Source organism: Electrophorus electricus, chromosome 23, assembly GCF_041902795.1.
Source record: "Electrophorus electricus isolate QZ-2024a chromosome 23, ASM4190279v1, whole genome shotgun sequence".
Taxonomy (NCBI): domain Eukaryota; kingdom Metazoa; phylum Chordata; class Actinopteri; order Gymnotiformes; family Gymnotidae; genus Electrophorus; species Electrophorus electricus.
The window spans coordinates 10,807,140-10,912,650 of NC_137519.1; the positions used below are offsets into that span (position 1 = coordinate 10,807,140).

The following is a 105,511-nucleotide window of genomic DNA, read 5'->3' on the forward strand; positions in this document are numbered from 1 at the left end:
GCAAACTACAGCACTTCCACGACAGTATTTATCATTTAAGCACAGCAATGAGCCCCCAGTAAATCTTTTTAATTATTTAGCTTTTAGATATAATGTGCTATTAAATACCACACTAACTAAAATACATATCCTCTTGGTTGTTATGGACTTACCGACTCTACCTAGCTCTATGGCGCTCATTGCTCTTCTCGACGGGATTCTGGTGCTTTTCCGTGTTCCGGGTAAATGTAGCCTATTTCCGGTAAACTTCCTCTGAGTTTTGTTGACACTTAGCACGTGAAAATACTTTGGCAGTACCAATTTTTCGGTCGCTATTTTCTAACAGGTTTATATCTAACATGTCATAACGGCAGTCTTTTTAAAATTGCGGGCAATTTTCTGGAATTGTCGCGGTATATGCAGCTCGTTTGGGAACGTTAGTGCTATTGAGCTAGCATGCTAAGATAGCTAACAGTGTTTACCTGCTGTTCACTCGTGTAATCCGCGATAATCCGCTCCACGGACTGTACTCAGATTATGACTCCAGTCAGATGCGTTTGTTATGCTCTTGCTTGCTCTGAATAACGTCTACGCCATGGACACCGAAGGAATTGTAATTCGAATAAAGACGCCGGTAGGGGACATGGATTCATCCGTGGATTGCCCCTCACTTTTGAGTTTCAACGATTTGCTGGTAGGATGTCGTTATTAGTTGGATGGTATTATTGTTTCAGTCATCAGAAGTCACGAATACAATACAAGACGTTGATATCAAGGCATATACTTTGGCTATCTGTTGTCACGCAATGTCAGCAGTTTCATTTCTTTCTTATAGTTTTAATGTCTGTGGTAACTTCGAGTAAATGTGCTTTGAGTGTTGCATACGATTGTGAACATTTTTTAAAATTTGTTTAGAAATGGTATTATGGTTAATTGGCTACTGTTTTCTTATTTGTCAGGTCGCAATCCGAGACGTCATGCCTGAGGCGACAGTTACAGCATTTGAGTGTGAGCACTGCTGTTTGAGAGTTACTTCTTCAATAAAACACTTCAGCACTCAATGAGTTGAATGTATAACTGTATACCAGCACATTTATACTGGCTAAATTAGCTGGTTCTGTAATGTGGGTAGATATCAAACAGTAGTGTCAAGACCTGTTATAGCTTTTACTGGAACCTTTGACTGTAAATATTTCAGTGACTGGCAATCATTTATTGTTAATTCCACAACCTACGTCTGTAGTGTAGATGCATCTAAAAGTAAACAGAAAGGTGTACACTTAGTTGACTGCACTCTTGGTGCTGTCTTTGGTCTACAGTCAAGTACACTGGTAACGTGTTCCTGTGCTTTAGATGAAGATGAGGTGGGTGACAGAATCACAGTTCGGAGTGATGAAGAACTCAAAGCCATGCTGTCATATGTAAGTATTGTTTTAGGCCTTGTGTACCAGGTATATGGCAATACGGTGTTTAGAAAAATCTAGCTAGTCCAGTAGCATATTTTTTGTATTCCTAGATAGCAAGGCAAGTAGAACCAGACTGCGTAGGAGTTCTGTTCAAATGGAAATGTGCTGTTCCTCACAAGTAAAGCACAATTTGGGAAGGATGTTGTTAGATACCCCGCATCTTGTTTGTTTTGAATAACTGCAGTAAGAAGTAAGAAATTTCTAATTGCACATGTGCTATCTGTGTTTTCTAAGAAGTCATTTCTAACCACACATATTTTGGGGTTAGTCACTTTCTGTTAAAAGTATGATGTGTGATAATACAAGTATTGTCGTTTTGCTGTTATGGCAGGACCATCTAAAACATACTGGCTTAGTCTCTCCACTCAATAAACAGTGTCTGTACTTTTCTGTATTTCATTATTCCTTGGTACTCCTTGTACTCTAGTTAAAACGACGTCTTTTGGATAAGCTCAGTTGTGTTCTTTTCAGATAAATGGGGTAAGGTGAACATTTCTTTAGAAAAGATATTTGAAAATCTATTTGAAAATGTCTTTTCCTTTATGAGTGTCTTAAGTATTTGCAGTTTCAAAGAATAATAATTACTGGTCACATAGTACTGAGTTTTTACAATTATTGTCTGTTTTCATTGTGCTGTTGAATGTTACATGTGTTTTTGTTGAAAGGGAAAAACTATTAAAGATCTCTTGTTCTATATCTATTCACCCAGGGGCAACATCTTATTACATAGGGACTGGCAGAGATAACAAGTAGCTACATTTCCTTTTCTATCTTTTAACCGCTTAATCATGGCTTTTTTAGGAGGCGGCTATAACATTTGATGTTTCCATGGCAACATGTGACCTCTGGCAAGATCCTTGCACTGTTTTTAAATTAGAAACAGCATTAATCATGTGTGATAAATGGAGCCAAATGTTAAATTTCTGTGTCTTTACTCAAGAAGCCTAAAAACTGAGTTTAAAAATGCTGCGCCCTGAGCCATGCTTAAACAGAAATAACATTGAAACAACAGTTAAAGAAAGCATATGCCCAAATTGTAGCTTTAAAAAAAAGAAATTGTAATGTGTTTTATGAGTCAAGTTGCCTTTATGCCTTTATACTGAAATCAGTTATAAGTGTACACTAAATTCTGTGAAGTCTTAGTGAATGCTACAGATATAACCTGTAACTCCATATTAATTCTGTGTTTATTGCAGAATTGAAATTGGATGTGTTGTATGAAGTGTAAGCGATAGTCGCAAACAGTGCCAAATATGATGATACACTCTTTCGTTGTAGTCTCGGTACTCGTGGGATTTGTAGTTAAAAAAGAAAAAAAAAAGACCAGAATTTTTGGAATGCTGCTCCGGCAAATTTTGTTAGTGTTGATTAATACATATTATTTAATAGCGCAGAGTGAATTTTGGATCTTATAACTAAGATTCAGTAATAATAATTCAGTGAAATAAAATTTTAAAGGAAAAATTGTATGCATTTGGCCTCATTTCCTTTGGAAGCTCCAGGCTGCAGTAGGTTGTCTTCTCGCTTGTCCTGCCTCTGCTGTCTACTAGTGTCTGGCTTATTGTTTTCGCCCTCTCCCTTGGAGCCAATATTAAATGCATTCCTCAATACTTACTGCTCACATTGCGGGCGTCGGGAGTAATGACTTGTAAACGTTTCTCTCTCAAGTACAGGGGAAACTAAATGAACGATCAACTTTTATTATTTATTATTCAGTACTTAAAGTTTCGCCTCATTAGAAGCATGCCTCCCCCTCTGTGCCGAGAAATTTTTCAAAATCCACTTTCAGCTGCTGCTGCCTTTCATCCCTCATCAGCCTCCAGTGACTAGTGGTCACAGACTCAAGAGCAAAAAAGTGTATTCCTTTGTTATTATTTCTGTTTCATGAGACTGACTCCCGTTTTCTACATTCAGTATGAAAACCTTAAATGGTCTCTCAGTGAAAGTGTTCTTACACTAAAGAATTTTCTTAAATATATTTGAGCATTTAGAGAAGATGTGTATAATTCTATGTGTCTTTTTAAAGAGATACCAGCAGTTGTGAAACAGGACTCCGCTCCTGTTCAGAGAGTGCACTTGGCATTGTTTAATGCAGAGAATGCACAATCCTTAAACATCACACGCAGGGCCTTACCCAGCCCGTGTTAATTTCACCATAATTTTGTTCATATTTGCACGTTGGGGATTGTCTTTTGCCTACGTGGCTGTTCTGTCTCCATTGAGACCTGTGTGTGTACGAATTGCTTTCATGCCATTAATTCCATATGAAGGGATAGCTGTTATGTTGAACTGGTAATAGTTAAGAGACGATTGCTTTTTGGGTACTTAAGCAAGTAATTCCTGTGGTCTTCCAATGCCCTTGAAACACTCGATGTGATGTGCTGCGCTGGTATTAATGGTCTGACTGCTGTGGCAGATAAGACCCCTTTGTATTTTCTACAACACTTTAGTATTAGAACATGGGAATCGTGGACTTGGTTTATTAGTGCTGGTAAGAATGTTTGTTTGCAAATAATGAACAATTACCTTTCTATAGCGGACCTTGAGTGAAATAGTCGTCTCTTCACACCCATTGGAAACCTGCAAGCATTTAAGTTGGCAATGTCAAATGCAGCATACATGCACCAACACACAAAAGTCCTCCCCGAGCCTCATTGAGGAGGATTCCTTTCTTAATCACGACGCGTCTCTTGCAGGAGAGAAGGCTCTGGTCCGACTGTCCCCTCTAGCACACAGCTTCTGCTCAAAATGCCTTTAGTTATTGTCCAACAAAGAGTAGGAGGAGTACTTTTAATACACTGGTACAGATTAGTTGGTAATTGTATCCCTAATCAATAAGTTAGTGGAGCAGAAAATTGTGTGTGTGTGTGTGTCGACGTGTGCATGTTTTGGAAGAGCCACATTGTTTCTGAGCCTAGTGACAGTGCTTGAGGCGAGCGAGTGAGAGAGCAGTGTACAACGAGGGAAGGGCAGGAGGAGAGCGAGGCAGTGGCGAGCTGACAGTGATAAATAGGGCTTTTAATGCAACAGCTGCAGTAACTGCTTCCACTGCATGTCTTCATGTACACTTATGTATTTATCACACACACACACACACACACACACACACACACACACACACACACACACAGAGACTGCAGCTCTGCTTGGTTTACGAAATGCCGTGGGAGGAAACTGCATAGCCAGTTTTGCTCCAGATACCCTTTTATATTTTATCTTCTTTTATCTTCTTTGGTAAACCTGGTCACGCATTGCTTTTCTTTTTAAGGAAGAATTTCTGATTTAGCTAATTGTGGTCTATAATGACAATGTCTATGTCACTCCCGGATTACTGAGAGATTATAGTGATTTTACAGTAGCCTGTGCTGCCTTTGCTTTAGGTTTTGTTTTTATTAATTAGTTCTATACATCTGTTTATTTTCTCACACTTAATAAGGAAATGTCGATAAAGGGTTCTGTAGGAATAAAACTCAAATGCTGTTTCTTGTCTGTTTTCTATAAACAGTTATTTTTCACAGCTTTTCAAAGCCTCATGTGGTGATTGACTGTTTATTAGGTGTTTTATTTATTATGTGTTTATTAGATGTTTGCTCATTAGGTGTCTATTAGGTGTTTATTTATTAGGTGTTTATTAGGTGTCAGCCACTGGACCTTGCTAGGGTTTGTATTTCAGCACTCTTTCCTTATCTCTTGGCCCTTCTTTGGAGCTTGATTATTACTTGTAATTATTTTCTGTGCTCTGCACCTTGCACCTGAAGTCTTTTTGTAATTCAATCCAGCTCCCCAATCCCCTAGACTAGGTAGTAAAGTGATGTAGTATACTGATTACCTAGCTCTAGGACTAGACTAGAAAACTCTGCTCTCAACAAATATATATGCATTGATTTGAATTGTATAAAACTCCAATTACAGTGCTGTTTTACCTTCAGTAGCTGATGGAAAACCTCTTATTTTAACATAGAATTATTTGCAACATGTGCCATGGTTTTGCATCTCATTTAAAGTGACCTCTTTACCTCAGTCATGTCTTGGCTGTAGGTCCTGTTTTCTCTGCAGTTATAGAGTTCTGTAAATTATGAAGAAATTGTTTGTTTGTTTTTTCCTGAGATTTCATCATCTTTAAGTCTTTCAGTTCCTTGTTATTGGTCCCCATTTAGTGTCAAATTACTGTGTTGATTTTTGAAGTGTTCACTCTACATATATCATTCATTCTCACATGCACTTGCATACAAACACCACATAGCCACCCCTCCCTCTCCATCTGGATTTGTGGTTGCAGGAGGTTGATTGTGTGTGATTGGGGCCTGTGTCTGGGTACAAAGGTCTCGGACTCAACAGAGAGGAGGGGCGGCCCATCTCAAAGCCAGATGGTTCTGTTAACGCAGGCATCAACTGAAATGGCTTTTTGGCAGGAGGCAAGGGTGTGTGTGTGTGTGTGTGTGTGTGTGTGTGTGTGTGTGTGTGTGTTTTCATGTATAATATTTGTGTGTGATACTGCTCAGGTCTGTTTGGTCCTTGCTCTCCTTAACACAGGCTATACAAGGTTTCATAAGCACTGAGATTGTGATTAGTACGTTTAAGAAGTGGAAGGCTGTTAGTCAGAAGTCGAGCGGATGCAGCTTCTTTTGTCTTTTGAATTCTGGGTTTGCTACTGAGTCCAGCATAATTTAACTTTAGATTATGGCTTCATTTAAGTGTAAAATGACCAGTGTTAAGCATGTTGATTAATAAGAAAATATAGATGAAGGGTTCACAAACCTTTTCTTTGCAAGTGTATAATGTGTATGAATCAACAAAGATACTACTGACCTTACAGGCAGAATCAAAGGACCATTTAAAGTGACTTCCCCTGCTATGGTTCTTCTGGCGGACCCTTGTCAATTTTAACTTTAAATATCTCTAGTATATATGGTATGTAATATGTAATGTGTATGGCCAGAAAGAAATCTGTGTGTGTGTGTGTGTGTGTGTGTGTGTGTGTGTGTGTGTGTGTGTGTGTGTGTGTGTAGTACTGCAACACAGTGATGGAGCAGCGCATGAATGGACTTCTTCCAGAGCCTCTACAGATATTTCCTCGAGGTTAGTGAGCTTTGTGTGTGTATCCTTCTTTAATCCCCCATAAAGCTGTCCAAGGTATTGTGGTCCTTTGAGAGACTTGTATGTGACCGTGTCTGTGTGTGTGTGAGTATGCATCAGTGAGTATGCATCAGTCTGTCTGAATAGATAATCCCTGCAGTGGGATGCGTCTCTTTAAAGTGCGTCTGTTAATTTGTCCCTCAGCCTCATTTTTCACTGCAGAGTGTTTCGTGTTTTCCTCCACTGCCCCTCCTCCCTCTGGCCCCGATGTGCTTTACAATCCAGCCAATTACTTTTGCAGCCGGCAAGACTCCGGGGATCCGGAACATCCACGGCCTCAAGGTAAGTGTCCCGGCAGCAGTACCCACAGACACCTCGTGCCACGTCCCACTTATTAAAGTGTCAATTGAAGTGGAGACACTTGCACTCTTGGCCTCGGCTTCTGTGCTTCGTCTTGCCTCCGCCTTTGCTCCACCCCCTGCTGTAGAACTGAAGGTGTGTTTGGGATCATCTCCTTTCTCGTTCATCGCTGTGCACTTCGCTGGCTGTTTCCCACACCCTACTAAGCCCATGAGTCTGTCAGGACATGAAACAGTTCAGCTCAGCAAGTGTAACCAGCTTCTTTTATCCCTCATCATAAACAATTTTTTATTTTGTTTGGCTGTGAACTTGTCCTTCTATTAAGCAGTTCCAATCAGAATCTAGCACTTGTTTTCAATGATGTTTAACTCTTTGTAATCTTTTTTTTTGTCCTTTGTTTTAATCTAAAGTTAATTGGCTTGAAACGGGGGGAGAAGCAGTATACATTTAAATGAGGTCTTCATGGGTACTAATTAAGAACAGAATTGCTGCTGTGCTGGACTACCCACCATGACCTAAAGACCTCAATTAAGCTAGTTATTTTTAGTCTCTTGTCTTTTTCTTTCCCCATCTCTTCTTTATCGTTCCCAGTAGGTGAGATGTAGATCTAACAACAAGTAGCCTTGTTAATTTTCTATTTGAATGACAAATAAAGGGCATCATGTTGATTTGATGTGATTCTATCTATCTATCTATCTATCTATCTATCTATCTATCTATCTATCTATCTATCTATCTATCTATCTATCTATCTATCTATCTATCTATCTATCTATCTATCTATCTATCTATCTCAATTATATATATATATATATATATTACACACACACGCGCATATCCTTTTTTTTTCTTGGATCTTGCTAGTTATCTTTAATTTCACCAATTAAATAGATTGACCCTTTTCCTCAAGCCTTTCTTGCACTTCCTACCCCTCTCTCTCCCTCTCACACACATTCTCTCTCTCTCATTCTCATTCTCTCACTCTGATTCGCTGCCTCTCTCTCTCTCTCTCTCATTCTTTCATTTTCCCTCTCTGTCTCCTATAACTCTCTTTGCCCTCCCCATTCTCTCACACACACATGCTCTCTCACGAAGGCCACATCAGTTAACCTTGTCGTTGTACTGCGGGGCTTGCTGTCAAGCTGCGGGTTGATTAGCTGAGGGTGCTGATGGTCTTTGTCTGCCCGCAGGTGAACACGCGTCCCGGGTCCTCCAGCAGCCGTGGGCCCTCCCCTGCTGACTCTCTGCCCAACAACAGGTGAGCCAGCCTGGGTCAGCTCTTGCCAAGGTCAGGCTGGCATGGAGGAACGCAGTGAAAGAATTACAACCAGAGGCTCTCAAAAGCAGTGACCTCGGTGTCACCAAAAATATAAAATTAAAATCACAGTAAAACTCTTTAAGCTGCTGTAACGAAGTATAGAGCAGCATTTCGAAACCATTCAGTAACATTGTTCTTGGTTGATGGAGTGAGCAGAGAGCGTCAAAGCAGCCTATGCATTCTCTAGAAACATTTGGCCAAATTTAATTGCATTGGGGTAGGGAGGACAATCCGCTCCATGCTCTGGTGAGACTGGCATGCAGCAAACAAACTAAATCTTTCACTCTCGTTAACTACATCAAGGTCAAGTGGAGCTGTGTTTTGGTCTAATTGTGTCTACATCTATTTTGTTTGCTTTTTGTGTGAGGAGGCTCTAGTATAGGTTTTTTTCCTCCTCAGCCTCAGGGAGGCTGCCCTTGGTTAAGCAGCCTGGTATTGAGCTCATTATAAGCTCCTTATGAGCTCTTTGTGAGTTCCTTATAAGTTGGAGGTTCAGCTGAGCTGTAGCGGTGAGCACTAAACTGTACAGTGCCCTGCCAAGAAAGATGGTGAACAAAACTGCTAAATTTACTCGAAGAACCTCTGTCTGAACTCTCTGTCTGTCATTACAGCCAGGAAAGAATATTGAGTGAAATATTGAGTCAAAACGTATTACCCTCGTGTATTATTTACGCAAGAAGAAAGATTTAAGATTTGTTTCCCTTTTCACCAGTTTAAAGAAGTCCTCGGCAGAGCTGAAGAAGATCCTGACCAATGGCCAGGTACTGACATACACAGACTCTCAACACAACATCTAGATTGTCATCTTGTATGGAGTTTGTGCTTTCGTTTCTTCCATCCATACTTTTCACTCTCACACTGATAGCCATGACTGGCCATGTGTTTTCTGAGTCCTCTCCCTGGAATTTTTTTTGGCTGCTCCTGTTAGTGAGGTCAGTGCTTGACATCACTCAGCCTGTCTTGTTGGCTTGTATTGAGCAGCGCGCATGGGTGCATGTGTCACTAGATTTGCATCGATTGCCTCTCGAAATGGCACCCGCGACCCCTTTTTCTCCACGGTCCGTTTGAGATCTTTATCTTGACCAAGCTGAGTGATGTCTACATTTGTTTGTTAGAATGTCTCGTCCGTCGCTTGGCAGCTTGCAGGCCTTTTCTAGCCCCCATCGCCTCGAATCCGCCCCCTTGGCTCCGCCCCGACACCATGCCTGATCTGCCATGGTGCGATAGGTGTCAGATAGACAATTAAGTGAATCAAGCACCTTGTGACACCTGCATCATGCACAACTAATGGAGCCGTGGCCTCCATCCCCTTACACACACACACACACACACACACACACACACACTCTGTCTCTCTCACACTCTCACACTTAAATCTAATCAATGAATCAGCATTTGCGTGAATGCCATATTTCCCAGTTGAAATGAGGCTTGACAACAGGACATTGACTGTTTTGATACTTGGCAGCAATGGACAATACTTTGTCTATAAATAACAGTAGGTGTAAGGAAGGCCTGTTTGTATGGAGCTGGCGATGGTGCTGGTGTGAACATACAGAAATTATATTTCATTAAATTGAATACATTTGAGCCTATTGTCTGTAAACTGTCACACATTGCATTGAGAGACCAGACGGTCCCACAAATGTGCATGACTGAGCTATGTGCCCATTTATCTTTGCTTTATTCAATGTTTGTCAGGCCTTGTTTCGCCATTCATTGTCCAGGCATGTTACCACATTGCAGGCATGTTACCACAATTTTTCCACCCTTTGAAATATCTGGGAAGCTGAAGTTCAAGGAATATACCATTGTAGCTGTGTGTGTGTTAGAGAGTGTGAGAAAAGGGGTCATACTGTGAACTGATGGTGAAGCGATTTTTTTTTTGTGTGTGTGTGTGTGTGTCTCACTGGCAGTGAGAGAGAACAAACCTCTCCCTTTAGCTACGGCTGTGTCAGCAGGGGCCAGACTTGTATTATACAATTTTGACAGCTTTTATCAAAGTCGAATGAGAAGGCAGAGGTAAACAAATCGTTGTTAGACTCTCCATCACTCTTTCCTCCCTCTCACAGCCATGTCCTTTTATAAATTGGACAGCAAATGTTGTTATTGATCCAGCTCCTGTTCTACTGCTCAACTTGAAATGACCTGAGAGCCAAGCCCCTTGTTTATGGGCTCCAGCAGCGGATCTCCTCCCCCAAATAGTTCTGTCCCCCAGTGACATCTTTATGTTTTATGCCTGTGCATCCTCTCTCTCTCTTTCTCTCTCTCTCCCTCTTCCTCTTTCTCTCTCCCTCTTTCTCATTTTCTGTTACTCCACCTCTATCTCTTTCCTTCTTCTTTAAGATAAACGAAAAAGACATCCAGTACCAGGAGCAGCTGGGCCATGGAAATGGAGGAACTGTATACAAGTGAGTGCTGTTCTTTACCTTGAGCTTTTATTGTGCACTTCCCTCTTCACTGGCCTTTCCATTTATTACTGCAAAATGGAGACGCTGCAGATCCAGTGTAAACGAAGCCAAAAGGTTTGCACACTGGATCTTGTTTTGTTACGTTTTCTCATTTTATGTTAATATTTCTCTCACAGTCCACAATCGTTCAATACTCCAGCATCCACCCAGCCTGCTTGGAGCCTGGGACAGACGACCAGGGCTTAGATGATTATTTATTTTATAAAGTGAAGGTTGCCAAATGTGGGCAATATCGATTTTGACTTTGAGGGATGGAATTGATTCAGTTTGACTCCTCTGAAGCCAGTTTCTATTACCTGAATGATCTATTGGTACTAAAGAACTAAAGTGACATGACAGTACGATGCATGTGTTCATACACGCACACGCTCGCACACATTGTCTTACTTCACCCAGTCCTTGACTGCGATCTACCCAAAAACTTTGTTGAGTCTGAATACCAAGATTAATATGGATTATTTTAGTTAAAAACCAAGTAAATTGGAGGATGGATATAAAGACTTTTGTCGTTAATTTGAAAAGACTTATGCTATTAATTTGAGTAAAATGAAAACAATAAAACTAGAACCACTAAGAAATAGACTTTAGATATTGCTGAATTTCTGCTTGGTTTATAGGATTGTTTTAAAAAGATGAAAAAGGTAATAATTTGGACAGCAGTGCATGGACACACCTCGTCTATGTCCATTTGCAAGTGCATTATGTGGGGTCAGGTCTTTTATGCCATGTTCAGAGTTCAATGTGTGGGGACACGTCATTTATGTCCTGTGTGGTGTGTAGAGACAGGGCATTTATGTCCTGTTCTCAATGTAGGGTGTGAGCACAGGACATTTATGTCCTGATCGGAGTGCCATTTGATGGGGTATGTTCTTTTGAGAGTGCAGTGGCAGGGTTGTGTATGTCCTGTTCAGAGTACAGTGTGGAGGGCAGAAGGTTTGCTTTGTTTGCCGTCATTGCAAGAATATTCTGAAAATATCCTTGAAAGGTCTTATCTTGAAATGATCGGGAACCATGGTAGAGAATGAATGAATGACATGTCTCCTGGATCAAAAAAATAATTAGAGTTGAGAAACAGCTTCAGTTTGCTTTAAAATTATTCTTGTAGGTTTCTTATTTATTTTATTTGTTTATAAAAAGCTAATACTGCAACCCAAACATTTCACAGCATGCCGATCTCAGCAGAAAAGACCTGCAACCCCATTTCTGTGATGAATATTGTTTGCATTCCATTGCTAGCATCTTTTTTTCTCTTTTAGGTTTTGTTAACATATGCGAAGCAAGAAAGCTACTTCTTGACCCGTTTGAAAAACATTTTTCACACATTAGAAAGCCCATCAGCCAACCATACACCTTACAACTCATCCATCATTTCTGGATACTTTAACAGGAGAGGAACTGGTTGGGTTGAATTGTTAAGTGATTTACTGATATTTGGTTGCTAGGGTCAGGGTTAGTCTTACTCGGGGAGTATTTTAAACATGTTTTTTGCCATTGTGCTTGCAAGCACATGGTATGTGTATATTGTCATTGCATGTAAATATGGTAGGGGTGTGGCTAAAGAACTGTGAAATATGATATAATGTAGTACAGTGTGTCCCATAGGCAAAATCAGGACATGTCCCCATTCATCTCCACCACTGTCCTCAGTCACCTTTAACACACATGCACGCACACACACATCACCCCCCTCCCACCCTCGTGCTCTGTTTCTCTCTATGTAAAATACACACCTCTAACAGTCAGGCAGGCGCTATGCTCCACAGTGCCTAGGGTATTAGCTTAAATTGCTTTCTTTAAAAAATAAATGTGTGCTTTTTTCCATAGGGTGTTCACCTAACCTGCTGTGCTTCCAGGTGTTCTGTTATTATGTGTCAGAGCGTGAGGAGTTGATAACCCTGCCTCTTGCTTACATCCACACGTTTACAAAAATAAGGGTATCCAGATTTGCCCTCCAGGGTATTTAAAACTACATTTGGATAGCAGACGCAAACCACCTTACTCTGCATTTCATCAAGTGATCTCTGTCCTACATGGCCTCGCCATGAAGGTTCCTGGGCCCAATACCTGGCAACCCAGTTAATGGCTGTTTAGCCATGTAGAAGAGCCTTGAGTAGGTGGCAATGCAGTGACTGTGCGTTAAAGCTGGAATGTCCGGGATCCAAGCCTGGCCTCGACTCTTAAACCTGACCGCTGTTTATTATGAGCCTCTGCCATCCACTCACAATTACCCAGCAGTTATGTGCAGTGTTATTGTTCTGCGGTGTTGACCTGGTAATAGATCAATATGGGCCCCTGCCATTTATCGCAGTGGTCCGGCTGGGAAGTGTGCTCTGTGCTGGGCTTTACAGGCCAGTGAAGCCTCGCGGCTCAGACTCCCATGGGCAGTTCGAAGGGTAGAGGCGAGGGGCTTAGCCGGGCTCTGCAGTGCTCTGTGTGTGCTGAAGGCCACTTAAAGGTTCTTTTTAGACATGAAGCACCTCGTGAAAATCTTGAAACATTGTAAAGTTAAGATTTTTTTAAATTATAATACACACATTGCTAATGAAATAGATGAAATATGTTTTTTCTTCTGCAGCCCTGTTACTGTTCTCACTTGGTCTCCCTCTCATATTGTATCACATGACATTCCTGATGTCCAAAAATGGCAAGAAATCCAGAAAATTCAGAAATTCAGTTAATTACCTTCTTAGCACAGCTCTGAATAATAAACATTTTCCACATTAATTGGCTTTAGAACTGAAGTGGATGACGTATGGAATACAGCTCAAAGTGCAGCTCTCACTAGAAAAAAAGCAACAATTTTACTTAAGTTGAAATTAAAGCTGATTTATTTTAAAGACAGCATGACTAAAATTTACATCCTAGTGCCTAGGGTTGGGAGGTATTGCCCTTTTCATACCGTCTTCATATAATCTCGTGGTATACGGCATTACCGTTATTCCGTAAACAAACATGTTTTATTTGAAAGATAAATCAGAACATTACAAATGTTCCTTATTTTGCACATCACAATATGGCAATATATTTAAACCTTACAGCTTTAAACATACCTAGCCTATATTATTTAGACCTTAGTTTCAATAGATTTAATCTTTCGCTGAACACCATCTAAAAACTTCAGTCTTTAACAACAAATAAGACAACAAAAAAAAAGCGTGAACACAAAGCACTTGAATGTTGTTCTAGTAACAAACTAAAATTGGCCTATATGTGCCGTGTTAAGTAAGCGATGGCAAGAAAAATCGGCTACCATTTTCTAAACAAACGCGTATATTATATTATTCAAGGTTTTTCACCAGTCAGACTTGAGCAAGTTAAGGACAAGGCTAACCATATTGCTTTTGGCCTTGCAGTCCGTTTGACACTGTCAAATTGAGACTATGACCGTAACAGTTTAACCATAAAAGTAAATCATGACCAATGCAGAAGCTGCATAGCGGCTGTGACGATAGCTCCTTTATCCGTAATTATATCTGTGGGCTTATGGTCGACCAGTTGCCATTCTCGGAATGCATCACCTGCCGCACCAGTAATGTTGGCAGCTGAGTGACTTTCCAGGAAAAACGTTGTTTCGAGACATTTCCACTGTAATATCCAGTCTGGTGTGATGACGTGGACGGTCACTGATATGTATGGAGTCATGTCCACCGATGACCACATATGTTGTCAGTGAAGAGCTGTCTGTTGTCGACAGCAGTACGTGTTGTGCATCTTGTCGAACTTTGTTGTACAAGTAGGGAATCGCTATTTTAGACAACTATTTCCTTCCAGGTAGCTCGCACTGCCAGTCAAGTGTTTAGATTATGGCTTTGAAGGTTTTTTGACCATGTTTGAATGACACAGTTTCTCTAGTCAGGTATTTTGTAACCACTAATGTCTCTTATATATTTTGTCGCTTTAAGGAGCGCGCCCGTTACCGTTTGTTGCGGCTTTGCCAGCAGTGACCATGCGGGTATGTGTGGGGTACTTTAATTTTAAGATGCGAATGCGTATTCAACGTGTTCCTATCCTGATCTGTGACTGTTTTTACGCAGATTTTACATACAGGTTTCATCAAGGTTTGCTGTTTCTCCTTTTTCATTTGGAACAAATGCAGAATGCTGCCAAATTGCAGCAGTAGCATTTTTTTCTTTGAAATTAGCTTGACAGACTCACTGCTGGCCATGTTGGCTTCCCTCTCTCTGTGTAAGACCTCACCACACAGTGAGCACCTCAGTCACCGACCAGTGACCTCTAAAGCTCCGCACCGTCCCTGAACGGGCGCTGAACGTGTTATTGTCGGTTTACAAGATGGACGAGGAACAGAAATGTTCATGCCGGGCATTTTGAGCCTAACTGTGAAATAATTGCTCTGATAAAAGATAAAAGTCTTCAGGACTCTCCTGTGCTTTGTAATAATCGACTAAGTATTTAAACACACAGTTTTAACCAGTCAATTATACCTGGCAGTAACATTACATATGCGCATAGATAACAAAGCAGAAAGCATGCGTGGCTTAGCTTGAGGGTGTGGAATTGTGTGAATTGGTGACTAAGTCTATCAGAAGATAACAATAAAAATCAGTTACAGTATCTTAAAGGTTAGGTGTAACTAAATGCATAAGATGTCTATACAGTAGAATGTATAGATCAGTAGACAGAAAAAGCAGTAGGACTGTGCGTGTGTGCATGCTGAGGCTTTCACCTTTAATACCTGATCACTGTCCTCTCTCTCTCCTACCTACCTCCCCTTCTCACTTCTCCTGAGGTCGTCACCCGGTCAAAGGTCATCCCGGGTGAGGGATGGAGACAGAGAAGGAGAGAGTGTATGGTCTGGTGCCTGTAACCAATACGCGTGTGTGCGTGTTTGTGTGTGTGTGTGTGCGCGTGCTTGACCGAGTATGTGTGTGTGTGTGTGTGTGTGTTACGACAATGGCCGTCAAGAGGCCTATGAATACTGCATGACGGAGCTTTCATTACAGCAGACTCTGGAGTTTAAATAACACACTGCATAGAACTGCATTTACCAGGGTCGGGACTGGTTACCGGCTGTCGCTACGGTTACCTCACCCTGGCCGCAGGCCTGGGAGCCTTCAATCATCCCTCCTCTTGGCTAGCCATCGGAGGTCAAAGGTGAAGGACAGGGACTATATCAAAATCCCATAAAATAGACTCTGTATGGTTTCTATTACACTCCAGGCAGGGCAACACTGAAGATGTGCCTTTCTTTTCCTCCATATGTCTCGGAGGTTTCCCCTCAAATGATCCGAACACTAGAGCCATTACTGTACTTCAGCTGTGTATAGATCATTCCATGCTCCTTCTCGCTTCAGTTCCTAATTCTTCAGACCTTGCCCCTTCATTAAATACACCTGCAAGGAAACGCAAACTCCAACTACAAGTGCAACAAAACCGCAAACAAACAAAAAAATAAAAGTCTGCATGACGCATCACACATTCACGTTGTTTTGGTTAAACAAAGCTGTGGTTCACTGTAAACGAGATTATTCTTATCGGACCATCGTTAGCGCTGCGGGTCTGTTGATCGGATTGTGTGCTGACAACCAAAAACAGTAACTGTCCTCACTTTGGCTTGTGTCCCCCATAATAAGCATTAAGAGATGGCCCTGAATTGTCCAGGCTGTAGTGTGTCCTCCATGTACTGACGTACCGCATTGGATCGTGTGTCTCTGGCCTGAGTTGTGGGCGTTAGCTGACGACTCACTTAGAGGCGTCATTAATTAAAGGCCGTGGCAGTTACCAGGTGTCTGGAGCTGAAACCAGATCGGCCATCACTTCCACATTAATCACTCTCACATTCACTCACACACACACGCACGCACGCACGCAAGCATGTGGCAACTGCGTCAGAAAGGAAGAGGAGACGATGAGTAGAAATCTGCACAGTCATGTATAAGGACAGAGGAGGGCCGTTGTCTACATGTTGGCTGATTGTCTTTGTTCTTAGTTTGCGTGCATAGGCACTCACATTCTGGTACCCATTGACATACAGTGCATCTGGAAAGTATTCGCAGTGCTTCACACATTTTTTTCCACATTTTATGTTACAGCCTTATTCCAAAATGGATTAAATTAATTTTTTCCCTCAAAATTCTACACACAATATCCCATAATGACAAAGTGAAAAAAGTTTGTTTGCAATTTTTGCAAATTTATTAAAAATATTAAAAAAAACAAAAATCACACATACATAAGTATTCACAGCCTTTGCCATGACACTCAAAATTGAGCTCAGGTGCATCGTGTTTCCACTGATCATCCTTCAGTTGTTTCAGTAACTTGATTGGAGTCCACCTGTGGTAAATCCAGTTGATTGGACATGATTTGGAAAGACATACACCTGTCTATATAAGGTCCTATAGTTGACAGTACATGTCAGAGCACAACCCAAGCCATGAAGTCCAAGGAATTGTCTGTAAACCTCTGAGACAGGATTGTATCGAGGCACAGAATTGGGGAAGGGTACAAAAAAATTTCTGCAGTATTGAAGGTCCCAATGAGCACAGTGGCCTCCATCATCCCTAAATGGAAGAAGTTTGGAACCACCAGGATTCTTCCTAGAGCTGGTTGCCCGGCCAGTCTGAATGATCGGGCTTGAAGGGCTTTAGTCAGGAAGGTGACCAAGAACCCAAGGGCCACTCTGACAGAGCTTCAGCGTTGCTCTGTGGAGAGAGGAGAAGGTTCCAGAAGGATTACCATTTCTGCAGCACTCCACCAATCAGGCCTGTATGGTAGAGTGGTCAGACAGAAGCCACTCCTCAGTAAAAGGCACAAGACAGCCCACTTGGAGTTTGCCAAAAGGCACCTGAAGGACTCTCAGACCATGAGAAACAAAATTCTATGGTCTGGTGAAACAAAGATTGAACTCTCTGGCCTGAGTGCCAAGCATCATGTCTTGAGAAAACTAGGCACTTCTCATCACCTGGCCAATACCATACCAACAGTGAAGCATGGTGGTGGCAGCATCATGCTGTGGGGTTGTGTTTTGGCAGCAGGAACTGGGAGACTAGTCAGGGTCGAGGGAAAGATGAATACAGCAATGTACAGGGACATCCTTGAAGAAAACCTGCTCTGGACCTCAGACTGGGGCGAAGGTTAATCTTCCAATTGGGCAATGACCCTAAGCACACAGCTTACAGAGTAAACAGGGGTTGCTTCGGGACAATTCTGTGAATGTTCTTGAGTGGCCCAGCCAGAGCCCAGACTTGAACCCAATTGAACATCTCTGGGTAGATCTGAAAATGACTGCCCCGACGCTCCCCATCCAACCTGATGGAGCTTGAGAGGTTCTGTAAAGAAGAATGAGAGAAACTGCCCAAAAACAGGTGTGCCAAGCTTGCATCATTCTCATAAGGCTTGGGGCTGTAATTGCTGCCAAATGTGCTTCGATAAAGTATTGACCAAAGGCTGTGAATACTTATGTAGATGTGATTTGATGGGTTTTTTTTTTCTTTTCTAAGTTGAATACATTTGCAAAAATTCCCAAAAAAACTTTTTCTACTTTGTCATTATGGGGTATTGTGTGTAGAATTTTGAGGGGAAAATGAATTTAATCCATTTTGAAATAAGGTTGTAACATAACATAACAAAATGTGGAAAAAGTGAAGCTATGTGAATACTTTCCGGATGCACTGTATTTCAGGTTTTATGTCTGTCTGTCTCTCTCGGTTTGTAAGTCAAGCTGAGTCCTCAGTCCTCCTTTAGTAAGCAGAGCTGGTTGGAGTGGGTAGTGTGCAGGCATCATAATTAAATCATTGCCCCGTTGCTGTTTGTTGGGACAGTAACCTGAGGCATGTGTGGCAGGACTCATGTTGAAACCGACACGGGCCTGATCCATCTCCAGCTGACCGGCGTTTCTCGGGTCACCATCTCAACTTTGACCCCTCCTGCCTGGCCCTTCCACACCATGCTCTGACTCCACCCCCTACACCAGACAGCCATGCCTGTCTGCAGTTAGAAAGGCCCTTGACAGGTCCGAGATTGTTATGGCGTAGCATTATGATGTTTAGGCTTAAAAAAGCATTCTCTGTGGATACATGTTTACTGTGTTTACAGTACACATTTGTCAACTGAACTGTCAGAGAGGACAGTGGAATATTTTGAATACATGTCTCACAGTGTCTCTCTCTTACTTTCTCTCTCTCTCTCTCTCTCTCTCTCTCTCTCTCTCTCTCTCTCTCTCTCTCTCTCTCTCTCTCTCGCTCTCTCTTTCTTTCTTTCTTTCTTTCTTTCTGTCTCACACCCCTGACAGAGCATATCATCTCCTGGGGAAGAGAGTTCTAGCAGTGAAGGTAAGAGAAGAGGACATGAACTTGGAGAGCACACTCTTGTATCTTTGAGATTGAGGGGAAAATTGGTCTTAGAGAGTGGGTGCTTAACTTCACCTGTGAGGGGCTTGTGAGTGGGTGTGTGTGCCCATGTGTGCATCTGTACATGTGAGCACACACGTATGCGTTATCCATGGCAGACGATGATAAATGGCCGTTAGCCCTGTGTTAATAGCGGCGTACTAATTGAAGGGCACTAAGAGCAAATGTAGCCCTCCATCACTTGACGGCTCTGCAGTTACGCTCGCTGGACCCCTGTGACTCTCCTGTGACCCCAGCTGTCACAGAGCTGCTTTCTTTCTTTACACTGCTATCTTTCTTAAGCGGCTCTGTTCATTTTCTCTAATTAGTGCACACTCTCTCCTCCCCTCTACCGCTCACTCTCTCTCACACACCTTCTGTCTCTTTCTCTTTCATCTCTCTCTCTCCTTCTCCATCCCCTCTGACCTTTTGTGACTGTGGCTCTCCTCTCTGCCCATGGCTAGGTGATCTCCTTATAATGCCGTGGCCCTAACCCCGCTGACTTGTAATCAATTATTTCCATGGGAGAACGCTGATCTAACCTTAACTAAAGAAGCGTTTTAGCTAATCTGAGGGTACATTACACTTGCTTTCCACTCTGTCAGCACGGTGGGGATGGTGGTGGAATACACGTCAGTTTTGCACAGTGAAGTGTTCTGCTTTTTCCACATTTGACTGTCATACTAACAGTGTGGACTTGGTGCTTCTGTGTAAAATGAATATTGCGTTTTGTATATTTTAGATTTCTGTGTGTGTGTGTGTGTTTACAGATTTTAAAGTGTGTGTGTAAAATAGAGATGTCATATATGTCATATCACTCTCTTGTGTCAGGTCATTCCTCTTGATATCACCGTGGAGCTGCAGAAACAGATCATGTCTGAACTGGAGATTTTGTATAAGGTCAGAGCTCTCTCTCTCTCTCACTCTCTGTCTCTCACTCTTTTTCTGGGCAGTCCGGAGTAGGTTTTGTAATGATGGCTACATATTCTAAATGTACCTGTGTATTTGACTCATTGTTTGTTTGATTTGCAGTGTGACTCTCCGTACATCATAACTTTTTACAGTGCTTTCTTTGTGGAAAACAGAATATCAATATGCACTGAGTTTATGGATGGTGAGTCTGCCACATTGTGGTGAATTTCTTGGTAATGTAGAGACGCAATTGGTTAAACAACTTGGTAGCACAGAGGAGGTTTAATATGTATTATATATTGTTATATTATGTATTCATGTGTGTGTGTGCGTGCGTGCAGGTGGTTCTTTGGACGTTTATAGAAGGATCCCAGAGCATGTCCTAGGCCGTATCGCAGTAGCAGTGAGTCTCTCCCTTCTCTTCTCCGTAACCTGCTGTTCATGCAGTAAACATGACACACGCACTACACACGCGGCACTTCTGCTTTGTTTTTCCTCGAGTCTGTGCTTTTGTCACTTAAAAGCGTACGGTGAGGCTAACATTTCCTTAGTCTGACCGACTATAATTGGGAATTTGAATGCTTGTCTAGGTGGTGAAAGGACTCACGTATTTGTGGAGCCTGAAGATTTTACACCGAGGTAAGTGAAGAGGCCTCCAGCCTCACTAAAGCTGCAGCCATAAGCCCCTGGCGTTTGTTGAGCGTGCGCCTGGTCGCTACGCTGCTCACGGGCTGGTTGGCAGCCTCTTTGTGCCACTGAGGTTGCATCGCCTTGGTTTCAGTCCGACTAGTGTCACATTGTCTCTGTGCAGACGTGAAGCCCTCCAACATGCTAGTGAACACGCGGGGCCAAGTCAAACTCTGTGACTTCGGCGTCAGCACACAGGTACATTTTTACTTTTCTTGCCAGCACGCGTATGTGTGTTTGTGTGTGAAAAGAGCATTACCAATCAGATATCCATTGCCCTGTGAAGCGTGATCTCTCAATTCTCTCGCCTGCTTTGTCTGTCAGTCGTGTGGCTCCCCTGGGGAACCTTTATCTTCATTCCCTAAACCCCTCTCCATCAAGCTCTTCCATCTCCATTCCCTAATTACCATGCTGACCACTGACGCTGGCTGTGTATTTATCTGTATGTGATGAAGTAAGTGTGTATGTGCGCGTGTGTGTTGGTGTCCGTGTGACAACAATAGCTCAGGCTGAGAGAATCTGCGTGGTCTTTTCCCATCTCTAATACACAGAGGAGTCTAACAATAAAACCCTATCACTTCACTCATTCCCCTTTTAATTATTATTCATCATCCTGTCCTTAGAGATGCATCACGTGTCTGACCCACGGTTAAGGCGTGTGAGTGTGTGTGTGTGCATGACTGCTTTTTCCCCTATGCCTAAAGGAAGGGTAGGTCACATCACTCTGTGTGTTGGTTCTCCCCTGTTCTCTGTCTCTCACACACACACGTACACACACAGAGCCACCGGGGAGCATTCATTATGTTTGCCCCGTCATTGATGGCATGTGCCATTGTGTCCTGTCTTCTTTTGCATTAACCAGTTCCTACAGGCTCTCGAGAGAAAGAGAGAGAGAGAGAAAGAGAGGGGGGCACTAAAATTACAGCAGGCTGACATTTCAATAACACTCAAAAATAACACACCCTGCCATGTCAGTAGATTTTCACAGGGCTCCGAGTCCCTCTGAAAGCGTTCTGTCCCCACAGATTGGAGCCGGGGTCACACACTCTCCTCTCCATTCTGTATGCTCTCTCTCAATATGCCTCAACTACACCAGCAAATGTCACCCTTCAACGTAATATCCATCAGCTTCATTACAGGCACATTTGTCTTAGGCTAAAAGTGGCTTCAGGGTACAGGTCCTGGATCAACCCCCTCAGCTGTGTCCAGGCCTTTACCATTACATCGTGAGAGAGGACACTCATCTGAGATGAGAATCAGGGCACTGTTTTTTATGCTTCATGCTTGTCTTAGTCTTTTCACATGAGTAGTGTTCTTTGCTCACTGAGGATGGATAAATATATTGTGTGTCTTCTTTCCTTTACAGCTGGTGAACTCGATCGCCAAAACCTACGTTGGAACCAATGCTTATATGGCGGTAAGTGAGTGTGATCCCAGCTGTCCTGGCTGAGTGTGCCAGTCCAAACTCATCTTAAACGGCTGGCCTAGGACCAGTCTCATGAATGGTGAGCTGCAGCCCTGCTGCTGTTCAGAATAAGGGCCTTGATGGGTGAAACGGGCTGTTCACTCCAGAAGTCCTGTACACAGGATTGGGCTTTTAAAACAGCGACACGGCTTCAACGTTCCCTTTCACATTGACTGAATTAAAAACGAACTCTCTGGCTTCGTTGCACTTTGTTTTCAGAGTAGACAGGACATCCGGGAAAGGGACCGCGGACAGTGTAATTAAGCTGCACCTGTGATTAACTTTTTAAACTTTGGTTTAAAAGGTTTGAAATTTTTAGAACCATAAGAGCTACTGCTGCTATCACTCACAAGTACACACACACACCCACACCCACACACACACACACGCATGCACCCACTGTTCTCCCTTTGCTCATTATTATTAGTAGCCTGGTGGCGTGTGTGAGAGTGTGTAGGATGGGGATATTATTTCCAAATTAAACGATGTCATATGCTGTTGGTAGCATGTGGAGGCTCTCCCTGAGGCCGTTGGTCATGAAGCAGGTATCTGCTCTGGCTCTAATGGAGTCAGCACGGCAGATCATACCATACACAGCGAGGCTATAGGCTAAGAGCTCTGGCAAATATACTGCACAAAAAACAGTATTTCTCTTATAGATCACTCAGACTGTTAGGGGGGTGGGGGGGTTATATGGTAGTTTTCTATACTTTTATATATGCTTTTTCTGCCTTTGAGTGTGTATAATTACCTTTTTCACTAATTGTCTAGGAGGGACACAAGGCCAAGTCTTACGGGGGAAATTATTAGATATATGCAATTATAATGTAGTGTGTGTGTGTGTGTGTGTGTGTGTGTGTGTGTGTGTGTGTGTGTGTGTGTGTGTGTGTGTGTGTGTTCACACGTTTTTCTTGCAGCCTGAACGAATATCTGGGGAGCAGTATGGCATTCATTCAGATGTATGGAGTGTAGGAATCTCTTTCATGGAGGTAAAGCCTTCTGTTCTGTGAATGAGTACACTTTGCATATAGAACAAAGTGCAGCTAAATGGTCAGCTGTAATAAAGGCATGCAGAAACTTGAAGGCAAATAGCAAAAACACACTTCAGACAGTAGACACAACAGACACATCTGCTTGTGTGCTGTACTGGTGTGGTTAGGCTCATGGAGGTTCTTGTGTCCATGTATGTGCTGGCTTTGTTTGCTGCTAAGATCTTCGTGTGTGTGAGCTAAGAGGTATTATGAGTCCCTGCAGGCAGCCTGTGCAAACAGATGTTAGCCTTTAGCTATGCATGGATCACACTCAGAATCTCCCACTGTCCCACTGACTGTAGTAAAGATTTACATACACACAAATAAACACCACTATTTCTCTTTTTAACACCTTAGTCTTTTTGTACCTTTTGAGTTAATCCTTTCTTTTATTTCTTCTGGTTTATCACCTTCAGCACTACTGCAAAACTCAAAGGGGAAAAATGCACTTGTGGTTGTGTGTTAGTGTAAAAAAAAAAAAAAAAAAAGTTGTTTTTGAGAGAGAGAGAGTGTGTGTGTGTGTGTGTGTGTGTGTGTGTGTGTGAGTGAGTGTAACAGAATCTCAGTTTGTAAAGTATTGTGGTTAATCCCCATCAATCATTTGGTCAGTGCTACTGCCATAATTAGTGCTGTGTTGTTCTATATTCCTTGATTGCCGTTGCTCTCCACATTCACTGGAGCTGGGTATGTGTTCGTTGTTTTCGTGCGTGCATGCCTGTTGTACATGTATATGTGTGATTTTTGAAAATGTTAATGTGATGGGTTGTTCATGTATACTCATGTATGCTCATTGCCATGAACAGGAAGGACAAGCCGCATGTTAAAAATACCATTTCATTTACTGTACTAAATTTGCCATGCTAGTAGTTCTCGTCAGCTGTATTGATTTTTAATTTGTTATTGTCAGCAGCTCTGAGTGGCTGTGACAATCATCCTGTGTTTGTCAATACTGTTGCATATCTTTACAATTATAATAGTCATTGATTAGAGGCAAAAATAAATAAACAAATGAACAAATAAATAAATAGTCAAATCTGTTCATTTGACGTTTCGTTGAATGTTTAGTTGACGTTTCAGCAAATCCGCATAACTGTCTGGTTGTACTGTTCCATTTAGCTAAGATTAAATGTCTCAGGCATTATGATTATTGTGATTTATTTATTTATTTGGTCAGACTATCATCTCTGTCTCTTTTTTTTTGTCCTCTGGGACAGATCTTGGGGCAGGGCTTTGGGTGGGTGTTACCCAATGTCTAATGCTATTTGATCAGCTACCACTGGGGTACACAGTACAATGGCTGGTCTAAGCCCCTCCCTTAAGTAGCAGAGGCCTCTGCGTCCCCAGTCAGGACAAGTTAAGCTCTTATAGACACATCCTGAAGAGACCCTGGTGCAGGGGAAAGGGAGGATAAGGCCACTAGTAGCCCCTCCCCCCAGGTCTGGGTAACAGGTGGTACCCATTAGGTAGATTTTGTCTCGGTGGAGCATAAACAGACAACTTGTATATCAAGACACATGGATTGGGTAGCAGGTGGTTAAAAAGGTGTTATTTTAGAATTTAAATGAATTTAATTATTTATCTCTTTTATTTTATTCATTTATTTTAAATTCCAGTGTAGTGTAGGTTCCCTAGTAGTCACAAAGCTTATCTGTATGTATGGATCTGGAGGTTTAGGGGGTTGCAGGTTGGGATTTGATTAATATCTTGGTAAATTATTTGGTAATTCTCTCACCTTATTTTTTTTGTTTTTTCCTAGCTGGCCCTTGGAAATTTCCCCTATCCTCAGGTGAGTGATTTGTCTGCCTGTGAGGCTCTGCAAAATCATTGCATTCATACATTCTCCCATAATCTGTCTGTGTGACAAAGTAATTGTCTTCCTTTGGTTTGTGATCATGTTGCTAGTCTTGCTCATGTTTTCTCCATACAGTCCTGTATGGAGTCCTGTCCTAATTTCTTAATCCATTCAGTCAGTTTTCAGGATGGCATTTTTTCCTGGTTTACCCAGTATTTGAGCTCTGCTTTGGAATATAATCCCGGTCCCGTCAGAAGCATACATTGTTAAAGAGGAATATTGCCTTGATATGGGTTGTGTTGTGGCTAGCCAGGTCAGACTATACAGTAGGTTAATGGAAGCGTGGCCAGCTAATTCCTGTTTTGGACACCAAGCAGAAAATTATTGGCAGACTGAGGAGCATATATGAAATTTTAAAGCAAGCAATGACTGAAACCAATTAGGAGATTCTTGTTGGCTTCCATGTACACTAATGGTTTCGATCTATGGAAATGTGTGTTAAACACATACTAAAACTTAATTTCGTGGTTGCTGAAGCTCTCTGGAAATGTGCAGGGGCCCTTTAACGAGGGAAATGTTGACTAATGCTCAATAAATTACTCCCAGCATGCCTGTTGGGTTAATTAGCATATTAAACTAAAGCAGCCACTCAGGACCGCTCGTGGAAAACAGGAAGGAACACTCAGAAACTGCAATCAGTGCCAGGACCTTGAATATTAGATTGGATGAGATTATTTATTTAGGCATGTGACAGGGTGGAATATATATTGGCTGCATGTGTTTTCATGAATTTGCATAACAATGTTATTATAGTATTTTTGTTTATCTGTTGATAAGTGTTCTACCGCGTTTAGTCCAATTTGTGCGTGAGTGTGTACGTGAGTGTGTGTGCGTGTGTGATATCTCATAGCCTGGGGTATGTCTCATTTGGAAGTGGTTTCCACTGCTCTCTAGCAGTGTCTATTGTCATGTTAATACCGCAAGTGCTATTGCGTAAAATAATGCAAGCACACACTCCCCAGTGGCAGGAGCTCCACTGCTCTTTCCTGTCTTCAGCTCCTTTACACCATCACAGGCTCTTATTTTACATCAAACCAAACTGATACAGCACATTCTGTAAGTAAATGGGCAGTGATACAGTTTCGTTTTCCCCCACTCAGCACCGTATGTTTAAAGTGATACAGTAACTATGAAGTTAAAAGTGCCCAGAGTCCTCTCCATTGATTCCAAGGATGTTTACATGTAGATGAACTTTCCTGGCGAGCTGTGTATCATTTATTTAAGCACAAGTACAGATCTAGAGGTACAGTAGGTCTAGATGTGGCATGACTCAGTGCTTTTAGTCATGCAGAAATACTGTTAAACACATCAAGAACAATGTCCTGTACACAGCATCCACGTGTCACAGACTACCATTCAAGGCAGCTGAACTCAGAGGGTCGGCCTGGAGATGCAAACAACTCCAGTGCCTCAAGAATGCAAAAGCCAAGTTAGAGTTTGTTAAACAAGTACATGAGTGAGGCTGTGGGATTCTCGTACGGTGTCCCGTGGCTGGAAGAGATGAAAACACTTCAGTGATGGAATGAGAAAAGTGAAGAGGAAACCAGGAACAGCTGACGATTTCAATCACATGGCTTGGTCCGTGCTGGTGGCACCAGAAAGCGGGGCTCCCGGTGGATCTGACTCGCTTGGCAACGCAGCTAACGGCTGCCGCAGCAGGATGAATCTGAAAGATACAGGAACATTTTTATAGCTCTAAAACAACCTAAGGACAACACTGGTGAGGAGTACCCAAAACAGAGTTCAAGAGCCATGGGAGAATCACTGAGCCAGCTGGATCTGAGTGTGCGTACTGAGTTTCACCAAAAAAATCCAGAACAAGCAGGATGTAAACTCCATCAGATTAAAGCTGGTGTTCTGTTCTTACCTCATACTCAAGATAATGTGATGTGCTCAAATAAAGTGCCAGAACAGCACAAGTTGTTTCACTGTGCAATTACCTGCAGACTGTTCTGTAGGGTCGTGTAAACAGTGTACGCGGCTGGGGCAAAGTTATAGGGTTATTTCATTATTTGTATAAACAGGCCTGTAGCGGAAGCATGGGAGGAAATGCTTTAGATTGTGCGATTTCCAGAAAATACATAGGATGTTTTTAATGGTCCGATTCCTGCTAAGCAACCCTTTTTGTTGGGTGAAAATCATTTGCGTCAGTTTGATGCCACACCCCAGTGGCATGTCCACAACCTCGTAATGCGTTGTTAGAACTCTCTCTCGCGCTTCATTTAGGCAGCGTCATCTTCTGCATGATTAGACAAATGGGGATTTGAATGTGTAGGAACTTTTTTTCTTGGCAAACAGAGCCACGGGCACTATAATGAAGCTCTTTGTGTTTTTACACCCCATTAATTTATTACTCTCATTTTCTAATATCCCCTTCTCTCCCCTCCCCCATCTCTCCCCCTCCCACACCCTCTCTCCAGTTCTGCTCCTGCATCTCTAAATTTCATTTGGAGAGAGAGGAAAAGGTCAAAAACAGAAAAGGGGGTGCGAGAAAGAGAGTTTGAGAGGGAAGGAGTGGGTGAGCGAATCAGAGAGGGAGAGAGTGTGAGAGAGTGGAGGGAAAGACAGGACCTCCTGCTGCCACTGCGTTTTTGCTCTTGATGTTAATTTTCACAGCTCCATATGGTGCTGCAGACTCTTCACCTACAGGCATCGCACAGAGCATAGTACTCCCCGCCCCCCCCCCCCCCCCCACTCCACACACACACACACACACACACACACACACACACACACACACACACACACACACACACACACACTACCTTGGGCTTGGCCTGTCATTTACTGCAGCCCATGCATCTACATGTTCTCTCACTCTTTCCCTCTCTCTCTCTCTCTCTCTCTCTCTCTCTCTTACACACTTACACACACAAACACACACACACACACACACTCTCTCACTCAGTCACTCTTACACAAATACCCTTAGACTTTTCTATTAACGTATGCAGACTTTCACCCATGCAATGCTTCTTTGCCTACTAGGATTCCTGAAGGACAGAAGCTTCAGGTTCCTAACTCAGAACTCAGCACTCGCCGTGACCTGCCTCCGTTTCTGCTCGCGTGTGTGCGTGCGTGTCCTTCCCAATGTGCGCGTGTTCTCCTGTCTCGTCATTGATTATAAAAGACTCTTTAATTCCGTCTCACCCCATGTTGGGATTAATTTGCATTCTTTGTCAGGAGTTAATGGCGTCTCTCGACGGCTCGCTCGGAGAATCTTTGAAGACTGCAGACTCGCTGGCATGTGCACACAGCCGCCGGCGTTGCTTCCCCTGATTGATTTGTTGTTGCCTTTGTATTCTCCGGCTGTTTCTGTTTCGGATCATTTTTCCCTCCATATTCATCTGAGCACACTGTACAAAATTGCTTTGTTTCCAAAGCCTCGGTTTGAAGTTTGAGTCTGTTCTAGCAGAAAACATTTAACTGGTCATATTTAAATGGTTAAAAACAATTTGGTCATCCGTTCCCCACTCAGTTTTGTTTTTTAAAATTTATTTGTTCCTATTTATTCTTTTTATTTGTATTTCATTTCTGTTTTACATTGTGTTGAGATTTAAATCCTGATTTAGCCCATGTTAGTAAAGCCATTGTGGTGCATCACATCAAGTCTCTGGGTATTTAAAAGGTGCACAGCAGTATGTAGCAGTGTGTAGAGTGACTCACTTGCAGTAGTGCCTCACCAGCACGCAGGGCCAGTACGTGGGGCCTGGATGTGGGCCCCTTGGCCTTCCACTGGCACTGAAGGCAGGGCAGACACATAGGATGGGATCAGGATGGCCTTTCTGCCAGGCTGAGAAATGCTGTCTCAGCTCAAATGCTGACATGCACACACACGTTGCAGACAGCTGGTGTGCCGTCACCCCGAACAGACCAGGCTCCGGCGACTGACTCATCTTCTGTACTGTAATGGGATTAGTCTCTTACAGAGATCGTTGTGCCACGATAACCTCAGTAACTACAACACTTGATCACATTGCTCACATAGCCCTCAGCTGTATGAGTGTTTTGAGTACTGTAAGAGTGTTTTCTGAGTGTGTACTGTTTGAGGCATCCAATCACATATTTACTTGATTATTCCGGCTCCAATTAGAATCTTGGACAAAACGTAGACAGCAAAGTATAGATGCCAATGCTTGTGCCATATAATGATAGTAGTAATTCTAAGATCGTAACGGGAGTGAAGAGAGAGCTTGATCCGTCAGAGGTTCTTGCGCTTACGATATGCAGCTATCTGAGCTTGTCCATCAGCTGACGTGTCGCACATGTGCACTGTTTACGCCCGAGACCCTGCTCCTGTTTAAGATGCATGTCACGCAGCCACTTTTCCAATCCGGCGTCTCCATGCAGCTTGCAGGCAGCATGAGGATTGGCTGGTGTTGCCCACTAAACCGAGATCGGCCTATTAGTGCTTGTGTATTTTCATTATGCAAATGCTGTTAACACGTCGTGGCCCCTAGTGGCCACAGGGCTTTTCATGAACCCCCCCCCCACCCCCCCTTTTCATGAACTCCCCCTCCCTGCACCCCGAGCCATCATGAACGTGTCTTCGTGCGATGCTTGTGATTATAACATGCTAATTACATATCGCCGTTCTGCTCTCACTATTCTGTTTTTTGTTCCTTCATCTCTTTATTTCTCCTTCTGCAGATTCAGAAAAACCAAGGGTCCTTAATGGTAAGTACTTGAGGTTTATTTGTTTTTGTTTTTGTTTTTTGTTTTTTTTCTTTTAGATGAAGGCGACCTCTTCTTTATTTCTTTTGATAGTCGCCTCTTTGCACCGCTTGGTTGCCCACCTCTAAAGCTAATACGACAAACAATGCACCGGCGCTTAACTGCCCCACATTCCGACACCAGGCCATTAGAAATAATAGAGCATTCCAGATCCGATGGCTTCCCCCTGTCTGAGCGCCTTTGATTAATCGGGATTGCTACCTGTTTTTGCTGCATTGCTGATTTCATTTCCTTTGCTCTGTAAGGCGATGGGTCTAATCTCCTCTCGTCTCCCCCCCCCCACCCTCCACCCCCCACCCTCTTGGCAGCCTCTCCAGTTATTGCAGTGCATCGTTGATGAGGTGAGTCCGCTTCCGACGCGCCGGCGTCCCTAGCGCTGCGGCTAATGGGCCGGAAGGCCGCTGTTTTGTTTCCTAATGAAGCAGAGTGCTTTAGCAGATCAGCTCCGGTGTGGAGCAGGGAGCGGAGCCAGCAGGCCGCGCTGAAGCCTGGGGCTGGAGTAGCTTACCGGGCTGGGGTTAGGTTGCCCAAACCGCAGCTGACATTTGAGATGCAGCTGGACTGGTTTTAAATTGCCTTGCTCGTGTGTGTGGTGAGTGAGCAGTGGCTTTTAATGCCTGACAGGTTCTTTGTTGGAGTCTCTCTGTCTCTTGCTCACTCACTCTCTCTCGTGCTTGGCGTCTCCAGGTTCTGAGTCTATCTCTCTCTCTCTCTCCCTCTCTCCCCATCTCTTTATCAGCAGCTATTTTACTTTGTCTCCATTTCACTGTTCTTTCTGCACTCTCGCACGCGCCGAGCGTGCACAGGCACAGCAAGCGCGTGCACACACACACACACACACACACACACACACACTTTGCTCGGGTAATGTAGCATGACCGGGCTACAGAGCGCTGAGGCTGTGCAGTATTGCATTAACCTTGACCTGCACTAGGCACTAAAATACACCCACCCGAAACCTTGACACACTTCCTCACCCCTGTCTCTCACTGTGCTAGCTGGGCTGAAAGACGAGAGGCCCGTCTCTCCCAGCGCAGCGTCTGCACAGATGCTCTACACTCCACGTGGGCTTGGCTGGATTGAGCTCCTCTTCCACACCACACCAAGCAGCCTGCAAGCGTACAACCTGATTGGTTCTGGCCAGTTTGCGCCAGAGCGATTGCACCCTTCACTCAAGCAGAATGGCGGAAAAAATCTTCCCTCTTCCCCAGAGCGCTGGGTGTCTGGCAGCTGTGGTAGCACTCTGAGGTCAGGTACCACAGTATACTGCATATGGAGGCAGTGTCCTGTCCTGCTTCTGATATTATTGTGATGGGGTAGTTAGTAGAGGAGTTCCCTTGATTATCACTTCCCTTTATTGACAATTACATTACATCTCTGACATACTGATTGCCGACGCAAGATGTAGAGTTAGTTAAAGGTCGTCCTGCACTGAGTGTGCTGTGAGTCGTTAAATTTCCCTCTGACCTCTCCCATCTCAAATGAAGGTGAAGATTATAAAAATACACAAATATTAAATGTGTTTTGTCTTATCCGTGTGAGGGTTTAAGTAATTTGGTTAATTGCAAGTGAGAGTGTGTGTGTGTGTGTGTGTGTGTGTGTGTGTGTGTGTGAGAGAGAGAGAGAGAAAGAGAGAGAGACCTCTCTTTCTGCTTGAGCAGCTCACTGACACATGCTAATAGCACGGTGGAGGTGTAGTGAGGCGGGTGTAGCATAAACACACATTAAACATACTGAACTTGTCCTTTCTCTTATAGATTGGGCGTAATTAATAATTAAGCGGCGGCTGGTGTAATGGGTTGACCCAGCTGAACTGTTCATTACTCAAACGGCGGAGGCATCACTCAAACTATTTTCTGCCATGTCCTTCCCTACAGCGCCTCGAGGCCAGGGTACACTGCTTCTGCTACCGCCGCCTACTTTCAGCTGACCAAGGCCTTATCACACACACACACACACACGGCATCCACTAAATTACAGCACCAAGTGTGAGTGTGTCTAAGAGAGTGTCTGAATGAGACACAGGGGGTTGGCAGGGACATTGTGGGACCTACTTTAAAAGCGTAATCCAGTAGAGAGAGAGAGGGAGCGAGAGAGCGCACCTGATTGGCTTAAGGAAAGAGGAGGAAAGAAGTGGAAAGGCAGATGAGGTGAGAGTGAGAGGCAGTATGGGAAAACTTATCTGTGAGAGAGGGAGAGCAACAAAAGAGCCGAGTCTCTAGAGAGCCTAGAGGGGTGAATGTGGATTGGAGAATGGAAAAGAAACGGGTGTCTGCGGGAGGTGCAAAAATCAACGAAGTAAAGGCAAAGGTTGCATTATTTAGCTTTGCAAATAGCCTGAACCTTGTAGTTAGATAAGCGAGATAAATATTTGAGTTTGTTTGTATGTGGGCGCCCGTGCGTCATACACGTGTACATGTGGATATGCGTGTTAACCTGTGCTATGTGTTTGTGTCTGTGCATGTGTTGTGTTGCCATGGAGAGTCATAAGTAATTAGTTGCAAGGTCTCATGGGGCTCAGGTGAGGGGTGAATAAACAGCTAAAAGAGGTAATGCATACAAGAGCCGCCCTTTGTCCTCTGTCTGAGTCTCTGTCTCTCTCCCACTCTCTCTCTCTCTCTCTCTCTCTCTCTACTGATCTCTCTCCCTGTGTCTCTCTCGGTGCCTGCATCTATCTGTCTCTAAGCCCCTCTCCCTCACTCTCTCTTTAGATGCGTTTGTTTGTCATGTTGGGCAGGCCTCGGTGCATTCTGGGATGTGGCATGCAGGCTTCGCTGGTGCCCAGCACCTCATGTGGACAGCGTGTCTTTTATTCTTCCACTCTGTCCGTGTGTTGACAAGAGCTGATGTCCCTAATAAGATTCCCTGCTTAAATCCACCGCTGTAATTACGGATCTAATTTCGCCTGATAATTGCTGGCGGGCAATTACATGTATATTTACTGCTGGTATTGTGGAGAGAGCGAGGCTCCGGGTCTCCGGACGTTTGTAGTGGTGGATAATGGCAGCGGCGCATAATACGCTAGTACTTTCATCATCAGCATCGTCGTCTTCATCTTACTGCAGCCACATCAAAGTGCCAGTCATGTAGAGGTGTGTGTGTGTGTGTGTGTGTGTGAGTGTGTGTGTGAGCAACTGCATGTGCGTTGTTCTGTGTGCATCTCTGTGCAAGGGTTTTTCTGTATTTGTGTGTGTGTGTTTAAGTAAGCCTCCAGGCTGTCTGATGTAGGGACTGTGTGTGTGTGTGTGTGTGTGTCTGTGTGTGTCTGTGTCTGTGTGTGTCTGTGTGTGTCTGTGTCTGTGTGTGTCTGTGTGTGTCTGTGTGTGTGTCTGTGTGTGTGTCTGTGTGTGTGTCTGTGTGTGTGTCTGTGTGTGTGTCTGTGTGTGTGTCTGTGTGTGTGTCTGTGTGTGTGTCTGTGTGTGTGTCTGTGTGTGTGTCTCTGTGTGTGTCTCTGTGTGTGTCTCTGTGTGTGTGTGTGTGTGTCTCTGTGTGTGTGTGTGTGTGTGTGTGTGTGTGTCTCTGTGTGTGTCTCTGTGTGTGTCTCTGTGTGTGTCTCTGTGTGTGTCTCTGTGTGTGTCTCTGTGTGTGTGTGTGTGTGTGTGTGTGTGTGTGTGTGTGTGTGTAAAAGCCTCCAGGCTGTATGCCCAGGCTGTGTAATGATGTATGGCTGCTCCGGTAGGCTGCAACTCACTTGAGCAGTAGCATATCACAAACTCTTATTGCTTTGTTAATTTAAATAGGTGCATGCATCATATTCCTACAGCCCACCCAGAACACAGGGCAGAGAGGGAGAGATGGGGAGGGTGAGTGAGAAGGGAGGAAAGGAAAGGAGCCCAAAGGGCTTTTTAATAGCCAGTGAGATCAATCCACTTTTCTGTGATTTGACTGAATGACTTCTACATTGTGTGTGTGTGTGTGTGTGTGTGTGTGTGTGTGTGTGTGTGGTCTGTAATGAGATTGCTGCTACAGAGCAGTTAGCATTTAATTTCACAAGTAATAATGACTATTATGTCTTCTCTTTTTGAACAGTCTCTTCCACTCTCTCTTGCCCTCCTTCCCCTCTCTCCTAGTCTTTAGTTTCTAGGTATGTTTGTGTTTCTTACAGTATTCTCAACCACTGCCTCCCTGTAACTAATATTTCTGCTCTTTTTCCTCTTACCTCTTCTTGAAGTGCTCTGTCTGCCATGGCCATTCACTCTTATTTTAAAATGTTTTGGGGGTTTTTTGTATGAAACGGTCTTCATTGTACGTGCATGCTATTTTTTTTCTTACATCGCATCGTTCGCTCTCAGATAACCATTGCACTTTCATATTCTTTTGAAAGCAGACTGAATGTCAGTCATTAGTGTAGAAGGTCATTTATTCAAATAAGCTGATCATGGCATCCTAGCACTCCTTCCTAAAATCTCATTTAAATTGTAAGTTTCTCTTTTTTAAAATTATTATTAATTAATTTTTGATTTTTACACAATTGATTAAATACAGTTAAGTAGATGTTATAAACAAAGCAAAACATGAAACAGGAGCATCCTTGAGAGAGGAAAAAAAAAAGTAACAAAATAACAAATTCACATTCTGCACACTTTACCACATACAGTATAACTCTCCATACTGCACTTCCCTTCATCAAACCCCTTTCAGTTATATACCACCTGGATTTACTAGTGGCTTCCACTCTAAGGAATATTGACCATTTAGTTTAATATTTATGAAATCGGAAGGCAAATACTCTTAACAGGCCTCTGAATTTTTATAAACGAAAGGTAATTGCCTTTGATCACTGAAGCTTATTGCTTGTGAGGAAGTATTTTGAATATCCCCCTATACCATGGACTAACAGACAAGGGAGTCTCTCCTAGCCTGTTATTGGGAATACACTTCCTAGCCAGGAGTAGTCATTTGACAAGAAGTTTATGATGCATCAAAGGTAGGAAGGCTATTTTGGAGGGAAGCACCAGTAGAAATGAGACCAGATATCTCTTTAGTTTTATGCTGAGAATTTTGCCAGTTTCCTGAGCAATGAATTTCTAGAATCTTGATATGCGTGTTCTTTACCAAGAGTAATGAAAACATGTTCCTAAAATTGTACTGCATTTAACACACACAGTTGAAATACTGTGGTCAGTTTTATTCATTATCAGTGGTGTTATATGCAGTTTATACAGCATCTTTATTCATCATCATTGGTGTTGTATGCAGTCTATACCACATTTTTTTAACCTAAGTCATATACAAAGACAAGTAGTTGTCGAGGCCTCGGCAGCCGGCTACCATTGTAATCTCTGGTCATGTTATCAAAGTCCTTCTCTCATCTGCCAATCACACCACTTCCTGGTACTGTGGACCCTGAGAAAGTGTAAATGAGTAAAAGTTTGAGATGAAATGAGCTGCACTTGTGTTAATAAAGAAACTTTCTATAGGAGTATAAAAGATGCTGTATAGACTGCACATAACACCAGTGATATTGAATAAAGATGCTGTACAGAGGGGCTGTCCAGTAATGGTTGTAATTGAGTAGTTGTATAATCAAGAATTTTTGAGAAAAGCCATAGTGATCCAGCTTTGGAATATCACATTTTTGTTGTAGCTGCTGAAAAGACATCATAGTGTTGGTCTGCAATAAGTCCCCTATCACATAAGTACCCTTAGAATGTCATCCATCAAAAAAGGTAGACTTTATACCAGGAACAAAAAGTACATTTCTTGTGAAAGCCATATTACTGTAAGTGTTTGGTTGGGTAGTTGTTTCTGATCATGATTTTGGCCAGCTTTCTTTAAAGTCTGTCAAAGTTGATTTGATCTTTATTAGACTCTTACTCTGTTTGAGCGTCTACCTGCTCTGTGGACCCACTTTTACTTCTTTCTCTCTCTCTCTCTGTCTCTTCCTCTGTCTCTTGTGAATATGGGCTGCTGTCCTGTTAATGTGCCTCCATGCCATCTTCCTCTATCTTTTCATTCATGGCCTCGGGGGTTTGTTGTAATCGTGGTTGGACAACGTTTGGCATTGTACTCTCCCTAACAAAAGAGGGTTCAGGTGCTGAGAAATGTTCATATAAACCTGCTTTTCACCAGGACCCTCTAGTTGAAGGACGCATATCCCCCGTTCAGCATGCAGGGTTTTTTTTTTATTGTATTGATTTTTTTTCAATGGCAATGTAACAAAATAAAATATCTGACACATTTTTTAGAGATGGGGTCTTTGTTTTTCTTTTGTCTCTATTCTGTTCTTCTGATCTTTTGTATTCCATATGTTCTTTCTGTCCTTTTACCTTCGGTTTTCTAACAAATTCATCTGTATGTTCCAGGATCCCCCTGTGCTACCCACTGGTCACTTCAGTGAGAAGTTTGTAGACTTCATAACACAGTGGTGAGTGAGTGGATGTGATTTCAGTGTGATTGAAAACATGTCAAACGTGCTTCAGTGGTTGAAGTTCAGTTCAGTCGACATACTGCTTTTCGGTTTGTGTTGACGATGATCCACTGTTTTGCCTATTAGACCAGATTGGCATAGTAACAGTTTAGAATTCAGGACACACAGGAACATCATCATTATTTTTACCAACTGATGTGCCACAGAAGTCGTAAACCTGTGTTAACATAAAAGTGAATGTCTTCTTTACAGGCAACTAAGATGTTGGGATATTATAGAAAAAACATTGGGAACTCCTGAAAACTAGACCATATTGACCCAGCCGAGAACAATCCTTCAACTGCCAACCCGGTTTAGTCTAGCAAAGCTGCACAATGTGGTTTCTATTGCAGTGTCAACCCAACTTTACACAAATGAAAATATTTACACTATCCTGCCCCATCTTCCATAAAGGCACACTCTTGTGTGCTCTGTTCCCTCCCTAGTTGTGCCCCAAGTACCCACAATCCTCAGGCCTCCTCTCCCTCACTCCCTCTGCTGCACCTGTGGGCTCTGTGGCAACAGCCAGATGGGCGGGGACTTGTTTTACGCTGTTGTTTACCCCCCTCTGCCTTATTTATACAAACAGGTCACCAGGCACTGTTGTCCCAGAGTTTGCTCCTATTATTAGCCTTGTTCTTGGGGATGCTTCATTTGTCATGGCCCAAACAGCCCCTGTGTGCACCTCAATGTCCCTGTAATCCTTCCTATCTCTTATATGGGTCAGCTTGACTGATTTACCCCCAGCTCTGGGTAGATCTGTGCCAAGGAGAGCCGCTAATTACTTACTTACCTTTCCCACTAGCTAACAAGGATGGGCTGCTTTGCTATGGCTCTGGCGCAGGGCAGGGATGAAAGCAGGGGTGACCACACTGTTAATAGCACTGACAATAACCATTATGAATTCCAAGCTTGTTGAAGCTTAGTTGCAGGTCCTGATCAGTGAGACTAAATGTTACAGCGATGGCCGATTCTTTTCACGTCCTTGTACTGTTTTTGCGGTGCATTAAAAAAATACGAGCAGTAGAATTCTCCACTGAGCCATGGCTGTGTGCGTTTTACCGTGGACTTTCTTTTCTCTCCACAGCATGAGAAAGCAGCCTAAAGAACGCCCCGCTCCCAATAACCTCATGGTGAGTCCATGCCCTTTAGGCTATATTTAAAAAAGATTTTTAAAGGGGCTCTTCCTACTCCCCTAAACAAACAAACAGCTTTGAGGAAAGAGTGGCGTGTCAAAACTCTATTAGAGATGATGGAATCAGTGATTAAGTGTGGGCCACAATTTTATAGGTGGTATTAACTCCACATTCAGTGTGGTGGTGTTGAGACCTTGACTCATGAGATCACCACAGATTAGATAATGGAGAGACCTGTGGGCTCCTGGCCCAACCAGCCTAAATAGAACAACCTTTGGTGACCTTCCAATCCATGCTTCAAGTACGTCCTTCTTGGTCACATCCAGAAGGTGCAGTAGAGCTCTGAGAGCCAAAGGAATGAGACTTTGTATGCAGAGTTTAACTGCATGCTTATTCACTGGGCACGGTCATTCTATAGATTCTGTGATCTCACACAATTTCACAATGCTGTCATTTCACACAATGAAACATGAAGGTCAGAACATCGGGAGACTGAGAGAGATGAAAAGCAGCAGAATTTTAGGCAAACACAGACCCATTGCTTTGACTTTATGCTCTTTGTCCTGTTCAAACATACAATAGCAATACAGGTATAAAGAGACTTGACCGTCACTCAGATATTATTGAAAGTCTAATGTATAATTAATTTTAGTAGTTGTTGGACAAATCAGGAGTGGGGTGTGGTTTAGCCTAGTCTGCACAGTCCATCGTGTTTCGCTGAGCTTGGAGAACCAGGCAAGCTGCCTCGCCAATGTGTACTTTGTGTCCTGCTCTTTGGAACCAGGCCTTATAAACCAAACACAACACTTTGGGAGTTGGGGGAATTGTCTATTCCTTGCCTGTGCCATGCCAATTTTTGGGTTGCTTGCTTGCTTGGTTGGTTGGTCTTGTTTTGTTTTTTAAACAAGTGAGTTTTTCCGTTCTAACCTCTAGGTCTATTTGTTCTGTTTTCACCTCGATTTATCGTTCAGTCTTCACATTTTTGCCAGGCTTTGATGATGAATGATTATAAAAAGCCTCAGTTAGCGATCATACTGTCCCTGGACTGTGTCCTGGAGATGAGGCACAGAAACCACTTTGTCACTCCGGGTTTGTTTGTTTGTTTGTAACACCATATTGTCACCATAATTTGTCATGGCCGTGAAGTGCCATAATTACAACTGTCCTCTCCCTTTAAATGTCTTTTATTCACCCCTTGTTCTTCTGACAGTGCAGGTAATATTCTCTTGCCAGACTTGGACTTGGGTTTTCCTCATCGCTCTTCTAGTCTGTACAAGTTTCTACAGTGGGAAGATATGTGTCCAATTCCCACCCTGAGCTCTGTGATTGCTGTGGATACCCTTTTGTATGGACTTAATGAGAACCGCTGATGGAACATTAGCAAGGTTTTTAAAGGCTGTTAGCACAGCCAAGTCTGTTTCAGCACCATGGACAGCAGTACAATCCGTGCGTATGGGTTCATGAATGCTGGAGTGTTCGTGTTAACGGTAGAGTGCAGTATGGTTATGAGACCGTGTCATCTGACACACCAAGGAGGAGCAACACAAAAGAACTACACTTCTGTCATCACTTGTGAGAATGAAAGCAATGTTGATTTAATCTCCCTATTAGTGTTTTTGGAAATTACTTGTCAATGAAGATAGCTGGTGTAATCTCTTTCCTCTCTGCATTTGTGTGAATTAGTCCAGGCCTTTTGTTTACCTCCCCTAAGAGAGATCCGCCATATCCTGTCAAAAGCATTCCACCCAGGTGAGCAATTACTGTATAGCAGGCTAGATTTGCAAGGAACTACACTACTGCATGCATGTGAGTCTTCATAATAGGGTTAGGTTTGATAAGACTCGGCAAGTTCCTGTTCCTCTTTTAGAATCTCAACACTTCTCAGCCGCCTTGAGTGTCATCCATGCTCGAACAGTGATTGTGCAATGATTGACATCTCCCCCTCCCTCTGGTTTTCTCCCATTGTCACTAAGCTTTTTAGCACCTTTAACCCACCCACCCACCCATCAGCGGCGCATCCTGGCCCCTGAGGGGCGTGCGGGACCGCGAGCCCCAGCTGCAGCAGTTGATGCAGTTGGGAACAAAAGAACAAGGCCGCCCTGCATCATGGACTATGGCTGTCCACTTTCCCGAAATCTGTAAGGGACATACACAGCCTCCCCCTCCCCGAGATGGCATTATGACTAGAGCGCTGGTTCGCGTCTCTCCGCGTGGGTTTGTGTGCTCGTGGGCATGCTTGTGTGCGTGCACGTGTAAGGTGATGCAGTCCTCAGGGGGCCAGCCCTTTAAGAGCCACGCAGCCTGCTGAAAGCCTGTGGCCTGTGACTGAGGCAGCGTGATGAGAGGGCCCTCGCAGCCCTTTGACATAGCTCTGATGACTTGTTTACACATTAGCACGGCAAGGAGTCCCGCGAGGGCGATCCTGCCTTTTAGCCTGCTAACGTTGTGGCTTTCTGGATAACCCCCCAAACCACCCCCCAACCCTCTGAGGAAACAGACTCCACACAGTCCTCCCGGCCACAGAAACCACACCCCTGTCAGAGCACAGCTATCAGAGCAAGTGGCCCTGCTGCTAATCAGTGTTTTAATCTCCTGAATCAGTTCTGGGAAAGGTTGGCTCACATAGGTTTTTATTGTAAGGAGTGTTGGTGAATTAGCTGCTCTTTGGTTCAATTGTCCTGAAAATAGTTCTGTGCCAGAGGGATATTGGCGGGGGTGTGAGAGTGTGTGTGTGTGTGTGTGTGTGTGGTATTTTCATGCGAGTGTGACGAGCTGGCATGCTGGCTAAAGCTCTGGGTAAGCCTTCCCCACGCTTTTGTAATCTGTGGGGGGGGGGGGTTATTTCCATGCAACTGCAGCACAAGCAAGCATGCTGGCTACAGCTACGGGTAAGCCTGCCCTGTCCTTCTGAACGTTGCATGTGTGTCTTGGGGGAGGGGTTTTTGTTCAAGTGCATGCAGTTACAGGACAAGCAGGCGTGCTGGCTGCAGCTCTGGGTAGGCCTGCCCAGATCTTTTGTAATCTAGACGAATAGTCTTTCCCTTGGTGACTGTTGAATTAAGAGATCAGCGTTCATGGAGCTATAGCCTAGTCTGAACATGCACATACACACACACTCGTGCACACGTCTCTCTGTATCCAGTGGGAGTATGTCATTAGTATGCAAATCTGCAAAGACCTAGTTATAACGCTGACCTATTCACCTTTCTTACTCTGTGTGTCTCTCTCATGCTCTTTCCCTGCTCCAGTATAAGACACACACATATACATGCACACAGTGACACACATTGCACTCCACCAGTGCTGTTCTTTAACACATTCTAATGAGGTGATGACCAACCACTTGTTATAATTGCTTTAGACTCCTTTTAATTTTCAAGCTTATTAATCATATGTAGAGTTATTTAAAATAGCATAAATTAATCTTAGATTAAAAAGCCTATCACAGACTCGAAACAATTAAAGAGTAAGGTGAGATTTCCCTTGGGTTTGGCAGTTTTATTTTAATGGAGAATTCAGGTGATTATCACTTTGATATGGCGCTGTGATTAATGTAGCCACACTTTTAAATGAGATTTTTCCATCTGACGGCAGAGAGGTAAGCAGGAGCTGATAATGACCTAACTAAAGGAGCATTTATTCTGCCTTTCCTCTCTTAATAACTTCCTCTACATGGGTGCGATGTTAGCAGCAGGCGGGTTAATTAATGAAGGTGCCGCTCCTGGCATGCTCAGACACACGTGCACGCCTATGCTCTCCTCACTCGCGCATGCATGCACACATGTGCGCGTGCGCGTGCACACACACACACACACACACACATGACAGAGAGGGACACACAGGTGGAGGGGTGTGTGTGTGAGAGTGTGAGAATGTGGGTGGCCTGTCTGTGAGTGCAGCCCTACAAGCAGGTGACTGGCGAAGTTCTGATTTATTGCAGCTTGTCGTCGTGCAGCTATGCGTGAACATGCGTCTAAATGCACGTGTTTGCTCCGAATGATCATTGACACTGTGTGCACATGCGTTTTGTTTTGTTTTTTTTCTTCCTCACATGCCTCTGTGAGTGTCCTATCCCCTGTCCTTGACTCTGACTCTTCCTGATCATGCTGAAAGCCCTCCCATTCTCCACTTTGGGTCAGTAAAAACGGTCGCTCTATGGGGTCAAACCCACGTCCGGGTTGACGGGGTCACAGCGGAGAGCTGGGTTCAGCGGCGGAGCTGCATATTGCTCGTCTTCATCTGGGCCCGGAGCTGGTGTCGGCTGGCGAGGCCACGCTCGGGCCGGGTGATGGATGAGACACGCACCCGGTGCAGCTCGCCCTCAGGACGGGCCTCTCCTGAACTCAGAGCTGAGAGTGATTAACCTCGCCGTGGCACCGACAGAGCTCACCATTAGCAGGACAGCACGATTGATGGTGCTGCTCTGTCCTCATACAGAGACAGAGAGAGAGAGGGAATGTGTGCGTGAATGTGCATGCACGCGTCCGTGTGTGTGTGTGTGTGTGTGTGTGTGTGTGTGTGTGTGTGAGGTGGGAAAAAAGGGAGAATCAATGTGTTGATCTTGAATGACGTGGTATAGGTGAGTCCAGTGGCGGTGTGTGATATAAAATGTACATTTTTTTTTTAAGTGAAGAAACAAAAGAATTAAGAAAAGTACTTCCTGGTAAAGGTGAATCTTTTCAGGAGAGACTTCTTAAAGAATTTTTGAGCAAGATTTAGATTTCTGCATAGATTTTATGAGGCATGCTGCTTCATACTCTGGAAATCAGTTCTGCTTTCATTTTAAGGAGCTCCTCGATCATTTCCCTTTCACTTGGTATCTACTTGTACAGTTTAGGGGTGCGCCTCTGCCAGAAACACTACACCAAACAAAGAAAGTAAGCAAAGGGCCCATTGATTTCAACAGCACCATCTGTAATTGCCACTTTGTCCCTAAAGATTAAAGTCCCTGTAGTAAGTCTGTACCCGTCCAGCCAGTGATGAGCCCTGCAGAAGCTTCTGACTAATAGCAATTTAGGCATTGAGCAATGTAGCATGTCTGCACCGGCACTGCCCATGGTGCTGGTGGGTGTCTTACTAGAGGTTAAATTCTGCCAGTCCCTCCAGAGGTCTCAGAATAGTTGCTGTTTGGCCATTGTCTATTTGTGGAATAGCAATGCTTTCGATTTTTGACGCCATCTCATTTTTCAATACTATCTCAAACAGTGTGCATCTCTCCAACAAAGTTGTAATGGACCTGAGTTGGTCCATATCTCTAACTTCTCTCCCTTGCTCTTCTTCACTTTCTGTTCTGCAGGACCATCCCTTTATTATGCAGTATGACGATGGCAACACAGAGGTCGTGTCCATGTGGGTCTGTCGCAGCTTGGAGGACCGCAAATCCCAGCAAGCTCAGGGGCTAATGTAAGGAGCCATGGAAACAATGAGGGCCCATGGGAAATAGAGCCCATTCTCCTTCCATCTTTAAGCCTCCACTGAGTCCATTGGGGTAAACGGCTGAGCTTACTTGAAGGCAACTACCCCACTCCATCCACAGAGCCCATAAGATGACCCGAGAGAGATTATGAGCATTTCAGTACAACCACTGGCTCCTGTAGCCTTAACTCTCTAACTCTAACTATAGCTTTGTTTTCTATATAACTGTGTTTGTTGAATTCTTATGTGGATTACAGTGTGAATGTCTGAGAAGAATGGTCTCCTTAGAGTCTTATCACTCCAAAACTCTTGTTGTTATTCATGCATTTGGAGCAAGCAACAAAGTCTCTTTAAACGGTTGTCCCTTTCCTCCGTTCATAGAACAGAATAGACTGGCACAAATACGGCACAGTCCTAGTTTGATGGCAGCACCCAGTGAGGCAGTGCTGTGAGTGGCATCATTGGCAGAGGGTGTTGTGGCGAACTTGGCTGCCCCCCCTACGTCTGCCTCTCCCCTTGCCTGTAGGTCAAGTGTAGTTCGTCAGGCTGAATTAACCCTGAACAGTATCTGCCAAGCACTGACCTAGGCACACTGAGCCCTGCTGTAGCTTCTTATGTAAAGGGTTAGCATGAAGCTCAGCCATGGCACATTTCACCCTGGGTAGTTAACGTTACTACAGTGATGATAAAGGATTTGCTACAGGTATCAAGATAGCATACCATAGCAGGGCAGTATCTTAGGACCTTTTCCCTCTAGAAAGAATCAGCATGTTAATATACTTCAGTGGTGACTAAATATGGTAATATATACATTAACTTGGACACTGGCTGAATGACCGGCCATTTTGCATAGTAGACATTACTGCCATAGTGCTAATCTGCAAGACCTTCAGGAGCTTCAGTACTACCAAATGGTGAGAAGGAAAAAAAAAAAAGATTTAAAAAAAAAAAAATAAAGAAAGAAATTATATATATATATATATATATATATATATATATATATATATATATATATATATATATATATATATATATATATATATATATATATATATATATATATCTCTCTCAGAGCCATCATTGATGCAAAACCACAGCATTTTTCATATTCATGCTAATATTTTAAATGGAGATTAGTGATAGATGCAGTTATTACAGCCACTTTTTTTACTCTGTCGAAGTATGCACATTAGAGACCAGTATGTGAATACCAAAACAAAATGACTCAAATATAAGTGCTGACCCCACTTATCTGTTAGGAGCGTGTGAGACACATGCATCCCCCCCCTCCCTCCCTACTCCAGCATGTAATCATTCCTCAGCAGGGGGTAAATCATTTCTGCACACTATTCTATTAACCACTGACAGCTGCAGACTAACATGGCTCATATGTTACAGATGCGTCAGCCCACCACATCTGCCTGTTAGATTAATACTGCATGGGCCACTTAAACATGTTTTGAAGCCATTATGTACTTATTTGTAGTTTTTTCATTTGTTTGGGGTTTTTTGTACAGTATTACTTTATAAAATATATTTTTTCCTTTTGTTTATTAGTTTTTGACATGTTTAGGTATTTAGAATTCATTGTACTATTTTACATGCGTGGAGAGTTGTTTTTTAAATCTATTATTTACACAATTCCAGTGAAGAACATGAGAGTCAATGTAGCAGAGTCTTGTGTGCTATGGTAAAATTATCTACTTTGGGGGGAAAAAAAAGATATTCCTAATTAAACTGCTGCCAAATTTTAATTGACCAGAAGTTCATGTATCATATGTGTTTTTACGAAGATTTTGTTTTCAAGGGAACATTTCATCCTTAACCTCCAGACCCAGCAACATGGTTTTCAGCTCCTGCTCCTTTTTCTTTTTTTAAATAAACATTTTTGTGATGTGCAGAATCAGGTTCTCCTGTAAGATCTTGTAGGCATGGCTCAACCAGGTCACTTAGCCTTCTGTTAATGCTGCCAACTGACCCTTGGTGCATAATGTACTTGCTATGGAGGCTCACCTTAGAGTTCTGCTAAGTAAATGAAAATCATTAAAAACTTGTGTCTGCTGATGGTGTCTTATAAACACTTCATTCCCTTAATATAAAAGAACAGGCTGTTTATTCAAGCCTATTAAAAGGCTCTTTTAATGGTTGCAGTAGAAAATGGTTATTCTGTGATGAAATCCAAAGGCATCCTGTACCTTTTTTAAAGTGTTTGTTTATGCATCTTAATCCATTTGTGTATGTGCAAACAACAAAGCCTGATCATTATTGTGAGAAGCGCCAAGCGCCCCCCGCCCCCCCATCGGTTGAAATGGTATCAGCATTGCTTTGCTCCAGGAAACGCTTGGGCTAAAACAAGACATTAGGGTTAATATAAAATACAGCAAAGTTTAAAGTCAGCTTGTTCTCTTCATGTTCAGAAACAGTCTGCTTAGTACAAAGAACAACTTTTACATCATTGCATGTCTTTTTATTCAAGAGTTGATGTGTTTGTGAGAGGTTTTTCAATGCAGGATGTTTTATGGAGATACTAAGCTTTCTCTGGACTTTCATGCTGTCTAGATCATACAGAAGTTTTTTTTCAGTATCACATTGATTGCAAAGGGGGTGTTGTATGTGTGCGTATTAATGCTTACTCTGATCTTTTTTTTCTATGTCAGATAAAATGCATTAGTCAAGAGTGACCCACTGCCATTCTATAGCCTAATTAATTTATTAATGTAGACCTGGTCTTCTATATCTTATACACTGGCAATTCACCGACTTAATTTATCTGCATATGTTACACTAGCAGGTTATGCAGTAAGTTCTACAGCTGAAGCGGGTAATGCTGCGAGAACGTGCTGTGTTTCCACATGAGCTTTCCGAAAACCCAGTTTATGTGTTCTTGATCTGAAAGTGACGGACTTTGCAGCTTTCCTGTACATACGTTATTTAAGCAAAAAGCTTTCGGTAAGTGTGTAGGTTGGCCGGTCTTATCGCAAACATTTACTTTGATATGCGACTACAAGTTGGGTATCTGGGAGGGTGTTCTGTTACACGGCTCATTATCACATGTTCTCTGGCCATGTGGAAAGGGGCGTCGAGGCCCTGTTTTCGCATTGCTGGTCTCCGGGGAGAACTTGTGACAAAGTGACAGGCGACAACCCGAATCGAAAGCCCTTCTCTGGACGTCAGCGTGCGTTGACCTGGGTTTCTGTAAAATTGTAATAAAAGTGTAAATTACTCCAAATGTGTACAATCTAATTAACAGATGGATCTGGGGTATTGTCTCGCACCAATGTTGCCCAAATTAATTGAGTTACTAATTTAATAAAAGGTAGAACAGTCGTTTCGCAGCTCCGTGGCGCGTGCGTTTGGTTGTTTTGTAACTTGCTAAAAGAGTAAAAAGGACCGACTTGAAGGCACACAGTGTAGTAATCATTGCACTAACTGGTCGTATTCCCCGATGCTGCCGGGGCATTGGTTTGGGTTCTATTGCCTCGTGACCTTTCTCGGAGCAGTCCAATTTGATTAGCGCGTGGGCCGGACGAACTGAGCCAGACCTGTTCACTGCCATTACTGAGATTCCTTTATCAATGTTCAGTAATTAAAATGTCACCACTTAATTTTCAGAGCACGGACAGCCTCGTACAGCAATCTTTTCCTAATAAAAACAGTAATCGAAACGCTATTTTCACTCGAAACAAAAAGGTTGCGCCAGGCGACTTTAGAGTGTCAAGTCGACAAAGATCAATATGAAAGAAGCTGATTGATCTAGCTCTAAAGTGGAATTTATTGGGGTCATGGTTTTAGACGCTGCTGATATAACCGTTACTGTAGAACATTGGTTTTCAACTGATACGTTTATTAAACGTCTCCCTCTGAATTACTCTGTCACTGATTTATGTGCCAATCTCTTCAATGACCTCCAGAACTAGACCTTGTTTTTTATGTAACCCGGTTTTAATGTTTTCCCTTAGTTCATCTCAAAAATGCGTAAGTGAATCTGGAATCACTTTCCTGGATTGTTTTAAGATATTTTCTGTCCTTTCGCAGATCATGCTTCTAGACATTTTTTATTAATTTACGGTATCCGTCTTCCGTGTGTAGATTACTTTAAATGAAGCTATGGTACAAATTCATGACCTGTGCAAGTGATGTTCACTGAACCCGCCGAAGCAGCAAGTGGCCGTAAGGAGACGCGAGTGAAATGGCGTGCAGGGTTGATATGAAGAGTGCGGATAGAGTTCCTGTCTCCTCTACCCTTCTCCCTCTGCGCTCTGGGGAGGGTACTCCTTCCTCCAACCGTCACAACACTCCGAAGAGAAGATCTCAAAGCACTGTTTAGACCACATCACGTCATGTTGTGCTTCTCCATCGCTCAGTTATTTTCAACACTCCCCACCGACTGCTAGAAACAAGCTTTCTGACATTAACTGTTTCTGTCCAATTAAAAACACTAAAAGATGGACTGGGTATATCTGAGAGAGCGCAGTGGTCCAGACAGGAGCTGGCCTGGTAAAGCTGGGCTGACTGAGCCGATGGGATTATTCTTTTGAATTCCTCAAAAATTTACCAAAACATGTTGTCATTCACTTTGAAATAGTATGAAGACCACACAAAATGAAATGTTTTCCGGGGGAAAATAATCTGCGCACTATGGATGCTGGGCTGATAAATCTTATTTCCATCGCAATTTCTTAATGTCACACATTTAGACCAGAAAGGTTAGTTATATTTAGAATAGTCACCGAGTTACCTAGCACGACAACCGTGGATTTGTCATTTTGGCTACACATAAACTCTAAAAACTATTCGGCGGTATCTTTTAAAATAAATTTTAATTATAATATCATAACATGACCTATGAATAGTCTAAATTAATTAAAGGACTTTTTCCTTGGTCGTTGCCATGCTATAGCTACAACCCTGTATTGTATCGCTAACTGGTTCATTCATGCACATGTAATGTAATATATTAATGAACTATTAATGGCATATGCTTCTGAAATACAATATTTATCATATTGATTAAAATGTTACGTAAAACAGCCATTGATTATTTAAAAGCATGTCATGGAGTGTTGTAAACAAAATGATTTAAAGTTAAATATTAACCTAGATGCTGTTATTTATGAAGAAAATAGAGTAGCACATCGACACCAAATATAGCGAAGGCTACATGTTAATAAATAAGAGTTTAGACTTAATCTATTGTATGGGAAAACTCGGTGACGAAAAACTCTGGCATATTTATGCAACTATATTGCTCTTTATTGTCTAGGCAAGAGAGTAAGAAAACAGGGTGTATCCACGGGGATTGAAAGGGCTGACTAAAATTTCTGCTGGACGGCCTGATTAAAGGCGCGCGGTGTGTCGAGTGGTCGCTTGCTCTAGCTGCGCCAGCCTTTAATGAGTGTGTTGTAGGACACGTGAGACCCTGTCTCTCCGCCATAAACGGTAACAATGCCGTAGTCAGTTTGAGCTCTAAATAATTAACAGGAAAGGAATAATTACAGTATAAAATTGTAATTATTGTTAGGATAGAGCGAAGCCTCTTGATTGTGAAAGAGGACACGGTCGGAGCAGGTCGGGTTAAAGTTTCCCTCTCCATCAATATTGCATTAAGCTTACCCGGTAGCCCCTCAGCGACAGGGCACGCGGCGGCGCTTGGCTTTTTCAACTCTCCCATGTATGGTCGTGACGCCATTCCTACTGAAATCTAAAAGTAATAAGTTACTGACAATACAATATATCAAATATAGCTAATAGTCACCTCCAAGAATTTTATAAACTTCCTAACTAAATCCAAACTTGGACTTATTGTATAAACTTTAAAATATAAATAAACAGGTTGTTATTTTGAATTTGTCAAACTGAGTATCTTAAATCAGTCATCACAAGCAAGCCACGTGTTCGTTACGCACATGCTGCGGTCAGCACTGCTTTAATGTAATATACAGTATGTTTAGCCTCATCAAAACACCATAGCCTTAGGGCGTTCTTGGACGCCGTTAACTCCATTTTGATTGCAACTATTTAAACCTGGACAGTATGATTAATTACAGTGCATTCAAAAGGTGTTTGTAGGAGTCCTCAGTGTAAGAGGGAATCCAGAAATTTGTAGCATTTTGTCCTGTATTAAATGCAACACCTAGTTTCACCCAGAACAGTCGCCATTCTTCGATGTAAAATATAATCTTAAACATCTATATGATACATTTTACCTAAATGAACGGTTAGATCAAATTCTTCGCTTGTGTTTAGTTTGACAAATCTTCTTTCATATTCAAGTAAACGTGAGTGACAGTGTAGCTTTTTTTTTTTTTTCCACGTGTTGTGCTGCAGCTCGTATCTCGTGTCGCCCTACTAAGTCACCCACCCTTTCTGAGAAGAGGAACAGTTTTCCACTTTCATGTTTTAAACTGCAGATGGCAACTTCGTCAGACTGGATATCTCTACGTCAAGGCTTAGTGGGGTTAACTGAAGGGCATTGATCAGGTTCTAAATAGTTAATATGGTCATATAGGGTTCCACCACTTACCTCTGTCTATTGCTCTAATATATCACTGTTTGTACATCCTATCCGCTCTCACTGGCTTGTGTGTTAAACAAATGTGCATCATTTACCTAGGGTCTAACATGTGACAGGAGACAGCCGCGTTGTCCATGGGACCACAATAGCAGTTTAGGCTACTCGCCCAGGGACGGGTTGCCTAGGGGCAAATTCTCAATGCAAATTCGTAATGAATGTCTGTTGTCTGATTACCACATGTCAGTATGCGACGCTCAAAAATTAACATGAGTTCTTAGAATAGAATTGGTCTCACTTAGAGGGGACTCAGGTGCACACGGATTAATTTAAAGTAAGAAATGCTCATTTGTAGGGATAAGCCTTGTTCTGTGATCTATGGGCTTTGTGCAATTATTTAGCAGTGTGCAATGATTTTATTATTATTATTATTATTGTTGTTGTTGTTGTTATATTTTATCTATCTATCTATCTATCTATCTATCTATCTATCTATCTATCTATCTATCTATCTATCTATCTATCTATCTATCTATCTATCTATCTATCTACATTGTCTGTCTGGAAGCTGCTGCATTGCTATCCTGTGTGATGATTGGCCACGACTCTTGGCCGTGAATAGTTAATAACACAAGCGGGCTTGTACTCTGTGGGTGTGCCTTCCATTATTTTTGGCGTTCCCTCTGTTCGAATACTACGCGTTCAGTCTGATAAGAAGTGGCACGAGCTCCCGGCCTGCCATGTGGCCACTGGTCTTTCGTTGCTTGCACACCGGACGAGCGCTAAACCGGATGGAGATTTCTGCCCTACTCTGAGATAGATTATCGACGGACACGCAAAAGGAGAGAGAACGCAACTCTTCAGCTTCTCGTTGAGCGTTTTTTACATCTGGGGAACGTTTCGCTGTATTACCTATTTGTACAAATTTGGCGCAACAAAACTTATTCAAAATTGCCTTCGTTTCGTATTGAAAAGGTAAGTTTTAAAAGTGTGATCTGAATAGGCATTGTTATACATGTAATTGCTTCGAATCATCAAATTTAATTCTGTTTATCAGAGTTCGCCCACATACTGAAACGAACGCAACGGTATTATAGAGCATTATGGAGTAAATAAAGCTAACAAAGCCAAACAATTGTGGTAACTGTTAGGTAACATCTGATTGTAACGGACCATATTTAACTAGGCTAAATACAAACATATCTTTTTGTAATCTCTTAATTATAAAAAGATGAGTTTTATTGACAGATCAAAGTGTTCTATAATTACAAACAAAGCAAGGCGGTGTTTCCCAAAAGCATTGTAAAATAAAGATCATCTTTAAATGATAGCGTGAGTATCACTCGAGCTCACTCTCTTTCTCGCTCTCTCATTTAACATTACGATGATCTTGAGAAACGGGGTCCAGATTAACAGTTCATTTTCTCGTTGGCCACAATCACTGGCGTAGTTTAAAGACCTTTGAATATTCGCTTCGTAAGAGGCGTTTAAGTAATCGCACCAGCCACTGAGCCAAAGTGAAAACATACTAAACAGTGGCTCAGGCAATTAGGTCACGGAGAGAAAGCTTTTTACGATACAGCGTGTTTATCCTTTGTTTTATTTATACGAAACAAACGGGTAGATAAATAAAAGAAAATGAATAACTTAATAACTAAAATTAATTACTTTCGAAAGACCTCTATTTGGATTTATGTATTTGTAATAACACAAAAAAAAATCATGATAAATCATTAAAACAATACGAGTAATTTGTAATTAAATTAAATTCGTAATTAAATACAACACCAACAACAACATAATTAATAATAATAATAATAATAATAAAACAAAACTGGACAAATATAGAGGTGTTTTTATTTTAAAAATTTCCAGGAAACTCATGTTTTCCTGATGCTAATTTTTATCTACATTTTCCACAGACTTCCAGGAATGGAGTCAATAACCAGCCAGCATCCAGCTGGACGAGATGCCAGCTCTTCTCCTCACTCCAAGCAGGACATGCAGCCTTTCTCTAGCAACGGCACAAGTTCATTGAAACCTAATCAAGTGAGTGAGACTTCGCTGTACGGAGTACCCATCGTGTCTCTGGTGATAGATGGTCAAGAGAGACTGTGCTTAGCGCAGATTTCCAACACTTTGCTAAAGAACTACAGCTACAACGAAATTCACAACCGCCGCGTCGCCCTTGGAATAACCTGTGTTCAGTGCACGCCTGTACAGCTGGAGATCCTGAGGCGAGCAGGGGCTATGCCCATCTCCTCGCGACGCTGTGGCATGATCACCAAGCGCGAGGCCGAGAGGCTCTGCAAGTCGTTTATTGGAGCGCACAGTCCTCCTAAGTTACCTGAGAATTTCGCATTTGACGTTTCACACGAATGCGCGTGGGGAAGCAGAGGAAACTTTATACCTGCCAGGTACAATAGCTCCAGGGCCAAGTGCATCAAGTGCACATATTGCAATATGTATTTTTCCCCAAACAAATTCATATTTCATTCCCATCGCACTCCTGAGTCAAAGTACACACAGCCGGACGCGGCTAATTTTAATTCCTGGAGGCGGCATCTGAAACTGACTGATAAAAACTCGTCCGATGACATAAATCATGCTTGGGAGGATGTTAAAGCCATGTTCAACGGGGGTAGCAGGAAACGAACCATGCCGATGAGTGGATCTGAGATGTCATCACCTCTGAAACCACAGGGCTCCGGCAACGTTACGCAGACCAGCTCCCCAGAGGTTCCGCACAAAACCCTACGCTGCGATGATGACCGCGGAAATCTCAGTTTAGCCAACAGTGTGCGCAGCTACCCGGTTATTCCAGTGCCCAGCAAAAGCTTTGGGGTGCTGCAAAAGATCCCGCCGCCCATCTTCCCACACCCGTATGGCTTCTCGGCCTTTGGGTTGTGTCAAAAGAAGGACGACGGCGCGAATGAGCCAAACAAGACCGGCGTGTCAGGCGTGCTTTGGCCCGGGGCAAAAGACAGCCTCTATCCGTCTTTCCCTATGTTCTGGCCCGCCGCGAGCAGTCTGCCTTTGCCATCCTATCAGCAAACACAACCAAAACCGCACGTGGAACACATGGGGGGCCGGCAAAGTGAGACAGAGGGATCCGAGAACGAGCGAGGAGGGAACACCGCTAGAGACGGCCTGTTTGACAGCGAGCGCTGCTCCAGCTCGCACTCACTCAGGAACGATGAGGACAAATCCGGGGATGAGGTGAGGTCAACCGAAGGTCATGCCACTACTCCGCGCAGGATCAGCTACATCTCTGCGTTCAGGCCGGTCATTAAAGACGCAGAGAGCATAGCCAAGCTTTACGGTAACAGAGATGCATATGCCGGGGTACGCTCTGGCTATTTGTCGCCAGACTTTGCGAGCGAGAGTTCCAGCTATAGGTCTATATCACCAGATGCGGACAGTGGAGAAGAACCGGAAGTGGACGTGGAGTCCAATAGAGTGGCAGACGATGACGAGTCTGTTCAGCTCTCCGTGGAGGATCGGGAGAGTCCCGTAAGGGATATCTCGTCTCGGGCTAATTACGAAGACTATCCAGAACCGGAGAGCAGACCCACCCCGCAGGCAGAAGATAGGCAGTTCAGTGAGACGGGATCTTCTGATGAAGACAAACTGAGCAGGCACACACCCAAAAGCAATACAACCCCGATTTATGATGTGAGTATGACAGAGGACGACACTGAAATAAGAGACGGAACCGGAGAACGTCATCAGAGCGAAAAATCATCGGCAACAATTATTTGATAGTTCGAACACATTAGTTCACATTATTAATTATTAAAGATTATTAAAATAATTAAATATTAAAATTAGTGTAATGTCTAATCTGTGATGCTTGTTTCTCTGATTTTCCTTTGTCCTATTAAAGTTGAGCACGTGTTTACTAGTCTTTTTAAAAGGCTGATATAAAATATTGACATAATTGTGCTAAATTGAATGTTAGACGGTCAGATCTCATTTTGGCCTGCGGGTATAAACGTATTTACTGAACGGGTCCCCTGTGACTGTACCGGTTCAACCCAAATTACTCTCTTTGTCATTTCCACTGATAGAATTTTAGTTTCAATCTGAGTAATTTGCCTTAATCTACTGCCCGATGTTCGCGCCTCAGTTGAGGATTTAAACGCTAATGACAACATACCCTCTTCTGTAAGACTAGCAGAATAAGAAGATTACACATAATTGAGGGTCGTATTTATTTGTAATTAGTCGGATAATTTTTGCAGGTGTACACGCATGAAAGGGACACGGCGGGTTCAATGAACACAGCGCTTGTTCCCGCGTCCAAATATCCTCGTAATCGTGAACCAAATGGTAAGATACGCAGGCCTATATTTTCTATATCTTGATTATTGACGATTTATATTTTTTCTGCTGCATTTAAAATATCAAGTTAAGATTTTTTTTTTGAAAGTCCGAATTTCTGTACTTTGAAATGGCCTGTATACAATTTATTTCCTCTTTAGATTCACACAAATTAAATACTGCCTTGGTAGAAGACGAATGTGAATCACAGAAATCTTACCAAGACCAAATTAACGTTTGCAAAGAATCTGCAAGTAAGTATCAGCCCTGCCTCAGCGGTTGTTTCCTGTCATTCGATCTATTTTTCACAGTAATATATTCAAAGGACAGTCTCTGATCTTTGAATTAATATTTTTGCATATTTTAATCTGGAATTATGCTTTCCTTTTCAGTCGACGGTGCACTGCGGACTGATAACAAATTTAAGTTAATCGAAAAAGACATAGAGAACATGGCAAAAGGTAATTCTTTGGCGCTTTATTAATTCGTTTATGTTTTCATTCATTCATTCATTCATTCATTCATTTGTTCCTTTATGCCCTTACGCATTTCCAAAATTATTTTCAGATAAGGTACAGGTTATCAATTTTAATGACATTGTTATTACATTTGTGCTTTATAACATGCGAGCACTACAAATATATAAAGGTTAAAGTTAATGACAAGATAGGTTACAGTTAATATTTACAAGTATTTTCAGATGTTTGTAAACGATTTTAAGGGTTCAAAAATTAGGACCTCGTTAAGACTTACGTTATCGTGAAGAGTGTACAACTGTGGCAAAATACCAACTACGCTACACAGTCATAACCTAATGGGTCCCGTTGTTGGACACAAACGTTTGTAAATGCTCCACTGTCATTGTCATGAGATAGCTGCTTTTTCTTTTGTTATTCTTTTATGTTTAAACAAAAGCGGGTGCGAATTACGTGCATTATACAGAAACGTCCTTGAACTGCTCGCGCAGACGGCCCCATACATTGCCAAGCTCGTTCCATATACAGCCCGGGGCAACGTTCCTAATTATTTTGCAATATCATGCTTGACAACACGGCAACCGCATGTTTTTTTTTTTCTTTAGTAGCTGATCATTTCCTATAAAATGTGCATGTGCAAGAAAATACGTTAAAAGGGTTAAGGTTAGTGTCTTGTTATGATATTAAACGAACGACTGTTATTCATTTCCGAATACAAATGACGTAATTGTGGAAGTGACACAGAGGGACCCAGCTAGGCTGCTGCTGATGGTTTATTTTTGCGTTGTGACAGACGAGCTCCAGAAACAGCTGGTGGAGCAGGTGGAGCTCAGAAAGAAAATGGAACGCGAATTTCAAAGTCTGAAAGGTAAATCAGATCAACTTGCTGGGTTAGCGTGTGAAAGCAAGATTCCTCGAGCGCGCGTTCCATCACAGATGTTCAAGTAATGGACTGACAGACGTACCAATTTTCCGTTAGTGACTCTGTGCATGTTGACTTTAATAGATAATTTTCAGGACCAGATGAAGAGGGAACTGTCGTACCGGGAGGAAATGGTACAGCAGCTGCAGATAGTGAGAGGTGAGTTATAGATATGTGAATGATTTGTTGTAATGAAATCGATATGCCATCTCGAAAATCAACGAAAGAAATCTTTGAAAGTGACACTTGCATATTTCCCATAGTCTATTAGGATAGTCTGATCTGAGACAAACGGTGGAAAACCTTCAAATGGCAAAAATTTCGATGCAGAACAGTTATTTTAGGAAGGATCACTAGTTTCCAAATTACAGTTGGTCTATTTTTACCAAATAAATGCCAAAACTTTATTCCAACTATTTATATAGCTTAGAATTGCATACCTAATTTGGGCCTATAATATTGATTTAAACATATTTTAATGTTTCCTCATTTATTTATTTATTTACTTATTTGTTATTTTAGACACCTTGTGCAACGAGTTGGATCAAGAAAGAAAAGCTCGTTATGCAATTCAGCAGAAGCTAAAAGGTAATTGATATTACACAACAGCAAATCTACAGAAAGCATACGGCTCATGCTACTGTAAGCTATCTTTTAAAAAATATGCAAGTGCTACTTTTCTATCACATTAATGCTCATGACCTTTAAAGGTTTTGTGATCTTTTTGAACTGGTAACATTCCATGGGAAGGTTGATGCACGTGCCAAGGACTGTATGCAGTGCATCGTCTATGCTGTACGTGTCCCTCAATGCTTTTTTCTCCTAGAAGCTCACGACGCTCTACACCACTTCTCCTGCAAGATGCTCACTCCTCGCCACTGCACGGGCACGTGCACGTTTAAGCCGCCTCTCCTGCCGCCGTAATCTGAAGCGTCGCGCCGGAGGGACCACGGCTATGTTCTTACACGCACAGGAAAAAAACAAAAGACCTCTCGGAGGAATGCTCTGGGCCCACTTTTCTTTGAGAGAGACCTTTCCGATCGGATGTCGGGAAGTTCCACGGACTGTAAACATGCAAGCCTCGCAGACTATCTATTGTCACTGTAAATTCTGCTTAACTGGACATGTTTTCTGTAAATTGGACATGGAAGAAGCCTGTAAAGATGACATAGGACTTCTTTGTACAGACGCCAGTGGTGCAGATGACATTTATTAAGAGTCAAATTGTTAAACTGTTATAAATATATGTATGATAGAATGCTAATATGAACATGTTCAGATTTTTTTTCTTCTAAGATGCCACCAATACATGAAGTGGCAATGTGCAATGAATTATAGAATGTGGAACTTCACAACTATAATTCTTAAATGGTCATTATTTGTGTTTTACATTATTTTTGCTCCAAATTGATTCATTGATGTGCTTTTCCATATTTATTGTCTATGTATAAGCACTTTAAATGAGAAATGAAACAGACCTACCTAAACAAATTCAATCTACCTTTAAGTTAAAAATATTCAAATGACTTATGTTTACCATGTTGGTGTGTACAGAATAAGAATTTGACCAAGCACTTAATCCACCATTTCCAAATTTATCGTTCAGACTTTGGGAAATGGTGTTACTCTACATATATGTGATTACTCTTATGTGTACTATGACTTTTGAAGTGTATTTTCAAGAAAGGAATTATCTCTGTCTTCATTATTAAATAAAAGTTACATTAGATCATTAATGTGTAACTTCATGCATACATGGATTTATTACATGTAGATAGTCTTCATGTTACATGCTGTTGCATATATAAGTCAGTCAACATATAGCCTATGTAATATTCCCCCCAAAACAAGCACAACCACACAGTACCATTCAACCGATTGTTCATTTTTAATAATAATCATCAGGGTATTGAGAGCTTTTTTTTTTTTTTTTTTTTTTTTTTACTGTTAATGCTAATAGAAAAATTATATTACTAACAAATCAATAAACAAATGTACTATATATATATATATATATATATATATATATATATATATATATATATATATATATATATATGGCACTATACAATTTCACTCAGATTTGCAGATTGACGAAGACTTGGTGCATGAATTATTTCGAGGCAACAATTTAAGGTAGTGCGCACAAAATCTGTTACTCTAACCCATAAACAATAATAACTGAAAGATTGATGAATCTGTGCAAAGCAACATAAAATCTGCATTACCAAAAGTATCCATAGAGCTTCACTTGGCCTTTAATGTAGATGGTGAATTTTACTCTAAATCCAATGCTGCCATCTAGCGTTCATGTAGAAAACTCCACACTACAAACTCTATTTTTGCTACACGTTTCAATTCGAGTATGTTTGATGTAAAGTGAGAGTTATTATAACTCACAAACATGTCTGGATCGTGTTGTGCAATAGTCGTTAATGCTTAGAGAGACATCGGAGAGTTTTAATTAAGGAAATATTTGTCATTAATGTAATCAACAAAGTCCTAGTTTTGCGGTGGAGCTACGAGGCTAAAATCATCGCACACTCGTCGCAAAACCCGTCAAGTTATTAGGTAATCTAAAGTAGAACTGTTTGTGGTTTATGACACTATGATATAACATAGCCTGATAGAAATGGACAAAATGTGTGCTGTATAGCTGCAAATAACTCAGATGAGCCATCCATTCTTATGGACGAAACTCAAGTATGTGATGTTATTGACATGCAGTTCGCGCCGTTGTTATTGGTAGGTAGGCCTATATGTTTGCCTTCTTAGCTACGTTAAGCTCGCAGGTCTATTACAAAACTAAAGAAGCTCATTTTATGTTAACCGATGAACTGCTATATCTGGATATGAGGAAAGCTGTAAACTGGCTTTCCCACCGGCAAACTAATATTTTAGGGCGAATACAAGAGAAGTGAATCTCCACTCACTCTTCTCTGGGAACGGTTCTTGTTAAATTCTTAATACCCATATTTGCCAGGAAGAGGAGTTCACTCTCTCACAGGTACCTGGGTTTCCACTGTATAGGTTTATGTATAGTGTTAGTTATCCAAAATCATGTAGACTAATTGCGTAGTGATTAATTATTTCCAACCAAGTGTCTGGATAGCCTGACTAAAGTTATTGCTAAAAAGATACTATTATTTTTCATTAGTTAGGCTACATATGATCAGGTTTACACCTTCTGGGGTTACTCGGTAGGCTAATGCAATGTAACCACTTTCAGAAAGTAATTTCAGTAAACACATTTCTGTGCTATCGTAATGCTAACTTGGAGTAATATTCCATTTAAAGCCTAATTCATGTTGCATATTATGGGTATTTGTTAGCAAGTAGACTGTTGTTCCCAGAACTGAGTTGATACTTATACATAGCCCATTTTCATTAATTCATAATACCACATTCATCATAATAATTGTTATGATGATAAAGATTGATTTAACGTTTCTCCAATTCATATCTGGAGCAATAGTATCTAATAGGCTTCTCTAGGGTAGCTTTAGCATACGCTTCTGTAGTCCACATGTCATTACAATACTATTGGAGGATATAGTCTATTCTTAATAACTTATTGTTGATTTCAGGGGATAATATAATTTACTCCTCCGTAAATATAGAAGTAAGGTGTGGTTATTTGATTAGCTTGGCACTTCAATTTGCAAATATGTGCAATTACGCCACAGTGCTGCGCGTCCAGCTCACGTGACCAGGCTACATCACGCTCGCGCTAGGAATTACAAGATGGCGGAGAGTGCGGAACTAAAGGTAAAATGCTGCGCTCAATTTCCACTTAGATTGTCAATTGAGAACCCGCATTGTGCCCATACAAGTAGACGCGATGCTTACTTACTCACTTAGACCTTACGTTGAGCTCTGCGCGCTTTCCTGATGAGGCAAAAGTTGCATTCAAACTGCATTCGCTTCTTCAGTTCTTGGAGCTGGAACAGCTAGTCGCTCGGTAGCTCTAACATGTTATTGTTGATGTTGAGAGAGCTGTCCACAGCTGATTTTCTCAGGGGAATAGCCAAGTTTTGGTCTCTTTCACAGAAGTTTTGTTATATAGGTATGATGCTAAGTATGTAGAATGCCAGACAAAAGACATTCATGTGCTGGCAAATAATTCTAAGGCTTTTGAGTGTTTTTATAAGTGGGATGTGATGGCCAGCATCAGCTAGCTGGCTGGCTAACGTTACTACTTCTTGCTAGAAGGCTCCATCGCTGTGGGGCGCGAGCGCCGTTGACGTTCCATCAATTGAGCGATCTTAGGAGTAGCAGCGCGAGATGCACGGATGGCGTGAAAATAACGCGCGCGCTTTTATTTGCACCTTCTATTTTCAGCATTCAGTGCTGTGTCACAGTTATGCGAAGGGAATCGGTTTATGCCTTTTGCGTCCATGCACTAAACGACCAGGGAAAGGTACAGTCAAGTGTGTGGCGATAATACCAGCTGGTTACTGTATAAAGCGAGCTGCTGCTTCAATAAGATATCGCTGCGTGGATAAGCAAAAAAGCATTTCCTAAATTTGCTATCGTGTAGACCTTTTAGTCGCTTTTATGGACACAGTTAATACTGTGTAATTATTATATCACAACAGTCACAGATTCGTATATTACATTGGTGCGTCTAGGTTATGACTGACGGTTACTAGGCCAAGTTGTTTTGAAGCTGTAAGATCTGTTTTAAAACGGTAAATGTCACTTCGCTAGTTAAATAGACTGATAAGAACTATCTAGCTAATGCAAGAGGCACGCCTCTTTCTCATTACGCTCTCGCTCTCACAACTTGGTTTAGCACGAAGCAGGTGACCAAGGAAGCCCCCTGTCATTATAAGAAAATGGAAAATGAAACTTTGAACACTGTAACAATACAGATCAGGAGAGGAAGGTTTCCTACACGGTTTCAAATGTTCTGCATAAACAGGTGGTGTGGGTGTGTACGTTTGGTGCGCATGCGAGTACATGTGTGCTCGCATGGTTGTTTGGTTCTGACGTTCTTCTCGCCACTTATTTGCAGTAGCTTTTGTTCAAAGTAGTCCACAGGCTCTGATTTGTAATAGTCAGTGTCCTTCATGTTGACCAACTGTTTGTCCTTGATTCTCATTTAGGCTTGTGCCTATAACAGGTAGAGCCATATGGGGAGTGGAGAGAGGACAATCTAGTCCATACTTTTATCAAGTGCTATATATAGTTTCTAAATCTATTTCTAGATCAGTTTTGGCCTGAAACACTGGTGACCTTGCATGACCATTGGATGCAGAATAAAAAACATACTCACTCCATTTAGGGTTCTTTAACCAAAAAAAAATTGTTGACATTTTGTTACTCCGTGGACAATAACAACAAAGTGTAGAGAGCCTTTAGAGTGAGGTAACGACACAACCTACTATTTTCGGGAACAAATGCACAGTGTCATAGTTGCAAGCTCTGCTCTTGTGTAGAATCCCTGGTGCATTGGTGTTGTTCATCTAAATAAATCATTGAAATGTTTGATCTGTGCAGAACCAAATAAAAAATAAGCCTGAGTCAGGTGAGCATAGACAGCGACTACATTTTTATCGATAAGCTAAAGTTATATGTTATTCATGTATTATTTAATTCTTCTTAGATTTTATGAAATCATTGTTTTCTCTTACGTAAATAAGCTTTCTGATGGGCCATCATTGTTTATTTCCACAGCCCATCTAACATCAGTGTTGATTTGTGGTGTTGCTCTCCATGTAAGGTTACAAAGTCCAGCTATATTACACAGTTGCTTAGCGATTTGGATCATGTTTGTAGCCAAGCAGCAATGTCCAGAAAAGTATTTACAGATATCATGGTACCTCATATGTGGGAAATATCGTAATGTTGAATTTTTTTCGGTCATGCCTAGCACTACTCAAGTATATGCGCAATCAAATCATATTTCATGACTCTTGATTTTTCCGAAATTGAAAAACATTTTCCTTTTTATAAATGTGTCTTCATCCAAGCATCCCTTTGTGTTGTAGGGATATTTCATAACACAGCGTTTTAGTGACTTTGTTAAAAATGTCTTTGGAAATGGAAGTAATGAAAAGGAATCCTCTTATTCACTGACAGCTTTGTGAACTCTGAAAGGTACAGGCTAAGGCTAAGGTGTAGTGTTCAGTCTCATTAATATTTTTGCTGGTCTGTGGAACCCTGAATATTCAAAACTGCATTTTTTAAATGACTGTGTATCTGTCCAGATAGCACAGCCTCCTAGACATTGAGTCTGCACTTCAGACAGGACCTGTCACATGCTGAGCTTACAGTCTAAGCTGCTTTGGTACTGCAAAACTGTATGCCCATTCATATTGTATCCAGATCAGTTTTAAAGGGTGATGGTGACCAGTGTAGCACTACCTGCCCACTCGTACTGAACTGAGATCAGTGCAACAATGGTGGAATTGGTGGTGTGGGTCCGTCTTCCCACTCATATCTGATATGGGTGTTCAGGAGCGGCAGCTGCAGGAACAACCTTGCAGCTGCCGTTGGTTAAAGTGGCGTACTGACTCATCTGATATTGATTGGTAAGATGAATGATTGGATATGTAATTGTGTAACCATAAAATTGATTTCTGTTGTTCTTTTTTTCTTGAGATCTTGTTGTCTAATTTCTGAGACACTCTATCCAGATTCTTGCCTGTAGGGGAAGAATATCTCTTCTTTTTTCTCCAGTTTCCGTGTAAAGTGGAGATACAGTAAAACAAAAGACATGCTCCTTCATCTTAATCAAATCTGTTCAATCACTGTCCTTCGGATGAAATCCTCTTTCTTTATTTAACTCTGTCTTTTTCAGCCTTTTCTCTGAGCCCTACTCTTACTCTCACTTTCATTGCCCTTCTCACCCCAGTTCTTGCTTTGATTTCTTTTACCACATCTCTGTCTTCTACTCTCTCTCCCTCTCTTTGTCTTTCATATTCTCACTCTCTCTCTTTCTGTCTCTCCCACTCTCTTTCTCTCCGTATTTCTCTTCTTTCTCTCTTTTTATGACTTCGTGAACTGCCTTCAGCACTAGAAATATGCTGAGTGGAGGGTGTGTATGTGTGTGTGTGTCAGTCCACATGGGTGTGTATCCACACCAGGTGTCCCCCTACCTGACAGTAACTCTGCTACCCATTTCCTCAGTTTAACCCTCAGTGATTTCCCTAAAGGCCACTGCAGTGCTTCATAGAGAAGTGAGAGATTCCTGATGATCAGCAGGGCTGTTTCAGATATTCCAGTGTTCCTTCATTTATTCAACCCTTTATCACGCGCTGAAATTATTCGGTTGTGAAGTTATTTTTTTCTGAGGTTCCTATTTTTTCCCCTTGACAATCAAATTGGTCCTAATCAGCACACTTGGAATTACAGAAGAAAAGGAAAGAGAATTGTCTCCGATAATAGCTGGTTATGACTGTTCCAGAAACGTATAGTCCTGCTGTGAATCTCTTATCTCATTTTCCTCTCATTCTCTCTCAGTCTTTTTCTCATTTTTGTCACTTGTCCACACATTTAAGTCCAATGTTTGGTTCAGCAGACAAATAATAATGTCTGGGACGGTTCACACTGTTGAAAGCAAACTAGTTGGTAATGCCATGTAGCTAATCTAAGGTCATGACCTTGAAGTTTGAGCCTTGTCCAGTAGCTTCAGGTGTCTGTATACCTGGCTCATGGTGGGAGGTTCCTCATTCTAATCCCTATCCCTGTGTGCTGTTTTATTTTTGTTCATATGTTAGTATAGCTGGAAGTGGCAACGCAAACACAGCCGTAGCAGTCACTGGTTGTGTCATTTTGATGTTCTGAACGCTTAAAAACAGTACGAGCAAGAATTCATGCTCGAGAACGAATGATGTCTGTACTTTTGTCAATTTTTACAGATAGCAGTGTGTTAGTGTCAGAAACCACATCACTTGCCTAAGCACGTAAGCACATATTTGACATTACTTAACTGTTTAATGTGGAGGGAAGCATGTGTGTAATGAATTAAACATGCAGTTTGCACTATGTAAATGTTGTTTCTTGGTAGCTACATTGTGCTATGTTAGCCTTGTAGCTTGAACACATAACGAAAGGAGCAACATTTGGACAACATACATGTTTTAGTTAACATACGTTAAAAAAGGGTAACTTTTTTGTTTTTCGCTAGACTTTTAAAAAGTTTTACTTTTCTTTAGCAATAAAAAGGCAAAATAAAAGCTAAGTAAAATGCCCCTCATAAAAATACAGGTGTACTCACTTAATATTTATTGAAATATTTTAGTTATCCCAAAATAAAAACAAACGAACCAAAAAAGCTGGTATAGATGTGATCGTGTAAATGATCTTGTCCTAAAGAGTTGAACCCTTTCTGAGGGTACTGTCACTGAATGGGCAGGGTGTTTTGCATTTGCTCATCTGGTCTGTTTTGCAAATACCTTCTTTGCAGAATGTCCCAGTGGCTTGAAAAGCTCTGTGAGCTGTGTTTCTGTGCCTGAGAGCCCAGGCCATGCTGGAGGTCCTCTTTCTGTTACTGAAAACCAGACTGAAACTGCTCTCTTCTCTCTGTTTTGCTTTGTGAGCTGGTGTTTGGGAACTGAATCTAAAACCACTTTACCTCTCAGAATTTTCTTACAGGTTCCAGAATGACAAGAATCTTACTCTTCATATTTTGTCCAGTATGGATGAATTGAAGTCCCACTTTCGAATAAGTGATATTGAGTTGTTGATGTGGTTCACAATCAGTTAGTGTTAGTTTTGCTCTCTCTCTTTCACTAAATATTGGTATGTATATTCCTATAATGTGATCATGCGATAGAGTTAAAAAAAAAAAAAAAAAAATCTTTTACAAAGAATTGCAAAAATGGACAGTTCTTTTGCCACCCGATTTAACTTTATTGGCTGTCTGCACTACTGCTAATACTACTCAGTTGCATCAGAAGAGTATTTAATAATAAAATGAAATATTAATAAATTCTGATTAATAACGGACTCTGTGATAATCACTTAAACCAACCTCATATAACCTCATTCCATCTGTCGCCCACACTGTTCTATCTGTAGTGGTCTGCAGGACACCTGCGAAAGAGCCAGACTTGATCTGATCAGGAGATTTAGCTTTAGATAAAGAACCATAAGAGATACTCACGTCTCATGTAGTAATTTTCACGTGTAGCTGTAGATATCGCTGTCTGAGATATCTATACACAGAGATGCACACACATATTTTACTTTTGCTTGTGTGTGTGGTTTTGTGAAAAATCAGACTTGCACCATTCTATCCTTAATCCAGAAGTAGTTGATCATGCTTGGTGTCCACATTTAGCTTTTTTTAGTTTTGCTCACTGGTATGATAGAAAACGTCTTTACTGTCCCATCCCAGCATGGCTCACGTGTATGGAGTCTACCAGTTAGCACTGTATGGACTGCATGCTGAAATTATTACCCCAAACGCTTACTCCAAAAGTCAATGTTTGTAATACTGCTGAAATAAAAATAATAATTTGTTATAAACAATTTCATAAAATCTAAATCACAAATAGTGCTTTGTGCTGAAGATGGCTGCTGCTACTCTTTTTAGCTGTGCACCAGTGTTCTGTTTGAATTCCATAAATAAAAATATCTATTAGTGTTGTCAGAAACCACTATGTAGTCTGTTGAAGAGATTAATGTTTTTTTTCCTGGCCTGTGCCTTTGATAAGTTAAATTACAGTGGGCTATGATGACAGAATAAACCTGCCATTAACCACTGTGCCTTCAGCACTGAACAAACATATGTGCATGAGTGGAAGAAAATGAGTCTTTAATATCTGAGCTGTATTAAATGGTTTCTCAGACAGGGTTTAAATTGGTGGAGTGTGTTGTCTTGAAACAACATGACAGCTTCCACAGTAGGGAGGATGTGGAGAAACACTGGTGTTCTGTGGGATGGTCATGCTGTAATGGGCTGTGTTGATGGTGCTTATATTCCATCCTATGATCTTAACACTATAAATCCAACAACCTCAAATCAATAAGTTAAAAAAAGTTTCCATTTTATTTGGAAGTTCTTTTAAGAGTTTATCAAGGTTAAGTTAAAGTAACTGAAAATGTTTGTCATGGGTTTAACTAGGTTCAAGAAAAAAAAAGTTAAATGCCTTCTTAAGACATGTATAGCCAATCTCTACATGATTTAGAGCTACCGCTCACACTATCATGGAAAGGTTGACTGTGATTGGAGGAAACACTGATTTTCCGGATGTGTATACATTACCAATCCAAAAAAGGGAGAGAGGAACTAATTGTCCATTCCTCCTTGACAACGCAGAGAATGCTCCTGTGCTCTTATGACCAGGTATGATTTCGGCATCTCGGGGGATTACAGTTTGCGTCACAGTGATGGGAAATGATACAGGACCTTCAGGTGCCGGACTCACTACACACAGGCTGTCAGTGTGTCACAAACTGCTTTAGATGGATTCTAAGACTGAAATGATTGAAAGCTCTTTGGGTGATAATCAAAGTATATCTGACAGTATTTTTGAAACAAAAGGAGGCGGTCTTGGTTATACTATCTGTATGTGATTTTAAAGCTCTTCAGTTAGGGTCAGCAAGGTTCCCCACTTCATACTTTATCTGAAGTGCCTAATAATATAATTTCTGTCTTTCTTTTCACACTTATTAATAGATTTACCCTTATCTGTTTTTCCTTTTATTTTTATAGAATTACCGTGCATCTTGTTTGCTATTCTCTTGTAGTCTGCTGATTCAGGCATCTGGCATCAGCGGTGCACCACATATGTAATGCGTGATGTATATAAGCACGGGAACGGCCCCTGCGCTGACTCAGAATTTGACCTACGTTCATCCACTAAGCTAAGGAGGCATGAGAAAGCTGAATCGCTAAAGAAAATACCTCAGGTACTTGAGGTAAGCCTTTGCTACATTACCTGCGGAAGTAGTTTTAAATAGCAAATGGTCATCAGAGTCATTTAGATTCTCTCGATCTGAGTCACACATTTGTGAATTTGCTACTTTAGTTCTCTCTGGTTGTACATATGTAGCGTAAACTACACTGGTAATGTGTTTTATGTGACTCCAGTGGTCTGGCACAACTCAACCATTCCCAGCAGCCGGAGTGGAGAGATGAGTGGGTAGTTCCTCTACTGTGTGCCACAGTCTTCTGGAGATGCACAGGAACAGCCTTGAGTCTAATGTGGTGTAGAGTGCCTCTCAGCCAGCCACTCCTATAGGGGTAGCTTACGTATTCTAGTTGTGCTCCGTGCTGCAGTGTTTACCTTTAGAATGGGACTAACACCATTCCAGTTGTGCGTGTGTGGAATGGTTGTCGCCGAGTGGCAGCGGTAGTTAAAGTTTCATGTTTGTGGGTGGAGGGGTAGCGATTGTATTGAGGATGCAGTGGTGGGTTCTGTGGTACACTCTTCATTTTACTCCAGCCATCTTTTACAGTGCTACAAAATGTGACATGAATGCTAAAATCTCAGAATCCACATGTAATAGTACTAGTGAACTAAATGTTAGTAGTATAATACCACTATAACACAAAAAATGACTTTTGTTTTATTTTACATTTAATTTTTATTCATTTTTAAGTCATGTTGTATTCTGCTAACACTAATGTATTGAATGTCACTGGGATTTTCTGTGCTGGTAGGACTGGGTTAGTTGTGTTGTGGCTGTGTGAGTGGTCTGGTATTTTTTAAATGTGCTTCAAGTGAGCCATCTTCCGCTTTTAGAGTCTGCTTGTTAATATGTCTGTGTGTGTGTGTGTGTGTGTGTGTGTGTGTGTGTGTGTGTGTGTGTGTGTGTGTGTGTGTGTCATTGGTACTGTGTTGGAAATACACAATACACTGAGGTATGTGAGTGCTGATCCACAGCCAGTGATCTGCAGGAGAGAGGCAGTGGGGGAAGGGCAGAGAGAGAGAGACAGAGAGAGAGACAGAGAGAGAGAGAACGCACATGAGCAGGAAAGCAGTGAGACAGGGCGAAAAAGGGAGTGAGCGAGAGAATGCACAGCAAAAAGAGAGGGAGGTGGTAAGTGCATGTGAGGGAGGAGTGAGCTGGGTGAGAGCACAGCAGAGTGAACGAGTGAAATGCAGAGAGGGAGGGAGAGGTAGAGGCAGCAGAGTGAGTGCTGAAGGAGGGGCTAACACAATAATCACACGGCTTTCTGCTGGGGGGGGGTAAAGTGAGACACTAGTCTGAGTGGGGGAGGGAAGTGTGTGTGTGTGTGTGTGTGTGTGTGTGTGTGTGTGTGTGTGTGTGAGCGTGTGTGCGTGTGTGCACTTTAGTTATTACCAGCATCTTGAAGAGGAGAGAAAGGGAACAGACTAGTTGCTTTTGACTGGTTTGGCTGTATTTTAAGAGTAACAAAATGGGCTCTCCGAGTCTCAGCAGGAGACGTTGGAGTATGTGCTGTACTGTCTGTGTTGACTCCATTAATCCCATGCTGCTTCTATTGGCTTCAACCCCCTCTTTTCTATGAGATTACTAGATTTTGGAAAAGATGATCCAGATTACACACACACACACACACACACACACACACACACACACTCAGACAGACACACACACAGCTTGACCATGTACTGTGCAGCAGACCTTCTGCACACACATTAGGTATGTGGTGTGTGTTTTGTCTGTCTAGTTTTCAGAAAACAATGTAACCTGCAATAGACCTGAACTTCAGAGAAGGGCAGTTGCTGACACCAAACATTTCCAGCAGTTTCCACTGTGGGTGCATTGGTTTGAACAACATTCATGCAGAACCACCAACCCAACCACATATACTATAAGCAGAGATCTGCTGAATGTTCAGCACAGTCCTAATGTTTTATTATTATTATTATTATTTTAGCTCTGTACTTTGAAATGAGAGAGTAAATGTAAGAGATTACAGTGTGAAAATGTATAAAATATACATACAGTAAATGTACATGCCTATAACTTTAGGTAATTCTTGTCTGTATCTATTTATGTCTATATTGGGTGAAACATATAGTCTCCTGCTCATCCCCATTTCAGGGTACCATATGTAATTGTAGAAATCATCCTTAATAATATCCTTTAGTCCTTGGGAGCTTTAGACATCCCCATCGGTGGGTGTCTCCCCTGGTAACACTCTGTCAAGCCTGTAACACAGATCTTTTCACTTCCTGCTTGTCTGAGTCCTGTTTTCAGTAAGTGAAATGCTTGACTTGGCAATCGGCTGATTTGGCCTGGAGAAGACTGTTAGTTGATGTGGTAGGCTGGCAGGCTTCAGCCCATTGTCCTGCTGTGAGGTGAGCAGTCGTCCTCCAAGGATTAAGGCATTTTTTCGGATCTGGGCAGCTAAGATACCTTCGTACTTCAGAATTTATCCTTTTCCTGCCACTGGAAGTGACATCATCAGTGGGGGCATGGGAGCCTGGTCCACTGGCAGCCACGCGAGCCTGCACCTCCATGCTGCGCTGACTGCACTGGCTTGGCTTTGCATCAGCAACATGTCCTTTCTCCTTATATTTTACACATGTGTTTTCCTCATTTCATCATGCCTGTACAAGGTAATCTTCTTACCTGTCCACCAAATCTTTGTCCCAAAGCATAACAGTTTTTTTAATGTACTTTTCTAGCACATTGTAACCTGGCTTTTGTTCTTGAAGCTTCGTGGTGGTTTGTATCTTGCGGTGAGCCCTCTGATGTCACGCTACTGTAGTCTCTTCATGAAAGGCTTTGACACATCCGCACTCCATCCTGTTCTTGGTGTGTTCATCAGTTTTTCTACATAACTGAAAGTGTTTTTGTGTGGTCTACACGGCCCATTGCTATCATTAAGCTCTTGTTTCTTAGCAACATTTGATTTCAACACACCTGTGTAGTTGGTTGATTAAGTCATCACGGCATTCTTTACACAGGGCTCTAGACTGTGACCATTTTTTCACAGTGCACAAGTTGAAATTTCACATGGTCGCGTCCGTGTGAGTACGTGGTAATCATGAGGTGTTTTTCGGTACTTTCATCATCGCACAGCGCACTGACAATGAAACGCACTAACCAGTCCAGTTAGCGCGCTGCAAAGATGAAGCGGTCTCCATCTTATTACTAAAAAAAAAACAAAAAACAAAACAAAATGAGGAGAGTGAAGAGGAGGCTGGAGGACAGGCGAGCCAGCGAGCGCTCTCCATCCAGACCCAGCTGACAAGAGCCTGGCAGGATGCAGGGACAGTACTCGTTGTGTACCGTTCTATGAAGCTGCTTACAAAGGAACTTCTGAGTGTTCTGGGACATTACGGAAGGAGCCGAACAAAACCAAAAGAAAAGTCTGAGAACTTCAGACAGACAGACAGACAGACAGACACAGACAGACAGACAGACACAGACAGACAGACAGGCAGACAGACAGACAGAAAGAAAGAAAGAAAAGGCTTTCATATAACCAGTGGTTCTTACCTTTAGCCAGTCTGTCTCCTCCTAGCATTTGTGGTGGTTGCAGTGCAGAGTGTAACGTTTTGGTACCTGTGTAAAGTGACTCCCTCACTGGTGTCGATGTCGTTGTTAGCTACTGCCTTCTGTAGCCACTTGGCTAATCGTGTTGGCATTGCTAGCAACCAAAGCACTAGACGTCCGATCGCTCTCATTGATTTCTGTGGGTTCTGTGCTGTGCAACTCATCAAGTGGACTGATCTTCTTACAGACACTAGCTAGATGTACTTGGCACGTTTTGCAGGACCGCTACAACTCTTTCTTCTTTTTCTGTTTTAGTTCCTGTTCTGTACTGGCCCAGCTTTTACTAAGATATGTAAACACTTGTCTGCCAATGTCAAAGCATGTTTAATGATAACACCTACGCTGATTGGATACTTACTCCTAGATTATCAGATTATCAGACTGGTAGAATGAATACAAACCAAACCTAAATATACAAGAAACAAATCTTATTTCCATCCATCCATCCATCCACCCCCCCCACCCCCGGTGGCCTTTGTGTTGTGTGTTCCTCTCTCTCATTCTCCATTGGTTGGGCAAGTAAGCTTATAAACCTGAATTCATTTCATAAGAAAAAGACTCAGGGTTTTGGTCCATCATTACTCAAGAGGTTTCTGCTGCACCATTGGACTGCCCCACTGTAGCGCCTTTAGGAGGCTGTAGAGATGGATAAAGGCTGTTAATATTGGGCTCTGGTGAAGGATTTAGGCTGTTGGTCCAGCCTGCATGGGCTTTATGTGGGTAAGGGATGCAGCTTGTGTACCTGGGCATGTGCTGAAGGAGAAAATGAGTTTGATTGCAGGAAAGGTGTGTGTGTGTGTGTGTGTGTGTGTGTGTGTGTGTGTGTGTGTGTGTGTGTGTGTGTGTGTGTGTCCGTCCGTCCAATTGTGGGTATCCTGTCAGTCTTGCTAATTACTGCTAAAAAAGATATTCTGAACAAATGAAAAGCACACCAGACCTGCGGCTTGCTCCTTCTTTTTTCCCCTCCTTATTTAATTCTTGTGACGGCAGCACTCTTGCATAGGCGATGTTACTGTAGTTCTAATTAATGTAAATTTCTTTGTAGCCAATGTTAATAAATGGCCCCCGTAGCATGAAGAGAGTGAAATGCTATTTTGAGCTGCAGTGTGTGAACCAGCCTTCTACCCACTGGGACTCTGATTGAGACGGAGCCTCTGAGACTTGCTTTAAACGGGGAGGGCCTAAACGTCACCATTCTGTCCCATGATGCTACAGGACACTGTCTGTCCTTCACTAGACTAGTAATGCAGTTGTCACTTAGTAGATAACAGCACACGTCTGGCTCTTGTCAGGCACTTGTGTAGTGCAGCTGAAATACACCGGTTTGTTTTTTGGTGTTGCCCTTTGCAAGTGAGACACCTGAGCTGTGCCTGTCCAACCACTTACGCCCGAATCAGAAGAGGAGCTGCACAGTCTTTGCTGCATGCTGGGAAATGCTGGAGTCACGTGTCATGAAAGTATCCAAAGATGTCGTGATTTTTCATTTTCGCAGCAGGGCTCATCCGGAATGTCCCCCCGCTTCCTCAGAGCTACTCCGCAGCGTCCTGTCCTAAGCCCTGTGTTAAGACCAACTCCAGGCCCAGTTAAATACCCTACTCATCGCCTCATCTATTGCCAGTGTTCCTTTCATTAGGCACAGAAATGGTTCGTTGAGAGTTTTTTTTTTCTTTTTTCGTTTGTCTGGTATTCTGAAACATTGTTGGCCTTGGAGGAAGGAAGCAGTTTTGTCCAGCAGAAGTCCTAATAAGTGTGTGTGTGTGTGTGTGTGTGTGTGTGTGTGTGTGTGTGTGTGTGTGTGGAGGGAGCGAGGGAGGGGGACAGAGGGACACTCTTCTGACCGCCTGCCACAATATTACATGTGATGTGTTTGACAAATGGACTGTGCACCCTTATGAACAAGAGCATGCAGCTCTCTCTCTCTCTCTCTCTCTCTCTCTCTCTCTCTCTTTCTCCTCCCTCTTCCCCTACTCTCTCCCTCACTATCCATTTGTCTCATTCTCTTTGTTTATATCACCCCATCACGTTACACATCTTTTCAGATTTATTTTCATATGGTCTTTCTGTTTTACTGCATTGCTTCAACCTCACTCCTTTATTTGGTGTGGGTGTGTGTGCGTGTGAGAGAGAGCAGCAGAGAGGTGAGGGAGGCAGGGTGAGCCGAGACTGCCAGAGTAGACAGCTTGATTGACAATCTCTGCTCTCAAACAGACACTGTCTCATGCCTACTGTGTTTTCACTAGAGCTGCCTGCCTGCCTGTTTATGTGTGTGTTTATGTGTGTGCATGTGTGTGTGCATGTGCGGGTGTGTTGGTGTTTGCACTGGATCTGTGTGTGTGTGTGTGTGTGTGTGTTTACTGTGTGTGTGTGTGTGTGTTCATTTTCATGCGTTTTGGAAGCTGAGCAGCTCATATCTCAGCCCTTCCCCCACCTCGCGTTCTTGCGCGCTCTCTCTCTCTCTCTCTCTCTCTCTCTCTCTCTCTCTCTGTGTCCCTCTCTCTCTCTCTCTCTCTCTCTCTCTCTGTGTCCCTCTCTCTCTCTCTCTCTCTCTCTCTCACTGTCTGTCTGTCTGTCTCTGGTTCTCTGTCGTGCTCTCTGCAGCTTGTTTGCACTCCCTTCCTCTCTCTCATCCCCCTCTGTCTTTCTCAGTCTCTCTCTCTCTCTCACTTTCTTTCTCCTGCTCAATCTTGCACTCTCTCTCTCTCTCTCTCTCTCTCTCTCTCTCTCTCTCTCTCCCTTCACTTCAGTTTTCATGGGCTCTCTCCTGTGGCACCCCTTCTCTCTCTATCTACTTTTCTTTCCTGTGTCCCTCTCCTCTTTCAACATTTATGGCATATTTATGTGACTCAGTATAAATGTGTCGAACACACAATAAAGTAAATCATTTCTGTAAGGTTGCCGTGGTTGCAGATGCCTTTCAGTAGATTGCGTTTTACGCTGGTTGGCACCAGGATGTAAAGAATACCTGTGAACACAGGAATGAACTCGGACAGACTATAAACACAAGTGATTGCTCCAAACCTACCTCAAACCTGTTTAGGGACCACACACAGGGCTGATATTCACACGCGCGCACGTATGTGTGTGTGTGTGTGTGTGTGTCTGTGTGTGTGTGCATGCGTCTGTGTGTGTGTGTGTGTGTGTGTGTGTTGTTGGTCTTGCTCCCGCAGAGAGTTTAGCAATAAAGTGTTCAGTTAAGTGCATTTCTTTGTATGTGTGCGTATATGTGTTTAAGGAAGAGTGAAGAAGGGTTTGTTCATCACTTCCTTTGTTTGTTTTTGGTATCCCGCTTTCAAGCCTAAGTGATACACACTTGCGCGCACACACACACTAAAAGAAGTGTATCTTTTATCTTTCTTTTTTTCCATAGATGTGTATGTGTATTGTATTTCATACACAAGACATCCAGCTCCTCACTATTGCAGCTAACAGAAATTGTCTTGGGGACTGTCTGTGTGTGTGTGTGTATACGTGTACACTTGGTGTGTTTGTGTTTTTATTTTTATTAGAAATTTAGGGTCTATTTTGTGGATGTCTTGTGTTTGTGTTTGGTTTTGTGTGTGTTTGTATTTCAGCGTGTCTGTGTTTATGCAGTTGAATCTCCTGTGTGTTGTGCATTCTAAGCTGTGTGTACATGCGCTCATGTGCCTGCATGCATGTGTGTGTGTTTGTGTTTGTGTGTGTGTGTGTTGGGGGAAGTTGCGGTCTGGGTTTGGCTAGTAAACAGTCTGGCCTGTGCTGGCTGAGTGTGTCGGGCAGAGTGTGACAGCTGAGTCTCTCTCTCTCTCTCTCTCTCTCTCTCTCTCTACATGGACTTTGTCTTCAGTTTACTCCATCTTTTTATTTCTTGCATCATCAGACATCAGCTAAAATCTTGAACTACTGTCTCTCTCTCCCTCTCTGTCTCTCACTCCCCCTCTCTCTCCCTCCCACTCTATCTCTTCCTCCCTCTCTCTCTCTGACAGCAAATGGTGATGAGCCTGCGGGTATCCGAGCTGCAGGTGCTCCTGGGCTACGCCGGGCGGAACAAGCACGGGCGCAAGCACGAGCTTTTGACCAAAGCGCTGCACCTGCTGAAGGCCGGCTGCAGCCCTGCCGTGCACATGAAGATCAAGGAGCTGTACCGCCGACGCTTCCCCACCAAGCTGGTGTCGCCCGCCGAGCTGGCGGGGCTGCCCGGCGTGCACCCAGGGGCTGCCTCCCTGCCGGCCGGCCTCACCCAGCTGCCATATGACGGGCACGGCGCGCCGCCATCACCCCTGCTGCCCGTCTCGCTGCTGGGCCCCAAGCATGAGCTGGGTCTTGCACACCTGCCTGCCGGGCTGCACCCTGTGCACCCCGATGTCAAACTGCAGAGGTTGCCCTTCTACGACGTGCTGGACGAGCTCATCAAGCCCACCAGTCTCGGTGAGTGAGTGTGTGTGTGTGTGTGTGTGTGGGTGCGTGTGTGTGTGGGTGCGTGTGCATTTTTGGGTATGTGGGACTGTGTGAATGCTTTAATGATTAGTGCTTATGTATGTTTGCATGCAACCTGTGTGTGTGTGTGTGTGTGTGTGTGTGAGAAAAACTCTGTATATGTGTGTATGCATGCATGCTTTACTCCATGTGGACTGTGTGTGTATATTCTGTGTCCCATGTTCATACTATGCCTGGGCAGTAAATCGGTAATAGCACTTTCTATGATGAACGGCAGTGAATGTACCACAGCAAAATTCCATGTGGGTGAGAGGAAGCGGCAGGCTGGTGGGCTGCTAGTGGCGGCCATATTTCCCCACATTAGCATTTTAATGCAGTTAGGAGGTCTGCCATAGCTCTCTATTGGCCTTAAGGGAATCCTGCAAACAGACCTGACACCCTCCACATTTCAGCCTCTCGCTCTCTCTCCCTCTTTCTCTCCCTCTCTCTCTCTCTCTCTCTCTCTCTCTCTCTCTTTCTCTCTCTCCCACCCTCCCACACACTGTCTGTTTTACTTATAAGCACCTTCCTTTTTTTAATTTTTCTGAGATACCGTTCTTTTTTCTTTGTCTTTGTTTTTGTTCTTCCTTTCTTTTGTCTGTTTGACTCTCTCTCCTACTCCTTACTCTCTCTTCTCTCTCTCTCTCTGTTCTCTCTCTGTCTGTCTATCTCTGTCTGTCTGTCTGTCTCTCTATTTCTCTCTCTTCCTGCTCCATTGCCCTCTGTCTCATTTGCATGGAGAGTGATGAAACCAGAGGTTCACACACCTGAGCTCCCTTCACATTCTGCCCAGTAACAATAACTGCGCACAACACGCTACCCTCCAAAATAGTGCCACACCCACAGCTCATTCTGGAACCCTCAGAAAGCATGGTTTCCACTCTTCAATAATTATACAGCTCTCAGCGCCTGCACGCGCACACTAGAGGAGGCCGCCAAGCTTTGGTGGACGGTTAGCTATGGCTTTTTCGATCTCTTTGTGGAGGTGTGTATGTGGGTGCGCATGTGTGTTTGTACTCTTCCTTTGTCTAAAACTTTAGCACATTTTGGTAAATATTAGTGCAATTACACTGACTGGTCAAAACTAAGCTCTCTTGCATTCTCCCATCCGTTTTGGTAAAGAGGTTATTTTCAGATTGTTGTTATGATAGCTTTAACACCAGTCATTTTAATGAGCAACCTGCTGATATCACCAGACACACATTATAAACACACTACAGACACACATTATATACACATTAAAGGTACACATTACAGAGGCACATTACATGTACATTACAGATGCACCTTATATACACATTAAAGACACACATTACTTATATGTCACAGACGCTCATTATACACACACATTACATACACATTGCAGAAACACATTATATACACATTACATGCAGACACACATTACACACATTACATACAGGCAGACATTACATACAGGCACACATTACATACACACATTACATACAGGCACACATTACAGACACATTACATACAGGCACACATTACAGACACATTACATACAGGCACACATTACAGACATATTACATACAGGCACACATTACATACACATTACATACAGGCACAGATTACATACAGGCACACTTTACAGACACATTACATACAGGCACACATTACACGCATTACATACAGGCACACATTACATACACATTACATACAGGCACACATTACATACACATTACATACACATTACATACAGGCACACATTACATACAGGCACACATTACATACACACATTACATACAGGCACACATTACAGACACATTACATACAGGCACACATTACAGACACATTACATACAGGCACACATTACATACACATTACATACAGGCACACATTACATACACATTACATACAGGCACACATTACATACAGGCACACATTACATACAGGCACACATTACATACACATTACATACAGGCACACATTACATACAGGCACACATTACATAGCTCCTATGTGAGTCCATGAGGCACTCCACTCTTTCCAGGGTGAACCTTGCCAGCAGTTTCTTAGCCTAGAGGTTTTACTTGTGATACAGGTGACACTGCTGTTGGTGGGCTTAGCTTTGCTTTCTTCCAGCAGTCTGGAATGTTGTACAGGAAGAACAACCTTCCTTTAACTCACACCCCAGATGCTGTGTGCTCAGTAACCTCTCTCTCTTTCTCCCTCCCTCCCTCTTTCTCTTCCTCTCTTTCTCCTGCTCTCCCTCCCTGTCTCCCACTTTTTCTCCCTCTATTTCTTGCCCTCCTTCACTCACTCCCATCTTTTCATAATCCATCCTTCTCTCCCTCTCTCCCCTTTCTCCATCCCTCCCTCCCACTCTTTCTCTCTCCCTCTCCCTATCTTTTACTCATGTAAGTTACCTCAATGCTGCATGTTTAATTTTCTCTAATCATTATCCTCTTTATTCTGCTCTGGTCAGAGCCATTAACACACCACACATATATTATTCATTAGCTCAATCAATGTCATTTACCCAGGGAGGGTCGGCCACTTCGGTGAGGAATTAAACACTTCCAGTGTTGAACTTCTTGTTCAAGTGGAGGTTAGAGAGATACTGATCTGAAAATTCTGGCCATAATCACCAATTTCATTTGAACATGCTGATATGGATCTTAGGTTGGATAAAGTTGGTGGATATGGATCTTAGGTTGGCTTAAATGTGTTGGCACTGGATCCCACCCTCAAATGCAACCCTGAGGCTTCTTGGGGAGCAGTTGAGCTTTTGAGGCTGTCCTGTCTGCAGGTTGTTAGGAACTGCCAGGTTACGGTTGTCAGGGACAAGGCTGAGGCTGAGGCAGGAGCCCATACGTCCCCCTGGGGATGTGATGAGTTTGCGTGTAACACAAGCCCTGCAGTTGAACCACCCCAATAATATCCAGTCAGCAGCAGACCTGTGGCCAGACACTGACCAGCCATGAACGAGGCTGATGAAGTGTGTGTGTATGTCTGTGTGTGTGCATGTGTGTTTGCCAACATGTGATCTTCAGTCTGTAATTATACACTTATATAGTGTGCCTGCACAATATTAGGTAGAACGTAGCTGTTTCTAATGGCCAGTGACTGGAGAGTGTATATATGTATATAGGCATGAACTCTCACAGGTTGAATTCAGCAAGTGGAAGTCAGCTTTACAGGGTGGAATTAAGGAGTCTGAAGTGTATCAGCAATAGGGCATGAAAAGCAGGCTGCTGAGATGTAAGAGAGTTAGACACACGTGCGCGTAGGCACGCACACACACACACACACACACACAGATACACACACACACACACACGCACGCACAGACACACAGGGGGCACAAAGAGTGGAAGGAATTTTTATTGCTATTCAAGGATTGCACAATATCCTGAACAGTGTTTTCATTCAAATAAATGACCTCATGTTGTGTGTGTGTGTGTGCGCGCGCGCGTGTGCTTGTTGCGTCTGGGTGTGCGTATATTTGTGTTTGTGTGTCTACATGAAACATGAGAATATGCATTGCATCTGAAACAGCATGTGATATCCATCGTAACAGAAACGTTCAGACACGCGCACACACAAGACACCTGGCCACTCTGCATGATTTTCTTAAAGTAGTGTGAATGTGCTCCAGTGATGAAGCACACCCAGCTCACTGGGAGACGAGAGATTCCCCATGCTCATAGCTACTACTTAACCAGCCCAGCTCAGACTGCACCAGCTGCAGTATTACTTAGCTCTCCCAGTACGTACACACACACACACACAAACACATACAGACAGACAGAGGCCCTTCTAAACCATCTTATCATCCAAACCACACTTAATCTCTCATAACATAAAAATAGTGATTAACTTTAGCATGACAAGCTACAGCTTGCCATGCTCTTAACACAATGCCATGCTCTAGCACATGTGTACGTACCTATACACACACATATACACACACACACACACACAAAGGGAGGTGACAGTATAATCGTAACAGCTCACAAACTGTTTATTTGGCCTGTTGAGCTCTGAATGTGCAAGTCTGCTCCTCCCTGGACAAAAACACATTGTGTGCATCCATACATGGTCAGAACTGGTGGGAACTAGCCTGCTTGAAATGTAAACTACTATATTCTGTGTGTTTTACCAACTAAAGTATGCACTAGGGGAGAGCAATTTAAAATATTTTTGTTTTTAAATCAAAATCCAAGATTCTTAAGAATTAAATGATTTAATTGCTAAGGCTTTATGATGTTCTATCATGATTTTCATTCTATAGTATTTGATGTTTAAATAAGCAGCTGTAGTCTCTGCATCTTTTCTGCTTGAGCACGCACGCACACGTGCGAATGCACAGACACACATTGCTGTATTTTTGTAATGCCTTTATTTGGTTGGTAGATGTGAGCTTAAATAAAGACACAGGTTCATATCTATTAGCGACTACAGACTCACGCTGATGGTTGCATTAGTTTTGTTCTTATTGTTTTTGACTCCTGATTGTGCACGCGGAGGTGAGCTGAGATAAAGAAGCAGTTTTGTACCTTCCTGAGACTCTGTGGGACGCTCACAAGGGCCTCCACTCCCACTCTGCATCCAATTGTAAGAACACATCTGATGGCAGAGACTGCACTGCTATTTATAGCACTGGCTCAAGCAGGGAGGGAGCTTGCACACTCTCACTCTCCCCCTCTCTCTCTCTCTCTCTCTCTCTCTCTCTCTCTCTCTCTCTCTCTCCCTCTCTCTCTCGCTCTCCTTCTCTTACTATTTCTCTTGTTCTCTTTCCTCCTTTTGTACTCTCTTCTCTCTCTCTTTCTCACTTGCTCTCTCACTCTTATTCACTCTCCTCCTCCCTCTCACCCTCTCTCTCTCCTTTTTTTATTCACTCTAGCTCGCACACTTTCACTTGCTCTCTCTTTCTCTTTACACTCTTTTCCCCTTCTTCCTCTTTTGCTCACTTCCTCATTCACTATCTTGCCTTCATTTGTTCTTACCCCCCCCCTCTCTCTCTCTCTCTCTCTCTCTCTCTCTCTCTCTCTGTGCGTGTGATTGAGAGAATACAGATCATTCTAATTATATGTTGTCAAGTCTGTCCTGCAGGGTTATTAATTGTATGGTGGGGGTAGAGGGGTTGCACAGAAGGTGTGAAGGAGAGGGGCAAATGAAAGAGTGAACACACCGTGTGACTGTGTTTGTGTGCGTGTGCACATTCGTATGTGCACATAACCTGTTTTGGCCTTTCATTAGTGAGCCTTGGTGTATGTATATGTGAACATTGAATGATTGTCTCTATAACAGCACCTGTAAGGCGTGCTGTCTCTCTCTCTCCCTCGCTCACTCTTTCCCCCTCCTCTCCTCCCCCTTTCTCTCACTTCCCCTCCTCCCCTTTCCCTTTCGGTCTCTCACCCCAGCCCCCACTGCTTCATGTCTCTCTCTCTTACACACACACACACACACACACACACACACACACACTCTTTTATAGAGAGATAAGCTCTTGCTGTGCCCTTCACTGTTGTCAAAATTACATTTGGTGTGTGTTTGTGTTCTGGAAAGCATAAGGGAGGGAGAGACAGGGTCTTCATTATTTGGCTTTCTGACTGCACCGCAGTGTGCTCAGGCAGGTAAAGTAGCTCTGTGTGTTTGTGTTTGTGTGTGTGTGTGTGTGTGTGTGTGTGTGTGAGAGAGAGAGAGAGAGAGAGAGAGAGAGAGAGAGAGATGAAGCAGAGAGATTGAGTTGCAGCAGTCCAGGTTATTTTAGGGTACCTCCAGAAGATTACTGGGCATAAGACGACTCACTGTTAAAGAGGCTTAGCTCCACCTTTCTACCTACGGTAGACTGGACATACCCTATAACACACGTGTGCCTGCGTGTGGATGAAGGGAGGGGAGTGAGTGTATGGATGCGATAGTGGATGAGTGTTCACGTGTGCTTGGTTAGTGGCGAGGGGTAAAATGGGATCAGGGGAACAGGTTTTCAGGAAAGCCCTACCCAGTCAAGAAATGGAAGCCCTGTCAACACGACCAGTTAGTTTCTCTTCAAGAGCCCTCATTTACTCATTTACACTCGGTTTCTCTGGCTGTTTCTTTATCCAGCTCCCTCTTCCTCCCTCACATACTTTTCATCTTTCTTAGGTTCTTGTTCTCTTGTGGGCTCCGTCTCTCTCTGTTTCTCTCAGTTTCAGGTGTTTTGTTCTCTTGCTCGCCTGATGTAAGTGACCAGCTCAGGAACACAGTAAATGCACGGCTGGAAGGACCTGCCTTTCTGCCTTTCTAGAATCTTCACTCCATTGCTTGCATATGAATCTGCAGCAGTGATCTACCCTTCACTGAAGCCTTTTGTTTGACAGTATTCCATCGCGGGGCCTAGTTTGGCTACTCTTTATGTGAATTATAAATATTTAACATCCAGTTCTGAATCAGAACTACAGCTACAAAACCAATGAGCTGTAATATGGGTGGTGTGCACATACATGCTTTCAGAAACACACAGGCCTTTAATATTTGTATTTTTGATTCATACTTGCAGAGACTGAAGCTAGTCCTCCTCACAGTGTGCTCTGCTCCACACGAGAGGTCGAACTCCAGCGAACCCAGCGCTTTGTGAATACGTCCTGGCGCTGTGGTTTGAATAAGCACAGTTTCATTTGCATTTAGTACCATAATAACAAATCTGAGCCAAGTGTGACATTTGTCCTAGCCATTCTGTTTGCCTCATCTCCTCCAAGCACAGCCTTTCACAGACGTGTGCTCGGAGGAGCTTTTTCACAGAAACATGCTTGAATTTCTTTAAAAGGCTATATTTCTTTCTTTTCTTTCTTCCTTTTAAACCAAAGCATATTTTTGGTTAGAAAATGGAGACCATCTCAGAGTAGAGGATCTCCACTTATGCGATGAGAGTCACCATAAGCAGAGAAGGAACTGGGTCCCAGTTTAGCGCTGTAAGTTGAGGCTGGTGGTTAGCAGCCTTGGTGGAGCACCACATTTTTTTTGTCAGGTGTCACTACGGGGATTTTTGGCTGCATGTCGGGGTTTACGTTTCCTCTCCTTTTATTAGTTGTCATTGTCACCTGTGTGAACAAAAGAAAACAAGCAACAAAAAAAGGAAGTAATATGTGACTTGATCCTGATTGGTGGCAGATGCTGACATTTTTGTATCTCCTCCCCACCCTCTGGACCCCCCCACCCCACCTTTGAATTTCCAGCTTCAGACAACAGCCAGCGCTTTCAGGAAACGTGTTTCGCGTTTGCACTAACGCCACAGCAAGTCCAGCAGATCAGCAGCTCCATGTAAGTTCCCCTGGCCGCACTCTGGGAATGATGAGAGTCATCACAGACTAAAGCAGAACTGGAGGGTTCGCCGCTCCCTTACCGCCTTTCGTCTGAACATATGCCTCATCTGCGGGTCGGCCTGTGCGGTGCCGTTATTTCTACTGTCCATGTTTAAAGTCATGCCCTCACCCCTTTTCCGATTCATTTTTTTTTTTCCTGATGACATAGTGTGTTTATAAGTACTTCACACTTTAAGGTGGATGCAGGCCAGACTCCTCAGTTAGGCTTCTAGGAGAACACTTGCATGCTTTGTCTGTTACCACTACACCAGTATGTTGTGTGTGAAGTGTCATACTGCCAAGGCACAAAATGTTTCTTCTTTCCTGATTTCTATCTCTGAAACCAGACAGACACTTTAATCTGCTAAATCCAGAAAACCCTCCCAAATAATGGGCAAAGTCTTGGGAAGTCTGTAGCTAGTTTAAAAATCTTTTTTTTTTCAGTTGTGTTTTTTTTTTATTGTTGCAAAAGGATGCAGCCTAACTGTGATTTTTTTGCTAGAAAGACCATTGCAGTTTTTTAAATGACATTTGATTTTGCCTTAAGGGACATCTCTGGGACCAAATGTGATTTCACGGTACAAGTACAGTTACGGTAAGCAGTATGCGTGGTTATGTGGTGGATCATTTTGATGTAAACTGACTTAAAACAGCTTTGTATCTGTTAATGGTCAAGTAATATGTAAGGATATCTTATTTTGTTTGTCCGAATGCTGTCTGTCTCTAGGTTTTGCTTATCAGAAACCAGCTGTCCACAGGAAGACCACTTTCCTCCTAACCTCTGTGTAAAAGTCAATGGGAAACCATGTAATCTTCCGGTGAGAAAGAGGGAAAAACATCCCTCCATTCATCCATCAGTCAATAATTCAGAGAGTCTGAAGTGCCAAAAAGCCAAAAAAGGAAGCCTGAAGTTGAGTTTTATAGTAAACTTGTGTGAGGTTTATGTAAGCTTGTGTGATCTTTGTATTCGTGTTCCCTCAGGGCTACCTTCCTCCCACCAAAAATGGAGTCGAACCAAAGCGCCCCAGCAGACCCATCAACATTACCTCACTGGTCCGGCTGTCCACCACCGTCCCCAACACCATCGTGGTGTCCTGGACGTCTGAGATCGGCAGGGTAGGCCTGCACCCGAGCCCTGTGGCCTCTAGGGGCCAGCTCCTCGCAGGCTTTGACACACTTTCCGCTCTGAAGCACCCGATTCAGGGCTCGATGGTTAGCTGAGCGACTCGTTCAAGTGCAGTGCAACCTGCTGGGACTGGAGTGCAGTACTGTGGCCTTGTGGGAATGCAGTCTGAGGTCTGAGACCCACACGGTGCAGTGGAGGGGATGTGGTATGCTCGTGGTCATCCTGTGCACTGTGGAATGTCCAATCCCTTCCCTTTGTGAATGCGCCTCTGTTCTCAATCACTCTCTTTAGATTTGACCCCAGATGCCACAGATAACCTTTCACAAGGCCATGCTTATGTAAGGATGGTTGGTCTATTGATGTCCTGGACCGGTGGTCGTTTTACATATACAGTGCACTTTGGAAATAACAAGCCAGCGATGCCTTAAATATAAGTCAAGTGGCAGAGTGCTTTAATTCGAGGCAACCCAAAGTCTGTATTGTTTAAATTTCAACCGTTTTTATACATAGTCCTCATATTTTAAGGACTATTGGATGCTCAGTCATTTCTTGGAGAGCCGTATTACCTGTGAACCACCAAGCAGCATCTAACATGCTCAGGTCCACCTGAGTGCCTCAGTAACTAGGGGCCAGTAGTAAGCCAATGACCAGGAACCTTCCACAAAGGCAGTAGAGGTTGTCAGGACCTCAGGAGTACAGTGTTCTTTACTCACTTTCACTTCTTCTTTTCTGACCTTTTTGGCCTTTTAAATTCCTGCTTTTTTAAACATGCCAGACACCAGGGCACCCAGTCGGAGCACCCCCAGTGTCTGGTTAGGTCTGCAGGTCATATGTTTTAGGTAGACTTCAAGAATTTGCAGTCAAGAACTAAACTTGGTCATTTTAATTGTTTGTGTATCCAGTTTCTTATGGTCCCCCTGTGGTGGGGGGAATGTATGTAAAAATGCCTGCGATTCATATTTGGTCCCACCTACATCGATAACACCCTTGTGTTAAAGCTGACACTCTGCATTTTAACATAATGATAGTTTTTTAGTTTGAAGCTCACTGTACTGGAATACAGTGCCAAAATCCACCTCCCTGTTATTTACAGACTGCACTGTAGATGAACTCCACGTTCCTATGATGAATACCACATGGCATATTCCAGTGGTATTGTTAAAGCTCAGCAAATAGACATGCAGATGTCTTGGATGCAATATATTTTAAATCCTTTAATGTGTGTGTCTGTTTTAGGAATCTTGAACTTGAACTGACAAGTGCCCAAGAGTCACAGCTGGAATAACCATTTTGTGGCTATTCTTTTTAAATCTGCCATCTAGACCATTATCACTAAAAGCAAAGGAAAGTCTTCCCTATCAAAATGACTGTTTGGGTTTCTGATTAAAATGCCGCTCTCTGCGCAGTCACTCCCTGCGCTCCATGCGGGCCTTTACCCACATGGTCATTCCTCCTCTATCGGAGCCCCATTAGCTGTGACGTTGTTATCGTACCACAGGTCTGAACTTGCAGGTGGCATGCCTATAAAGTGAGGTAAACGCCTCACCCTTTTCTCAAGTTTGGAGACAGAGGCTGTGTCCCATCGTACTCCCTGTTTGACGTCTGGTGCTCTATACAGGTGTCAAAGCCATTGGCTCATGCACCATATAATTTGCCCTGTCTTAGATGGCAGGCATTTCACATTCAGCCGGAGCCATGAATTATACCTACGGTCGTGGGGGGCCATATGTTCCAGTGGTGAACTCTGATAGTGTGAGAGTGTGAGCGTAATGATGCCAATATGTCAAAGCCTTAGAGGGTTGTAAGGTCAAGAGCTTATTTCCATTCCAGTAAATAAAGATCAGTGGAAATTCAGCTGTTGGTGTGTGTGTGTGTGTGTGTGTGTGTGTGTGTGGATGAGTTATGAAGTATTTAGACAGTGGGTGGGATTGTTTTATTCAGTACCAACTACATGCCTGACTGTGTTGTATGATTTGGATTATGAAAGGCTTTAACCACCCCACTGATGTCATCATGACACATGACTCTGCTGACATAGTCAGATATTTAAAGTGTTTTGTGTGTGTGTGTTACTCCCTCAGAGTTACTCCATGGCAGTGTATCTGGTGAAGCAGCAGTCATCCACAGCCCTGTTACAGAGACTTCGTGCCAAGGGCATCAGAAACCCAGACCACTCGCGCGCCCTCAGTAAGACCCCGCACCAGACCTTCAGACCCTCCAGGCACTGGAGGCTCAGTGTTTTCTGTGTAGGATGTCATTGGTAAAAAGAGAAGAGATCTATGATCATCCATGCAAATTTTTAAAACATTGTAAGAAATTAGCAAAAATAATTACATCATTACACCAACACTGTTACAGTGTGAATTTTCCATTAATTACAATGCACAATATAGAAGTATAATGCAAACTTGGAAATAATGCATTGAGATGAAAAACAATAAACTGATTCTCTCTTCACTGTGTTCCAAATCCACTGATTCGGTGTTTTCCATTTTTTATATACACAGTATCAATGCATTGTCACGTATTGTTAGTCTCAGTATTACACTGGGATTAATGTCTTTTTACACTGTAACAGGTCTGATATAAAGTGCTACCAAAAATTGTCCATAACATGGAACTCTTGCTTAGTAGGAACGATATCTTTTCTCTCTAAAATAATTGTGTACAAATCTAACATTATTATATTTTGTGCGAACAACTCCAATAGGATTCTTAAGTCAGCCTCACAAAGTTTCCAGATTGCCTGATTGGTCACATATTGCAAACAGCAGACTATAAAGTGTCTGAGCTAGCTTGTTAATGCTAAAAGAATGCTCCCGTAATTGCCGCAGCAGGTTGTAAATTCTGCTCTAATGGCACCCGGGCTCAAGGCAGCCGCTCCAAATGCTTCAGCCTGCACCACTAATTTATTGCTGCACCGTCTAGAGACTGTGCTAAATTGTGCACGAGCTGGTAGCCGCTAAGCACGCTGCTGGGGCCGGGGGTGGGTGTCGCCTTCGCACACACGGGGAGCACTGGCTGCGTCTCCACGGTAACCTCCACCTCCACCGGTGCTATTTCTTGCGGGATTCTATTTTACTAGCGCGTCGTGTTGGTGGGCCATGCCAGACTACTAAGATTCAACATTTGATTAATTGTGTTGGGGGGAGGTTTATTGTTTTTGTTTTGTTGTTGTTGGTTTTTCATTTAAAGTGTAGATGGCCATGGGAGGGTCCTTACTTACTCTGTTGGGTAGAGCTGTTGTTTTTGTGTTGATTCATTGTTGGTTCCTCTCAAACACGCTTGCCACACGTCTTCTGAGCCGTGGTGGCTGGCACCCGGCTCTTGATCTGAACGTTCTCTCCCATGACCTCACAACCACACGCTACACTCTCTTATCTCCCTCTAGTCAAAGAGAAGTTAACGGCAGACCCTGACAGCGAGATCGCCACCACCAGTCTGCGAGTGTCGTTACTGTGTCCGGTAAGCACATGCACTCACACACACACTCCCATACACAGCCTTGGTAGAAACGCTTGACAAGTGCGGGCTTGCAGCCTGATGGCCTAGAGCCTTACTTCAGCTAAAGTATTAGAGATCATGCTGCAGTTTTGAAATACCTGGTTTCAGCTATGGTCACGATAACTTACTGTTTGGAAATGTTTTGGAATTATGATTAATTCTTGAAAATGCTCTCATTAATCATCTGTCAAATATAACCATTCTTCATCAGTTGCACTTTGCGGTAGGGGTGTCTGTCTGAATCTGATATTGTCGTCTTTGGTTTGTCTCCCTGCCTGTAACTTGTATGTGTTTCTCCATGTGGTATGTGTGTTTTGTCTGTGTGTCTGTGTGTGTGTGTGTGTGTGTGTGTGTGTGTGTGTGTGTGTGTGTTTGAGCGCACAGCTGGGGAAGATGCGGTTGATGATTCCATGCAGGGCAGTGACATGCTCCCACCTGCAGTGCTTTGATGCCACACTCTACATCCAGATGAATGAGAAGAAACCCACCTGGGTGTGTCCAGTCTGCGACAAGAAGGCCCCATATGAGCACCTCATCATCGACGGGTATGCCCCTCGCACGACACACATGCACATTACAAATCTGCATGATCAATAACACACCAGGGCCTAACAGGACACCAGAGCACTTACAAAACTATTTTGTAGTCTCTCTCTCTCTTTCTCTCTCTCTTTCTCTCTCTCTCTCTCTCTCTCTCTCTCGCTCTCTGAATTTGCTCTCAATATTTCACTGGCATTAATGTCATATATTTCATTACTGCCGAGGCACACTACATGCATCCACAAACTGCTTTATTAGGAGCTCTTACCTTGCACCTAACTAACACCTCCACTCACTGAGCACATCAAGTCCACCTGTCTGCTATACTATACTAGGTGCATTATGTGGGTTTACAGTCGCTGAAGCCCATCTGTTGCCTAGCATCAGCTGTCCCCTGTGACACTGATCACTGGTCAGTTTCTGAGCACAGGCCTGCAGGGCTGCTGTCAGGTGTTACACTAGTATAGCATTATCAGCAGTGCTGCTGGGAGCTTCAGATGTCACCATCGCTGCTGGCTGCTCTTGTCAGTCCTGTGGTCAGAAACTGGTGCTGAGATGGATGACCAACACAAGCTGTTCACTGCAGCAGATGGCCTGGTCTCCGACTTTACACATAAGCTGTGTTTGTAATAAATATTTCTAATAAAGTGGTTGGCGAGTGCAATTATAAATGAAAAGGAAAAGTTCTTATATTAATGATTAAACAAAGCACAGAGGGGGAAAAAAATTCTTTACCAAGTGCTTCAGTTGGATCCCTGTTTACTAATATCTTTCTCTCTCCCTCTCCCTCTCTCCTTCTCTGTAGGTTGTTTATGGAGATTTTAAACAGTTGTGTAGACTGTGACGAGATTCAGTTTAAGGAGGATGGGAGCTGGGCCCCCATGAGGTCAAAAAAGGAAGTTCAGGAGGTGTCTGCTTCATGTAACGGCGTTGACGGTAACTTCCTGTTTCTGCACCTTGTGTTTCTCTTCAAGAATTGTGCATCAATAAATTACTCCTTATACTGTAATAACTGTTTGGTAATGAAATGTAATGATGGAATAAAATCTAGAGTGTCCTTAAAGTAAGTTTATATACGAAACTACACACTTTAGAAACATGAATGAGAATGGGTTTGCTGAATGTCATGTGGCATGTATGAGTGTGTGTATGCGTGTGGGTGGGTGGGTGAGTGGGTGGTTGGCTAATAGCACAGCAGGTAAACATGGCAAATAGGTGGGGAGAAAATCTCTGAGCCCACAGAGAAAATACAAATATGGTGGTTGTGTAATTATATCTGAAAGGTGTCTTGATATACATTTAACAATTATTAATTAAATAAATAAGAGTTTTTTAAGTTTTAAAATTGCTGACGAAGAAAAGTTGACACAGTAAAGTTTATGTATATCAAAGGAATTTGATGGTAAATGACTGGGGCGATAAAAATCGTCCATTTTCACTTTCCTACGTTTCAAACAAACATGAAAGAATTTTTCCCTCAGATGTGAAGGAGAGAATAATCCTTCCAGACAGAAGTGAACTGTATGCTAATCCTCATGTTAATTAGTGAAAACATACCAAACATACCACCGTCAGCCTCCTGTAGCTCCCTACATGCATGTCGGTGTAGAACAAAGGCTGGAATCTAGCTGTTGCTTCGAGGTCTGATGGCTGGCAGTATGAATGCATAATCTCTGACAGCTTCCATGTGTCCTTAAAGCAACATTTCATATGCAGAGCCCACATGATACGGAGCGAAATGAAGCCTCTTTTGGAGGGTGTTGAACTTCTTGTCGGATGTTTCATTCTCTTTTATTTGAGTATATGCAAGACTTTCAGATTCTTTTTATGGATTTCTGCAGAAGAGAAGAATAGCAAACTCTCTCTCTCTCTCTCTCTCTCTCTCTCTCTCTCTCTCTCTCTCTCTCTCTCTCTATATATATATATATATATATATATATATATATATATATATATATATATATATATATATAAAAAACAGGAATTAGATAAGGAAACATGCAGAGAACTAAAGGTTTGCTTTATAGAGACATATGTAAATATATTTCATACATGGATTTTGAGCCCAGGCGAAAAGTTCCCAATCAAGTGTGATTATAATATTGGTATGGGTTGACTATGTGATAGTCTAGCTGCTTTTATGCAGTACTAAATACTAAACCTACAGTCCTGGACTAGGCGCATAACAGTATATCATTTTTTATTGATGCAGATGTTCTAAAAAGAACAACGTAATTTCATCGATCCAATGCATATATATCGGTCCATATTGAAACTATATAGCCAATAATATTTGAGTTTATTAAAATGTTAGTGTAGTTCAGTTAACTGAACAGTGGTGTTGTGATTCCTGCATACTCTGTGCACAATGTTTGTTTCGTTCTTTGCTTGGCTAGTACATCATTCGTAAATTACTGCAAGGTATTGTAAAGTTCTTATGAAGTTTCCTTGCTCTGTTTTGGTCTAGTTCTTTCATTTTTATCTTTGTTGTTGTTTTAGAGTCAAACTTTGTCATATTGTTGTTTGTGTTACTTTTCCTCCAGTTCCATTTTTCATAGACTATATCTCTTTATCTTGTTTAATTTCGATTATGCATTCATCTTTCTGTCAGTTGGTGTGGTTTTTATTGGGGGGTGGTGTAATCATCAAAGTTAATAGGCTTCAGAAAGAATTGGGAGAATATCAAGCATGCGAAAATTATATGAAAACTTCTATAATTACAGGTAAGCTTGTCTGACATTGCAAATTGCCTGTCAAGGAATGTGAAAGACATTAATTGAACAGTTGCACACAAAAAAGGTTCTTCATGGTTCACCCAAGCACAGTACTGGTGTGGTGCGGAGGCTTAGTGGTTAACCTGCTAAAATGACTTACTATCTGAGACTCTGAAGCATGGCAGCAGCAAACCCCCCCCCCCCCCCCTTTTTTTTTGTTTTGTTTATTTTTTTCCTGCCGTTCATTTCCTGCCACTGCTGCGGTTTCCCCCGCTCACCCCCTTGTGGACAGGTGCGTGCCGGACGTCGGCACCTGAGCAGAAGTCCAGCTCCCAGGCAAGTGGCGGCAGCAAGAAGGTGGAGGTGATTGACCTGACCCTGGACAGCTCGTCAGAGGATGAAGAGGAGGAAGAGCCCCTGCCGAAGAGGAGCTGCCCCTCGCTCTCTCCCACCTCACCACAGATGAACAAGGGGTGAGTACGGAGGACTCCAGCGTTCTCTTGGGTTTGCAGACACCTCGGTGTATTTCCATAATGCTTTTCTGAAAAGTGTGTTTAGATTGGCTTTATATCAGTTAGGGAGTTCTTTCAAAATGTTTATACGTTGCAGTTTTTTCACTTTGATGACCATTTTCTGCATACATTCTGTATGTTGTTCTTGGTGCACTTTCGTAAGTCACTCTGGTTACGTGTGTCTGTGAAATGCCATGAATGCAAATGGTGTATAAGTTATAATGCATGTTTTGCTATGTTATCTGTGGGACTGTGTGTGTGTCTGTGTGTAGAGTGTTGAATCTGTGTACACAGGCATCTCCTGTGAGTCGAACTCCCAGCATGCCTCAAGTGGAGACCAACTATATCCCCCCTCCACCACCCCTCATACAGGACTATCGCCACTACTATCCTACTCCTAACGACCTTACAGGTATACACACACACACACACACACACACACACACACACACACACACACACACACACACACACACACATACATACATACATACATACATTAGTATTGCTGTGCCATCCATGAAGTGTCATGGAAAGTAAAACATTCACATATGCCATATCAAATGACTTATGAACATGGGCATAATCACAGTGTGTTTTTTATGTTTTTAACAGATCTCAACTTTTTCTCCTTTTTACAAGGAGACAATCATCAGGTAAGACTGCTGAAAGGAGAACTGAAGTTAACACTACAATTAACAGCTACAACTAACACAATACTCATTCTCTTGCTGTAATTATTACTGATCTGTCTCCCTCTCTTTCTTTCTATCTCTCTCTCTCTCTCTCTCTCTCTCTCTCTCTCTCTCTCTCTCTCTTTCTGTCCACTCTCCACCCGTCCCTTTCAGCACTACAACATGGTAATGGCAGCGGCTGCCTCGGCGACCGAGGACCACGACCTCCTCCTGAACCGCTTCCTGCCCTACGGCTCTCCACAGCTCTTCCTGGACCCGCCGGGCACTCCGGTAGGCGGAGCCGGAGGCGTGCACGGCCCAGCCGGCCCCACCCACCGCAGCAACAGCAGCGGCAGCAGCTCGGCCGGGAGCCTGGGCTCGGCCGGGAGCCTGCGCGACGCGCACGGCCTGCCGCCCTCCGCCCGTGCTGGCCCCGATGCTGCCATAGCCTCCGCCCTCTACGGCTCCATCCCAGACGTCATCTCGCTAGACTGACACGGTACCCGCAGAGTCCAAGAAAAAAGGATGGGAGAGACGCTCGACGTTGACAGGAAAAAAGAAAAAACAAACTAAAAAAGAAACCCGAAAAGGAAAGTAAAGGGGTTTTTTTTGTTGTTGTTGTTGTTGTTTTCCTAAACGAAGATGAACGTTGCCGTGTACAGAGAACAAATATATTTTCAGTTTTACCTTTTGTATATATAAACTCGGAAAAACTTTTTTTTTCCTACTCTGCGAATAACTAAGGGTTTTTTCCTTCTTTGTTTGTTCGTTTTCTTCCATTGGGGGTGGGGGGCGGGGGACGACCTTTTCTTTACTTCATCCCAAATCCTCATTTTGTTTTGTCCTTGATTATACTGTTATTGTAATATTTTGTGTCTCTTTAGTTGCTGTTGTGTTTTTTCCGTTTCTTTGCTACATTACATTCAGTATCCTTTCTGCATCCATGGCGAAGGCGTGAACCTCCCACGCCTTCGCGTTGTGCCTGCCAGCGCGGTCGCCTGCGGCGACAGATGGACTCCAGGCATGGTCTGCTCAGCAGCACGCGCACTGTCCAGTGCAGGCTGTCTTGGGTTTTTTTTCAACCTGCGGATGATTTTCTAACACTTTTAAATGATATGAAGTATAATGAACTGTCAACAAGCATTCCTTGCCCTTCAGGAATATGCTACGGAGAGTGGAGCCACGGCGACCGATGGCCATTTCTGCTTCTTTGCTTGTTTTTGTTTTCCTTCTTCATCACTTATTTATACTTTAGAGCAGACAGCCCTGTGCACTGCCTCTAGTGTCATGTTTCCATCTTGAGCAAGACCTTGTGTGCCATTGCTTGATTTTTCACACCACTTTGGGTTTTGTTTTTTTTTGTTTGCACAATGCCGAAATGGACGCCACAGGAAATTGTTCCCCCTTTTCGTTCTTTCTTTCCAGTGACTCACATTGTGCATTGCCCTCTGTTGTTCCCTTGTGTTTCCATGAGGAGATGAGCGGAAAGATGCAACAGTGTTTCATCCCAAAAGGTTTTGGGTTTTCTGGTGGAAAGAAAACGCTAAGAGCCTAAGTTGAAAGTAAGCAAAAATCTGGACATATCTGTGTTTGAACTCGATCCACGCTGGAGTAAGACCCATGTGAACTTCACATGTAAGGTAGCCCTGCCATTTCATCCAGTCCAGTGTCCTGCCAAGCTGTTGATGGAGTTCGAGTCATCTGTGTTTGATATGATGCCGTGTCTCTTCAGCACCACACACACACACGCACTCACGTGTCTGCTAAAGCCACTCTTTATTTATTCTGGTGTCGTCTGACAGGATGTATATGAGTTAGGAGACTTCGACCTGTTATGACCCTTGACAGTCGGGCAATCATCCTGACAGTCACTCACGAGCTCATAGCCACTCTCCTCCATGCATGGATTAACAATATTTAGAATCCCTCACTATTTATAGAGCTTCCAGTATTAAAAAAAAAGATTGTGGCCATTGAGTTTTTAATTTTTCAAAATAGAAGTTGTGGTTAAAAGCTGCAATGAACAATTAATATTTCCAAGCTCTAAAATTGGAAGAGAGAGGCTTTCAGAGCATATTCAATGACAGCTGTCCTGATCTGGATCTGCATGACGTTTATCTTACGGCTCAACACTTTCTGTGTTGAAAAACATATTTATTTAATAAGTGATTTAATTTAATAAGGGTGAAGGAAACCGTATCTTTTTTTCCCTGCAAGGATTTGGAATATTTAAAGGCTACAGTCTGCCTGTGTGTTTCTGTGCACATGTGTATGATAAGGGGGGTTGGGGTATGGAGGTTTTGTGTGTGTGTGTGTGTGTGTGTGTGTGTGTGTGTGTGTGTGTGTGTGTGTGTGTGTGTGTGTGTGTGTGTGTGTGTGTGTGTGTGTGTGTGTGTGTGTGTGTGTGTGTGTCCATGCAGTCTTTACTGTGTCACATGACTGCTTAGGGACTAAGCACTGCTCACATCTTGCCCTAAATCCTCACTGACTGAAATAATGATGATAGGCTTATCCCCTCAAACTGAATTTTATGTTACGCCTTTCCATCATTCTCTAAATGCCCGTCCTCTCTGGTCCACATTTCTGCTCAGTATTTAAGTTTTTTCTGCAACCTTGTGAGTTCATGAAATAGTATTTAAAACTTTTGTTCAGTTGCTTGTCATCTCATGCACTATATGCTCTTGCAACTTTTAAACCTTTTTTTAAAAACTTGTTTTCAAGTCGTCCCCCCCTCCCCGACTGATTTTATATATGTAAAATGTTGTCACCCAGCCCAGCAGGCTAGCCTAATCAGAGATGTGTTTGTAAAAGAGAAGACATTGATTCAGTCAGCCTGGTGTCGAACATAATGCATGACCAAGATGTTAATAGTTTTTTCCACATGACTTCTATCAGAACTTGGCCTGGAGTCTTGCTTTTTAATGAGTATTTCTCTTGTGTCAAATCTCACCAAAGCCAGCAGTGATCTAGGCAGTGTTTAGATCCAGAGATACACTAGGAGTTGCACTTCTTTGTTGGTTTTTTCACTCCTGCGGTTGCTTGGTGGTTTATGTTCTAAAGCCTGCTGTTGGTCTCGCAGGTGTCTGACATTGTTATAGCCTGGGTGTCTTGTCATCTTTACTCAGTGCAGTGGATCACACCCCTGGTAACAGGCTCACCTTGAGTTGTGCTGTGGTTGCTATGAGAACTGAAGGCAAAGAACATGTTTGTTTTCATACAGCGTACAGCTTATTCCACAGCATCAAATTGAATACTTTGTGATTATTGTGGCAACACACAACAAAGCCCAGTATAAACATAACTGCTTTTTAATGAAGAATTCTTGTTGATCAGTATTTCATCATAGCACCTCTGGTTCTCTTCATTGTATGTAAAAACATTAAAAACATAGCTGGAGTTATTTATTCCGGAACATACAAAGGATGTTTTGTTTTGGTCAAAGGCAACAACAAAATTTGTGAACATCTTTTTTCACTGATAGCTATAATGGCTGAAGAGGAGTGTGTGTGTGCGTGTGTGCGTGTGTGTGTGAGTGAGAGAGTGGGAGAATGGGTGTGTTTTGACAAGGGTATATTGTGCAAACATGGATGTTTCTGTGATGTGTATTTGTGTTCTGAAGTGGGATCTGAAACATTAAAATTATTTCTATATTTTTAAATGCAAAAACTGTGCTACAAGTGGACTTGGTGTCTAAGTCAAATTTTATTTTATTATTTTCCATTTAAAATAAGCTGACATCTGCGCTCACTGCCTTAAAATACACCTCCTCTGTCTGTGGCATGTCCTCTAAGAGAAACGTCTTTTTAAGGAGATGTGGAAGAAATATTGTACAGTAGAACAATGTCAGTTTGTATAAAGTACTAAGGGAAAAATATTTATTACATGCATTGGAAGAAATTGTTTACTTAATGAATGTTATCTGTTTATTTAGAGATGTTTAGATGTAATAAATGCATTGAGTTAACTTTGAATAACTTCTTTCTTTATTCTTTATTCCAGCAAAACACTTTTTTTATGATTATTGACTAGTTAACCTTGTTAAGCATGACATAGTTACTTATTTTATGAACATTATCAGCCATTATGGGTCTGTCTGTACCCAAAAACACTGCGGGTGAAAGGTTTGTGTATACTTGTCAGATAAGCTCATCCTCCTCAAATCGTATATGCACTAGTAAGAAAACGCGAAGCAGCCACAAAAGCGTTTGGCAGTACGCTCCCAGCTCGTCAAAAACATCACGGAATTACATAAACGTATCCACTACATTACCGGATTAAGGTATCAGCTTTCATTTTCACTGTAGTTTGCATTTCGAATTTTAAACTAATTGGGTTGAATTCTTACTATGGGCAGGGATGAAACCGAAGAGGTCAGGTGACAGTGAAGAGTCATTCATACACCCATCGGTGCTCTGACCTTAGACCTGTGACAGGCGTGCTGGGTGCACTGGGGGGAGGTGAATGGGACATCGCTAACTTGTTGCTGTCGATGTTTAAAAACAGTAGATGGCAGCAAACGCAGCGTTCTGGTTCTGTTGTTCTCTGACTCCCACCTTTAATTACGATAGAAGAGAGAATTAAATACCATTGCACACTATTACCGTATAAACAATTATTTCCTTCAGTGGCAGCTTAATATTTTCTTAATTCAGGAAATTTGATTAGGAAAATAAATTCATTAGACTAAACCTTGTCCGTAATGGAATAGACTGGCACTGCTTCAGTCTTAAGACCGACTGTTCAGTCACATACTAAACGGAATATCATTATAAATTGTGGTTTAAAAATTATGTTTTCTCATCACAATAGCTCCTCTGCAAGCCAAGCGCGCATGGACAGGGATGTTTTATTCGGACTCACCAATCGCAGAGAGCCAGGGGCAGGCTGTTCGCAGAGCACGCGCCATATACGCGCGCTGCAATTTACACAGTTTGGACAATTTCACGAGCTCTGCGAAGGATAATCTAAATGATGACAACTTGTCAGGCTTGTTTGGAGAAGGTAATTTGACAATTTTAGTGACATGGGTAAAATTTCAGTTGCAACACTGGCTTAGACAATGGAAGATATTAATCAGAGTGGTATAGTGAACAAATCAATAAGTGACCTATTACATTTCAAGAACTTGGAGGACATCGATGTCTCCGCCGACGGGAGTCCGATTTTGAGGTTATTTATCTCTATTACTTATTCAGTAGTGTGTGCCATCGGTTTAGTTGGGAACTTGTTGGTGCTGTTCTTTGTTCGGGTGAGACAAGAGAGAAGGAAATCCAAAATAAACGTTTTCATCCTTAATCTTGCTGTGACGGATTTTCAGTTTGTGTTGACTCTACCTTTCTGGGCTGTGGACACCGCTCTAGACTTCAGCTGGCCATTTGGAGATGCCATGTGTAAGATCATCCTGTCGGTGACGGTAATGAACATGTATGCCAGCGTGTTCTTCCTCACTACTATGAGTATCACTCGGTATTGGTCTGTCGCCTCTGCACTGAAAGACCGCAGCAAACAGACCGTCTGCTCCGTCAAATCGGTCTGCGTTGTCCTGTGGCTCCTGGCGACCGTGGCCACTGCGCCAACGTTGATTTTCTCAACGGTCACAAACGTGGCAGGGGAAAAACTTTGTTTGTTAAGGTTCCCCGATGGACAGCATTGGTTAGCGGTATACCACCTTCAGAAAATACTGGTTGCCTTTGTTTTACCCATGGTAATAGTTTCTGTCAGTTATTTGCTGCTTTCAAGACTCATCCGCCACCGCGGGATGAAGAATAATCCCAAACGCAGAACGCAAGTCACGAGGTCCATAACCATTGTGGTTTTGTCTTTCTTCCTCTGCTGGATGCCTAACCATGCCATCACGTTCTGGGGAGTCCTAGTCAAGTTCAACGCGGTGTACTGGGATAAGACATACTACATCATTCACACCTACGTGTTCCCCTTGACTGTCTGTCTTGCTCATGCAAATAGCTGTTTAAACCCCGTCATTTACTGTCTCATGCGCAGGGAGTTCAGGAAGAAACTGAGGGAATTGTTTCTCCGCGAATGAGCGCGCGCACTTACCGTGCGCTCTGTGCCCGGGACGTGTATCCGTGCTCCGGCACATGTAGCCTTTTTTCTAGTACACAAGTCTTTATTTCATGGTTTATTATGTACAAGCACTGTATAAAAACATGACTATGGGCAAAACTTAATGCAATAAAATGTACTTGCATTGTCACTTATATAATATCTGAGTCACATAAGTTGTACACGAATGTAATGCGTCTTTATTTTATGACGTGTAGCCAAGACTAGTATGGTGTGTCATCTTTCTCTCAATAACTGTCACCAAAAAAAATGCAGTTACCGAAGTACTGTGGTGGTGAAATTATGTTTTAGGCACTTAGTTTCACTCTGTCTGTTGGTTAATGTAATGTCTTGATTTGATGCTATTGAACTGTACATCTGAAACACTTCTGAATATACAATCCAATTAATCCTAACCTCATTGTTTAAACAGCTGTCCTAGGAAATGACTGTGATTGCGCTCATCCATGTAAGACAGGTTTTTAGAGCCACAGATATGTTTAGTCAAGCTTGTGTTGTAAATCATGCAGTAAGTATTCTCAAACACGCCAATAACATTCATCAGTATGGTACAGTGGTTTTGGCAGACAATTACATTTGCTTGCTTGATGATGCATTGTTGCATTGAATGTCATGTGCTATCCCTCTGGGGTTACGGAGAAAGTGCAAAGATTTATAATTGTGCAATCTAATTTAAGCATATCATGTCAAAATCACTGAAAATGTGTCAGGGTCTACTAAACATTGCTATCTGCCCATTAGGCTGGATGACCCAGAAAGGACTCTCTTACTCTCCTTCTCTTCATTCTTGCTTTTTCTCAAAAAACAAAACAAAAAAAAAAACCTGTAGCATTTCAGTTATAAATAAAGACATCCCTTCTGTCAATTCTCTCCCTGCTGTTATCCTCTCTCAGAGCCTGTCGTGTCTGTTTCATTTTCAGCTGTGCTCAGTGAGAGATTAACCAACACCCCTACTGATACCAACACAGATTCCACGAATAACTGTCTGCAGGGAGGACGTCTAGAGAAACCAGGGAGAAATGCACCAGATTTGTTTTCTGGCCACAACTTCTGCCAAGCACTCACCATTACAGATTTTCAAGGTCTTCCTGCAAAGTCTAGCTGTACTCTTGACATCTAATTAATTACAAATGTGTCATCAAAGGAGGAGCTGAGGGGTTTTTTTGGGGGGGAGTACTACAGATCTGAATCTCAACACATCTGGTGAAGCTCTAAATCACACTGCTTGTAAAAAAGTCTCATAGCGGATCACAAAAAGAGCTCTAATTGCTTAGCAAAGATGACTGAAGACATTACACTGAGTAGATAGCAACTTAAAACAACGTTTAGGTGTGATGGAACAAAGGGATGAGGGAAGGCTGTGTTATTCAAACACAGAAAATCATTAAACACCCACTGAAAAGATACACCAGTGTAATCTCTATTATTATGGCTCCTGTAACATTAGAAACACTGTGTGGTCCTCAACATTTAGAGTTTTCAAATACGTCTTGTGATGGAGGCAGCATCCACAACTGGGTCTCAAACCCAGGCCCTACAGGTGGTAAATATTTGCCCCGACTACCGCACCAAGGAGCCAGCTCCCTGGCGCAGTAGCGGGAGCACCCATTTCAACTTCAACTTTCCATCACACCACCCTCTCCTGTGGCACAAACGTCAATATCTTCCTAACTAAAGGCTAAATTCAGCCTTGTGCTTAGCAGCCCTGTCCCTGTAATGGCATCTCCACATGGCTTGGTTACACAACCTTTGATGTGATGCAGCCTCTGCTTTAAGCTGCATGATTCAGATAAGAGCATGTTAGCACTAACCATGGAATTAAATAGCCAGCCAGCTATGAAGCATTTCTTTCTTATTTACATTTGACAAGGACAAATGCAAATTTGATCATGTTCTTTAAATCTAGTCTATGACAGTGAATAAGTTAAAGAATAATTCTCTCACATACTAAATAAATGTGAAGGAAGTTAGACTATTCTGAGAATAGTCCATTTGATTTTATGGGGAAAAAAAGACCTATAGACTTACTGCCTCATTTTGAACTGGGCTTATTTCTTTCCATACTCACAGATATTTTACTTCTTGGTCATTACTTACACAATCAAAGAATGAGTGTGTCATGTTTTAGGCATGATACCGACCTGTTGGAACTAGCATTCTACTCTTAGTTGCTGAGTTTGAGGGTAGTCAGAGCTCCCCACTGGTGATGACCTCACTAAGTGATTGTGACAGGATAATCAAATCTCTTCTTCCCCATGACACCCTCTCAGAATCTGACATCAAAAAAAATTTCTACGGCAGCCACGATTCCTATGAAAACCACTCGTGTGAAATAGTTTACTATCAGGTGGCTTCTGATTTTATTTTAGTAATTGCTCCAAGTATTTTTGGTAAACAACAATTTGGTGAACACATTTTATAATTTTGAAGCAAAAATCTCATGTGTATATGTTTCTTAAACATTAGTTAAAATATTGACTTTGGATGTAGTCTCTGTTTTAGTATCTGTATTTTTTATTGTTGTTGAATTAGGTCACTGTTTTTTTTGTGTTTTTGTGTTTTTGTTTTTTAAAAAGCTTGGTAATAATGCACATGACCCATAGATTTAAAAATGGGGAAAGTTATTCACCCAAGTCTAAAGCAATGTAAAATTAAAGGCTTTTAATCTTTTTGAAACTTTTCCACAGAAAGTAACTATCTTATTCACAAACATGGCATAGAATGAAATATGTTCAGATGGCAAAATTGTTCCCGTCAACCATGTATATATATATATATATATATATATATATATATATATATATATATATATATATATATATATATATATATAAATTGAACTAAGCACACATGTATACATACACACTATTATTAGGCATATTGTATTTTGGAGAATTCATTTTAATGTTGAACAACTACAGCACTCTCGGTCAATCCAAAATGTTAATAAACCTCAAACCTGAATATTTAACAAAGTAAAAGTGAGGTTTTGGCTTCTTTTTAGGAGAATATGTGTGCATAATTATGCAACTAAATGAAAAACAAATTTTCCCCATCTCATTTGTTTATTTTCATATGTTAAAGTGAGGATAATAAACAACTCCATTTACAAATAAACATTTGACATTTAAAACAAACAAGCAAACAAACAAACAGCAAGAACAATAAAAACAGTGTCCAATATATCCACCTTTCTTTTCAATAACAAGTCATAAACCTTCCATTCATGGAGTCTGTCAGTTTCTTAATGTGTTGACGAGCAACTTTTTATGCAGCCACCACAGCCTCCCAGACACTGTTCAGAGACCTTTACTGTTTTCCTTCACCGTAAATCTCCCATTTAAGAAGGGCCCACAAGTTCTCAATAGGGTTCAGGTCAGGTGAGGAAGGGAGCCATGTCATTATTCTTTCAGGTTTAAGGCCTTTACTGCCTAGCCAAGCAGTGGAGTACTTTGATACATGTGATTCAGCATTGTTCTGCATAAAAATCATTGTCTTCTTGAAAGATGCAGACTTTTTCCTGTACCAATGCTTGAGGAAGATGTCTTCTAAAAACTGGCAGTAGGTTTAGGAGTTGATTTTGAGCCCATCCCAACCCAAAAGGGTCCAACTAGCTCATCTTTAATTAATACCAGCCCATAGCAGTACCCCACCTCCAACTTGCTGGTATCTGAGTCGAAGTGGAGCTCTGTGCCCGTTACTGATCCAGCCATGGGCCCATCCATCTGGTCCGTCAAGAGTAACTCTCGTCTCATCAGTCCATAAAATCTTTGAAATATCTGTCTTCAGATTTTTCTTGGCCTAGTCTTGATGTTTCACTTTATGTGTCTTGGTCAGTGGTGGTCGGCTTTCAGATTTCCTTACCTGGGTTACATCAGTGTGCTTTGGTTTTTCTTGTTGGATTATCCTCTGGTTGGTTAAGGTAGGCTCTGAGTTTATTTACTTTTGCCTTAGATTCTGATAAATTCAAGGCTTGTTGTCTGAATATAGTTGTTAGTTGCATGTTAGCTGTAATTACTCACTACAGGTGTAGTTCCGCCTTGGCCTTTGGAGTGAATTGAGGGGCGGACTCAGCACTTATTGAACTTGAGTTAAATTAGGATGACTCCACTACAGACGTATATATCTGAAGCGGTAATCAACACCTGGTGAAGCTTTGTTGTGCTTTCAATCAGTTCATCTACATCTCATCTACTGGACTTCACGAACTCACCTAAGTAACTTCTTCTCATATTATCTCAGTCTTTCATCTCATGCATCCACAAATTGGGCATCTGAAATATGTCTCACAATTCCTGTCCATATATACCACAGATCTCCTCGACGCTATCATCATAGACGTCGCAATGTCAGCAACCTCATTTATTCACAACGTTTGGCACCATCACAGATCCTGGTGGCAGAAGGGTTCTGGAATTGCCTATCTGCTGTCCAGAAGGCTGACTTCATCTCAGCACTAGCATCCCTACACTTCCTGACTCTAACAGAAACAAGGATCATCCCTGAGAACTCAGCGACTCTCGCTACCCTGTCCTCTGTCTTTTCATTCACCCATTCTCCGAGGCATTCTCCAGCAGGGGTGGTTGCACAGGTTTACTATTGTCTCAAGAGTGACGTTTCCTTCTCTACTCTTTCCATCTCCACTATTGAATTTCATGAAATTACAGTGTCTTTCCCCAGCAAACTTCATATCATTGTCATCTACTGCCCTCCAGGTTCCCTAGATCACTTCATTGGTGAGCTCAACATCCTCCTGAGTCAATTCCCCATTGAAGGAATTCCATTCATTCTCCTTAGAGACTTCAACCTTTTATCAGACAAACTGCATTCCTCCTGCATCCTTCTGCTGTTGACAGCATTTGACTTCACCCTTAACCACTCTCCTCCTACTCACAAAGCAGGCAATGTTGTAGACCTGATCTTCACTCGTACCACCACAACATCAGACATCGCACTCTAGCATTTATTGTTTATTACACATCATTGTCACCCCCCTCCACCTCTTGGACCATCACTTTCTATCCTTCTCTCTCTCCCTTCCTTCTCTTTCCATCCAGTCCTCCCCAATGTGTTCCTCCTCCTTCCATCACAATCTGCACTCCATAACTCCCTCTTCCCTTACTTCTACTATTTTGTCCACACTTCCTCACCCTGACTCTCTGTCTTCTCTCTCTTTGGATATAGTTACAAATTCTTTCATTTCTACACTCTCCTCATCAATGAATCTTCTGTGCCCTCTCTCCTCTAGACCTGCTAAGTCCTCCCCGCCTGCCGCCTGGCTAACAGAAACACTCCGCTGCCACAGGAGAGAACTAAGGACTGCAGAAAGGCGGTGGAGGAAATCTCACGTAGCTTCAGACCTCAGCTCATACCAATCTCTCCTTTTTACTTCTCACTGGAAGTAACATCCTACTACAGAGGAAAAATCTAATCATCAGCATCTGATCCATGCAAGCGCCTTCCTCATCTCTTACTCCTGAGGATTTCATCACCTTGTTTGAGGAGAAGGTTGCAGCAATCCACCAGTCCTTTTCCTCAGTTCCCACTCTTCCAACCAGAGCATTCCCCAGTATCTGACTCTCTGACTTATTTTTCTCCTCTCTCCTCAGACGAAATTCTTCAACTCCTGACTTCCAGCAATCCGACTACATGTCTGCTGGACCCAATTCCTTCCACTCTGTTCCAGACAATCTCAAGAGATTTGCTTCCTTTCATCTCTGTCATCATCAACATCTCCTTTTCTTCTGGATACGTGCCAACTGCATTCAAAACCACTAGGGTGGTACCAATCCTCAAGAAAGCCACACTCGATGGCTACAATGTTACCAACTACAGATCACTTGTCTCTTTCCTCTCAAAAGCCTTCGAACGAACAATTTACAATCAATTGTCTCTTAACAAGAACCAGCTGCATGAACCCAATCAGTCCGGCTACAAACCAGTACATTCTATAGAAACAGCCCTCATAGCAGTGACGGAGAAATTTCATGCTGCTAAAGCTGCCAAACTGTCATCTGTTTTGATTCTTCTAGACCTTTCAGCAGCTTTTGACACAGTGAACCTCAACATTATTCTCTCTGTTCTCTCCAGGCTTGTTATGACTTTCTCTGCATGGAGATGGTTTCAGTCCTATCTGGGGGGACGGTCCTATCAGGTGACATGGAGAGGATCCACATCCAAACCATGCAGACTCTCCACTGGTATTCCACAGGGCTCACTTTTAGGCTCCCTTCTCTTCTCTTTCTATACTCGTTCTCTTGGTGATCTACTCATGGTTTCTCCTACCATTGCTATGCCGATGACACTCAATTATTTCTTGCTGGACTGACATTGCGTCATGGATGACAGCCCACAATTGAAGCTCAACCCCAATAAAACCAAGCTTCTGTACATCCCAGGTACTTACAACCCTTATTATGACCTCACAGTTTCCTTTGAGAACTCCCTGGTATCACCATCCGAAGCTGACCGTAGCCTGGGCATAACTTTGGACAACCAGTTGTCGTTCTCAACTCATGTTTCAAATCTAACCCGGTCTTGCAGATTCCTCTTTTGTAACATACAAAGAATTCGGCCCTTTCTCTTGCAGGAAGCTACCCAGGTGCTTGTGCATTCTCTTGTGATCTCAAAGCTAGACTACTCCAACTTGCTACTTGCTGGTCTTCCTCTAAGAGCCATCAAACCTCTACAACTTGTCTAGAATGCAGCAGCATGACTGGTCTTCAATTTTCCAAAGTTCACACATGTTACTCCGCTGCTGTGCTCCCTTCATTGGATTCCAGTAGTTGCATGCATCAGATTTAAAACCTTGATGCTTGCCTACAAAGCCAAAAATGGACCAGCCCCTTGATACATGAGGTCAATCGTCAAAGCCCGATCCATACCTTGAGTACTTCAAACCTCAAGTACAGCTCGGTTTGAAATACCATGCTTCAGGTCTCATGGAAGACGAGCATCGAGACTTGGCTCCAAGATGGTGGAATGAACTCCCACTTGCTGTCCGGACAGCATAGTCCCTTGCCGTCTTCAACTGCAGACTGAAGACCCATCTATTCATGAAATATTTAAATAAAAACTGACCCTGCTCCTATACTGACTGACTAAATTAGTACTTATTGTTTATATACTTAGGGTATTGTTTATTACACTGATGTTGTTTAACAAACTCTAGCACTTATTTTTTATTACACTTATCATTGTTTAAGATAGACCTTGTATATTTTGTACTTCTTGGCATCAGCTGTGATCCCTGTATTTCTACAGTATTGTAGATTATTGACATATTGGACTCTAACCTGCTGTAGGATGTAATCTATAAGTAAATGACAAAGCATTGTAAGTCACTCTGGATAAGAGCGTCTGCTAAATGCCATAAATGTAAATGTAAATGTCTCTGAGTACTTCTGGGCACTCCAGGTAGGTTACAGTTCTGGAATATGACAGCACTGAAGGATAATGGGTTCCTGGTCTCTTCACATTTGATTCTTCTCAAATCTTTGGCAGTGAATTTGTGTCTTTTTTCTCAACACGTTTCTTGTGACTTTTTGCAACAAAATATTTGATGGTTCTGTGATCACGCCCCAATATTGTAGAAGTTTTAAGAGTGCTGCATCCCTCTAAAAGACTTTTCAGAGTCAGTTAAATCTCATTTTAGGCTATTTTGCATGAGGAAAAGAAGCTGCCTAATAATTCTGCACACCTGGATATAGGGTGTGGATCTCCTTATGTTACAGCCTCCCTCGTAACACAAATACACCTGAAATGCATAAATCCATTAAGCATTCAAGTTTATATAGCTTGGAATTGGAAAATAAGCATAAAAATTATAATATGGTCAAAAATACTATCTTGCCTAATAATTGGACACACAGTGGGGGTTGAGTATATTTTAGGTCATTGACTTGTTGCAAGATAAAGTGATGTATGGGGCCTTTTGATGCATTTGGTTGCATATGAGAAATCAGTGATTACCTCAGAATTGATCCATTTGGCAGATAAGGTGGGATCCATCACTTTGGATCATGAACATTTTCATTTTTTCATCACTCTTTACTCTTTTTACTTTCCGCTTTTTGTCTCATTTGCTTCCGACTGTGTCTCAGAAATCAGCATTATATTGCACTGTACCTGGACTTCCTATTCCTGAGACGTGTCTTCCTGAGGAGAAATCTTCACGTTGTGTGAAATCCCCCTCATGACATGTTGGTGTATTCTCCTCTGTATGGTAGTCTATGACATGTCTGTGCTACATTTTAGATAATGTTGATCAGTACAATTTTTAAATGTGACTGAAAACACTCTTTCATCCACTGATGTAGTCTCCATGTTCTTCCAGGTGGTTTGCCTCAAGTCTTTTTAAATTTTTTTTTTTACATTTTTACTTTAGCAATGCACCAAATGTACCAAACACTTTGGTGTTTTTAGCCTCATGGCATTTAGTCTTCTTTAGTTCTCATATTGACAGACAGCAGCAGCAGATTAGATGCATAATAGCACATCTAGACCTGTACTTAGCTTTCTTGTGCATAAACTCTATCCAGCAACACAGAGGGAACAACTAAACAGCCAAACAGTGACTTGTCCATTTACTTTTGGTCATCCTAAATAGGAGGACAGTGTGGTTATAGACATAGGTGTAGTTTTGTGGTGGGGTGTGTGTCCCTCCTAATAATTTCTGCTCACACTACTCATATAATGTGGTAGGTTGGCTGGTGTGAGCAGTGTCCCCCCACCAAAGTTGAAATGAAACCTATACCAGTGGTTATAGATGTGCATACCCTCAGATTAAAGATGACACTTGGCACCTTAACTAGAAAAACTAACTTTTCTCTGGAGTTTTCATAAGTGTCCTGCTGTGGTTTGCTCATTGAAACCTCTCTAGGCCAAAGAGAAAATAATAACCCCTCGTTTGTTCTCAATGAAACCAGGAGGGGGCAACAGATCTCCCGATTGGCATTTGTGGAGAACTACCCTTATGTCACTTAAAAAAATCTAAGAATACAACCAATTGTCTGCTTAGGCTCAGTTTGTTGAATGTTATAGGCAGCGTTGCATGAGGCTTGTCCTATGTTGAGAGCCCAAGGTTGTAATAATTTAAAAAGTCCAGTGTTAACTGTATGGACAGCCAATAAAAAAAAACTAACTAACAAATAAATAAATAAATTTAATTAAACGGTTCCAAAAAGGCCGTGACACGGAGAAGCCCATCCGAGTCTAAACCACCCTCAGGTGAAAATACCCCTCCATGTAATTTAACAGTCCA

General features: G+C 42.5%; 4 protein-coding genes across 9 annotated transcripts; all 4 read left to right on the forward strand.

The window, feature by feature from the left end:
* Positions 1–213: 213 nt before the first annotated feature.
* map2k5 (mitogen-activated protein kinase kinase 5) lies at positions 214–44,723 on the forward strand. Of its 3 annotated transcripts, XR_014119504.1 has the most exons (23): positions 215–673; positions 939–987; positions 1,333–1,400; positions 6,455–6,524; positions 6,823–6,863; positions 8,072–8,139; positions 8,912–8,960; positions 10,546–10,610; positions 18,922–18,961; positions 19,850–19,918; positions 20,051–20,132; positions 20,272–20,333; positions 20,521–20,569; positions 20,742–20,815; positions 21,984–22,034; positions 23,000–23,071; positions 24,870–24,899; positions 29,616–29,642; positions 30,008–30,040; positions 30,698–30,947; positions 36,005–36,066; positions 37,196–37,241; positions 42,541–42,559. XR_014119504.1 is itself a non-coding variant. In XM_035520916.2 (22 exons), exons 1-22 carry the CDS (start codon positions 542–544, stop codon positions 42,649–42,651), a joined length of 1,350 nt encoding a protein of 449 aa, XP_035376809.1. In that variant the 5' UTR covers positions 215–541; the 3' UTR covers positions 42,652–44,723. The 3 variants fall into 3 exon arrangements, 2 of the variants coding, with proteins under 2 accessions (XP_081562111.1, XP_035376809.1); XM_035520916.2 differs by lacking the exon at positions 30,698–30,947 and having other exon boundaries at positions 42,541–44,723; XM_081705985.1 differs by lacking the exons at positions 30,698–30,947; positions 36,005–36,066; positions 37,196–37,241 and having other exon boundaries at positions 214–673; positions 42,541–44,723.
* A 5,190-nt stretch (positions 44,724–49,913) lies between these two features.
* Positions 49,914–56,612, forward strand: skor1a (SKI family transcriptional corepressor 1a). 3 transcript variants are annotated; one of them, XM_027004783.3, is made up of 9 exons: positions 49,914–50,145; positions 51,093–52,845; positions 53,415–53,502; positions 53,655–53,747; positions 53,886–53,954; positions 54,763–54,837; positions 54,976–55,050; positions 55,414–55,479; positions 55,718–56,612. In XM_027004783.3, exons 2-9 carry the CDS (start codon positions 51,103–51,105, stop codon positions 55,813–55,815), a joined length of 2,307 nt encoding a protein of 768 aa, XP_026860584.3. In that variant the 5' UTR covers positions 49,914–50,145; positions 51,093–51,102; the 3' UTR covers positions 55,816–56,612. The 3 variants fall into 3 exon arrangements, with proteins under 3 accessions (XP_026860584.3, XP_035376867.2, XP_035376868.2); XM_035520974.2 differs by having other exon boundaries at positions 55,721–56,612; XM_035520975.2 differs by lacking the exon at positions 55,414–55,479 and having other exon boundaries at positions 55,721–56,612.
* Positions 56,613–58,610: 1,998 nt separating this feature from the next.
* Positions 58,611–92,578, forward strand: pias1a (protein inhibitor of activated STAT, 1a). Of its 2 annotated transcripts, none has more exons than XM_035521098.2 (14): positions 58,611–58,659; positions 73,302–73,743; positions 80,970–81,054; positions 81,643–81,690; positions 81,823–81,913; positions 82,077–82,211; positions 84,303–84,408; positions 85,613–85,686; positions 86,110–86,270; positions 87,071–87,201; positions 89,272–89,452; positions 89,764–89,903; positions 90,107–90,147; positions 90,340–92,578. In XM_035521098.2, the coding sequence occupies exons 1-14, from the start codon at positions 58,636–58,638 to the stop codon at positions 90,658–90,660; spliced, it is 1,980 nt and encodes a 659-aa protein (XP_035376991.2). In that variant the 5' UTR covers positions 58,611–58,635; the 3' UTR covers positions 90,661–92,578. The 2 variants fall into 2 exon arrangements, with proteins under 2 accessions (XP_035376991.2, XP_081562268.1); XM_081706142.1 differs by lacking the exon at positions 58,611–58,659 and adding an exon at positions 67,947–68,396.
* A 139-nt stretch (positions 92,579–92,717) lies between these two features.
* On the forward strand, positions 92,718–97,080 carry rxfp3.3a1 (relaxin family peptide receptor 3.3a1). The gene has a single exon (XM_027004784.3). It carries the CDS (start codon positions 95,225–95,227, stop codon positions 96,206–96,208), a length of 984 nt encoding a protein of 327 aa, XP_026860585.2. The 5' UTR covers positions 92,718–95,224; the 3' UTR covers positions 96,209–97,080.
* Positions 97,081–105,511: the final 8,431 nt, after the last annotated feature.

What these genes read in the sequence shown, in the direction of transcription:
- map2k5 (XM_035520916.2), top strand. Translation starts at nt 542, where the DNA reads ATGCTCTTGCTTGCTCTGAATAACGTCTACGCCATGGACACCGAAGGA. An exon ending in AATGGAGGAACTGTATACAA is followed by an intron (nt 10,611 to 18,921) that starts GTGAGTGCTGTT and finishes CACCCCTGACAG; the next exon opens with AGCATATCATCTCCTGGGGA. An exon ending in TAGGAATCTCTTTCATGGAG is followed by an intron (nt 23,072 to 24,869) that starts GTAAAGCCTTCT and finishes GTTTTTTCCTAG; the next exon opens with CTGGCCCTTGGAAATTTCCC.
- skor1a (XM_027004783.3), top strand. Translation starts at nt 51,103, where the DNA reads ATGGAGTCAATAACCAGCCAGCATCCAGCTGGACGAGATGCCAGCTCT. An exon ending in ATACAACCCCGATTTATGAT is followed by an intron (nt 52,846 to 53,414) that starts GTGAGTATGACA and finishes TAATTTTTGCAG; the next exon opens with GTGTACACGCATGAAAGGGA. An exon ending in CGAATTTCAAAGTCTGAAAG is followed by an intron (nt 54,838 to 54,975) that starts GTAAATCAGATC and finishes TGACTTTAATAG; the next exon opens with ATAATTTTCAGGACCAGATG.
- pias1a (XM_081706142.1), top strand. Translation starts at nt 68,253, where the DNA reads ATGGGAGCCTGGTCCACTGGCAGCCACGCGAGCCTGCACCTCCATGCT. An exon ending in GGACGTCTGAGATCGGCAGG is followed by an intron (nt 82,212 to 84,302) that starts GTAGGCCTGCAC and finishes TTACTCCCTCAG; the next exon opens with AGTTACTCCATGGCAGTGTA. An exon ending in TTCATGTAACGGCGTTGACG is followed by an intron (nt 87,202 to 89,271) that starts GTAACTTCCTGT and finishes CCTTGTGGACAG; the next exon opens with GTGCGTGCCGGACGTCGGCA.
- rxfp3.3a1 (XM_027004784.3), top strand. Translation starts at nt 95,225, where the DNA reads ATGGAAGATATTAATCAGAGTGGTATAGTGAACAAATCAATAAGTGAC.